This window comes from Mytilus trossulus, chromosome 1 (genome assembly GCF_036588685.1).
Source record: "Mytilus trossulus isolate FHL-02 chromosome 1, PNRI_Mtr1.1.1.hap1, whole genome shotgun sequence".
Taxonomy (NCBI): Eukaryota; Metazoa; Mollusca; class Bivalvia; order Mytilida; family Mytilidae; genus Mytilus; species Mytilus trossulus.
This window is the reverse complement of record NC_086373.1, coordinates 34,174,643-34,290,264: the sequence shown is the minus strand read 5'-3', so window position 1 is coordinate 34,290,264 and position 115,622 is coordinate 34,174,643. Positions and strand designations below refer to the sequence as shown.

At 32.1% G+C, this 115,622-nt stretch overlaps 5 protein-coding genes across 14 annotated transcripts; 1 reads left to right on the top strand and 4 right to left on the bottom strand.

Moving 5' to 3' along the window:
• Positions 1-4,874: 4,874 nt before the first annotated feature.
• On the bottom strand, positions 4,875-29,863 carry LOC134722412 (myb-like protein X). Of its 2 annotated transcripts, none has more exons than XM_063586035.1 (18): positions 29,494-29,863; positions 27,997-28,160; positions 27,352-27,456; positions 26,371-26,452; positions 25,729-25,984; positions 24,516-24,607; positions 22,044-23,235; positions 21,384-21,448; positions 20,447-20,647; positions 19,499-19,732; positions 18,934-19,094; positions 18,020-18,115; positions 16,502-16,667; positions 14,230-14,707; positions 13,308-13,537; positions 12,616-12,762; positions 6,426-6,556; positions 4,875-6,033 (listed from the first exon to the last, which is right to left on the bottom strand). In XM_063586035.1, exons 1-18 carry the CDS (start codon positions 29,750-29,752, stop codon positions 5,935-5,937), a joined length of 4,158 nt encoding a protein of 1,385 aa, XP_063442105.1. In that variant the 5' UTR covers positions 29,753-29,863; the 3' UTR covers positions 4,875-5,934. The 2 variants fall into 2 exon arrangements, with proteins under 2 accessions (XP_063442105.1, XP_063442110.1); XM_063586040.1 differs by having other exon boundaries at positions 19,559-19,732; positions 29,494-29,861.
• Positions 29,864-35,861: 5,998 nt separating this feature from the next.
• Positions 35,862-37,994, bottom strand: LOC134713784 (uncharacterized). The gene has a single exon (XM_063575097.1). It carries the CDS (start codon positions 37,992-37,994, stop codon positions 35,862-35,864), a length of 2,133 nt encoding a protein of 710 aa, XP_063431167.1.
• Positions 37,995-40,880: 2,886 nt separating this feature from the next.
• Positions 40,881-74,296, bottom strand: LOC134722389 (ferric-chelate reductase 1-like). 3 transcript variants are annotated; one of them, XM_063586011.1, is made up of 21 exons: positions 74,127-74,296; positions 71,945-72,159; positions 68,380-68,528; positions 67,750-67,853; positions 66,083-66,527; positions 62,964-63,152; positions 59,680-59,778; positions 59,070-59,223; positions 58,706-58,726; positions 56,731-57,029; positions 55,517-55,714; positions 54,975-55,073; positions 54,266-54,419; positions 53,803-53,919; positions 53,275-53,390; positions 51,866-51,952; positions 51,378-51,449; positions 47,273-47,372; positions 46,814-46,954; positions 44,359-44,450; positions 40,881-42,431 (listed from the first exon to the last, which is right to left on the bottom strand). In XM_063586011.1, exons 2-21 carry the CDS (start codon positions 72,150-72,152, stop codon positions 42,336-42,338), a joined length of 2,940 nt encoding a protein of 979 aa, XP_063442081.1. In that variant the 5' UTR covers positions 72,153-72,159; positions 74,127-74,296; the 3' UTR covers positions 40,881-42,335. The 3 variants fall into 3 exon arrangements, with proteins under 3 accessions (XP_063442081.1, XP_063442087.1, XP_063442095.1); XM_063586017.1 differs by lacking the exon at positions 58,706-58,726 and having other exon boundaries at positions 74,127-74,294; XM_063586025.1 differs by lacking the exons at positions 71,945-72,159; positions 74,127-74,296 and adding an exon at positions 70,006-70,090.
• Positions 74,297-74,922: 626 nt separating this feature from the next.
• LOC134722355 (uncharacterized) lies at positions 74,923-79,222 on the top strand. Of its 5 annotated transcripts, none has more exons than XM_063585972.1 (3): positions 74,923-75,059; positions 76,743-76,863; positions 78,241-79,222. In XM_063585972.1, the coding sequence occupies exons 2-3, from the start codon at positions 76,750-76,752 to the stop codon at positions 78,592-78,594; spliced, it is 468 nt and encodes a 155-aa protein (XP_063442042.1). In that variant the 5' UTR covers positions 74,923-75,059; positions 76,743-76,749; the 3' UTR covers positions 78,595-79,222. The 5 variants fall into 5 exon arrangements, with proteins under 5 accessions (XP_063442042.1, XP_063442057.1, XP_063442049.1 ...); XM_063585987.1 differs by having other exon boundaries at positions 74,996-75,086; XM_063585979.1 differs by having other exon boundaries at positions 75,046-75,223.
• Positions 79,223-86,392: 7,170 nt separating this feature from the next.
• Positions 86,393-111,611, bottom strand: LOC134722332 (carbohydrate sulfotransferase 15-like). Of its 3 annotated transcripts, none has more exons than XM_063585962.1 (8): positions 111,540-111,611; positions 94,999-95,322; positions 92,788-92,995; positions 91,807-91,929; positions 90,689-90,845; positions 89,134-89,296; positions 88,451-88,598; positions 86,393-87,079 (listed from the first exon to the last, which is right to left on the bottom strand). In XM_063585962.1, the coding sequence occupies exons 2-8, from the start codon at positions 95,281-95,283 to the stop codon at positions 86,895-86,897; spliced, it is 1,269 nt and encodes a 422-aa protein (XP_063442032.1). In that variant the 5' UTR covers positions 95,284-95,322; positions 111,540-111,611; the 3' UTR covers positions 86,393-86,894. The 3 variants fall into 3 exon arrangements, with proteins under 3 accessions (XP_063442032.1, XP_063442025.1, XP_063442018.1); XM_063585955.1 differs by lacking the exon at positions 111,540-111,611 and adding an exon at positions 104,249-104,376; XM_063585948.1 differs by lacking the exon at positions 111,540-111,611 and adding an exon at positions 103,461-103,534.
• Between the last annotated feature and the right edge of the window lie 4,011 nt (positions 111,612-115,622).

Here is a 115,622-nt window from a genome sequence, read left to right as displayed (position 1 = left end):
CGGGTTGTCCGATTCATCTGAAAATTTCAGGGCTAATAGATTTTGACCTGATTTACAATTTTCCTCATGTCAGATTTGCTCTTAATGCTTTGGTGTATGAGTTATAAGCCAAAAACTGCATTTTACCCCTATGTTCCATTTTTAGCTGTAGCGGCCATCTTGGTTCGTTGGCCGGGTCAGCGGACACATTTTTTAAACTAGATACCCCAAAGATGATTGTTGCCAAGTTTGGATTTATTTGGCCCTGTAGTTTCAGAGAAGAAGATTTTTGAAAAAGATAACTATAAGATTGACGAAAAATGGTTAAAAATTGACTATAAAGGGCAATAACTCCTAAAGGGGTCAACTGACCATTTCGGTCATTCTGACTTATTTGTAAATCTTACTTTGCTGAACATTATTGCTGTTTACAGTTTATTTCTATAAATAATAATATTCAAGATAATAACAAAAAAACAGCAAAATTTCCTTTAAATTACAAATTCAGGGGCAGCAACCCAACAACCGGTTGTCGGATTTGTCTGAAAATTGCAGGGCAGATAGATCTTGACCTGATAAACAATTTTCCCCACGTCAGATTAGCTCTAAATGCTTTGGTTTTTGAGTTATAAGCCAAAAACTGTATTTTACCCCTATGTTCTATTTTTAGCTGTAGCGGCCATCTTGGTTCGTTGGCCGGGTCAGTGGACACATTCTTTAAACTAGATACACCAAAGATGATTGTTGCCAAGTTTGGTTTAATTTGGCCCAGTAGTTTCAGAGGAGAAGATTTTTGTAAAAGTTAACGACGACGGACGACACCGACCGACGACGACGCCGGACGCCGAGTGATGAGAAAAGCTCACTTAATTGGCCCTTTGGGCCAGGTGAGCTAACAATAAGGATCGAGAAAGGAGGGACATCCTATTGTTTTATTTGATGCTGAAATATAAATACTTTTAGAATGCTTTTATAAGAGAATAATATACAAAATAAATAGATAATATAGCATAATGGTAAAAAAATCTGACCCTTAAATATTTGGATAGGATTTTGGAATAATGTGGCTTAATAAATGCAGAAATGTTTCTCCTGCTTTGCCAATGATTGAATTTGTCATGTCTAAATAACTGCATGTCACTTAAACGTAATTTCCATGAAAATGAGGTCAAGGTCAAAAGAACTCCGACAGATTTCTGCTTGACATGTGCAATAAATGATCATTTATACACCAAATGTAGTTTCTATTAGTATTCGAGATGGCTAAAACTTAATGTTGACTAAGGAGCAATGCAAATGAGGTCAAGGTTAGATGAACCAGACAGAAATGAAAATCTTCTATTTATTCCATCCACTGAACAGACCAATACAGAATCAATACACCATGAAAATGAGATCAAGGTCAAATGATCCTTGCCAGACTATAATCATCCATCCATATCAATAATTGAAGTTTATTTATATCATACAGAAGCAGACATAAACCGAATCACAAAAAAAAAATCAGACAAATGTGCCAATGCTATAAGGTCAAGGTCAAACATACAAAATGTGTAAGTTATCTGAAAAGACATAAACACTAAAAATTTGTGATCACTGATCTATGAAATGAGGTCAAGGTCAGATAACATGTATACTTCTCAAAGGTTTTATATATAGTTGTCCTATATAATCATAGTGGTAGCTAAACTGAAAATGAGGTCAAGCACAACAGACATATGCCAAACAGAAACTTCAGAACATAAAGCATATGTGAACAACCAGTCTACTACCTATCTGAAAAAAAAGCTTTATACAAATACATGTGCATGTAGCTATGTCTCCTATTTAGCAACAATATAACTGATACTATAGTCTGGCACTCATCACATATCTGACAAGATCTGAAGGCATACTGATATGAACTGACAGGACCAACCTAGTGATAGTGTGGTTTACTTTTTTTCAACATTATCATGGAACTACACATAAAACACACGAGGAATTAGTTCAGCAGGATTTAATTAGTGTGAAAGATATAAAATCTTTCTATTAAAAGTACCCATTGAATAACTCCAATGAGAACAATAGCTATTATATTTTAATACCCAATGAGAAAGTTCAAGTTGCAAAAAAAATATTAGCACGAAAATGACGAAATGATTCAAGGGGAAAAGTTATTTTTTTGGTAATAATCAATTTCATGTTAAACCTGGTTCCAACAAACAATGGGGTTGCAAGTAATGTTTTATTTGTCTCGCCTTCAACAGAATGCAAGTGTTAGAAGGCATGAAGTCTGTAACTGCAGGTGAGGTAATTCAAGCTGGTTTTCAATAACTAACTAGATACCATTGAGATGGGAGCCATCTCTGTGGGCCCCGCTGTCAATAACGTGGGGTAAATAAGTTGTATGGATAATCTGATATGAAGCATTATTTGAAGTTATTACATAGTCTCATGTGTGATTTTATTTTAAGATTTGACACACACTCTGGTGTCATGTACAAACCGACAGACAGACGGTCAAGTATAAAGTATGAAATATTAACGGTTCTCGAGAGGTAGAGCGGACACAATTTGTCAAGAACAACGAACGGATGAACAGACCGACAGACTGACCTTTGACCTAGGATGCATACTTTATGACACATTCTCTGGTGTTGGTTAATATATATGTTAAGTTGAAAATGTTTGTCAGGTATAAAGTATGAAACAATAACAGCTGTCCTATCAAAATATAGTGTGGATCAAATTTGTTAGCGATGGACAGACCAACAGACAGACAGACCTTTGACCTAGGAAGTTGTACATACATCATGACACACCCTCTGGTGTTGGTTAAAATGGATGTCAAGTATAATATTTGAAATCATATCGGTTCTCAAGATATAGAGCGGACAGGATCTTCACCACATGACACAGGGTTGTCAACTGAAACCAAAGTTTTTTTGACCTTGACCTTTGACCTAGGAAGTTGTACATACATCATGACAAGCCCTCTGGTGGTGGTTAAAATGGATGTCAAGTATAAACTTTGAAATCATAACGGTTATCTAGATATGGAGCGGACACGATCTTCACACCAGGACACAGGGTTGTCAACTGAAACCAAAGTTTTTGACCTTGACCTTTGACCTAGGAAGTTGTACACATCAAGACACGCCCTCTGGTGTTGGTTAATAAACATGTTAAGTATTAAGTATAAAATCATAACGGTTATCTAGATATGGAGCAGACACAATCTTCACCACAGGACACGGGGTTGTCAACTGAAACCAAAGTTTTTGACCTTGACCTTTGACCTAGGAAGTTGTACATACATCATGACACGTCCTCTGGTGGTGGTTAATAAACATGTAAAGTATAAAGTATGAAATCATAATGGTTCTCTAGATATGGAGCGGACATGACACAAAGTTAAAGTGTTACGGACGGACAGACTGATCACTATAGGGCGACCCGCCTAAAGGCGGGGCCCTAATTAATTGTTAGCCTTTTTTTTTTAGGTTTCATCTAAATCTATGGACTTTTCAAACAATGACAAGAATGTGTTTGTCTGGTTTATAACACAATGAAGGACCACTCTTTTCATTTGTGTCTTTCATCACAACATAGTTCAACAAATCTTAGTAAATTATTAGGCCATGATTTTCTTTTGTGCAATTTGTTTTTTAATATTTGTTAAATGTTCTATATTCAGCAATGGTTATCAAGCTTTTTAATAATGGCTGGGGCCAACAAACATAATTCCTCAAGTATTACATGACTTTATCATTACATCATTATGTGGTTGGAGTTTATCCTATGGAAACAATTTGTCTAATAGCTGATTTAGAAAAGACTGATTTTAAAAGAAACATTTTAAATCACCAATGAAAGATCAGACCACAAATAAAACTACAAAGTATGGAATAGTTTGTATCTCTGTGATGTTATATTCAAAATTGACCATTAAAGCATTTGTTAATCTTTGAAGTATAAATGTGATTCAGAATTGGTTTTCTTTCACTATTTTTAATCAACTGAAATACATTCAAAAGGGGACATTACCAGCTCTGGACTCCAACACCCTCATGCTTTCTGTCTTCTAGTTCAAGCTGACCATTTGAAAAAAAGTGACAAAGCTGTTCTTTCTTTGTATGGCATTTGTCAAAAACACAATAATAAGATCTTATATATTGTTTAATAGGTAATACACATACTAGATGATTAACATTTTCATATAGAATCTTATAATTCTTTCTCAAATCTCTTTCATAAACTTTCATTTATCTATAAATTTTCATGCAAAAATAGCATTCACAATTATTCTTTTGAAAATTATACATTGATATTATATTATAATTACGTTTAAATGAAATTATCTTATTTCATTGTAAAAAAAAACAATAAAAAGGAAGAATAGAAAAAGTAAGAAAATTAGCAGCTGCCTTATAGCTGAGGAAAACAATACTATTGTCTGCTTCCATGCATATCACTTCTCTTTGTACATTTGGTTGGAAGTAAAAATTAATGTATAACAACAGAATAAAAATGTCTTTTAAATGAACTATGTACAGTTGCTTAAAACAAAATATATATCATTCACTACATCACTAATTCTTTCACTATTACTTTGATAACTGCAAATCATACCATTTTAAGTCCATGTCTTTTCTCCTTTCAATTCATTCAAAACATACATTATTCATCATCTGATTAAAATACACAATGTTTAACTCGTTCACAAATATTTATAGCCATTTACCTCCATCATACACATTTCATTCTTACAAAGATAAATACCTTGAATAATATTGAATGTCATTCAAATAGTGCTTTTTTTTCTGTGATCATATCTTGGTTTGGCATCTATGTTATTGAATGATATACTTTAGGAAATTGTCAGTTGTGAACTTTACTGTTTCTATACAAAATTATTAAAGGAAATATGAATGTGCAATTTACTTTTGGCAAAACTACTTGAAAAACATTAAGCATTATATTGACCTACTCTGGTCTATAATTGTTCATAAATGCATACCAAAAACTTTATATAAAAAAAATTAAAAAAAAAGTTTCTTTGATCTTGTTATACCTCAAATTAGCATATTCAATTATAGTTCATAGAAATTTGAAAGCTGTTATACTTCTATTTGAAATCTGATAATATATTCATGTATCTTGTATACTACAATAATAACAAACATTGCAATAAGTATTAAGAATATAAAACTACCCTAAAATCATAAAGTTGATCATAAAAAGTAATAGGGTGAATAGGCATCATACTGAATTGTAATTCCTGAGAAAAATGGGATGGATGGACAAATAAAACCAGAATATCATTTCCAGAGTGAGGTATAATATTTATATTCAAGTTATTTAATCTGCTGCAAATGGAAAATATTTCCTGAGAAAAGTGCAGTGAGTTTAATGGTACATTAAAACAGAGGTAAAGCAGTATACCCTCCCTCCCTGAGTATTTAAATCTTTAGACTATAGCCAATAAAGTCCGTAATAAAGTCAGTTTTGAAGATTTTCAAATTACATTTCTAAATACAACAGATATTTTCATAAACTTATTGTTGTATAGAAGTTTGCTTGACTTCCGAGGATTTTTTCTTGGTCACTACTACTCGAATGACAATCAACATATTAACATTGTGGTCAAAAGCAACACATATAAATATTTTCTCTTTCACCTCAAACTATAGTATAAGTGCATGTATTTGAAACAGATATATTGTAGATGCAGTGTACCAATAAAATATTCCATACTCCAGCACTTTCAGATTTACACATGTATACAAGAACACCCACTGATACTTTCAACTGAGGAACCTGTGAATATATATTGACGACACCAATTCATTATTGATGAATGATGATTCCATTTAATACAAACAAATGAGAAACAGTCATTGAATGTTGAATAAATATGGTCGAGCAATATTTCAGCACTGTTATTATTTAGTTCACTATATTCACTGTTCCTCATGGGGTGAAGGATATTAACTGTCCAATAGGAACATCTGCTGTCACTGATAATGATGAATCTGCCTCTCTAGGTGGTGTGAATAACAGGCTTGGTCTCTACAAAAGAAAATAGGAAATAGATGACTGATAGTGCATTATCCTTTATTTGAAAACATTTTAGTAAATAAACCCACCTTAAATTTACCAGAATGTTTTTGATGCTTAGAAATTGCAAAAAAACTGAGAGAACTGGGAGTAAAAAGATGATTTATTTATCCAATTTTGAGGACTAATTTAATATGATTTCAAAAATCAATATCTGCCCAATTATGATAATTACAATGTCAGCGCTAATAATTAACACAAAATGAAACAAACTCATGTAAAAATGAGAACTAATAGACAGACATACATGATTCCCAAAAACTTGTACAGTGCATTAGAAGTTTTCATCTTTTATCTGCAACACATGCAAGTAGCCATTTGTGAAGCGATTAAACTATACTTACAGTACTTTTAGCTACTGGTGTGAATCCTATGTTTAAACTAGAAAACCTGTTTACTTCATTATCAGAACTATCGGGTGTTGATGTATTAGACAGAGTTGGTCTGGAGCTTGGAGGTGTTGTTAAAATATCATCTGTAAAATTATAAATAAGGCCTTTAATAAGAATAAAACAAATTATGACACATTATTTACAATGTTTTTTGACATTTGACATTATTTGACAACATATTTATACTGCATTTTTGATGAAAATCAATTAAAATCTAAGTGACAATTTAAAAAATAAACCATAAATGGACAATATCCCTTCAGTTAGGGACCGGTCAAAATTTATCGTCACATAGGACCGGTGCAAAGTGCAGTAGGACAGATACTTTTTTCAGGAATCACTTTTGTTGGGACATCACTTTTTTCACAGATAATATCCATAGGACACAAGTTTTTTTTCAAAGGATTACTTTGAAATAATTTTTATAACATTTATAACAAAACTTAAAATAACATAATATACAATATGTAAAAAAAAAAATTATTATAGAAAAATTCAGATATGCATCTTTAATTTTTTTTATAACTTTTTCAAATCAACTTGGACTTTCATCAAACTATGCATCTATCTTAGATATATATCAAGCTTACTGAATCCCATTTCATTTACTTTTTTGTTGTATTGCTGTAAAATTTAAGAATTATTTTAATCTTGGTAGAAAAAGCTAGGATTAATCAGGGTTTTCCATAAGAACCGGCCGCCGGCCAAATTGACCGGTTCAAGCAATTATTTGGCCGGTTCAATCGTCATCAGTCTAAAAAAATTGGGTGCATATTTTACTTATACGACTATTTTACATTTCGTAACTTTATTGATCTTTATTATGATCTTCATTTCTTGAAGTTTTATTTACGTTTGAGAGTTCCGGTTTGTATTTCTATCGGAACACACGGCCGTTATCCATCGAAAGAGAAACTCCCGAGAGATATCGAGTATTTATGCAAGTCATGCCATGTCAAGGTCGTTAAAAACTTTCGTTTGTTGTTGAAGATGAAACGTTCCATTACAGATTTTTTCCCCTCAAAGCGACACAAAGGTGTGGATTTTTATGATAATACAATTTATAAAGTTTGCATGCATTGTTTTTCAATTTGTTCTGTTGTGTTTATAAACGGATAGTTTAAATCGCGAATGAATCGATGACATAGCAGTGTTCCAGCTAGGTCGTTTCAGAGGGCGCGGCGCCCACCCTTTTTTCAGTTGCGCCTGTGCCCTTTTTGACGATTTCGGGGCGCCCTGTGCCTTTTTCTAGGCGTCCTGCCCTTTTAGAGATCGATGGTGTTTGATTTCATTTCTTTGTTGACCCTATAATTAATATCGATTTTCATCATTAATCAAAGTAATTAATACCTGCAAGTTAAATTGACAACCTACTGACTTCACTTGACAGCTTGTGTGTCTAACAAACTGTTAATTAATATTACCTTCAGGAGCTTTAGGTCATAAATTATCCGCGAATTTGAAGCGTTTGTAAATATATTTTCTCAGTTATTTCCCCCTTGTTTAGCTTCAATCAAATTTATTATCCTTCAAATGTTATTTACTATTAAAAATTGAAATAAACATGAATTTAATAAGAAATTGCATAATTATGCATATTTAGTGATCAGAAATTTATTTTGAACTTGCAGAGATAAATATTTTGCAAATTATTTTTTATCTTTATACTTTTTTAAACGTCTGACAGATTATGATCACTACCTTTTCTTCAACATTGATATGATAACTACATGCAATGACATCTGTAAACATGAGGAAAAGTATGATGACAAATACACTGATAATTACAGTACACTAGCATCACACTATTAACATTAACTGTTTAATGGTTGATAACTATTTTATAGTAAAAGAAATATAGTTAACTTTAACTATCAAAATAATGTTTGATTTACATCTTTAATAAAATATGCCTTTTAAAAATTATCTTTCACGCGTTAAATGTGCACAACACTTCAAACAAATACGGAAAAATTCCTACGATAAAGGAATATTTACAAATCAAATATGTGCACAATAATTTGCTTAATTTTGTCAACGTTCATGACGTTTAAATTATAGTAGTATTCAAAGTCTTAAAATTGTGCAGACAAAATTTTTTAGAAAAAAATTCTGCTAATAATATGCCCATTTAACAAGCATGAAATATTGTCTTAAAATTCGTCAGATGCCAGGATTTTGAATCTAGATTTCAAAAATTTTTCGGGGGGGCAAGCCCCCCCGTACCCCCCCTATTATCCGGTGACCGCCTACTTATTCATTTTGGCCTGTTAGGCCAAAATGAATGGAAAACCCTGCGGATTTGCAATTAGGACAAAATAGAGATAGTACACTTTAATTTTTTTTATAACTTTTTCAAATCAACTTGGATTTTCATCAAACTATGCAGCTATCATAGATATATATCAAGCTTACTGAATCCCATTTAATTTACTTTTTTGTTGTATTGCTGTAAAATTAAAGAATTATTTTAATCTTGGTAGAAAAAGCTAGGATTTGCAATTCGGACAAAATAGAGATAGTCCACTTTAATTTTTTTAATAACTTTTTCAAATCAACTTGGATTTTCATTAAACTATGCAGCTATATTAGATATATATTAAGCTTACTAAAACCCAGGTCATTTTGTTTTTTTGTTGTATTGCAGTCAATTTCAAGAATTAAATTAATCTAGGTCAAAAACGCTAGAATTTGCAGTTCAAACAAAATAGAGACAGTACACTTTAAGTTTTTAAATAACTTTTTCAAATCAACTTGGATTTTCTTCAAACTATGCAGCTATCTTAGATATATATCAAGTTTACTAAAACCCAGGTCATTTAGTTTTTTGTTGTATTGCTGTAAAATTTAAGAATTAAAGTAATGTTGGTAAAAAAAAGCTAGGATATGCAATTTTGGACAAAATAGAGATAGAACACTTCAATTTTTTTAATAACTTTTTCAAATCAACTTGGATTTTCATCAAACTATGCAGCTATCATAGATATATATCAAGCTTACTGAATCCCTTTTCATTTACTTTTTTGTTGTATTGCTGCAAAATTTAAGAATTAAAGTAATCTTGGTAAAAAAAAGCTAGGATTTGCAATACGGACAAAATAGAGATAGTCCACTTTAGTTTTTTTAATAACTTTTTCAAATCAACTTGGATTTTCATTAAACTATGCAGCTATCTTAGATATATATTAAGCTTACTAAAACCCAGGTCATTTTGTTTTTTTGTTATATTGCAGTCAATTTCAAGAATTAAATTAATCTAGGTAAAAAAAGCTAGAATTTGCAGTTCAAACAAAATAGAGATAGTACACTTTAATTTTTTTTTAAACTTTTTAAATTTAACTTCATCAAACTTTGCTGCTATCTTAGATATATATGAAGCTTACTGAACCCAATGTCATTTAGTTTTTTGTTGTTTTGCTGTAAAATTTAATTTCAATTATATGGAGAAGTGCAACAAACATACATCATGTACATCATGTACATTACATCAGCCTACAAAGTAGCAAAAATCATTCAGGGGTCACATCAGGTACATTTTCTGTAAATGGGAAAATGTTAAAGCAATTATTACCATACCTAATAAAAAACACATTCCAAGGCAACCTATGGGTCTTCAGGTTAAAATATATATAGAGAGAGTTAAACCAAATGCTATTCAGTTTCATGTTTCTCCTGGAGCTTGTTTTTATAATTAATATTTAAAGGTATTGATAAAATTCTATACAAGATACATGCAGCTTCATTAATTTTTCAGTTTAACAAACACTTATTTGCGGTTTGATTGTATTATGCAATGTCTTTGTTTTTTTTCAATGCTTTATTCATAGTATAATTTATGATAATGGCATGCCTGTAATTGTATGTGAATCAACAAAATAAAACATGAAACTGTTGCTTTTGATCATATTATAAAGACAACATATGTTAAATGTCTCTATTAAGAGTACTTTTATTTACAATACATTGGAAAAGTAGGATAGGACACCAACTTTTTTATTACTAAGTTGGCATAGGACATCATTTTTTTTTCAGTCAAAAAGCCATAGGGTTGTAACTTTTATTAAATGTTTTTATTTTTTGCACCGGTCCTATGTGACAATAAATTTTGACCGGTCCCTTATAAACATCAAGATCAATTTTATTTCTTATCTGTGCAGATAATTCCTAATGAACTACAGCATCAGATTTGAACAAAACTGGAACTAAACTACACATTTTTAATCTGTGATATTTCATGTAATTGACATTGTTTAATTATATTCAACATTAAACTTACTGAGGAAAATAAAAACAACATAAATATGCTACTTATTATCTCCCCTTAAACAGGTGGATATACCATGTAGAACTGTAGTCAGAAACAATTTCTCAATCCTTTTGTTTTCTATGGAGTTTCCAGAAAATCTATGGTCTTTAAATGGGCTTGCATATAAATTTTAATACCCTGTTTAACCTATCACAGTTTTTCGGTTAAGCGTATGGTGAGGAGATAATTTTATGTTACTTGTCTATATACTATGGCAAATGCTTGCTAAAGCTCTTATTGAGGTTAAAAGCTTTCAAAGACTATCTATTTTATCAAGAACAGTTTTTTTAATCTAAGGCCGTTTTTATTAAATAAGTTGGTTTACGGATCCGCCGACCCGAATTTTCCCTAATTCAAATAAAAATAAACGCACATTCGTATTTAAAAATTATTTCCGCCGACCTCATATTTATCGATTTACTAAGAAAATTTTAAACGGAATTTTTGTGTTTACGTTTCGTATTCAGGTTCCTATTACTGCATTAAAAAATCGTGAACCAGTGCACTGGAAACGTGACTGGTTAGCTTTCCCTGACACCCAAAAGCGAAAACAAGTCGCCCTGTTCTTGATGATACTCGCTTTCAGTCGCTTCCGTCATCGGACATTTTCAATTTTTACCAAGTTGATGAAACATCATTTTTTTATTGATAATTAAAGAAATTAAGACATTATCTTAAGAAAAGAGGCTGAAGCATTGTATTTGCAGTGTGTAGCAGTTTATTTGATAAAAAATACAACTTTTTATCACCACGAACATTTTTGCAAGTTCCCGTGCTTGTTACTCTAAAACGTATATCAACCTAAATTTGGGCGGCAAAATAAGTTTGTTACTTCATTCAAACGTGATAAAAGTTGCCTCTAGTAAATGTTTAATCCATTTATTGCATTAAAAACGTCATGTTCCTTTCCATATAACTTGTCAAACATCGTTTATTTTTGTAAATTTTCTTGCATTCGTCCGCCATTTACCGATTTCTAAACTACGGATCTGAACCAGACCAGCTAAGACCGAAATCCTTACTTTTACAATAATTTTTACGGACCCACGGATGGAACAGCTGACAGACGAATATTGACGACAAAGGGAAAAATTACGTATTTCACATGCATTAAGAGACTTTTAGTTACATCTAATTGATTGGTGTATATAATTCCCTATATTTTTTTATGGATTGAATTTGTTTCAAACTTGATTAAAGTTGCTTAACTCTGAGACTATTACACTAGCTAATATCAATATATTATGGCCCAGCTTAATAACATATATATTTTTTGATGAGAAACACTGAATTTCATACTTAAGATAGTTTTGAATTAAATTGTAATTGATATATTATAATTTCTTTACATTTTTCAAAATAAAAATAAATAAATTTTAGTGCTAGATATTAAATATTTAGTTGGAAGTTTCTCACAAGAACCTAAGTAAAACTTTTAATTTGAAATGCTACTTTATTTGTATACTCAGATATGAATTGAACAATATAAAAAGAACATTATTTACATAAGACCCTTTATACTATAGTAAAATCCAAACATTGTAGGGCACCACGCCAATGAGCACGTCTCTTTCAAATCTCACCACTTCTCCCTATCAGTTTCAAAAAGAGAAGTCACTTCTCCCTATAATTCTGAAGAAGTGTGAGCCCTGCTGATATCCGTAAACCAAGTAAAAAAAACAAACTGGAAAGATCTAATTTAAAAAAAAAAAAAATTCCCTCCTCCTACCCTAAGTTTTTTGGGCTGATGTCCGTAAACCAACTTATTAAATAAAAACGGCCTAAACAATACTGTGATATACTCCATGTGACTCTTAAATAATTTTAATGCTGTACCATTAATATTTTCACTTTCTTGTGGCTTTGGAGACATAAACTGGACACTTTTTCTTGATGACCTTCTCCTTTCTCTGGTTGGTAACTGTTTCAAACTTGAATGTCTTGTTCTGTTCTGCCCTGTACTGGAATCATTGTGACTAGAATCTGAAAGTATATGTATGACATAGTACATTCTTAATGGTAAATCATTGTTGTTATTGATCAGAATTTGTCATTGCTACACAAATATGAAGATTAATTCTGTTTGACTGATACCAGTATAAACATGATATTCTGTATGTGCCTGGCCTGTTCAAAGTCAGGAGCCTGTAATTCAGTGGTTGTTGAATGTTGCTTTATATATCATATTTGCTTTTCTTGTTTGTCTTGTTTTATTTGTCAAGTCAGGTGCTATAAAAGCTGACAATTATGCATAGGTTTGCTCATTGCTGAAATCTGTACTGATAGTTGCTAACTTCAGTCATTTGGTCTTTGGTGGAAAGTTGTTGAAACGGTAATCATACCAAATCTTCTTATTCTTATAACAAATTGCAACAAATGCAAATTCCTCAAAGATTTATAACATTTGTTCTCATCTATCATCAAACTGTTGGTTATTCCTCAACATGTCTTTGTTGCTATGGCACATCATATATTTCCCTTGTTGTGAACAGGTATGTTTATTATCCTTTAAAATGGGTGAAACTTACTTAATGCTGCTGGAGAGAAAACAGTGTCAGATCCAGCCTCAGCTTGCGCTGTAAATGAGTCATCTGGTATGGCGTCTAAGACACTGTATCCTTTAGGTGCCATGGACATCCTAGGTGTCATGGGTTGTAAATATTTAGAGAAAGGATCCTCTGTAGGCTGTACCTCCTCTTCATCGGGTACAATCACACTATCACAGAATGACACAGATTTCCTTGTACGTAGTGATCTTCTTTATAAAACATAACACATGTTCATGATTAGTGGTGAAAATACTTGAGTCAAGGTCGAGGAGCTAATCATTTTGTATTTAATTTAAACAAAGAGAGGTTCCATCTTGTTTATGTTTATTAAGAATAAAGATACTCCTAAAAGGCCTTGAGAAACAAATTTTAATGTTTTCAATAATTTCTTAAAAATTGGTGAGGCAGGGAAGGTTCAGATTTTTGTATTAATACCTATAACTGTCAGATTTTGATGAGTTGATGCAAGTTTATGAACTAATGGTTTTATCAATGAGGTGAATTCAGAGAACTTGAATAGATCCACACTACATACAATGATATGGACCTATATTTTGACAACTATAATCAGTATTGTTGTATTCAAAAATTGAGGAAAAAAATAACAAGGTGGAAAGAAAAAAATCCTGTTTAAATGTGGTACACATTTTGTATTCTCATGTAAATAACAAGGTAATGTAATTAAGTGAGGCTACTATTTGAGTTTCACCTCTTTTCTTCACCATGCACATTTATTTGAAAAGAAGACTTCATTTTCAAGTTGAGAAGGAATTTCCCTTTGAATAAATACATTTTTTCTGTAAGAGCAAAATGTCTCACTAAAAGTAGATGCTGCCAATTACCCAAAAGATATAGCTTAAAAAAAATGCAGGTTTAACCTATATTACTACCTATATATTACCTTCTTGGTTTGCTCTCTGACTGAACTCTAGTTATACGTTCAGATTTTGTTGCTGGGGAAGACTCTGGTGCATCATCTGAAAAATCTATTGTTTTCTTTTCTGATAAATCGTTTGCCAGATCTTCTGCAATAGTAGTCAATTGCTCTTCCAAAATAACATTGTCATCTACATCTGATAATAAATTTTTAGGCAAAGGTGTTTTCCTGTATGCACTGCTCCTCGTAGCTCTTGGCTGTGGGGTAATGTCTTGCAGTAAAGGACTTGGTACATTAGGTAAATAGCTCTTTCTCTTGAGTGGTGTCATTATAGGTGTAGTCAGATCGTCCATGGCAACTGTAGGGGTCAGTTTGTTGTTTGGTGTGGAATTTGCTGACAATGCAGTATTAGTTTGGTCTGATGAATCTGTTGACTCTGTATTTTCAACAGTATCAATCTTCACTTCAACCTCTGGTCTTGGCATTTGTCTTGGTGATCCAGCTAAAAAAGAACATCACACGTGTTTTATTTAATTATCATTCATGCTATTATAATTTAGCAATAGATACTCTAGCAGTCTTAAAAAATAAAGTCTGCATACTTCATTAATACCATCTCAAAAATTGATTCCTTTAATTAATTTGTCTGGGAGTCATTAAAATCTTTGATTGTGGATATAATAAACAATAGCTGCTTGTTCTTTCCATAAATAATTTGCACCCGAGGACTTGTCTGATTTTGTTCTAGTTACATTTAGCAGTGCTTTCTATAGGAACAGGTCATCTGTTACTTCAGAATGTTTTGGTATTAATTTCATAGCACTTGCATCAAATAACTTTAAACCATGAAAGGATAACTAGTAACATCCACTCCAGACATTTTCAAGGAAAGCTAAAAAAATATCTTTTATTTGACTACAAATGTTGTGAAATTGATGTTTTCTTTCAACCATTTTGATAATTGAACAGATTATCCCCCCTTTAAAAAAATTACAGATGAAAGTAAGAAAGTTACAGGCTAAAACCAAACATTTTCTTCTCAACAAAAAGTATGTTTAGTAATCAAGGTAAAACAATAACTGTTAAACTAGAACTATGACTATGAGTGAACAAAAAGAGATTAATTCCAATATTGAAGTATATAAAATTAATTATCTCCCCTTTAACCCTTTCAACGCTACACCAAAACAATAGAAAAATGGTCTGCTGCATTTTTTGTGTTCATTCATTAGAACAGTATATTCCTTTTCAGACTGTTGTATCTTTTTTATTATAATATATACAGAGAAAGTTTTTGCATTTTCAGGTAATTAACAGGTAAAAGGTGTAATTTATTACATTTGTGTTGAATTTTTAATAAAAACTATTTTAGTCTTCATCTAATTTGTTGTTTTATCTGCAATATAATAGAGAAGACACCAGTTGCTCAATTCCATAGCGTATTGCACTATACACAATGAATTATGTAATCGTGGCACAAATAAGTGGCTCCGTCCTCAAAATTGTAAGTCAATCTCTGCTTTCCCCCTTTTTTCTACATCACATACTGACCGATCTAATCATATTTCCTACACAGATTAAATGTAATAAACACATTGAGATAACAAGAAACCTTTAAACTAATCCTCATTGTCAGTTTTGTCATAGAAATGCTGAAATATTTACATATTTACAGCTTCGTGTCCGATTTCCGCCATTTGCATTTGTCAAAATATTTGTTTTTATTTTCCTTCTACTGCATGATTTTACTATAAAAATTGCCGGGATTTCAAGCGCAAATGAGACCATGTATTTCCTGGATTCATATGAGGAAAATTTAGAGAGGACCTGAACGAAAACCAAATGGTTTAAAATCCTGATGAAAAATCCATTGTAATCGCACCATAGCAGTGGCGGACAGTGTATGTCATCGCAGAATATGCTGTGTATAGCTTGGAAAGGCTTTACATTTATAAAGTTGTTTTCCTTCATGCATATCATTTTTTGCAATACAACTTTGTTTCATCGATAATGGCCTGACAGTTTTGGGAAGAATTGCACTTACAAGAACCAAAAAATGAACAGGATGATTCCTCTGTATAAAACCAACTTTTTTTTTAGAATTTTTTTTAAAGTTTTAGAATTCTCCCTTGTATCTTAAATTGACAGGTTAAATATTTATTCTACCAAACAAGTTAGCAAGTCCTGTAATACATTAAGATTTTCATTTTCTAGAATAAAGAGGCATATTTGAGTGATTTTTTTTTTAGCCCATACATTTGAAGTTTTATACGTCAGCTTACAGACATGGACTTACCTGCACAATGTGGTTTTGGACTTTTCACAGGACTCTGAACTTTGAAGAAACCAAAATCAAATGTTTTGTCTTCAGAAGCACTGTTCTTATTTTTCATCTGGGCTCTAAATGCAGAAAACTTTGACTTCACAGCTTTCTTTACAACTGCTTTTGTAGCCACTTTCTTCTGCAAGGGTAATGTAATATAAATTAATACATTGTAACATGTAAAAATATATTAAAAGATGTAATACAATAGAATAGCTTAGAGTGTAAATGTCAAATAAACACAGATAGAAATGGTATGAAAGAAACATACAATAAATGAGGGCTATTCCATTAAAATGTATGAAGGAGGGGAGGAAAGGGCTTTTAGAATAACCCTACAACCAATAACCATTTTTTTAATTATTTTTGCATAATGATAAAAGAAACTGATTTTTATAGTTCGTTCTTATGTTGTATTGTTATACCACTGTCCCAGGTTAGGGGATGGTTGGGATGCTGCTAACATGTTTAACCTCGCCACATTATTTATGTTTGTGACTGTCCCAAGTCAAGAGCCTGTAATTCAGTGGTTGTCATTTTTTTTATATAAATGAGTCCATTAGTTTTCTCGTTTGAATTGTTTTACATTGTCATATCGGGGCCTTTACAGCGGACTATAAAATATGGGCTTTGTTCATTGTTGAAGGCCGTACGGTGACCTATAGTTGTTAATGTTTGTGTTATTTTGGTCTCTTGTGGACAGTTGTCTCATTGGAAATCATACCACATCTTCTTTTTTTATACATATTGAAAAGAGACCAATGAACCACATTCAATAATTGAACTTCCCTTCCTACCCTACCACAAACATATAAATAAACAAGAATGTGTGTCCCAAGTACACAGATTCCCCACTCGCACTATCATTTTCTATGTTCAGTGGACCATGAAATTGGGGTCAAAACTTTAATTTGGAACTAAAATTAGAAAGATCATATCATAGGGAACATGTGTACTAAGTTTCAAGTTGATTAGACTTCTACTTCTTCAAAAACTACCTTGACCAAAAAACTTTAACCTGAAGCGAACAGATGCACAGACGGACGAAAGGAGGCACAGAACAGAAAAAAAAATGCCCCTCTACTATTGTAGGTGGGGCATAAAAAGCGCTGACCAACAACAATGAAATGTTTGTTGATTGATATGTACATGCTGTTAAATCAACAGATTTGTGCCTTTCATTTCAACAAAAAAAAAATCTCATACAAAAAATTGATTGTTTATTCAATTCTGTTCAAAGTATCTAGTTTTACCTCTTTCAAATGTGTCTTGTATAATTCAATCAATAAAATCATGACCTACATGTAGCTTTTTTATTATTATTTTTTCAATATAAGGGCTGTTCCCTTGGATATTGGGGAGGAAGACACTCAAATCAATTGAATATATGGGAGGTTTTTTTATTCCTTATAATTTGGTATGAATAACCAAATATTTTTTTTTTTATTGTATTCTTAATATTTTCCAGTTTTTAGCTTGTAATCTATAAACCTTTATAACTTGTTTCTTTGGTTGTATACTGGATAGATCCCAGTTGTTAGCTTTCAATTTATCCAAATCTATAAACTTCTGGTTCACATCTTCAACCTAAAATATAACAAGTGTTAAAATCTTAGCTATCAAAGGGCTGTCCTTTAATCTAAGAAATGCCATTTATATTTACATAGTTAAATTATTACAAGAAACAAAATTTGAAGTAAGAAAAGTCCTGTTTGCACAATTTTGTGCGAGACACAGGGACTCAATCATACATAGCAACTCATGCTCATAAGTAATATTCATATATTATTTATAACAAAATTTGAAGTTTTACCACAACTTTTAAATAATTTATTAAAGTAAATATTTTCAATGCATATTATACCATATATCATAATTATTCAAATCCTAACACAAAAAAAACCTTTAATTTCAGTATCTCTCCCTCACAAAAAACAAAAATTTTACTAGAAAAAAATAGGAATAGAATATTACTCCTGCATTGAATAAAAAGATGTTTTTAAAATTTGTGATTTTTTAACAGAAAAATTTGTATACCTTTATTCATGGCACCTTCAATTACCTTGAAAAAGTCTTTCAGCTCTATATCAATTTTGTTTATAAAAATACTGGCATAAAGTTAAGAAAATTGATCAGAAAATACTCAAAGTAGTGCAACCTGTTGAAAACTCCATTGAACCTGACTGACATAAATTACAAACTGGGAAAAAAATAAAAAATTTAAAGAGCTTTCAATTGTTTTATCTATTCAATACAAGTATATGATATGTTATCAAACCATTCTAAAAATGTTGTCTAATGAGTGGAGCAGGGATATAAAATAACACTACAGTATACTATAATTCATCCCATCTATGACAGATGTATAAAAACTTTTTGTTTCTGTTCTAGTATTAGGTACATACCTGAAAATATATCATTTCCCAGAAACCTTGAAGATCTGTACAAGTTGTTTCCTTCTCTCCTTGTTTAAATTCACAGTTGTCAACAAGACCATTGAACTGCTTAAACCTTTGAGCTATAAGCAACTGTGCTTGTCCTACTACTGTTCTCAGCTGTCCGTTAACTGAAAAAAAATTATCTTCAAATATAACAGATATTGAAAAACTGGACAGATATGCCAAAATACCAAAATGGATTCATACATTCCATCAGAAAGTATTAAAAAAAGTCAGCTGTCCCCATGCAAATTCAATGCATATACATGAACTGTCATTAAATGTTAGTTTTTAAAAAAAAACAAAAGCAACTACAAAATTCTACTTAATTGTGCAAATAGAAGAACTTTTTAATCTTTTCTAATCCAGCATGAATTAAACCCAAACTGTATCTTCTGTCTAATTTAAGCATTTAAATTACAATATCATGTCTTTGCAAAACCTGTACAATAATCTAATTTAAGCATTTAGATGACAATTTCATGTGTTTTCAAAACAAGACAATCATAGGAAGCGTTTAACAATATATTACCATCTTCAGACAAGTTAGATGTATCAATAATATCATAGGAAGGGTTTAACAATATATTACCATCTTCAGACAAGTTAGATGTATCAATATCGTCCCATTTCTGACAAAGCTTGTTTAGCCTGTCTGTTTGTGACTTGAGTAACTGTCTAAAGTAAGCAACATCATGTTCTTCTGTGTTTCCCTCTTCCATCTTCTCAGATTCCTGTGTTGTAGACACTTCATCAACCTGAAGCTCTACAAACATTATTTATATATTTGTTTATTTTAGTTAAAATGCAATTTCTCCCCCCTTATAATCATTTATAAAATTGACACTTATGCAGTAGATGCGACATGTTTTGTAAACTCTGTATAAAGGGTTATTGTTATCTTCAATTATTTATTTATAATTCAGATGACGACTTTAGAAATGATTACTATTTCAATATTTGAACCTGTTGTAGTAACTTATACAATATTTTAGTAACTTTTACCCTTAAAAATATCTAAATTCTAGCACTGATTTTTATCTATTCGATAAGAACACAATAGTTGCTGATCTTCATGAAAATAAAAAAAATCAACAATGCTCCTATGAATTAAATTAGATGAATCATAGTTAAAGAGTTAAGGTGGTACCTAACACTACAGGGAGATAACTCTGTAAAGTCATCTAAACGTTTTAATTACGTTGTGTTGTAAAGAGAACATGAAGCTTCTCAGTGATCAAAATTGGTGTTTGTCAAACTCTTATATAACCAGTGTAATTTTTCTGATAAAATGGTTGGTTCAAAACTTTTGAAATTTTTATATTTTTGTTTAAGGGTCAAAGAAAATACTCTGTCAAAATTTTATGAAAATTAAACGAGCCAAAGTAATTTTAGCGAAAGTGTTGGGTACCACCTTAAACTGTTAAATTCAAATAAAACAACTTCAATGTATTTATAAACTTTTCTTATTGTGCATTACCTTGTGTATCATAAGTTTGTGGACTGGTCTTCTGTTGTTCAATTTGGTCAACATCATTGGTTTCCATTTCCACAACTTGATCATCTTGAACAGTGGGTATATTTTCCTTATCCTCACAGTTTGAGAAATTTAAAATCTTGTTGGGGTTATTTTCTTCCAACTCATCTAAATCTAGATCAAAATCTAAAGCAGGAGGTGGTGCTACAAATATACACAGTAATTGTAAAACATGTAAACAACAAATGATTGAATCCCTCAGCTAGGACCCTTTCTATTTGGCATATCTAGACAACATGTTTTAAAAGACAAAGGATCATTTGTTTACAGTAACTATCATTCATTTCTCTTGGTATATTATACTTTTTTAAAAGATAATATCTATATATGTATTTCTTACCTTTAATACATGCTCAAAGTTTTAAGACAATAACACAAAGATAGTAATTTAAATAGCTATAAATGTTCACTACTGTAAATTCAGAAATTAATGCGAGGTATTTATTATTGCGAAAAATGAGACAGAGTTGTAAACAACAATTTAAACATGCTTTATGAAATATTTTATATGGATTAAACAGAATTTTTCTCAAAATGGTAAAATTTAAAATCGCATTTAGGTCTAAAATGACAGAATCGCAATAATAAATGCACGCAATAATTTATGAATTTAGTATGCAAAAAGTTTCAATTCAATAGACTGAACTGAATGAGGGCTGTTCCAGAAAATACTATGTCCCCCCCAGGGAAGGCAATTTTTTTAAATATTATGTGGGTGGTTGTATTTGAAATACCAAAATGCAAAGGGAGTGCTGTTCTAATTAAATTTTATTTCTGTGGGTGGTGGGGGTTAAAAAAAAGTGCCGTCCCTGGAGGGGACATAGTATTTTCTGGAACAGCCCTGACTAAGTCCATGGTTTTTTTTAAATTGCTGACTTACGAGTTTTAATTCTAAGTGTCCTCCTGTTCATTTCTACCATTGGACTGTCTTGAAGGAGTTTAATCCTACAAAAAAATAACAATTAAATTCTTTAGGTTGATAACAGTTTCATGGGATTATTTTTTCTCTTATGACATGCATTTCTTACATCTTAACTAAAAGAATTATCACTTGTCTTCTTGAAGTTTTTGTTTATTAGGCCAAAAAAGCATATGTCTGTTTCCTGTTCTCGACAGACCCTGATTATTTCCTTTAAATTCTGGAAAAAAAACGTTTCCAGTCCTGAAAAAGTTGTTTCTGGTCCGATTCATATTTTACTGTGCCCAAACAAATGGCTGCTCCCAGCACAAATGTGCTACAATTAAGGTTTAAATAATGTTGGTACTGGGAGGAGAAGTCAACTATAGCAACTATTTATCAGAGAAGCAAAATATGGTGGTTTCATTGGTTTAAAACCATATTAAAGACTTCAATTGTGGATTTTATTTATGTTTTAAGGTTCAACAGCGAATTTTTTTTAGTACATTGTGACATTTTCTGCAAATTCAAGTTCACATTTTTTCCATTGCAGAATTCGATAATGAAAGCACACCAAAATTACATAATTAAAAGTACTTATACAAAATAGTACAAATGTGAACATATAAACAGTGTACACACCATTCTTCAGGGCTTTTGACAACAGTGTGATCATATACAGTCTTTCTCCTCTTCTTTTTGTTAGCAGTTCTCTTGGCCGACAAGACAATTGAATCTGCACTTGGTTTAGCAAATTCGACTGAACTGAACGACCTTCTCTTTGTGCTGCGTGTTATTCTCTTTGAAGGATGTACATTTTCCTCATTAACTTCTGTATCATCAGTAAGATTTTGCTGACTTGGCTCTGAAGGTACAGCGGAACCTTTATCATCTGTTACAGTTCTTGAATGCAAAGATCTTCTTACACTTTTCCTCCTACCCAATGGTGTTTTATGTGCCACAGCTTCCACATTGTCTTTCTTTTCTTTTGATTCTTCAATATTACCAGCTTTCTCGTCATTTTCAGTTGTTTCAAAAACATCATCCAACATTTCAGTTTTTCCAGACTCTTCTTTGGTTGGTTCAGCTATAATTATACTCTGAGACAAAGATTTACGTGAGATTCTCATGGATCGTCTTTTTGGTGTAGATTTCTTCTCTTCAGTTATAGTTTCTTGTAAATTCATTACAGGTTTGTTTATTGGTTCCTCAGCTGTCTCTGTTTCCATGACTGATTCTTTAGGGCTTGTATCTTTTGTTTCTGTATTAACAGGTGATTGTGTCTTAACAGATTTACCTGGTGATTGATAATCAACAGGTTTAGCAGGTGAGTGAGTATCAACAGATTGAATTGGTGTTTCAGTTTTAACAGAATTACCAGGCGTTTTTATATGAATAGATTTAGGCGTTTCTTTTTTAACATTTTTAGGTGTTTCAACATGGACAGATTTGGATCTTTTTGTTGCTCTTTCCTCATCATTATGCTCATTATCTACTCTTGATCTTTTGACACTTGAACTCCTGGGTGTATTTGTTGCTGATGATCTTGTTCTTGGAATGCTGAGAGATCTATCTTTGTTACCATGAGACAATCTACGATTTGTAGATCTGTCTAGTGTTCTCTTCCCTTGAGACAGTGGTCTACTGGATCTATCCTGTGATCTTGCTCCACTTCTACTTGATTCATTTAATGATTCAGTGCATTCTGCAATTTTCTGTGAACGAGTTCTCCTCCTTACAGGAGTTTTTTGTCTGCCTGGTTTCAATTTATCCTTCTCCACAGAGATATCATCCTGTACAGTTACATCACTTTTTAAAGTCTCATCTGTATCACCTAGAATACAAAATATTGAAATATAAAATTCTAGAAATTCAATTGAAATTTGTGAAATGTACAAAAATAAATTTTCATTCAATAAAAATAAAAATTCTCTCTAAATAGTTTTATACTGTAGTTTCTTGACATGTCACTCTTAGGCCACGGTTTTTTAATTTGTTGGTTTACGGATTTTTCGCATAAAAAAGTTGGGTCGGTCGGTTGGAAAAAAAAAGAAAAAAAATATCTTTCAAAACAGAAAAAAATATGCAAAATAAATATTTATTTCACCTTACTAACAAAATGTTTGTCTTATCTGCTGTTTTGTCATCGTTTCTTACATCTTGAACATCGCATGACATCGTTTAATAATTTCCTGTAAAATAGGGGGGTTGCACGGACAAAAACGAAATAAAATCGTCATTTCACAAACAAGAAAAACAGATTCGCGTAGCTCTCAATCAATTACAGAAAACTTGGTGAATAATGATAAAAAACTGATTAAGAAAAAAATATATAAAAACGTCGTACAAAAATAAGTTTCAACACACGTGTCGATAAACATAATAGACTCGTCCACTGGAAAAAACGACTATATCGGGTTAATCAGTTGTCATGCAATCCGGTTTTTATCCCAATGATCGATATTTTTTGTTACCTATGAAACAAGAAAATTTCAAATGATTTGTTAATATTCAGTACTTTAATTGATGTATTCCACCTGTCCACATTTGGATAATTCTATTTCTCTGAGATGATGCATCTTACGGACTGATGACAAATAAAGGAAACGAACTTATTTTGTAATTGGTTTTAAACAAAGGTTTCGTTCGCAAAATTATTTGCGCAATAGACATTTCAAGGTCAGTTATAATTGATATGTCCATTTTTAGAAACGTAAATTGGAAGTTTTATTTTTCACAACAGAAAGTGTTATCAACTTTGTTAATGATTAATGCATTTCATTTCATAATAGAAGAAAATTTTAATTATTTTTCAGGGATAATGCATTTATAAGGGTTGGCGGGAATAAAAAACACGAAAAGTCAATTTTATTTTTATTTTGAAAATCGGCAAAATCGGGTCGGCGGATCCGTAAACCAACAAATAAAAAAACCGTGGCCTTACATAAAAAAAAAATTTTTTATCTTCTTTCTCAACTTCAGTAATAATTAATATGCTTAACTGTATTTAAAATAAAGTTAAATTAAAGGTACCATAAGTTACAAGATTGAAGATTCCTCACCCCCCCCCCCCCACCACCAAAAAAAAATTAGTATTGAATGGCAAATAAAAACCTTTAAATGTCTGTTCATTCTGAGTTGTTTCCATATTGGAATCATTTTGCATCTCCTTCTTCACATTGTCCGAACTTTTTGGCGTTGAACATCTACATAGAAAAATACATTTTTGAATTGTAATTTGGAATCATGCAAGTCACAAAAAGACATAATGCTAGACAGTTTAGTTGTCTGGTTGATTTTTATATTTTGTGTCTGAATCAAGTGTGGCAATGCCAATGTAGAGCAGGTGTTGTTTGTTGTTGAATGTCTTTGTTTACGAGTATTGTATCAGTTGACAATATTTAAACTGCTCCTCCTCAAAAGAACATCTTAAATAAACTTATTCTAAAAGGTTACCAATTCAACACTGTAATAAGATCATTGAATATATTGTTTTTGTTATCAGTTAATTAAAAGCAAACTAAATATTACTAGTATGTTATATACATACACACATCATGGATCTACAATCTTTCGATATCGTTTACTTAGCATTGCACAAGGTCATGTTTTTTCACTGACTGTTTATGACGTCTTCACACTTAATCCATTGGATGTTGGATGTGTACAGATTGATAGTTTAGTCTTAGATGCATGATTTTTTTCATTCGTTGTTAGTGGCTTTGAACTAGCTGTCAGATAACTGTGAGTACTCTCAGATCTGTTTATTGTGTCTTTTTGTTGTCGGGATGTACATGTACCCAGCCTTGTCCACTTGTATTTTTGTGCATCTGATGAGTTAAGCCTTTTTCCACTGATTTTTAGTGCGTTCTCAGGTAAGGGGAGGATTCGGATCTCGCTAACATTTTTAACCTGCCACATTATTAATGTATGTGCCTGTCCCAAGTCAGGACCCTGTAAGTCAGTGGTTGTCTTTTGTTTATGTGTTACATACTTGTTTTTCATTCATTTTTTACATAAAAAAGGTCATTAGTTTTCTCATTTGAATTGTTTTACATTGTGATATCGGGGACTTTAATAGCTGACTATGCAGTATGGGCTTTGCTCATTGTTGAAGATGGAAACCTATAGTTGTTAATGTCTGTGTCATTTTGGTCTTTTGTGGACAGTTGTCTCATTGGCAAGCATACCACATCTTCTTTTTTATATCTAACTTAAAGCTTTAAAAAACAAATGTTTTTATTCAAAAATTTACATTTGTATGCTTTGCCTATTCATCTGAAAATGATACAAGTATATACTATACCCATTTTAAAGAAAAACAAACCTTTTAGGATGTGTTCCTATAAATGATGCTCCTGCGTCTTGACAAGGATTAAGAAAATTTGCAGCTGTACTAGGACTCAAGGGCTTGAACACAAAAGAGGATAGATTAGATGGAGCTGTGAAGGTGAATTCTTCAGGCGCAAAAGATTGTCCTCTCAATGTAGATACTTTATGGAGATCAACATGAAGATTTGGTTTTTCTTTCGTGGTCTTGCTCTGGGCTGATTTATTCTGACTTCTAGTTGTTGGTTTAGTAACTGTAAAACACAAATATAATTTATGACATATACATGTATGCATTAATAAATATTAATTTAGAGTAGAAAACATAAAAATCCATGTGTTTTTATACTCTAATTAATTGCATTCTTTTAAAAGTTTTGGGAAAAACTAATTGAGAAAAAAATATCAATATAAGCAATTGCTTGTATAGCGTTTGTAAGCATTTCTGAAAGAAAGCAGTAAGTTACTGTGTAGGATGTTAAAACCCAATGGATTCATAATTTTTAACTTCTTTTTTTCCTAACATTTATTTCAAAAAGGTCAAAAGGACAATACAATGTATGTTGATTAACCTTCCAATCAAGCACAACCAAATCTTACAGATCTTTTGTCATCAATGAAAGTTTTGTATGTGTTTTACCTTTGTTTAACTGTCCTCTATTGCTAGTCTTTGTTGTCTGGACTGGCTTTGTAGGAACTGGTCTTGCGGAGGTCTTGCCAATCTGAAGTTCAATAAATATCAATGTTATATATATAATGTATTAAAACGATTATAAATCTGACAAAAACAAATTTATCACAAGTCACTTATTTGTAGCTTTATGAAATATTGGAAGGACATTGTAACACACACACATATATATATCATTTTTGTTTTTAGATTTCACTGGTTAGAGTGATTGCTAATTAAGGTACAATGTACATTGACATTCAGTGTTTACCCTTGAGGTGCTAAAAGGCATTCTGGGGAAAAAGGATTTCTTAATTTTATTTGTTTATACTCTATTAAATTATAAAACCACAATATATTGTAAAAGTTTAAATCATTTCTGATAGTAATATTTATAATTGTCTTGAAAATGTGTGTGTATTACTCTGACTTGCCAGCTTCATGTATTAAGGCGGTAGTGCTTTGACATTGTGCTACTGATTTTTTAAATAATTTTCCAGAAAAAAGTTTGACATACCAGTCTTCATGATGAACTGCAAAATCTACAGGCCCAGAGCTCAATTTTTTAAATTTTTAAGTTAGATTCTGTTGGCCTCTAGATATGATTTTTACAGGACTAAGAGCAATTTTACAAGCATGGGCTGTGGTTCAGTGTGAAGACTGGCATACATATCCAATATACTCAACAAAGTTTTCTTCACCCTTATCCAGCTGCCCTAATCTGTAAATAAGTCACATTGGAATTCCAAACTTTCAACCTTGGAGCTGAGTATGGCCTTACCAAACTGACCCCTTTATACCAATAAAATCATATGATTTGACTACTTTGATTTCTAAAGAACAGAATTCTATTTTGAACTGGAAATAACTTTTACTTCAAATTGTTTTAATCATCTCTGCTTAGGATACCTGGATAAGAGAATAAATTTCTGCTTATTTAAATAATTTTACCACTGATGGCTTTACTTGAGCTTTTGTTCTAACCACTGGCTTGACAGTATCTTTACTTTGACTTCTATTTGTTGGTGGTGGCTGGATTGATTTATCTACCTTTGCCTGAAATTTGAAATATGACCTTTAGAATCATTTCAGTAGAAGCTACATTGTATGTCATTAGACATTAATTTACAATTAATGATGTGACCAACATTTATAAAGCTTGACCTGTCCATAAAAAGGGCTGGTCTATCAAGACAAACTTGGTACCCAGGGATTGCAGATAAACTTTATGTCACTAGATATACAATACTAGAATTTCTCCAGTCTTATAGTTTATTCACTTGAATCAAACACCCCCTTATAGATGAGATTTTGAAGTGCCTTCAATGGTTCACATGCATCTTTTCTATGAAACAGTCCCAAGTGCCTTGACATGAGAGATAAAATTTCAGAAAAAATCATCTGCTTTTGATTCTGGGTCAGTACTCATCTACATCTTTATTCTCAATGGTTGAAAACAATATCTTGTTACTTATTTTTTCAATTCAAAATTTTTAGAATGCCCAATTTCCTACCCTTAATATAAAAATCTGACCAACTATGTCAATACAATCTTCCTTAACAAGTGACAAAAGTAAATCAAACATAAAGCAATACCTGTTTGCGTATCTTATTAAGTTCTTTGTAATCTACGTGTGTGACTTTAAATGGTTGATTCTTTGCCTTTTCTTGTGCAGCCAACTTCTTTTTAAGTTCTTTTTCAGCTTTCCATTTTGCAAGCTTGTCTTTAATTACTTTTTGCTGATTTTCTTTTACACTGCCTGTAAGCATATATTTATCAAAGTTTAAAGTGCTATATATTAACAGTTAAAGGAGATTTTTTACTAAGCATGCATGTAAACAAGTATACGAAGGTGGTAAGGGGTTATTTCGTGCAACGCTTTTGGCCTTTTTATTTCATGTGTTTTTGTGTTATGCTGTTATATTTCTCGTTTTCTAGTGTTTGGATTCATGTGTGTGCTTCGTGTTTCCCCTTATTTATTTTCTGTGTTTTGTGTCTGCATTTATTATTTCTCATACTTTTCTCGCATTTGATTAAAAGTAAACCTGAACTAAATTCAAGGTAGTACGGGGGTTGTTTTAAATTGTGTGTTCCAAGATTTTAAATTTAATACTATAAATATTTTTGTTCTTCAAATCATATGCAACTAGCATATGCCAAGAGTTGACCTCAAACAGGGTCTTCATGTCAATAAATAATGACTGCATGATCTCCAAAACCAGATGAGTTATAACTTCTAGTATTTTATTTCTCCTGCTTGGTTTTCACCGATTTTTATTTCATGTGTTTCCGTGTTTGTTACACCCCTTTACCACTTTCGTATATAAATACAAATTATGTATTCATAATACAGTAAAGAAATCAAAACCCTATCAACAATTCTTGTCTGACTCGGCCTGAGTGATCAAAATTATTTGCTATCTTTTATTCGAATTAACAATACACCTTCTTGCTATTTGTCCACCATCACTGACCATTTAAGATATTCAGATAACTTCAGAAGATTATTATATCTACTACATGTATTTGAATATCTATGGTCTAATATTAAATATTGAAATATTTTTATTTTTTTTTATCATAAATCAGAAAGACCTAATGAACTCAAAATCGTTAACTTTTTTTCTTCAGATCTGCTTCCTGTTCCGGTTTTCCCTGCATTTGCGCAGATATCTGTCTTGTTAGTTGTTTGCATGAGACTTTGAAAACAATTTATATTTATCAGTCTAGTAAAATATAAAATTGGATCTCAATACAAATTCAATTTTAATAATTGTTTGATATGAAAAAAACGTTACCTGATGAAAGCTTTTCTTTTGTTTACATCGAATATGACGTCATAACTTAAAGAACGTCACAGATAATTCCCTAACAACAGCACCAAAATCGGGAACATTACGGACGGTATTTCGGTTTCTTTTATCAACATGATTGAATTAAAAAAATAATACATATAGACTTCGTCCCCATTCACAGGTTATGCCTGCCTCATATTATTATATGTAGCAATAACGTGGGAGTACAAATTATTTACACCCTCCCCCCTTTTTTTTACCCAACACTCTTTGCAAAATCATAAATAGTAAACAAACCTTTTACTTGACTTTTAGTCACTTTGCAAGATTCCACATTAGTTTTTGATGGGGTTTTGCCTTCGTAATTTTGATTTACAGTTGAATTGTGACTGATTTCTTGGAGAGGGGACAGAGACTCTAAGTTTCGTGCACTGTTCAGTCTTTCATCGCGGTTACTTTTCCATTCCACTGAACGGCGATGTAATCTTAATGCTCTTTTGTCAATTGTAGATGACTTTTTCTTGTAGGCAAACTCATATGCTGAATTCTTCTCCATTTTTACTGACAGCGAACAGGCAAAACGTCCACTTCAGCAAATCGAGTTGGCGGAATATTTTGAATTTAACGCTTTTTGATTGGTCGACTATTAATGGGAGATAATCAATGCTGGGTGCTGTTAAAAGATTGATCCCATTTCCGTAGTCGACGTTTATCTAATAGGGTAAAATAGAACATACCAAATTAACAAAAAAAATACATTAAAATATGAACAACAATTATAACAACAACAAAGAATGTGCAGTGATGAAATTTATAAAGACAATAGACAATATTTAAATTAGCACAAACTTGATTTTTGGTCATTGTTGAAGGCCGTACGGTGACATATAATTGTTGATTTCTCCGAGGATTAAAAACTGACAACTTGACAGAAATAATAAAAACAAATATTGAACAATCGAAAAAAAAAGTGACAAAGGCTTTCATGTGAAAATAAAAGAAATAAAATAACAAATGACTACAATTAAGCGTAGTTTTAAAAACTCATCAATCATGATCATCTATATACAAAAACTAAATATGTGAATACTGATATTTCTAAATGTAAGCTATCTTGATAATTTATTTTAAATCATATGATCATAAGGGTGAAAGGATATAAAGAACTAAAATACGCCTTGTCCGGCTTCAAAGCTTATAATCCCTTAAAGGGGATCGGAATAAAACGTCTTAGAATTCAGATAATACTACATTATCAGTTTTATTCTAGTTAAGTTCTTCTAGGCAAATTTTCTTTTTATGTTACAATAATTAAAAAAAAATCACTATTTATAACAGTATTCTGTAAGCTGGCAGAGATGAAAAGGCTAGACTTGTTATGTGTCTGTCCTAAGTCAGAAGCCAGTAATTGAGTGAATGCAGTTTTCTTGCTGTTTCTCAAGTTCGTTTTTTGATTATTGCTAAGTATTGTTTGTTCAAAAATTGCAAAATAAAAACTACCATAGATATAAGACAAGATGCAAACTCCAAAGACATCAGAAGTAGAACACTTATAGCAGGATTTCGATTATTTTGTAGTTTGGTTTGCGAACTAGTCCAAATAATTATGACGTCTAGCAAGGCTATTTTTTTGTGTGACGCCTACTAGGAAATAAAATAGCCTTGCCAGACGCCATAATTATTTGGACTAGTTGCGAACCTACTTAGAATGTATGTCGTTAACCTACACAAAATTTATGCAAAAAAAAAATCATTGATCGACAAAACATGCAAAATTCAGGGTTTTTTTTGTATGATCGGCGTTAATTAATATGATAACGTTTGAAGATAACGCCACTCAATTAATAAATCAGGATGTAAAGCACCAGATGTGTAAATCAATTACCTATTCGAGAAAAGTGAAATACGACTGCCTCGACTGGCCTAGCTAAGACATCAGAAACACTATATATATAAGTATATTTCCCCCATGTAAGGCTTCATATACTCACTGGATGTGTCCTTTGTTTTGAGTGATACATAAAATCATTAAAGTGTGTTGCTTATATATTCATTGATTGGACCCGGATGATAAATCATCTATGTCCATCCGGTCAGATAATCTGAGGACTATTGTTCATTGTATTTCTTAAAATGCTTTTTGACTTTAGGTGTTAAATCTTTACTTCATAACTTAAAGTTTTCAAACAAGTGTCAAGTGATCCTACTGCAAGGCATTAATCTCAAGTCCATAAGTGGAACCATTCCAGCATGTGTCAAGTGACTTCACTATAAGACACGCGAAAGTGTTTATACTGTAGTTCATAAGTCAATGCCTTTTAGCAAGTGTCAAGTAGATAGATCTTTATTCTCATTAACTAAATAACATAGTTACAGAGATGATAATATATACAATACAACATATTTTGCATGTGTGAAATATACATAAATAAATGTAGTTTAACCAGGAGGACAGACTTCCACTGATATATAGTTAATAAATCTACACAATTTTTCTAGCAAGACAATATTGACTGTAGTGAATACATTTTTAAATTTAAGAATATTAACATTTGTACAACAATAGTGTGGTAAATATTTATATCGTTCTTTTTTGAAAAAAGGACAAGACATTACATAATGGAATTCATCGCCGATGTCAGCAGATTCACAAAGGTGACATAGCCTCTCTTGTCTTTGAACATTTTGCCACCTCCCCGTCTCCACTGGCAAACGGTGATTGCCACATCTAAATTTACATAGTTTCAGTGCATTTTTTAACGATAAAACTGTAATATAATTTTCAAATTTAAGTTCTGTTTTGAATAATTTATAACATAAACCTTTTGATGATTGATTTACATTTGCAAACCATTCTTGTCTAAACTGATCTTTTAACTTTTGTTCAATACTTAATACAATCCAATTTTTTGAGATACAATCTTGATTTTGCCAAATGTTTGACATACCACAATTATCAAAGATACTTTTGATAAATAACAACCATTTGTTTTCAATTCCATACTTATTATAATTAATATATATCAACTTATATAACATTGACGAAATCTTGTTATCAAGTGTGTTATTAAGAAGGTTGCACCAAAATTTTATCATCCGTAATTTAACGTATAAAATTAATATACTTTGGAAGAAGACGGTATAAGACTGAAAAGCGAGCTTAAGTAATTCGAATAATACAAAATTTTATTTACAGAACATAAAGCTCCATTTCTTGACACAATTGGACAAAAAATCGTACGTAGAATGGTGCATCTACACGGACATTTTACTCCTGATCATAACAGTTAACACAGGTATACAAATTGATATAGTAGTTCAAAGTTCTTATGTCCATCTGACAGAAGAGCCCGTTTAAAGAACATAGCTTCATGGAATGTTGTTTGAATATCGCTTTACATGTTCTTGCATTTTTCTAAAGTTCGATATGCAAATTAGAAACAATATATGCAAATCAAGGACCTTCTCAGATATATCTGCCAAGTTTGGTTGCTTTAAAAGGTTTAGATGTCCACGAGAAGAAACTCTTCATAAGTTCAGCATTCAGAAATTTGAGAAGCCAATGGGACAAAATGTTATGACTGATAAATTGAAAACACAGTTACACTTAAGAAAAAAACCTGCAAGGAACATGACTGCAAAATGTTGTTTTATTTTGGCCAGTGGTTCACATCCAAAAAAGATCAGAATTTAAAAAAAAACCTAACATATGGGTGGGATGGTGGGCAAATCGGTGGAGGGTATATCTATCGGGTAAACACAGACACGTCGTTGGACCAAATTTACTATTGTTCAAAGATGCAGATTTTTTTCTAGGCCAATACTTTTAATACTTCAGTTTAAGAAAGGTGAAACTATATATACTCAATTTATATTTCATGTTTTTTGTCAAACGTATTTCTATTTTTGTTTATTGTCTATTTAGTTGCAGTTGTGTGATAAAAAAATCAATGTACTGATTATGCCCGTAATGGGTCCACTATTGGAAAGTAAATATATCTTATCTTATCTTATACGCATACCACGGGTATTGTATCAATTTTCTTAGGTGTAACAGACCAAACTACATTACTAATATTGATACTCACCATAGTCTATGCGATGTTTGAAGTAAGAATATCTGTTATTTACTGGTTGCTGTCTCTCATATCTGTTTTTTGTTTGTTTATTATTTTTCATAACAGGATGTTGTTTTTTTGTTGTTGAATTGTTTCATATTTTTTTCATATCAGGGACATTTTAAAGCTGGATATACAGTGGAAATTCTTGCTCGTTGTTCAAGACTAAAGTGACCTGTAGTTGCTGTAAAATTAACTTTCACAGAATTAATGACATTCACATTTGAATAAACTGCTAAAGAATTTACCAAAATGATTTTTTAACAAAAACATGGGAATATCTATAACACTTATAAATAAACTCGATCCGTGTTTTGTAATAATGAGCATTGTGTATAAGTTTCATATCATTTGGTTGAGACAAACTAAAGTTAGAGAACGGACTCGAAAAATTCAGCATTTTTTTTTTTGTAAAGGGGTATAACTCTAGATTGGTAAAAGTGGTGCCACCAAAATTCAAACTTCACTAACTTGACCTGTGTTTTGTGGTAATAAACATTGTGTATTATTTTCATAACATATGATTGAGGCAAACTAAAGTTAGAGAACGGAAACCAATTTTGGGACGTACAGACAGACAAGAGTAAAACTTAATGCCCCCCTCTGCTACAACAGAGCCGTGGTGTAGTGGTTAGTGCATCGGACTACTAACACAAAGGTTCCTGGTTTGATTCCCGTTTGGGATGAAAATTTCAGGAACTCAATTTTCGGCTCTCCCTTGACACCATTTGCGAGTATGGTCTTGAGGAAACGATGATAGTCCGTCGGACGGGGACGATAAATGGCTGACCCGTGTTTAGAGAGAGCCATATCTCTTGCACGTTAAATACACCCTTGTAGATTTCGAAAAAGAGTAGGCTAATGCCGCTACAAGTCAGCACTCGCACCCGCAAAGTGGAAAGGGATTAATATAAGTTGTAAAACTTGTTTCCCAATCCACTATAAACAAATATGTTTAAACTAAACGGGGGCTTAAAAAAAGCATACCAAAGAAAGCTTGCAATTACTGAAAGAATTCTCAAGGTACTTTTTTTTATTCTAAAACATGTCATCCTACACTCTAATTCTGGTCGTTGTACCTTACAAACTCCATGCATTATGGCCATGAAGCGAACAGAAAGACACGACCCTACCCCATGCATAGAAGAAACCTGTACAGAATTTCAAACACCAATATTTTCTTAAGCCTCTTAACCATGAGTATTCTTTAATGCACTATTGTTTTGCTTGTAGTTGTTTAATTGTTATCTTTTTTATCCTTATTTTTGTATGGGTTTTTATTGTATTTTCATTTATGAATGTACTGTCATTCTAGTGATCAAGAAAAAAACGGGTAGGGTTTGAGATCAAACATAATCAATTAATCCCTGCTCCATATTCATATTGCTAGTGGTAGTCTTATTTTTTAGTCTTGGTTGAAACAGCCGAAGCCCACTCTCAGGAGCAGGATTTCTCTGTGTTGAAGATCCATTGATAGCCGTAGGCTGTTTTCTGCTCTTTGGTCGAGTTTTTGTCTCTTAGACACATTCTTTGTTCTGCATGTTTGATGTCAATTAAAGCACAGGGGCTTGTTACAATTGTCGGGTTTACTATCCATACGAACCCCTAATTCTAAAAACCCATACTGTAACGTGTAACCAGGCGTTTATATCCCAAACGTCCGTTCCAGTCAATACTTGGATCCAAGTTGTCCACAAACAGTATGGTAATACTAAAAACAACAACTATCTATATTTTGCACAATGAACTAAAATATACACACTGACTCTTTGTCGAAATAAAGTAACAACAGATAAATATATATACAAATATAATTCAATAAACCAGCCTGTCCTCAAGATGGGACGATGTGTCACTTATAGACAGTATAGCTGGTACAGCTTGTCCTCTGAATGGGACAGTCTGTCAATACAAAACACAGCGAGGTCTGATACAACTTGTCCTCCGAGTGGGACAACCTGTCACTATCAGACAGTGCGGACTGGAACAACTTGTCCTCCGAGTGGGACAACCTGTCACTACCAGACAGTACGGGCTGGTACAGCCTTTCCTCCGAGTGGGACAGTCCGCTATGCCAATCCTGTCAACATGTACGTCCACGTTGTACCCAGTACAAAGTGTCCTCTCAATATCAAGGCTCTTCTAGCACTTAATATATCCGACGTACGCTCAGTTGAAGGATGACAGCTCATCGACAGCCAACCGACAGTCTCGAGTGCCGTTTCTCACTCTCTTATATACCCGGGGTCGATACCACTATTTCCTTAATAGGGGTGTTCTCTATATGTTACTCTTACGGAGCATAGAGAGTTATTTGCGATCACCCCTATAACTTTCGACCCTGCCACTAATTTCCCCGCCAAACGTCTAAATCCACACAACGTTTCTTTCTGTATAAAATAAGCATATATAATACAAGATTCTCCAGATTTATAACCATAACGACCAATAAACATTACATAACCCACGCCTCAATCTAAATGCGTCCCGCATGATACATTCAAAATCACAAAATATAATTCAACAAATTTATACACAATAGGAATTTTACTTATTTACATAATAAGTTATACAGGCTGGTCTCTTACTCTGGTGACGACCACTGTCCTCCTCTAATCTTAATGAGACACGCTTCCTTTTCATTGGGCGTATTATCCTATAACACTTAGCACAACTAGCGACATATGTCCTAACGTCGGATTGTATACCAGGCCAATAGTAAGACTGACATATCTTCTCTCGAGTCTTATGCGTACCTAAGTGACCAGCATAGTCTGTGTCATGACAGTATTCTAATACTTGCTTGCGCTCCGACATAGGAATTACCGCTTGTAATTTCACAACGTTTAGTTCACAGTCCATGTGGCGTCTAACTACTACATCACGATGGACTTCTAAACAACCAAACTGACTCCATAATGACCTAATAGAGTATCCCTTATTTGATACTTCAGTGTACTGTGGCCTTTGACCCTCTGTCAACCACCGCTTAACAAGTTTAAGGTCCGAGTCATTTGATTGTAACTCTATTAAAGTCAAGTCTTCACTTTTGTCCGGCATCTGACTTGTAACTATGTTTACCTGACTTTGTTCTCTCCTAGAACAACAACGGTCCATTTTTGATTGTCTGTCTGGTGTTAACCGACATGGTTTTCTACGAACATCAGCATTTCTAATTTGGGTATCTTGAACACAAAGGGGGACCTTAACGTTATCGATGTGCAATACGCTAGCAGACACGTCAATCAGACACTTATTTTCCTTCATGAAGTCTAAACCTAGAATACCATCGACTTGTAGGTCAGCTACAACGGCCTCTGAAGTAAACTTCTCTTTACCAAAATCCATTTTAAAACTACCTTTACCTCGAAGGCTTAAATACTTGTCACTGACTGACTTAATCTGTGACCTAGTTTCACTTAAATGTGGCCTACACAAGTCGGGAATTGAATCATACACTTTTGAAGTGACCAAAGTACGTGTAGCTCCAGTATCAATCACAAACTTGACTGGTACATCTTGAATTTTCAACTCGACAAACATTACAGCATCCCCTGATGCTGAAACAACAACATCGCCTTTGTCATTAAACTTAACTTCAGACTTCAGTGTCTTGACTGTACCGTCCGTATATGTTCCGTTGTTATCTGTTTCCCGAGTACTTTGCTTCTGATTATTATAAGGACAATTTCTTGCAAAGTGCCCTATTTCACCACAACTAAAACAAGGGCCACCCCTTTTCCCTTTACGTTGTGTCTTATTTATCTTCCTTCTTTGTTGGAACTTTCTTTGGGACTTTAAATCTTTAATCTCTTTTGATATGGCCAGTAAATTATTCTCAATCGTCTGCATCCATGTCGTCATTTGTCCCATATATACAGCCGTAACAGAACTATTAGGTGTTTCTGCCCGTTCGTCACTAGTAGTCTGTCGTAAATGACCTATACTGTTCAGTGTTTTGCTCTCAGCCTTGTTATACGCTTCAAGCTCAACTGCCAACCGTATAGCATCGTTAAGACCTTTTGGACGGGACTGTTTAATTCTCAGTCTCATTTCGGAGTCTACTAACGCATCTATAAATTGTTCTTTGGCAAGGGTGTCCCTTAATTCTAACGGAGCAGTCGGGTAGGCCAGATTAGAAAGTCTTCGTACTGACTGACCTAACCCCGGCAAAGTCTCGCTTGCTTTTTGTCGACACTCCTTAAACTGACATCGATAGAGTTCCGTTTGACTAGATGGTGCAAAGCGTTCCTGTAGTGCGTTTACTAGGTCTGAAAATATTTGTCTCTTTTCCTTTGGTAAATCACCAAGGACTGCTTGAGCCTGTCCAACCAGTGACACGGCCAAGTACAAGCCTTTCTGGTGTTCAGACCACATATTGACTAGGGTACACATCTCAAAGTGTGCCAAGTAGTCGATCCAAGAAGTATTGCCATCATATTTTGATGGTTTGATTTTAACATCATTCGAATCAGAGCAAACAGTATGAGCAGTACTTTGATTTATTGTTAATTCCGGCTTAGGATGAAAATACCGATCTTTATTTTCAACAACCATCGCACGTACACCCTGATCTTTAGGTGTAGATGATATAAAACCTTGACCATGTTGTATAGTGCTTTCGCTAAGATACTGTATTTGTCTACTTATTTCCGCAATCTGATCGTCAATATTTGACATATTCAATGCTATGCAGTGTAATCAAAATGAGACAATTTTATTAAATAATATACTCGTGTTACAACTCAGCCGTGACTTACGACTTTACCTCACGGTTGATTCACTTTAATCTTTTAAATCAATCCTGAAAACATATTAAATGACGATCAATCAATCAAATAGTATATTTGATAGACAACTTGAATCCCACCGCTGCCACCAAATATGTAACGTGTAACCAGGCGTTTATATCCCAAACGTCCGTTCCAGTCAATACTTGGATCCAAGTTGTCCACAAACAGTATGGTAATACTAAAAACAACAACTATCTATATTTTGCACAATGAACTAAAATATACACACTGACTCTTTGTCGAAATAAAGTAACAACAGATAAATATATATACAAATATAATTCAATAAACCAGCCTGTCCTCAAGATGGGACGATGTGTCACTTATAGACAGTATAGCTGGTACAGCTTGTCCTCTGAATGGGACAGTCTGTCAATACAAAACACAGCGAGGTCTGATACAACTTGTCCTCCGAGTGGGACAACCTGTCACTATCAGACAAACGTCTAAATCCACACAACGTTTCTTTCTGTATAAAATAAGCATATATAATACAAGATTCTCCAGATTTATAACCATAACGACCAATAAACATTACAATACCATACAGCAAACTATAAATTATACAGGAATGCCAAAGTGTAAGACTTTAAGCAAACCTTTTTTTTAAGACGGTTACATCAGACAACAAACACTGGATTTCAAGATACTGTTTTAATATAGGCACATACAGAAGCGGGACGGACAGACAGACAGACAGACGAACAGCACACACCGGAAGACAGAATGGCCATGAATGGGGAGAGGCTTGAATCATCAAATTGGTATTTAGCACAAAAATCCATTACTTTGTATAAATAAAATGACAAAAAACATAAAATACTGACCCAAGTCCAAGACTCAATCGCAGTTATTGAAGGCATACTTCAAAACCAATTGCAACTACTAAAAGACCATGTTTTCCTTATTAAAATTTTGGACATGATTTAGAAGTCATAGGCAGTCTTGAAAATGCATGACCTTGTGCAATTCCAATATATAAATGCAGGAGCATCATTGTAAATAACTAGAAATTTATCTAAATTTAGTTACGAGCTATAAAAACTTTTCAAGAAAAAAATCATTGATATTACCGATAACGATAATTATCGCTATTTTGTGCATTTTTCCTTTGATCTTTTTTTATGATAATTTTCATATCATGCTTCTCACTTGAGATGGAAAAATTATCGCTAGAAACTAAGGAGGCCATGTGGTGTTGCTAACGAAATTGACATTGAAATTGACAACGTCGTCATAGGTAAAATAGCGATAAATAGATTATCATTGGTCATCTCAACTCGATTGCTTTTCTCACTTTCGCTGTACCAGCTCAAGCGAGTAATCAATCTCGTTGAGATAATCAACGATATAATTAAAGATCTTAAATCCTGTAATGAGATATTTTGCTTATAATCTAAGTCAAATTGGTGTCTTCTCATTTATCCAACTTTTTAAATTAAGGCATTCTCATTTAGCCAACTTTTTATTTTTGTTAATTATTGGATTGTTTGTTTAGTAATAATAAGGTGTCTTTCTAAAATTTGACAGTAAATTTGTTCCTGTATGTTTTTATATTATCTAAAAAACATTATATAAAAAGAGGATAGTAAACTTATTACATTTTCCCCCAAAATCTCATTTTTTCTATTAATTGCAATAATGTAAGCTTTTATCTGTATATTGTGAACATTCAATACTAGAAATAAACTTATAATTTAGAGTCTTATAACAACAACACTTTAGGTACTGCTGCAGAAATTTTATTGACCTCTGGCCAAGGGAAGCCAGCGAAATGGTACGGAACTGTTTGTAATTCATTGATAAACTTGACATTTTATATCCGGAAGCCTTTATTTTTGTTTTTCTCCCAAAATGACACAAACGGAATAATCATAAGAGAGGATGTTAATGATGCGACTATACGTGGTACCTATAGAACGTTTAATAGTATAGTTATATATATTGTTTGAATTTTGTTCTGTCCAGTCTTTGTGTAGTAAAACGTATTCAAATTATATTTTGTCCCATTTGTATTATTTGGTCAGAAGAACAGAAAAAAATGAAACGAAGGATCTATTACACAGAAAAAGCTCCATCTAATTGACAAATCTCTTCATGAATCAAAGTGCAATAACTTGATATTTTTCTATCCACTTCACATTTTAATTAATGGTTAAAAAACTTTAAAATGCTTTCAAATGATTAAAATTACATTATCTTAGTGTCAGTTGCACATTTTAATATGCTATGCTAAATAATACTACAGAAAATTTAATCCGGGTATAATTTTCAGTCTTATTTTTCACCTGTCATTCAACCCAACTCTAATTGAAAAACCCTTTGTTTTTGATTACCTTTGATCTCATCTATCCAACTTTTTTTTTACCTTTACAACCTAAAATTTTTAAAAGTTGGATAAATGAGAATGAACCGTCAAATTTGCTTCCATTTTAACACCTAATACAATGTACTATCAAAATCATAAACTCATTCTTGGTCTTGTAGTAGTGTTTTCCTATACAGCAGACTGTAATATGACTGATCGTCAGCTGGGTAAAACCAGGACTTTGAAATTGGCATTGGCTGCTTTTACACCTGGTTCACAGAAGTTAGAAGCAACACTGTTGATTTGTCATTTCCCCCTTAGAAACATTGTAAATTGAAACATGAAGGAAAATCCATGATATTTTTTTGGTTTACCCATTGGGCCACAATTTTATATTGTAATAAGTTGCAAATCTGAGTGGCACCTGGAGATTTCAAAAGACTTAAACAATAATGAAAAAAAAAATTAATGTTTTATATTTATTATGAAAATAAATATGAACACAAAATATTATAGTCATAAACATATAACAATTATAATACAGCATAAATTATTGTAAATAAATAACATTTCATAGTTACAATGAATTATAATAACACTACAATACTCCTTGAATAAGATATTATTATATATATTTTTTGCTAAAACTGATTGTCAAGATTTTCAAGTTTCAAATCCTAATGTGAACAACCTTAACTAATCATTAGCCATAAAAGACAATATCCCTCCCTAAAACACAAATCAAAGGCAAACACAGAATTTATTCATGAAAAGAATTTCATGAAGTTTTCCATGAACTAAAGACTTTTAAAATCAGTTAGCTGATGATAAGTTAAGACCAAATAATGTGACAATAAAGGTGAAATATTTTGTCATCTTTTAACAAAAAAAAATATAAAAAATTGTCTTTCTGCCACACAAAAGGTAACTGGAAATCTATCAACAGCTTAATACTGTCTTGCTGTAATCCTAGTTGAATAATTTTCATGATTGAAATAATTTATGAAAGGTTTTACAAATTAAAGTTATTACACAAACACATTATGCTCAATTGAAAGTTGAAAACTATTAAAGACTTATTTCTAAGTTGCAAAAGTTATTCCTTTATTTAAAAAAAATATTTGGCTTTCAATGTTTGGTGTGCTCGAAAGACAAAAGACCATCATTTTTATAAAAACCACTAATGGGACTCTGGTGGTCATAAAATCAAACAAAATACTAACAAAAGTACTAATCACAGAAATGAATTATTGCTTGTAATAAAATAAACCTGTCACCTGATGAAGGCACCAAAGGTTAGTAAAAAAATCAAGTATCAGAAAATTTCTGAATTATTTTTACCATCACATAGAAATCAAATTAAAAGTTCCATATTTCTAAGCTGATTTGCTTATTTCTAATAAAACTTATCAAAATACACCTCAACCCTTTAAAAGCCTAATTAACAATTGTTATGTTTGAATTTTTTTTTTTTGAAATAATAAGATTTTTTTTTAGATCTATGCAAAACTATACACAACATAGTTTTTACAAAACACAGCTTTTAATCATTACATATATAAAAATAAACATAACTAAATACATCATATTACATGTACATTTATGGATTAACTTATTCATGAGACTATAAAAATGTACAGAAAGTACAAACTTTTGGTTACTTTGATTTATTTCATAGCACATTATAAATACTCACAAAATTTAAAGGAAATATTAACATAGTCATCACAATACTTCTGCTGTGTTTAGCATACACTCAATTCAAATATTTACCAAAAATATCCACTGAACCGTGTAATCCTGCACTGAATTCACTTTTACAATATCATATCTTGATCAACGTCCAGCGTTGCAGTGTTGACTGGCGAGCATCATATGACAACACCAATATTGGGTTTACCTCTCACTGAAGTATTACTCCTATCCACCAATAATTAACATGATAATAAGAAGCAATGTTGTCACTGTTATTATAAGTACATGTGTTCCCATCACTACCTTCTTTAATCTGCTATACTGTAAAAGAGAAAATAATATATTTAAAACAAGAATATGTCTATAGTATATGGATGCCCCACTGGCACTATCATTTTCTGTGTTTAGTGGACCTTGAAATTAGGGTAAAAACTCTAATTTGGCATTAAATTAGAAAGATCATATCACAGGGAAGGTATATTAAATTTCAAGTTGATTGGACTTCAAATTCATCAAAAACTACCTTAAAATGTTTATGAAAACTATTAAAGACTTATTTCTAAGTTGCAAAAGTTATTCCTTTATTAAAAATATTTGGCTTTCAATGTTTGGTGCGCTCAAAAGACAAAAAGACTAATTTTTATACAAACCACTAATGGGACTCTGGTGGTCATGAAATCAAACAAAATAAATTAACGTGAAATTTGCACTATCATTTTCTATGTTCAGTGTGCCTTGAAATTGGGGTCAAAACACTAGTTTGGTATTAAAATTAGAAAGATCATATCATAGGGCACATGTGTACTGAGTTTCAAGTTGATTGGACTTCAAGTTCATCAAAAACTACCTTGACCAAAAAATTTAACCTGAAGCGAGACGGACAGACAGAGGGACGGAAGGACAAAGAACGGATGCACAGACCAGAAAACAAAGCACCCCACTACTATGGTAGGTGGGGCATAAAAATATATAAATAAGAGTTAATATTTCATGTTTTAATTTTTTTTAACCAGTTGTCGATAAAAATTAGCATACCCCTGTCTAAAAAGAGTTTGTCCTAAATTTGTTTCATTTCCTCTACTTAAACCCATGACTTGATTTTAAGGAATTTATCATAACATCATTATTATCATGATTACTGTGTTTTTACAAACAGCAGGGGATACTTTCCAATGTTTTACATCATAGAAAAATAGGCTAAAATAACCTCAGGGAGATAACAATACCAAATCCATTCAAAATGTACAAAACAAAACCAAAAAAATTTGACATCAATCCAAATAATACATCTATTGGTATTCACCCTCAATAGATAAAAATACCTTTTTCATATATTAAAATGACATCAGATTTTTTCAAACATTTGTAACAAAAAATATCATTTATTTACATATATATGAGCCAGTCCATGCGAAAAGGTACAAAAAGTCCTTTTGGTAAACTTTACAGGACACGTTATCAAAGTTTGTTATAGTATTTTTGAAAAACGATTTTATCCGAAAAAAGTTACATTAATGTAAACATTCATAAAATTGTCAATTCTATCCCGAATTTGTCAACTAAAACAGAAAAAGACGTAGAAATATCTGAATTTTTTGTATGTGAACAAGAGTAAAATCATTTGTTCCTCCGAATAATGCTTTACCGACCAGAAACTATAAAAAAAAAACCCCGATACTTTACAGAGACAAAAGTCAATAATTTCACTCAGTTCTACAGGTTCAAAGAAAGTAAGACAACATTAAATCATGAGGAAAAATACAAAAACTATGTCATCTTGTGTTTTAGAAATTGAAATTTAACTTAGTTAAGTTAAGTTATTTAATATTATATAAATCAACATCACTTGAACGGGATTCGAACCATTGCCCGGTTTGATTGCATTGATTTCAGCATCCTAAGCGAGAGCCTTATCCCCACTGCTACCGGGGCTAACATTATCAATTGGCAAATCAAGCCATTTAAACCTTACTTTGAAAATGATTGAAATTTATGAAATAATTCATTAAAAATCTTGATAAAACTAAGGGGGGGGGGGGGTCTCAGCACTTGCAGGTGCGTGTAGACCACAGCTTGATGATATGAGGAAAAGTAAATGTGTTTTATAAATCACAAGTCTACTACCAATAATTATGCACACTTTTTAGAATTTCGTAAAATTTTCGTTTTTGTACCTTTTCGCATGGACTGGCTCATATATAAATAAAAATACATAATTATCCAACAAACAAGAAATATAATCACTTACTGATGGTTCTAACTGTAAATGTGCATTGCTGTGTGAATAATACATTGGCTTTCTGTGCATTTCATACATATAAGTATCATCCTGTTTACGTTCTGAAATATAGGATTTTATGTTGTAACGAAGGGATTTTCATCTTAAAACACAATATTTTAATTGGTTTAGATTACACAGTATTAACCATTTAAAAGTTTAGCTCTTTAAGGTGGTACCTCACACTACAGGGAGATAACTCTGTAAAATCAGCTAAACGTTTTCATTACATTGTGTTGTTAAGGGAATATTAAGCTTCTCAATGATCAAAATTAGTGTTTGTCAAACTGGTATATAACCAGTGTAATTTTTCTGATAAAACGGTTGGTTCAAATTTTCTAAAATTTTTATATTTTTGTCAGTGGGTCAAAGTAAATACTTTGTCAATATTTTAAGAAAATTAAACAAGCCAAATTAATTTTAGTCAAAGTGTTGGGTACCACCTTAATTATTGAAATAATATTAACCTGAAGGGGAAAAGACTTTAATGTGTGACATGATGATCACATCTCATTGGACATGACAACTACATTACAATCACATTGGACATGACAACTACATTACAATCACATTGGACATGACAACTACATTACAATCACATTGGACATGGCAACTACATTACAATCACATTGGACATGACAACAACATTACAATCACATTGGACATGACAACAACATTACAATCACATTGGACATGACAACTACATTACAATCACATTGGACATGACAACAACATTACAATCACATTGGACATGACAACTACATTACAATCACATTGGACATGACAACAACATTACAATCGCATTGGACATGACAACTACATTACAATCGCATTGGACATGACAACTACATTACAATAAACAATTATGTTCACTGTGAACAAAGTGATTTTCACAAATGTAAAACTTATGAATTGTCACTTATATGTGGAACTTTTTTTATCTATTTCTATATTTTCTTAGATCAAAACACCAACAATAATAGTAAGAAAATCACAAGAATAAACCACTTTGAATTAGGCTATTGCGTTTACTTTTCTACATTGGCTAGAGGTATAGGGGGAGGGTTGAGATCTCACAAACATGTTTAACCTAGCCACATTTTTTGCGCCTGTCCCAAGTCAGGAGCCTCTGGCCTTTGTTAGTCTTGTATGATTTTAATTTCAGTTTCTTGTGTACAATTTGGAAATTTGTATGGTGTTCATTATCACTGAACTAGTATATATTTTTTAAGGGGCCAGCTGAAGGACGCCTCCTCTGGGTGCGGGAATTTCTCGCTACATTGAAGACCTGTTGGTGGCCTTCTGCTGTTGTTTTTTCTATGGTTGGGTTGTTGTCTCTTTGACACATTCCCCTTTTCCATTCTCAATTTTAGGATAGGGTAAACGCTAAATTTATTGTGTTGGTTTACAGAATATCTCAATAAAGGCTACATTTCATACGTTTCATAAGAAAGTACTACTTCATCTTGTGGGGCTAGACGACTACATCTCATGGGATATGAAGGCTTAGTCTCATGGGACATGACAACTACATCACATTTCACATGATTACCACCTGACATGGGACATGACTGCATCTCGTGGGATATGAAGGCTTAGTCTCATGGGACATGACAACTACATCACATTTCACATGATTACCACCTGACATGGGACATGACTGCATCTCGTGGGATATGAAGGCTTAGTCTCATGGGACATGACAACTACATCACATTTCACATGATTACCACCTGACATGGGACATGACTGCATCTCGTGGGATATGAAGGCTTAGTCTCATGGGACATGACAACTACATCACATTTCACATGATTACTACCTCACATGGGACAAGAGTCACATGACTGAATCTCGTGGGAAATCAGCTGCACTCAGCCCATAGATACACCTATATAGGTAACATGGAATATATCAGAGGAATGAGGTATTTGTTTGCAGGGAGGTACAAGTACTGTAAAAGTACTATAAAATCAAGTGTTTAACAAACTTAATGTTGAAATTCAGAAAAAGAAAATTATAACTTATATTGATCCCTCATAAAACATGTAAAAGGGATATTTATAACATTAAGGGGTTGCCCCCAAACTGATAATGACTTGGATGAAGAATTGTCTCATTGTCAGTCACACATACATAGACCAGATTTTTATCATTTCTTGGTGAACAGGGAAAAAATACTTCAGAAATTAAAGAAATGTCAAAGTACAAGTGATAAATCAAGTTTTAATATTGTCAAAACCTACTATTTTATGTTTACAATAAAAAAGTTATAATCGCTCGCCTTTACTTTTCAAGCTTCGCCTCAAAAATTGGCAAATTAAATATTTTTTTGTTAAAATTTTCAAATCGCTTGCTCGCCCCAAATTTTGGAGTCCAAAAATCCATAGAACAAGAAATTAAATTGGTGTGGCCTAATACTAACCTTTTCTTGTTAGAGCACAGTCACTTATTTCTAATATCATGTTGACTGTAATGTAATAACCAACATATGCTACCAGTACCCATCTTAAATATGGAGGGGCACCTGCTTTGGCAAGCTCCAAACCAGCAAATATATTTATAACTGCAAAGACAAAAAACTTGCATTATAATATTATTCTTTCTTTTAATGTGTGGTTGATGCAGTAAGCCAGCCAAGCTCACTTGATCTATGGACACTGATAAATTAAATCTTAAAATATGTTTTTTTACAAATGTTTTATTTCAAGTAATTTCTATATCTTTATTCTCAATAAACCATATACATATATATAGAGAAGACAATTATGTAACAAGACAAAACAGAAGCTCTGATTTTGAAAATTGAAAAAGCTATGCATGTGACTTAACTTTTTACTTTTGAAAAATCCATTCAAAAACTAAAACTATCAACAAATGTTACCTGCTAAAATGTGTCCTATGGTACCAAAACCCCAGTGTATCCAATTAAAACATTTTCTTTTGACTGACCCTGGTAATGGTCTGATCAATGCAACTATTGGCTGAAAAAAACATGCATACAAATATTCTAATTCATTAAAAATATCACAGTTCCATGTAAAAAAAAAAATTAAATAATTTTGAATAAACCTCTGATCTTATTATACATGTATAATTAAATCAAAATACATGTTTACACATTGTAACTTTCAATAATTTGTGCAAATTCTGGAATGTTTGTAACATGATTTCTAATGTTAAGGAGATTGTGAGTTTGAATCCTGCTCGTACTGGTGCACTTATCTCCAATCTTAATTGACTAAGATTGTCAGTTCTCCTATTGAACGTTGGTGGTTTTCTCTGGCCACTTATCTCCAATCTTAATTGACTAAGATTGTCAGTTCTCCTATTGAACGTTGGTGGTTTTCTCTGGCCACTCATCTCCAATCTTAATTGACTAAGATTGTCAGTTCTCCTATTGAACGTTGGTGGTTTTCTCTGGCCACTTATCTCCAATCTTAATTGACTAAGATTGTCAGTTCTCCTATTGAACGTTGGTGGTTTTCTCTGGCCACACATCTCCAATCTTAATTGACTAAGATTGTCAGTTCTCCTATTGAACATTGGTGGTTTTCTCTGGCCACTCATCTCCAATCTTAATTGACTAAGATTGTCAGTTCTCCTATTGAACGTTGGTGGTTTTCTCTGGCCACACATCTCCAATCTTAATTGACTAAGATTGTCAGTTCTCCTATTGAACGTTGGTGGTTTTCTCTGGCCACTCATCTCCAATCTTAATTGACTAAGACTGTCAGTTCTCCTATTGAACGTTGGTGGTTTTCTCTGGTGCACTCATCTCCAATCTTAATTGACTAAGATTGTCAGTTCTCCTATTGAACGTTGGTGGTTTTCTCTGGCCACACATCTCCAATCTTAATTGACCAAGATTGTCAGTTCTCCTATTGAACGTTGGTGGTTTTCTCTGGACACTTATCTCCAATCTTAATTGACTAAGATTGTCAGTTCTCCTATTGAACGTTGGTGGTTTTCTCTGGCCACACATCTCCAATCTTAATTGACTAAGATTGTCAGTTCTCCTATTGAACGTTGATGGTTTTCTCTGGACACTTATCTCCAATCTTAATTGACTAAGATTGTCAGTTCTCCTATTGAACGTTGGTGGTTTTCTCTGGCCACACATCTCCAATCTTAATTGACTAAGATTGTCAGTTCTCCTATTGAACGTTGGTGGTTTTCTCTGGCCACTTATCTCCAATCTTAATTGACTAAGATTGTCAGTTCTCCTATTGAACGTTGGTGGTTTTCTCTGGCCACTCATCTCCAATCTTAATTGACTAAGATTGTCAGTTCTCCTATTGAACGTTGGTGGTTTTCTCTGGCCACTTATCTCCAATCTTAATTGACTAAGATTGTCAGTTCTCCTATTGAACGTTGGTGGTTTTCTCTGGCCACACATCTCCAATCTTAATTGACTAAGATTGTCAGTTCTCCTATTGAACATTGGTGGTTTTCTCTGGCCACTCATCTCCAATCTTAATTGACTAAGATTGTCAGTTCTCCTATTGAACGTTGGTGGTTTTCTCTGGCCACACATCTCCAATCTTAATTGACTAAGATTGTCAGTTCTCCTATTGAACGTTGGTGGTTTTCTCTGGCCACTCATCTCCAATCTTAATTGACTAAGACTGTCAGTTCTCCTATTGAACGTTGGTGGTTTTCTCTGGTGCACTCATCTCCAATCTTAATTGACTAAGATTGTCAGTTCTCCTATTGAACGTTGGTGGTTTTCTCTGGCCACACATCTCCAATCTTAATTGACCAAGATTGTCAGTTCTCCTATTGAACGTTGGTGGTTTTCTCTGGACACTTATCTCCAATCTTAATTGACTAAGATTGTCAGTTCTCCTATTGAACGTTGGTGGTTTTCTCTGGCCACACATCTCCAATCTTAATTGACTAAGATTGTCAGTTCTCCTATTGAACGTTGGTGGTTTTCTCTGGCCACACATCTCCAATCTTAATTGACTAAGATTGTCAGTTCTCCTATTGAACGTTGGTGGTTTTCTCTGGCCACACATCTCCAATCTTAATTGACTAAGATTGTCAGTTCTCCTATTGAACGTTGGTGGTTTTCTCTGGCCACACATCTCCAATCTTAATTGACTAAGATTGTCAGTTCTCCTATTGAACGTTGGTGGTTTTCTCTGGACACTTATCTCCAATCTTAATTGACTAAGATTGTCAGTTCTCCTATTGAACGTTGGTGGTTTTCTCTGGCCACACATCTCCAATCTTAATTGACTAAGATTGTCAGTTCTCCTATTGAACGTTGGTGGTTTTCTCTGGCCACACATCTCCAATCTTAATTGACTAAGATTGTCAGTTCTCCTATTGAACGTTGGTGGTTTTCTCTGGACACTTATCTCCAATCTTAATTGACTAAGATTGTCAGTTCTCCTATTGAACGTTGGTGGTTTTCTCTGGCCACACATCTCCAATCTTAATTGACTAAGATTGTCAGTTCTCCTATTGAACGTTGGTGGTTTTCTCTGGTGCACTCATCTCCAATCTTAATTGACTAAGATTGTCAGTTCTCCTATTGAACGTTGGTGGTTTTCTCTGGCCACACATCTCCAATCTTAATTGACTAAGATTGTCAGTTCTCCTATTGAACGTTGGTGGTTTTCTCTGGTGCACTCATCTCCAATCTTAATTGACTAAGATTGTCAGTTCTCCTATTGAACGTTGGTGGTTTTCTCTGGCCACTCATCTCCAATCTTAATTGACTAAGATTGTCAGTTCTCCTATTGAACGTTGGTGGTTTTCTCTGGTGCACTCATCTCCAATCTTAATTGACTAAGATTGTCAGTTCTCCTATTGAACGTTGGTGGTTTTCTCTGGCCACACATCTCCAATCTTAATTGACTAAGATTGTCAGTTCTCCTATTGAACGTTGGTGGTTTTCTCTGGCCACACATCTCCAATCTTAATTGACTAAGATTGTCAGTTCTCCTATTGAACGTTGGTGGTTTTCTCTGGCCACTCATCTCCAATCTTAATTGACTAAGATTGTCAGTTCTCCTATTGAACGTTGGTGGTTTTCTCTGGCCACACATCTCCAATCTTAATTGACTAAGATTGTCAGTTCTCCTATTGAACGTTGGTGGTTTTCTCTGGACACTTATCTCCAATCTTAATTGACTAAGATTGTCAGTTCTCCTATTGAACGTTGGTGGTTTTCTCTGGCCACACATCTCCAATCTTAATTGACTAAGATTGTCAGTTCTCCTATTGAACGTTGGTGGTTTTCTCTGGCCACTTATCTCCAATCTTAATTGACTAAGATCGTCAGTTCTCCTATTGAACGTTGGTGGTTTTCTCTGGCCACTCATCTCCAATCTTAATTGACTAAGATTGTCAGTTCTCCTATTGAACGTTGGTGGTTTTCTCTGGCCACACATCTCCAATCTTAATTGACTAAGATTGTCAGTTCTCCTATTGAACATTGGTGGTTTTCTCTGGCCACTTATCTCCAATCTTAATTGACTAAGATCGTCAGTTCTCCTATTGAACGTTGGTGGTTTTCTCTGGCCACTCATCTCCAATCTTAATTGACTAAGATTGTCAGTTCTCCTATTGAACGTTGGTGGTTTTCTCTGGCCACTTATCTCCAATCTTAATTGACTAAGATCGTCAGTTCTCCTATTGAACGTTGGTGGTTTTCTCTGGCCACTCATCTCCAATCTTAATTGACTAAGATCGTCAGTTCTCCTATTGAACGTTGGTGGTTTTCTCTGGTGCACTTATCTCCAATCTTAATTGACTAAGATTGTCAGTTCTCCTATTGAATATTGGTGGTTTTCTCTGGGCACTCCTGCTTCTCTACCAGTAAAAATAGACAGCCATAAAATAGCCAAAATGTGATGAGTAAAAGTGGCATTAAAACACCAACAATCAATCTAATGTTAATAAAATGTAATTTTAGTGGTCATCAAAACAGCCATTTATTTTTAAAGAATGGTAGCTCAGGATAACAGTATACTTACATTAGCAACTGTAAAAACTAGTACAACAATTCCTATTATAGGATGGGCTTGATGAAACATCTGACCATTTATCTGTAAAAGGAAGAAAACATTCATGGTTTGGTAAAATTATTCTCAATAACACTATCATTGATAGTCTTGGATTGGAATCTAAACTTTAGTTTGAAATAGGTAGAAAAGTATGTCTTTTTTCAGCTCTAATCAATTACTAATGAAATTTATATAGGTTTATTCAAATTTCAAATTTTATTATCTGTAATGTATTCCTGAATTGCTTTCAAAATTGCATATTCAGTTCATTTATATTATAGCTACAGGTTACAAAGAACTGCTTCGAAAACAATTTTGCAAAGCATGAGCATTTTAGAAGTTAAATTTAAAAACTGATAAGAATTAGATAACAGTAATATGCTCAAAGAAAGATAGTGAGAAAAAGATTCCAAATTGTGTTGATCTTCAGATATGATAAGTTCTACCCTACATCTTACCTTACTATATCCTTCCACATCTAGAAACACTAAAATGGCACTAATGATCACACATAGAAATACAACTATCATCATCAATCTGTGTACCTGTAAAAACAATAAATAGTTTTATTTTTTCTATGCAAATCAGAAACATTTGTTTTTAGTTAAATTTCATTCATTATACACATTATTTTCTTATTTTTGAAATTAAGGATGATAAAAGTGACATGAAAAAAATAGGCTTTTCTTATATCCCCAACCCCCTTTTTTTTAATTATGTTATAATGATTATCAAAATGTTGTTTGCTGGTTGTTAGCTCTGAACTGACTGTTTTGTAATTATGAGACATAAACTGGAATCAGCTTGTATTCGCTACACTCAAACAACTGGTATGCCCCAATTTTTTGGAGCAAAATTTTGCCCTGGAGATTTGAACGATACTTTGTTACATAGCAAAGAACAATATCAGAACATGTAAACAAACAGAACAATTTGTTTTCTGATGCAAAGAAAAGCATTAATTAATGCGTAAATAAATTTATATTTTTAACTGAAATAATCTATTGTATTTATAATTACATAAAGGGGAAAACATCAAAAAAGGTATCAATTTGATGCAACATAAAAGTCCGCTAAACTTCATCAATGATTTGAGCACATCAACGTGATGTCATACAAAATGGAAATTTTTGAACTGAAGGCTATGGTTTTGACAATACATTTTAACCTGTGAAATATGTGCTCTATAAATGATGGAATGAAAAAAGACTATTCCTTCTGATTATCAATAACATTGCATGGATTGTAGTATTGTTTACAAAACAATATGAAGTGTGATATATTACATGTAATTTGATTGGACAACTAATCAGATTACACAAAAGATCGGATCTCACCCGCTGTCTATGAACAAAGTGTAGTAGTCAGCAGAGAACTAGCTTATATGAGACAATGAAAAAAGACCATCATTTATACTGACCTCTACAAACAGTAAGATTGTAATTTAGCTGAAGATAACCAGAATAAAATCTGGTTTGCTTAAAAAAACTTCTTTACATTTTTGAGCAATACAATAATTCTAAACTTTACGAACAGTAAAAATATACTTCACATTTACTTTTCATTGACCTATATTTTTTTTATTTTTTTTTAAATTGTTATTTGGATGAAGAGTTGTCTCATTGGCACTCACACCACATCTTCCTTTATCTATTCACAAGCTTTCACAATTCTTGACATTCTCTTGCAAAAGTTCTTTATATAAATAATTCCATATTAGGCCTTCGTCAAATATTTGAAAAAAGCTTGTGAATTTATAAGCTGGAGAACAACTAAAATGTTTAGAAAATGTATGCATTAATAAAGAAATTATATGCAACTGAAATATAACCTATTGTTAATGTAGTTATAAAAAAAATAATATTACCTGATACCAGATCCTTTCATCACAAATAGTACTTCCTGGCCATATCCTCTTATAGTATCTAACGATAACTATAGCTATACTGGCACAACCAATCCATGCAAATATCATCAATGCACCTGTAAATACAGTTATAATGTACAAATGAATACATGTGTCGAGAAGACCGTGGACCAGCAACATATCGGAAGTCACATTGTATCTAAGGTCGACGTCACACGGCAACATCTCCTTATCTTTGCTTAGTAACTAGTAAACGTCAAACTACAAAGCTGTTGTGTATTTTATCAGAGTTATATTATAAGATATCATCCCAACAACATGGGTTTGGAAATAAATAAGGTCATTTATAACATTAGAATAGAATAGAAATATACTGTGTTCCTATCATTTCTTTGGTACAGAAATTTCCAATTTCTATCTTTTACATATTACAAATGTACTAATTATTCAATATGAAATTTGCAGATCACAGGAAAGGTTATCAATACAAAATAAAATTTGTTAAAAAAACCACATAAACATCATTACCATGGAATTTAATGAGATAGTATATCACTCTTCCTGAGACAGATGAATTCTTCTGGAAATCCACCAATTTCAATGATACTATAGGAATTTTCTGGATGCTGTGGGGAAGCAGTTTTCCTGAAAAGGAGAAATTGTTATACTGTTAAAGTTATGTAAAATGTTAAGGGGCTTACCTATCAAACTGTTTATCAAGAAATTTTACAATCCCTATAGTTTATTCTGGAGCTAATTGATATTCAGTATATTCAAATATTTTTTATACAAATTTGCTATTACTATTAAACTGAAAGTCAATATTTAAAGTCATATAAAAAAAATTAAAAACCCATAAAATATCCCCCTTACTTTGAAAAAAATCATTAAATTTTGAATTAAAATACAACAATATTGCTACATTTCTGCATAATTATTGTTTTATCCTTGAAGGAATTCACTAATTACACATACTGATAACTTTTATTACCATTTCTAGCTGGTCCATGTGCAAACATAATGTGAAAATCTTCATCCAAATTGAGTAGTACATCTTCTCCAACAACTTGCTTTTTCCTGGTAAATTTACAATGGACTATTCCATCCTGGATTGAACCATATATTCCACTTAATCCCTTCTTTGGCTGAATGAGAAAAAAGTTCTTAAGAATGAACGAGTGTTTTTGAATTATTCTATTTCTAATGCATCATTCAGACATCCAAATTAATGTAGTAAGCTTTGTACAAGTTTCAGTGCATAAATACTATATGACATGAACTAGATAACTCCTGCTTGGCAAGAGAAACATGTTGTTCAGCATCTTAATAGGGCTCTTCACGGTTAGTTCGCCCATATTGGATAGGGAGCAGATTTTTTAGAAAGAGGTGGAAATAGTATGAAAGTATGGGAAATCCTCTGTGTGTTTCCAATTAACTGCTCTGTTTTAATGATGTTTTCTTGTATTTTTCACACTATTTTTACCTCCAATATGAAAATCTGCCCCCTATCCAATATGGCCGAACTAACCGTGAAGAGCCCTATTGAAGTGTTGTCAAATTGATACTGTATTACTCATGTCAACTGATTCATACTCTCCACATACTCTATGAGCACTAAAATTTTGCTTTACATGCTAAAAACAATATATTTATATTAGAAATTGAATATAAAAATATGTTGCTTAAATCTGCAAACATACCTCTATGAGCCTTTGGTTAGTTTTGGAATCTAAATTGACAGACTGGTAAACATCCATAAAACCATCATTTGTCACACATTCTATTACATTGTCATTTCCCTGAAAGTCAATAATATCAGATATTAGTCAGGATAAATTTAGGTTGAAAAAATATAACCAATCCGTCAAATTAAAATATATGGAGTTTTTATTTGCAATTGAAAAAAAAATTAGCATGAAATTGTAATATTTATTAATACATGTATTAAAACAAAATTTGTGTTAAAATAATTGATTATCAAATTTAAAAAAAATCTTTACCTGTTATTAATATTAAAATTTACAATATTTGGTGATTTTCCCTTTTTTGCATTGAGTATGCGTGGTATAAACGAAAATTAACACACAGACCAATCATATCCTTTCTATAGGTTATCTCTTGTTTTTTCTTGATATAAACTGTACAAACCAGCATAAAGACAGTAAAAGTAGTTATATAAATAAACATGAACTTAATGAGAAAATTCTGTGGCTGATTTTCAAATATCCATTGTTATCCTTACCATATTCTGATCATGTGAGAAGGCTATTGCGATCCACATATTATCTGGATCAGGAGAAGATGCACGACTCTTGATGTCAAACTGAATATCATCTCCTTTGTCTCTCCAAGATATTATAAATTCACATAAATCATTTTTACAATCGTAATAACATCCTTTAGTCAATCCACAGGCTAAATCTTTCTCCAGACTTAATTTCTGTACAAATAAGAAAAAACAACACTGTTATACATGTACTATCCCATGTCCATAAAGCAATCTAAAGATGTAAGTTTTTCATTCCAAATACTATGACTTTTTAAAATTCATAATTGAAATGATCTATGATTTGATAATAGTCAACTTTGCAAATTGCTATCGTTGGATATGTATTGTTGTTGGGTGGTTGTCCCATTGATGAATAATTCAAGTCCCCCTTTTATTCATGTATTTTAAAAATTAATCAGAAAGATACAATGTATTTTATATATCTATATACATTTCAGTGTTAACATTTGCATAGCAAAAGCAATAAAATTAGGATGATTATTATAATCATGTTTATGATTAGTCATGTATTGATTCATAATTCTATCTACAGGGAACATAACCAACACTTATAAATTATACATTTAAGGTGGTACCCAACACTTTCACTAAAATTAATTTGGCTCCTTTAATTTTCATAAAATTTGAACTAAGTATTTACTTTGACCCTTAAACAAAAATATAAAAATTTCAAAAATTTTAATCAACCATTTTATCAGAAAAATTACACTGGTTATACAGTATAGCAGTTTGACAAATACCAATTTTGATCACTGAGAAGCTTAATATTCCCTTTACAACACAACGTAATTAAAACGTTTAGTTGACTTTACAGAGTTATCTCCCTGTAGTGTTAGGTACCACCTTTAAGTGCTTGTATTTGAATGACTAGAGCACTTGGTTACATGAAGGGGTGGTGCTAAGTGATGCTTAAGCTGATTGAGTTTAAGAGTCAAATGAAGGCTGTTCAACTTGTTAAGGATTTGATTTAGAGACCTGTAACTGCAGATTCATTTTTTTCTCCTGGGTACCAAATTTTGTGAATTGAGATTTTTTTTTTATAAACTTTAAATTTGAATTTTGAAATTCAGATTCACCTTTACTCATTTATCTACAAAAAATGATTAAAGTATGACATGGTCAACTTTCCAGAAAAAAATGGACTCATGATTCCGGGCTCACATTACCTGAAACCTGTCAATGTTTTGTGTAGTGGTAGTCACTGTTGTAGTTGTTAATGGTGTTGTTACAACAGCTGGAGATGTTTTCTGGGTAGTAGTAGCTACAGTGGCGGTGGTTGTTGGTTTCGGTTGTGGTTTCCAAGTCCATGGTTGTTCTGTTGTAGTAGTTGTAGTTGACTGGATTGTTGTTGGTGGCAGTGTTGAGGCTGGTTGAGTGGTCGGCATGTACTGTAAATATTCCTGTAAATTGATCTTTGTTAAGGATGTAGGCGGAGCAGGGTCATACTGATGTGGAAGTTTCATCCCTACAAAACAACTTATTGGTTAAGGATTGTGGATTTATCTTTGTAAGAGATGTAGGCGGAGCAGGGTCATACTGATGTGGAAGTTTCATCCCTACAAAACAACTTGTTGGTTAAGTACTGTGGATTTATCTTTGTAAGAGATGTAGGCGGAGCAGGGTCATACTGATGTGGAAGTTTCATCCCTACAAAACAACTTGTTGGTTAAGTACTGTGGATTTATCTTTGTAAGAGATGTAGGCGGAGCAGGGTCATACTGATGAGGAAGTTTCATCCCTACAAAACAACTTATTGGTTAATTTATATAGGATGTGGTATGAGTGCCAATGAGACAACTCTCCATCCAAACAACAATTTATAAAAGTGAACCATTATAGGTCAACACAGCGCCTTGGCTCACACCGAACAACAGGCTATAAAGGGCATCAGGCTCACACCGAACAACAGGCTATAAAGGGCCCCAGGCTCACACAGAACAACAAGCTATAAAGAATCCCAAAATTACTAGTGTAACAAGCATGACATAACTACTAAGTTAAGATTTTGTGAATTTGCATTAAAATTAAGGAAAAACAGTACTGATGTTTTATACATCAACATTAAAAATGTCTAATATAATCACATGATTCCACGCTCCTAAAAACATAGGTGATAAGTACACATTAATCAATCCATCCTAAATAGTAAAAGGAGTAAAATAAAGACTGATGGTAAATTGAAGGGAATATCTAAGATACATATAGCATGCACAAACATTTAGTCAGCATGTTTTGACCATTTCATGTCTTAAAACATAAGCTGTAACTTTAAATGCAACTTAATAATGTTATTCAGACAAAAAGAGACTTCAAGCTAAAAATACACATGCATATGTAAATGTACATGTATTTTTTTAACAATGAAATAAAAGTTAAAAATTACCATAATTTTATAAAAAATGCATGCAACACACATAAATATAAAAATAAAAGGAATAAAAATTTGAAGACAACTATACTTTTAAAGAGTAATGAAAAAGAGACCTTTGACATACTAGTAATGATGAAAACAATCTTACAACTGAAACTTTAAGGGTTGTGGCTACCTCAATTTTAATGTAGTCTTGCTTTGTCCTAAGAAATACAATTTTTCAATTGATAAATCTTAAAATAATTTCTGACAATGTCTGATGAAATGTGTAGTCATGTAATTTTTTTACATTTTGACATACTTTCAAATTCTTTGAATCTTTCCTGTAGAAATATATTCCCCCCCCCCCCCCCCCCCAAAAAAAATATGGATATATATATGGAAATTGTTTGCCATTAAAAAAATTATCAACAATGAGCAAAATTCATACCTTATAGTTGGTTCTAAGATGATGACATTATTTGAAACAATGTAAAGAGAAACCCAACCACAACATTAAATAATAAATATTTAGTACAACAACCACTGAATTACAGGGTCTAGGCTCGGCACAGGCATATAAAGAATGTAGAACATTAAACATGTTTATGGGCAAAAAAATAAATAAATATATAATTCATATTAAGATGTATGAGATAATACAATCTAATTAAAAAATTTGTTGGAATTTTGCGTTTGATCAAGGAACATCTTTATAGTTGTGTACATGCACAATTCATTATAAAAAAGATAACAGAGACAAAGATAAACAATGTTTTAAAAATACATACCTGCATAATTAGTTAAAGCATCTTAAATTAGTCAAATTAGATACATTTATTATAAATGATAAGTGTAAGTATCAAACTTATAAAAGAGAACTCGAGTGTGTTAAAAAGATATAAACAACAAATAAATAAATAACTTGCTTAAGCACATGCACATACAAATCAAACATTGCTTCAGAATTAAAACTATTGCAAATACAAGTTCCAATAAACTGATTTAGTTTCATTAATAATTTAAATATGGATTGAATCAATCCGATATAAAGATACCAACCAGATATAGTGAATTGTTTATTACGTCCACTCTATGATGTTTGTAATCAGACATTTGAAAAATTGTTTTTATTTATAGAAAAGTTACCCATACCTGACATAGATGATCCAGTAGCAAACATAAGGTACCAGTCATTTCTTAAGTCAAAGATCCTACTTTCTTCTGGAACTATCTTCTGTCTGGTAAAACTACAGGAAAATGTACCATCAACGAAGGATCCTTGTTCATTAGATATTCCTAGTTTAGGCTGTTTATAGATAATAAATGATTAGAACTAAGATTAAAAATCAATAAATTTCTTCAAGCTTTCTCTCTATGATAGAAAAAATGTCATTCTGTTTACATCTTATGAAGTTATGAGAATGTAAAAACATCCAATCTTTAGCATAAATCTCCTCACAATAAAGTCAATTAGCAGTTCATTGCAAATACATGCAGTTGAAAGATGCGTGTCTATGGTCCCTTGCTGGGACTGCTTAATAAATTACAAAACAACTTAGAAATCCTAGTGGCGGATCCAGAGAGGGGGGGTTGTAACCCCCCTTTTTTTGGGATCGATCAATGCATTTGAATTTTGAATGGTTACATATGGTTGGAACACCACCCCTTTTTTTATCCTTTTTAAAATGGCTGGATTTGCCTATGAATACAGTGAGACTAAATTCTTATTTATTCGGTATCAAACTTTTGAACAGTATCTTACATTGCTCAGTCTTGTATTGGCATGTGTATCAAGGTTATAAGACTGGAACACACTAATGTTGTAGTCCATTGACATACACTCTATAACACTGTCACTGCCCTGTCAATAGAATCAAAGCATTGGTCAAATATACACACTTTACTAATAATATTCAACTTTAACATGCAATGAATTTTAATTTCTAAACCCTAAAGACAAAGTTAACAGCCAATGAATTATTTTTCCCCACACACAAGAACTGTATAACGTTTTCTAATTCAATATGTTTTTTGAAAGTATTGGATTCAAACATAAAGTATATATTTGTTAAGGAATATTAATTTTGAAAATTATTGTAAATTTGAGAAACAAGCTATATATATATATATATACAGTATCATAGATTAGGTAGCATAAATTATAAAAATCATATTTAACTAAAGAAAGCGTATATCTACTTCTAAGCTTCTAAGACATGTCAAATCAAAATTCAATACAAAAGTCATGTGAAATTGAAAAATATGATTTTTAAGATAAAACCTTGCAACTGACATTTGCATCCTTAAATAGGCCAAAAATAGTTATAAATAGACATTTTCATGTAAAAAAAGCAAAACATAAAAATCAAAGTCAGAATAATGTCTATTTTAGGCTAAATCTTACATAGCAAATCTAAAAATAGTTCCAGAGTCATTAATTTTTAAATACATACATGTACATGTAGTTCCTTAAGGCACTATGAAAACAAGGAAACCACAAATAAATTCTGTATGACAAATAGATTTGATAACAAATAAAGATGCATTATGGGAATATCTTCCATATGGGTGGAATCAGAAAAAATGAAGATTTTAACATATTGGGGCATATTGTTTGCCCCATTATATTTAGGAAAGTAAATTAAATGTCAAACCAACAAGTTCAATACCAGCTAACTTGCAGCCAAATTTCATTTAGATATCTTGTACCAGCCAAAAGTTTTATTAAAAAAACATGTCAAATTTGTCAGGAGTGTGACGCTTTTTGTGTGACAGGATTTTTTTTTAATAATTTACATGTTGAGTAAAAATTATTATGATGAATGCATGTATATGAAGATGGTTTATAATCATTCTTCAATACTAGGTTTTGTATATTATAGATTGGTGTTATCATTGCACAAATATTATGTAAATAAATATACATTATGAAAAGGTATGTACCAAAAATTAATATTGGCAAAATTTGATAATTTCTAAATTAAAGTGTTATGGTTGTATTTTAAAGGAGTATTTGTGTGTAAAACTGGTAAGTATTTATTGTATACATGTATAAGCTATCCATAAAAGGCTATACAGACATCCTGAGGTGCATAATTCACATATTGGATTAACTTCTATACAAGCACCCAAAAATGTCAGGAGTGTGACAACTGTCTTTAAACATGTACCAAATTTATATAATGCTTTTCATCTTACATTGTTATTTATTTTTCAGAAGCACCTGTTCCATAGAGAAGAAAAACATTTATTGCAGCTGTGATAATCTATATGTTGAATCTACACACTTGATTTTTAGATGTCAGGAGTGTGACACTTTTTTTATACATTCAATGACATTGTTTAAATTTTAATTACATATTAAAAAAAATGATCCATTGTTACTTGGTGTCAAAATTTTGATAGAAGAAGGTTAGTAAATACAAAATTTAAACAATATATGTCATTGAATGTATAAAAAAAGTGTCACACTCCTGACATCTAAAAATCAAGTGTGTAGATTCAACATATAGATTATCACAGCTGCACTAAATGTTTTTCTTCTCTATGGAACAGGTGCTTCTGAAAAATAAATAACAATGTAAGATGAAAAGCATTATATAAATTTGACAGTTGTCACACTCCTGACATTTTTGGGTGCTTGTATAGAAGTTAATCCAATATGTGAATTATGCACCTCAGGATGTCTGTATAGCCTTTTATGGATAGCTTATACATGTATACAATAAATACTTACCAGTTTTACACACAAATACTCCTTTAAAATACAACCATAACACTTTAATTTAGAAATTATTGAATTTTGCCAATATTAATTTTTGGTACATACCTTTTCACAATGTATATTTATTTACATAATATTTGGCCAATGATAACACCAATCTATAATATACAAAACCTAGTATTGAAGAATGATTATAAACCATCTTCATATACATGCATTCATCATAATAATTTTTACTCAACATGTAAATTATTAAAAAAAAATCCTGTCACACAAAAAGCGTCACACTCCTGACAAATTTGACATGTTTTTTTAATAAAACTTTTGGCTGGTACAAGATATCTAAATGAAATTTGGCTGCAAGTTAGCTGGTATTGAACTTGTTGGTTTGACATTTAATTTACTTTCCTAAATATAATGGGGCAAACAATATGCCCCAATATGTTAAAATCTTCATTTTTTCTGATTCCACCCTTATGTTGATTAAAAAAAAAAGAGAACATATTCTATATATTCAATAATTTCATGAAATTTCGATAGAATTGCCTTCTGGTTTTTGATACTTTTCTTCCAACATGTGATAAATGCATTCATATTATATATTTTTTGATATATATGATATGTGTCAAATATGTCAGGAGTGTGACAAAATCCCAGAAATGGATGCTTTTCTAAAAAGATGATTACTTTAAAAGTGTAGCCTATATTGGTATATTTTTTTTTGCTGATTGTTACCAAAAGTTGCGTCTTTAATGGAAAGGTGTTTTTGTTAATATTCTTAAGTAATTTTTTTCTGTATTTAAACTTTTATAACCAGGTCATTCATAATCTGCCATACATAAAGTGCTAAAACAGGATTTTTTTCAAATTGATGGCGATAATGTAAAGAGAATTTGGTATCCAAATGTTTCTTAATCAACCTGGCATTAATAGGAAATATGTTTATGCTTTTAATGTATTCTTAATTGATGTAAATCATGTGTATATGTTTAGTTGTATTTGTTCAAATTACTGATTTTGTTAGTTATTAAAAGTTAAAATTATTCTTAATGTCTTAATGCTTTGTCTGGACACTTAAGTTTCATAAAATAAATGATATGGTGAAGGTGGTGAGACAAATCCTGAACCCCAAAAAATATGTTTATTTTTGACCATGCTCGTCACACTTTTGCCTCATTTTTTCTGATTCCACCCATATGTTTCAAGGGCTATGCTTCCACCCTAACTTAGTAACTGCCTTTGAACAAAATTTGAAATAGAAATAAAGCAACAAAGCTAAGATTAAAGAAAATATTCTTAAATTTTGGAAATCATTAACAAACCATGTGCCTGTCATATGAAAATCCAACAGCAATCCATTTATTTCCAGCTGACATAAGTTTAGTTTTCAATTCCATGTCAATGAAGTTAGCACGATCTACCCAGGACACAATAAAACTGCAACTGTGTTCATCACAGTCATGGAAACAACCTTTGGTCTTGTTACAATCTTTATCAAGTGGCAATCTATCCTGTAATATTCAAGTTTTTGTATGTTACAATCTTTATCAAGTGGCAATCTATCCTGTAATATTAAAGATATTGTTACAATCTTTATCAAGTGGCAATCTATCCTGTAATATTCAAGATATTGTTACAATCTTTATCAAGTGGCAATCTATCCTGTAATATTCAAGTTATTGTTACAATCTTTATCAAGTGGCAATCTATCCTGTAATATTAAAGATATTGTTACAATCTTTATCAAGTGGCAATCTATCCTGTAATATTCAAGTTATTGTTACAATCTTTATCAAGTGGCAATCTATCCTGTAATATTAAAGTTATTGTTACAATCTTTATCAAGTGGCAATCTATCCTGTAATATAAGTTTTTGTTACAATCTTTATCAAGTGGCAATCTATCCTGTAATATAAGTTTTTGTTACAATCTTTATCAAGTGGCAATCTATCCTGTAATATAAGTTTTTGTTACAATCTTTATCAAGTGGCAATCTATCCTGTAATATAAGTTTTTGTTACAATCTTTATCAAGTGGCAATCTATCCTGTAATATAAGTTTTTGTTACAATCTTTATCAAGTGGCAATCTATCCTGTAATATTAAAGTTATTGTTTGTTACAATCTTTATCAAGTGGCAATCTATCCTGTAATATTAAAGTTATCTTGTTACAATCTTTATCAAGTGGCAATCTATCCTGTAATATTAAAGTTATTGTTACAATCTTTATCAAGTGGCAATCTATCCTGTAATATAAGTTTTTGTTACAATCTTTATCAAGTGGCAATCTATCCTGTAATATAAGTTTTTGTTACAATCTTTATCAAGTGGCAATCTATCCTGTAATATAAGTTTTTGTTACAATCTTTATCAAGTGGCAATCTATCCTGTAATATAAGTTTTTGTTACAATCTTTATCAAGTGGCAATCTATCCTGTAATATAAGTTTTTGTTACGATCTTTATCAAGTGGCAATCTATCCTGTAATATAAGTTTTTGTTACAATCTTTATCAAGTGGCAATCTATCCTGTAATATTCAAGTTATTGTTTGGTGATACAATGTATCATTCATAAATTGAAAAACAATATCATACATTGATTAGAACATTGAATCTCTTAATTTGTTTTCTATCCTAAACTGTAAACCAACTTTATTTTGCCAGCGATTTATTTTCGCGACTTTTGCCAGTATGAAAATAACGCGAAATTAAATTGTTGCGAAAATGTATAACTTAGATCTTTCCTTATCAAACTACATCAAGAAAATTAGAAATTCGTGAAATTAAATCGCCATGAAATGGACTGGTTAAGGCTAAACGCGAAATAAAGTATACGCGAAAAAAGTTAGTTTACAGTATTGGTTTTAGGTGGTTACAATGACATTTCAGTCTAAACTTTTATGAGTTAAAACAACTAAACGCAGCAAACTTTGGGCTTTAAATTCCCACATGAGAACTAAATTTTATAAGCATGACAAGGATTCAACAAAAAATGAAGACTCCAATGGCCAGAACAAATTGATGAAAGGAGATAAGACAATTTCTTAACATGGGGTATAAGGTAATCGAAATTAAAGAAGTTAAAAAATTAGTTTTGTTTAAAACTGGTATTTTCCGTTTGTTTATGAGTGAAAACTTCAGAAGTTGAACTATAAACTTCCTAAATAGTCATGATGGTAGTTAGAATCAGAACAACTTTTTAACTGAACATTGTACTCTTATTACTAATAAACATCAATTCAAAGTTTCAAACCATTTCATTTTGTTCTTGTTTTCCTTTTTTTAATAGTTATGAATTGATTTTATTGACCACTTTAAGTTTTTTTTAACATTATCAATTTAAAACAAATTATATATATATATATCAAGTTTAATTTCAGAGGGTATTATACATTGTATCTATATTTGTCATTTGATAGAGTACCCCAGAGACATCAATGCCCTAAAAGTAAAAATCATAAATTGTTTGAAATGACACACATAAGACAAACAGAATGAAAAAGTAAATCCCACAATATGTATTTCCAGTGGACTATTGTTTTTTCCCAACAAAGTAAAATATTTTACAGCTTTGTAAATAAGGAAAATAAGGATAAATGTAAAATATGCACACCCTTTCAAGAACAATATATTTATAAGGATAGTGTTCCTTATAATTACTTCTTTGTTATGTTAACCACAAAAGTGTAATAACATTAACACCTGAAGACATGAACTGACAACATATCACAAAGGAAGTTTATTAGTCATAAAACTCATTCATAAACATGTTTAATTTAAATATTTTGCAGGGAGTTCTATTTACTTCATTGGTGCCAGTTTTCATGAACCCCCCCCCCCCCCCCCCCCAAAAAAAAAATCCTATTGACTGTCGTTTCATTCTGTGATTCTGACAGTTCTTCATTTAATAACCATGTATTTTGTTCTATCACTTAACATGCATCATGATTGGCTTAGTTATATTCATCATATCTGATACAATTTTTAATTGGTTTTCAGGGTCCTGTGGATTCATTAATATTCGTTGGATACTAATTTTTGTGTGGATTTAATGGGTACTACAGGAGAACCACAAATTAAAATGTTCAACAAATAACACATTTTCTACAGCAAAAATGCAGACTTTGCCAAAAATACGAATTTATATATCTGCGAATATGCAAATATATAAGTTTTCCTTAATCAACGAAAATTGGTACCCACGAAATTAAATGAATCCATAGTATTTATCATAGAAAGATAATATGCTATAAAGGAATGTTTTTCCAACCTCACCACTCATGATTCATTTAGAAGCAGCTCCTAATATTAAAGTCAAAATTATTGTCTTTCTCTTCTTCATAAATATTCATAGAAATAGGGCAAAATTTTAAGGTAAATGACTCATTAGTAACAACTACTTAATAAGCAGTATTTAGTATGAACTATAATTGTGACTTACATCAGGCAGTACATATGCCTCTGTTGTAGTAACTATTTCCTCTGTTGTGTTGTCTGTACTATTGTTGGTGGTAATATCAGTAACATTTGTCACTGGGACTGTGGTCGGGGCAGAAGTACTTGTTGTAGTGACAGTTGTAGGTGGAGCTGTAGTGGTGGTAGTTGTAGTTGTTGTACTTTTTGATGTTGAGGTTGGGGTTGTTGTACTTGTTGTAGATGTAGTGGTTGGAGTTGTTGTGGTAGAAAAGGTCAATGGTGTGGTAGAGACAGTGGTTGATGTTGTTGTTGAAGTATTGTTGATTGGTGGACGGGTACAAGATGGATCAACAACATGGTACAAGCTGTTGAGAATTTGCTGGGATACTGGCACACTATTTTGTTGATCGTACACAATAGGAGAGGTCACACTGGTCCAATATGTATTCTTATTTTGAACAATTGTTATGCTGAAAAAGATAAATAAGTTGGAAAAGATTCAAATATATATTCAATTTCACATGGCTAAAAATATTATACTTGAAGAAAAAAATTATCAAAAGAATGTATCAATATTTAAAATATTAAAGTTGTACAATATACAATTTAATATTCAGTCCAATTTGAAGACTTTAGCAGTCAGGAAACTGGTTTTTAGTAGTTGTTGTTAGTTGGTGTGGTTCATTAGTGTTTCTTGGTTCTTAGACAGTTTGTTTTTCTGTTTGAATGGTTTAGCACTAGTGATTTTTGGGGTCCTTTATAGCTTATAGTTTGAGCCAAGACTCTTTTGAAAGTACTGTGAAAGTACTTTTATTCGTGGGGTACCAATTTTCGTGGTTTTCGTGGATGACTGAATCCACGAATTTAAGTGTCCAACGAAATAAAACAACCATTGTCCAAAGTAAGACATGAAAAGATCCCCATGAAGGTTTGACTACTGATATGATAGAGAATAGATTGAATAACCTCGAATCTAAGAATACTTTAATAGCAGTCACATCACTTCAACTGCATGCAGGAGTATACCCCTTTAATCTTTAATAACCTAAACTGTACAACTTTTGATCTTTTAATTCTCATAAAAAAAAAATTGATTAAAGTCAGATTTCCGGTATTGATATGCTAGTATGATTAAGTGTTCATTTTATATCCTCATAGTTCTCGTACATATGGGAAATAATAATGTCATGCTGGGCTTGATTTTGAGAAGAATTATTTGACAATTTAAGATACGTTTATGATACTGATTTCTTTAGGTGTCAAATTTATGGACTAATAAACACCTTTGATTGTCCTTAATCTGTTGATCACTTTATCTTGGTAGTCTCAACTTGGGATAATTAGCATGATTAGTGTTGTCACTACGATTTTCGCGGGTAAATGTTTACTTTGCAATGTCCTTCAATCCAGACTTTTTGTAACCTGCTTTTCTTAAGGCTTTAATATTTCATTTAAAAAAAAAACTAAAATCCACGAATTTAAAAACCCACGAACATGTAAATATTGCTCAAACCACGAAAATTGATACCCACGAATTAAAGTACTTTCACAGTATGCTTTGACCTATAATGGTTTAATTTTTACTCTGTTTAATTTTACCCATTGTGACTTGGATGGAGAGTTGTCACATTGGCACTCATACCACATCTTCTTAGATCTATTAAGAAACATTACTTATCAAAATGTACTTACATAAAAATAACATGACCCTGGGATACAGGAGGTGCTTGCCATACAAAACTAATTTTACTTTTATCAGAGTTTTCTCTGTGTGTTAAAGCTTGGCCCACTGTACCCTGAAAGAAACATTTTTATTAATAACATAGTTAATACATTTAGAATTCAAATCTTATAGCAGTTCAAAACACAAAGACTGAAAGATTACCTTGCATTAGTCCATAGTCAAAATGGAGATTAATTTCTCATTAAAATTTGCAGCGCTAATGAGGTTCAAAATGGGCTACCATTGATCTACATTTGTATTTTGATCTTCCAAAGTGACACATGTCTGGTAATTCAAGCCTAACTGTAGAGCAAGTGTATTTCTTTGGTCTGAGAAACATGTTCACCATGCTAATTTTCCAAAAATTTCCTTTGCATGAAGAGCAGTCTATTCCTTTGGACATTGACAGTACCTGAGTAGTTTTTATCAATAACTCTATATTTTTCCTTCTTAGTTGACATGTGTCAAAAACTAAGAACAACAGTAATTGATTTGATAATCTATCTTCCTTAACTGCAGTCTAAAAATATTTTCATTTCAAGAAGTGTCTGGTATATTATTTGTTTGTTTGGATATGATATTTGGTACAACCTACTTACAAGTCTTAAATCTGGACAAGTGTATTGATAAGGGGCATTGTTGTAGATACCAAACACCCCAATCTTCACATCTTGTTTGGCAAACATTGCCAACCTGGACTGCATCAGATAACCTTTGAACTTTGTTTCTCCACATCCTCTAACTGTAACTATAAACAAAACAAAAATGTATGCATATGATTTCATTGTTAATTTCTTTTAACAAAGTACACATTCACCATATTACACACAAATACATCATAATCTGAAAGTGACAAGTGTTGTAATGAGGGATTTCCCATTTAATATGCTCTAAATTTAAACAGCGAATGTTAGCAGTCCTCTCTTTTTGTTGCAGAGACTGTGCTAAATGCTTTAAAATACTAAGTCATGGTACAAACAAGTATTTGCACAAAAAGTGTCATAATTCATTTTCCAAAATAACACAAGCATTTTGAGAGTATTGCATTTGAAATTTGAATACATTACATACCCCTTGGATGAAAAATTTTGTCCTGCCTTTTTTTTTTAGTTGTAATCTCTGTGCTGCCTTTTTTTATTTTTCAGTCTATTCGGTCCTGCCTTTTTTTTTTCTTAGCTTATCCTGACTTTTTAAATTTTTACAACAATTGTCATCCTGCCTTTTTTTTTTACTCAAAATCCTGTCCTGCCTTTTTTTTCAGATTTCATCCTAGCCCTCCCCCATAAAAATCAAATGGTAGCTCCCTTAGTGGAAAATATGATTGTTTTCTGCAAGATGGAATTTGGTATGAGAGAGTGTGCATATTCTGTCTCAGAGCGGTTGTATCAGATATAATTATGTCTCTGGTTGAATTAGTCTGTCTGTTTTTGTGATTGCAATGAGATATAATTTTGTAAACCTTCGACTCTCTCAGCCTCAGGGGCAGGTCCATGTAAGGGTGTAATGGACGTAGCCCCCCCTCCCCTTTTGCAATTTTTTTTTTTTTTAAATATCGTCATTAGCAATGATTAGCTTATATTGTATTGAATATGGTAATTTATCATATAATTTTTCATATTCATTAATTAAACACATTCTCTGATTTCCCCCATCTGAATGTTGAGTGGGACACCTTTTTAAACAACCGAAACGGTAAGTACAATGTAAATCTATACATGAAATGGTTGTTTTGTGTGACTCTTCCCCAATGGCCATTCTACATCTACCCGGGGGATAATCACTATATACATGATACTGGGTCGGGTATGTTCCGACACACAGTGTTGCATTTTCAGCTAAATTGTTTGAAATTGGGTTGTGTTTTTTTCTCCTTGCTTTTGAAGGGGTCAGATTTGACTATCGTATTCAACAGGGTATTATAAATACAATGTTACACTATTGTTTCATAAGGCAGAATGTTTCGTACCATTAAAACGTTTAAACCAGTTGCAATTGTTTGCACCTGTCCTAATCTTCATTAGTTGTCGTTTGCAATTGACAGTAAAACCTCGTCTCAACCACTAAACAACCCCTCATACATGTATAATATTATAATAATGCCCTGTACATTTTTTTCTATGTTTTTTTTGACATATTTGACAGTATTGTTTTCAATCTTGATGTAATAACAGGCTAATCTCTGTTGCATTGTCGCTCTGAAAAAATACTCTTCGCTTGTAACTCACCAATATTATTAAGGCAATAACTGAATTAGAACTTTTTTTAACTTTTCGAAGTTGGAGCAAAGCGATATTAATTGTCAAAACAAACACGGATACGGATTTGGTAAAAAGAAGAAAGCATAAAATAAGTGTAACAACCCCGTACCAGATACATATAGAACAAAATGACTGAGTTGAAGTTCAAGTAATTATTGAATTTGTTTCACACTGAAATCTTAATAAATTTTTCATGTATTTTCAATATTAATTTACAAACATTTACACGCGTATCCAAAAGTGGCAATATAATCAGTTTATTGATGGTAGAAAAATATGGTAGTACCTTTTTTCTACATGGATTTAATCGAGACATATAATACAATTGCATTATATGTCTCTGGTATTAATTTATGTTTGAATAAATAAAAAAATAGAATCTTGTAAAGACCGATGCTTAAGTAGCACTGACTCACGGAAGTTTTTCTCAAATTCAGTATATTTTCCGAAATACATTTTAAAACTTGTGTAAATATTTCATATATTAAAAAAAATCCAGTAACCTGTCTCTTTTTCTTTTGTAAAGCACAGCGGGTATTACTGATATGATGTATAAAAACTGTTTCTTAGCTTTTTTAAAAAGAAGACTTCGCCTTTCATCCTTATTGTTTTTGTCTTTTTTTTTCGGAATGTTGAAAGGATTTCATATCCAACTATAGCAGTCATCACGTGACTTTGGTGACGTCACACATCACCCGTATCAAGCCCAAGTAAAATGTATAGAAATGCATAGGGGCTTTCTGAAATCGATGAAATACATTACTTTAATAGGCTATGGTTGTGGTTTTATGATTTCAATAAGTTTAATTAGTATTGCATAAAATAAATAATACTCCTAATGCTCAGGTTGGTTGTCATCATGCAACACTGTTAATAACACCATATAGGAAAACATAGAACTCCCTTTTGTCGTAAGACACTGTCAAACATCCAAACATACTATCCACACTCATCTGTGTCCACACTTGTAAGTATTGCATAAAATTATTTCAAGATTGGATGTATTTCTTTACCTTTATCCTCTATCTTTTTCTGTAAGTATGCATTTTTATGCATAATATTTATGATAAACGAGTTTCTATGATAATAAAAGAATATTATAAAAAGGATTTTTTTTTAAATTTCAATATACGGAAAAAAAGCTGTGACCTTGACATCTGACCACCATACCTCAAAAATCCTTAGTGGCCTTCTATACACAAGTTGGTATTACAATTTCGTTTGAAAAAATAATGAGATATGGTATAAATGCCAATGAGAAAATATATTCAATAGCCCAAATGATGTGGATGTAAGAGAGAAGCGAAAAATGCCAGTGAGACATTCAAACTCATAGTAGAAAATAAACTGACAACACCATGGCTAAAAAAAAGAAACTGACCGAAAAACAAACAATGGTACACCAAACAAAACATCGAAAAACTATAGACTGAGCAACAAAAACATATTGTTTATAACTCAACTTAATTTATCTGGAAACCGAAATGTTGAGATCCGGACAACCTCACCCCAAGATGACCTAACGACCAGCAGCTTTCATCCTTGATATCGGTTGCTTTTTGCCCTATTTATAGTCATTTTATCTTTAGCCAAAATCAAACCGTTTCTTTTTCTGTTGAATTGTTTCACGTTTTGTCTTATTTAATTTTGCTATATGATAAGGTATTTGTTCAGTGTTGAAGGCTTTTAAGAGTCCTATAGCGGTTAAAATTGTCGTCCTTTGCTGTCTGGGGGAAATTTTCTCGATGACAGTCATACCACATCTCCTTACTTTCAGCATGCAATTCTAATTATACTTTTGAAAATATCGAGCAATGGAAACATACAATACCGGTCGTTATCATGACCGGGTTGTCCGACTTGTTCAGGTTTTAAAAACAATCAAAACAAGATCTGTGATACTTACCAACAATCTGTTCCCTTGGTGTGTAAGTTGTTTTAGATACAGTTATTACATATGGTACAGGTCCTAGCTGTGGCTGAGTATTACTGTGAAACGGGACCATTGAAGAACAAGACTGAGGACCAGCCCCAGTACGGTAGCACTTTGTTACATTGATTAATAATAAAATTAGTCCACTTATGTAAACATGATGTACAAATCTGATTCTCATTTTTAATCTGAAACAAAAGGAAAAACTAAACAGGCATATGTTATCGTTTCCAAACGAAGTATGCAGTTGTGGAATGAATTAAGACCATTGAATCATAAAATATTCAAGTTTGAAAGAGTAGCGTAATGCCATAACAATTGGCCACAATTCTTTCATTAGAATTCATGATATATTTTCAAACTAAAAGCGGGGATGTATGTAGACGCCACCACCCACTTGCATTCGCCATTGGTATACTCTTAACTATGGTATGGTTAAGCCTTTTATATACGACTAAGTTGTGAAGTGGATGCATTAAATGTGTAGCTATTGTCTATTTTTGGTGAATTCTATATGCGTATGCATATTCTTTCATCAGATAATTGTACTGAAGAATATATGTTGTAAACAGTTCAAGCTTAGTGCATCTTCAATTTAGAAGTATAAATCTTTATTTCAGATGTACCCTCTAGCTGAAAATTGTCAATATCTGAAATATTGTTATCAATTTCTTTTTTGTACTACTATATAAAGTTTATGTTTTCTTGTTGCCAAAAATAAATGGATTCTTCTTTTATTGAAACTTTCGAACAAGTACTAGAAAGTTGGAGATGCATATTTTCATATAACTTATTATATAGTATTACAATTTTCCTTACAAACTAAGAATTACTGCTAAAATAATGCGGGGGATACCAAAAAATATAATAGACAGACAGTTGTCATAATGTGAGACTTTTGTTCTGGTCAGTGCTAGATGGACAATATAAATGCCAACTGCTGACAATCTTATGTATTATATGTAATATACCGGAGGCTGTAGTTGACGGCATAAGATGGATACATGTACATGGTATGGCTAATTACTTTGGTATTTGGCTAAACGTTGTAACATGTTTTGATTACAGTAGAAAGTTTAACATTTTGGACATGGTTTGAGAACACATCGATCTAAATAAGATTATTTCAAGGCTTTTTTAGAAAATTTAGATCAGTCAATTTATCAAATAAAAATTAGGTTATATTTCCTATTTGGTAGATTGATAAAAAATATTATATGTCAATACAAAAAAAGAATAACAAACATACTGAGCATTAAAGAAAATTAAAAAAAAAGGGGGGATCCATAAATCAGGCTGACATATCGAAATCTGTCAATCAAGGGAACTTGTGAAACATACATCTTCCACATTCCTGATTTGGTACATGCATTTTCCGAAGAAAATGGTGGGTAATACCTGGTTTTACAGCGGTTTATAGTTCTTATATAATATTACAATCACATCTTTGACGTTCTTGGCTTATAGCCGAACTTCGACGAGTTAGCGAGCCATGATGACATATAATCTTTAAGTTCAGTTTGAAATTAAACTTTTAAGAAGAAAAAGTACACGCAACGTTTGTACATAAAAAAAAAATCGAAATAAAAATGGGTAAATCCAGTCTCCTCTTTATTTTGATTACGGTGCAATAACCGACCCTGCAGTTTTGTTTGAACAAGATTTATTCAGATAAATCAACACATAACGATAAAACACACTTGAAATAAATATCTAGGATTCACAATCAAGCACAGTTGCTTTAAAAAATATATTACGTAATTTTATGTAACGATGTACAAACTTGCTCAATTGTACCAAGTCAGGAATTATGACAGTTGTTGTCCATTCGTTTGATGTGTTTGGACTTTTGATTTTGTCTTTTGGTTTTAGACTTTCCTTTTTGAATTTTCCTCGGAGTTCAGTATTTTTGTGTTTTTACTTTTTACCAGCCTCTTTTTAACAGCGGAATTAAGAAGGCGACACTGAGCAATGCTGCGCGTGCAGATGTTAATTTCTTTACATTTTAGATCCTTCGCCGTTTTGACGTTTTTTCTCTCATTTACTTTGGAACGCGTATTTGGTATTATGCAAAATTGTTCATGGTTATAGCTTTTAACATTAAGGTTTGTCATAAGAGTTCTGTAAACATATATATTCTGTGAAAATATCTTACCTTTAAAACTTGTGTATAATGCCAATAATTTAAAAAAAAATCACAATAAAAAAATCATCTCAAAAAGGGGAATTCCGAACTATAAACTTATTCACATACAAACGAAACAAGCTATCAATATTTAGAGGAAGATGATCACTATTTTGACGTAGACGCTTTGATGGATGTATACCTGAGGCCATTTATTGCTACCTATGATGAGCAATGATTACACCATAACCATAATATCGAATAGGATGACATATTGTAACATGTTTAGTGCGCTGCCATTTGTTTTCCCATCATTGTTCTTGATCGACCACACTATTTGAATGTGATACAGATAGTTGTATTGTTAATGTACTTTTGAGTTACTTTGTGTAACAATTAAAAACAAACGTACCAAATCTTCTTATATCTATATCAGTTTATTGTATTTAACGGTTTTGACTCTGAAAACTGGCTTATTTCCGTTGTTGCAATTCCCATGAACATTGTTTTAAAACTGCACACGTCAAAATTAGACAGAATCGGTTTCAAGAAACATTAGTGCCGCCAAGATGGACGGAATATTAAACCTTTTCGTTATTTTCCCCCAAAGTTAAAAAAGAAAACGATACTTTGTCGAATTCGATTACTCAGCATAAAACTCATGATTGAATTTGTTCATTAAAATAGCATGTATGCAACAAAATTAATATAGTAATGAAATTTAATAACGGAATAATCACAAATTATCGAAACGATTTAATATTCGATTCAAATTTACGCGGTAAAAACTTTTTACCTGTACTAAAAAATACCTTTAACTTAGTGACTGGGTGATTTTAATTGCAATTAAATCAGGGTATACAGGTATCCCAGGAGTTACCTGCCTTAGTATGATTTGTTTACAAATGGATGACTGAGAATACGACTTTAAGTGTCAACAATTACCTACTGATCATCTAAAAGGTAAGATCAAAAGAGCTGATATTACAGGTGCGAAACTATTGTTTTTTCGACATAGACACTGTGATCCCTACAGTTGATGATTGATATCAAATTATTGACATTGATATAATAGCCACGGGTATTATTTGAACATTTAAGGTGCATTTGGTGACATTTTTATCGAAGTAAGTGACAAGGTCAATCGGTTTTAGAAATGTATACAGTATGTCTTTTATCTGAATTTATCGCGATAAAAAATCATTTATATTAAAATGAGTAATTAAAGCATTGTTAAGTGATTGGTTTTGTTATATATTATATATATATTTATAGATAAATATGATTAAAAAACTTGGCAACACAATGAAAACCCGATGCAATTAACTAGCTTTATTTACAACTACGCGAAAGAGAAGATATATAATGTTTTGCAAAAGAATGCATCAGGCTAATAATAATCATAATAAGAACAGTCCCCCTTCCAAAAAATCCGGATTAATTGTTGAAAAAATTAAATCCTATGATTGTGAATATTATTTTTGTTGACTATTTCTTCGAGTACACAGACGGATCATATCATATAAAGACAACACGAGAAAAGAAAATATTTCGACGGTTCAAAGTAAAAGAGAAGCATAAACATAAAGAAATGATCATGATCGTTTGGTAAATACTTAAAAAAAAAAGCAGTTTAACTGTAGTAAATCTAAAGCATTGATCCTTTTCACTTTAACAATGCTAAATGAAGGCATGTCTTCTGTTTAATGTGGTGAAAGAATAGATATTTTTTAACATTAGAACTTTATCATGAGCGTAATCAAAGAACGAAAATGAAATTGGTGTCACGGGGTTACAATAATCAGAGTTATTCTTCAGGATGTACCACAGAAGCGAAACAAGGAGAGTAATATGAAATTAGGAAAATAATATATTTTTTGTAAGCAAGAGAACAAACAATGAGAAATGGAGAGCAAGGCAGAAACAAATATTTTTGGAGATGTACAATATTCTTTCATATTGTTGGTGATAGAAGCAACAAACTATTGACCTAAGTTATATAACACGTTAGAATATCACAATAACTCTTAATGAATCAACTGAAGGTTCTGATTACATTTGTTTGCCACGAAAAACATATCCGATTAAAGCCTTTCATTTGGAGACTTGTGTAATTATTAGAAGAATTAACCTTGTAAAACATTTAATTCATTGTTTTGATGATCATAAGTTGTATAACGATTGGCGTTTTTTATTTTAATTATAATACAATTATCATAGACTGTTAGTAGGCGTTTTGGATATGCCCCTTAAAGGCTTTTCTTTCTTGGTGTTTGGCGTTCAGTTTGATTAAAAAAAAATCTCAATATTTCAGTGCAAATTTTGCGTTTTTGTTCTTCTTCATGCAATCTTACAAAAACTTGCTTAGAAGTACTGATCCTCGTTGTAAGTGGAAGAGTTGTTGTAAGATAACATGGTTAAGTACAAGAACACATACACATCTCAAATGCAACCCCTCAAAAAAGTAGAAAATGGGGTTCCGTATTCATAAGCGTCTGTAATACGATTATTTTTCCAACTTGAAAATTTTATGCCTATTCAAGCAGAATAAGCAAAAGCAAAGTTCTTAGTTTTGTTTTGCGATAAAAAAAAATGAAGAAAAGATCTTAATGTCACAAATGCACACATCTTCATTTTATTTTGTAGATTAACAATGTCTTACAGAGTAGGATATACCCTAGCTAGCACGCCATCTACACAGACGATGAGGACTTCATTCCAGCGTGATCGAGTTGCACCAGTTATGTCAATGAATAGAATTGCACAGGTCAGAACTTGAACTTTTTTCAACAAAATATCATTTGAGCTGTAAAGCTTTCATTGCCCAGTAGGCGAAAAGGGTGTTGCATCTAGTTAACAAACCAGAATATGCCTACCCTTCCCCGGAACAGACGTAATTAAGAATATCTCTCTAGAACCCTTTCGGTTATGTACTCATAAAGATTACCACTGCAGTCCTATCCCGCGGAAAATGTATCAAGTTTTGTCACAATTATCAAAATAGTTCGACAAAATGAAAAGTTGCCCCTAAACTTACGGAATACTTTTTTTTTGTTATTAAAGCGGAATACATGTATGCTGCATATATTTCATCGTGTGACAAAGCTTGTTGTCAAAATCAACATTATTAAACAAAAAGAAAAAAGGGAGTCCACAGCTACGGCAATAAAAACTATAAATTATCTAGGCTATGCTTCGGTTCTGGTTTCTAGGTTACAGTCTCATCAAAGGGCGATAGTTAAACCAGCGTCCGGTGGAAGATACTTCATGAATATTCAGTAAATAATTATACAATAAATATACCAGATTGGTACATCACATGGGGGTTGGTCGGATTGATAGTCCAGAAATGTTGACTTTTCCTCGAAAAGGACGGAATTTTGGATAGGACAGATATTGTGCATTGCAATTTACCACCCACAGACCCATAGAAAATATTCCAATCATTAACTTGCATAGAGCTTGTTAATTTTTCTTCGAGGGCATTGGTTAATAAATTGAGAGTAGTAAGGCGGAATCCGCGTTTGACATGCCTGGATATGTTTACATCCCACACAGTTTAATTGAATGACACATATGATGCAATTATCCCAAGCACATGTCTATAAACTGCAGAACGAGAGAAGTAACGGTGACCATATTTCCATACCGTCCACTGTTGATAATTGAATTTAAGGCATTTGACAAAAATATCCGAAATGAAGTAATGCCAATGTAGTTGTCTTTATTTTTTTCAAGCTTAGTAAATATAAAACGGAGTTGCTTATTAAATCGTCTGTCAGTGTATGTTAAAACGGCACAGTTTTTAATTCTATGGGATATAATTGAGAATGAAAATGGGAAATGTGTCATAGAGACACAACAACCCGACCAAAGAGTGGAAAACAGCCGAATCATTTTTGGCAGTTTCGGTCAATTCTATACATAAAAATACCATATATTTTTTTTAAATTCAATGCTTCTGAGTTAAAAAGATTATATAACTGCACAATACTTCGTTTTAAAAAAAATTGTTTTTAAACTGCATCTTTCATATGTTTCTTAATTTCATTTATAACAGAAAACTTGACATCGATCCTTTGGGTCGGTGCCCCAAAAAGTTATATACTATGCATAATAAGTTGCATATTACTTTAATTTACAGTTAGCTTGTGAAAGATTTCTAGTGCTGATGAACGAAACACTCCTCATCAAAGAACATCGCTTGTCTAATATGAGTCAAGTCCTTAAATACCTCAACGGTATGCATGAGGATGTTGGCATGTCCGGCGACAGAGGCGACTTCTATCGGAGAAAACTTGCGGAACAAATATTTTTGAAGTTTGGAATATCCGGCGTAAATCATACAAATGTGATAGTTCTTGTTGAATCAGCAATCAGTTTGGAGAGAGCATCACGGCAGTTGATGAGTGAAGGAGGTCTGACTAGAGATGCACCACCAATAGATATTGATGAAACAGTTCTGGACATTCTCGCAAGACTTGCAGATATGTTTTAATGACGCAATAACAATCAATCCTTGCAATACGATAGCATTTATGTAATGTATCATTGATTCTAACATGTTTTGTTTTTTTGTTTATTTCATTTAATTATTTTAAACAACAAAGAAAGAAGTAGAATAAAACAAATTTGCTTTATAAATATAAAATATGATATTTTTTTAAAGTTTGCTTTGAATGTTCATTAATTGGCATCTCACAGAAAACGTACTCATGTTTTGTCCAACTCATGTTTTGTCCAAAAACATAAGTAGCAATACGTAATTTTTTTTTTTTTTTACATGGAACGGACGCAAAGTTTTGAACCCGGTCAGCTTTTCTATTTTGTAAAACCGTATTTGATTAATGAAATATTTGAATAATTATTATTATATATAAAGAAAGTCTTGTTTTAGTATCTTAATGTTTCTCGATTTTTTTAATGATTATTGAAATTAGCATTTTTATATTAAAATGATTTTTTAACATTCAAGAAACATCCAAAGATTTAATATTGTATATTTTATAGAATGTGAAGTTCAGCAAACTTGAATGGTTTTCCTGGTCACATAAATCACATTATATATTTATTTTTATGTATCATTGTTGTCATGTTTTCTTTTAATAAAACAAATTTATGATCGATTTTAAAACATGTTCAAACAACCGATAGGTCATGAATCACTGACTTCTGATGTTTATGGCTGGAATAGTTGATTTATCCTGCAAGTTTATATCATTCTTCAACATGTTAGTTTATTTAGTATCATTATTCAACCTTAAATGTTTTGTTTTGTCACTGACATAGGATTATCCATTTTTATTCTAAACAAGTATGATCATTAACTTTACTAAGATTTGACAAAGGCAAGATTATATCTGTGTCAAAGTGAATTAAAATTTATAAGCACTAGAAAATTAAAATTTTATTAAAATCAGAAACACATTGTTTCCATGGTCGTAAGTCAAAAACATTTTTTTGGATGTTAAAACATGTTTCTAACGTCATTAATGCCTTAAAAAAGGGAGAATGTTTGGTATCATTAAAATGCTTAAAATAGCTGCATTTGTTTGCTACTGTCCTAAGTCAGGAATCTGATGTTCAGTAGTTGTCGTTTGTTGATGTGGATCCTTAGTGTTCCTCGTTTTTCGTTTTTTTTATTATAGGAAAGTTTTTTCACTAGTCAATTTTGGGGCCCTTTAGGTGTAATACCACTATTGATTTTCCCCTATTAGTCTTTGTTAAATTTGCACTTTTCAAAAAATTGTGTAGAATTTATCTTTGTTTCAAATAATGAAATACTTTGCATGAGTAAAGTTTTATCCTGTCCAGTTCTATAGAAAAAGTTTCACATAACATTTCATTGCATATAAGAAAATAACCATCATTGGAAGTTAACCAATCAAATTTCTCCCCTTATTCTATCTGTGTACAAGGTTTATTCACCATGTAACCTCAAGATTACAAAATTTTCTATAGAAATCACAAATAAAAAATAATGGTGTTTTGAAATACCCAAGACATATATTTATGACACAGAAATAGTTTTACTGCAATAAAATGTAGAATTAATTACCTACAACGGTCAAATTCAAGGGAATTTTTTTTAGACCTACTTTTGTATGCAACCGGATGTGACGTACCATGATTTGGTGGTATTACACCTTTATAGCTTGCTGTTCGGTTTGAACCCAGGCTCCGTGTTGAAGACCGCACTTTGACTGGTTTACTTTCACAAATTGCGATTTGGATGGAGAGTTGTCTCATTGGCACTCATACTTCATCTTCTTATATTTACTGACAAAACAGCATTTCAACAAATGACCATTTGCCATATAAATACAACATTTAAAAAAACAACAACCACAAGACCTTTAAATATTTTTTTCCTATATTTGAAACAGAGGCATACGATATTTTGATTGGCGCATCCGTTACCTTCTGTGAACTTTCTATAAACTTGTGGATATCATCACCCCACTGATTTGAACTAAATGTATCCCTTTTCTCTTAACGACTTGTTTATTTATTTCAATCGGCTGAGTTCATATACGAGCTACTCAAGCAGAATGAAAGATGTATAACTTTTTATATCCACGTTTACGAAACACCTCAAATTGATGTGTCGACAGTGTCAGCAGTGTCGCAATTATCCATTAAACTCGAAATTATCGATACCACAAATACAGTTCGAACTATTTCACATCTCAAAACTTATTGACTGTTAAGAGTTGACACGCGGAACAGAATTTACAGAAGAGATGACTTCAATTTATCTATTGTGAACTTTTCAATTTTATGTTGATGTTGCAACTTTTCAACTGCACATGTAACATTCATTACACAATTTAGTTTTTCTATCCGCTCCTTTTTCTGTATACAATGTTATGTGCAGTATATCTCAATGAGACAGCAAGATAATTAATAGTTATCCCAGTTGTCCCGGGTTGGACAACCATTTTACATCCCAGCTGTTTTAGATTAGACGATAAACATTTACAATTTATAAAATCTAGTTCAAAACGCCACACAACCATTATAATTTACTTTATATATACATGTATATGATGTATACCCTTTATGATCCCCGAACATGATCGATGAGTAGATTTCAAACCATGTATTATAAACTCGCACTACTTGCCAATCGGCCCATACTATATCGCAACTTTATAAAAAAAATCGCTCCATTCTTGTTTACTGACTCGCCCCACTTTTGAAAAAGTGTAAAATCAAATTGAACAATCAGTCTGACAACTCACTTATTAACGAAAAAGGTTTAAACCCCACTAAATAAAGGTCTGCCAACTCGCCCCACTTATAAAAAACATCTTGCTTCCTTTAAGCATGTTAAATTACTATAAGTTCGTATCCAGTCGTCCTGGAGAAGTGGTATGTGTCGTGCCATGATATGCCAAAGGTCTTGAGTTCGAATCTCAGCACATACACTGGATTTTTTTCTACATGGATTTTGATAGATATAGTCTTTTCCGTATTATTAATTATAAGTTTTATAGTGGATTTGACATTCCCGCCAAAATGTTACTAAGATTCTTTTATTTCTTATAAAACCAAGTTAATGGTACAAAGAAAGATGTTTTTACATATTATAACATGCAGATTTTGCGCATGACAAGTTTGCACAAAACGAGCAACAAGAACGAGAGATTGGTGATCAACCTGGAGAATCTACTTTTATATTGATTATTTTTTTTTCAGGTATTTTTTTTCTTTTTTTTTCTAATTAAAGCCTCCAAAGCTATTTGTTTTCATTTTATTCGATACTTTTTGTGATGGTGTCCTATTAAGGAGATACTACATGTAACAATGCTGCAATGTTTGTTGACCATTTTTAGCCTTGAAAATTTTATTTCTCAAGATTCCATCAGAACATTAACAGTAATAATAACAACAACACACATTACAATGCATATACAAAAAAAATGAATGGAAAGACATGATTACATATACAATTATATAAAGTACATATTTTATGGAATTACAGTGTGCAAAAATCAATCGGAACAACTCGGCCTTTCTGGTTGCACGAAGAAATGTACTGCGTAGCGAGAATGGCCGAGTAGTTACGATTGTGTGCAAAAATAAGTCTGGCAAGTAAACTGTAGTTGTCGGAACTTCTTTACATTTGAGAAAAAAGTAGACAATACATGAATTGAAATTCATCACCAGTTTCACATAAATTGCATAAACTACAGATACGATTATCACGTTCGACAACCCAAAAATGAACCCTTTTTTAATAAAAAAATTATGATTCATACACAATAAATTAGTATGCCTTTCGAAGATCAGTTGTTTAAGCAACAATATAACTTTCAAAACTATGATCTGTTAAAAAAATCTATAGTGTAAAAAGACTTTAGTTGAATTATAAACAATAGTAACCAATATTTGAATAAATTGATCACAGATACACACAGTACAAAGAATCTATCTAGAATGGATATATATATCGCAATCAGCAGGGTTAAAGAACACCAGTTGTTCGACCTGTTAGTCAAATGCGTTTTGTTTAAATATACTTTTTCACGCTTTTGGTCTTTTGGAAAATGTTGTTTGTGCTGTTTTTAGACCCTTTTTTAACGAAATTTGTTTGACATGCACACGTATAAAAATTGCGGTTTTTATCCAACGCAGTCATAGGTTTGAACGTAGTTTTCAATTTAGACTCGTTTATATATATATATATGAACGTAGTTTTCAATTTAGACTCGTTTATATTTTTTGTTTGGGCTCGTATATAAATTTTTCTCGTGCTAACAACATCAGCCGAGATGAGCTTTTACAATATAAAGAAAAAAAGGTCAACAAGAGGGTGCCTTTTGTGTTGAATTACCATCCAAAATTTGACAACTTATCTCACCTAATCCGCGAAAATTGGAAAGAGATCGAAAAACATTCAAAACTATCCAAGATCTTTCCCGAGCCACCTGTACTGGCATTCCGTAGGCCCAAAAGCCTTAAAGACTTGCTGGTGAGAGCTGATTTATCCTCTCAAGCAGGCTTATCATCTATGGGATCTTGCAAGGGTTGCGGAAACAAACGATGTCTGACTTGCAAACAAATACTGGATACCCAGACTTTTAACAGTCACTCCACTGGCACAGAATACACCATATTTTGCAATGTTAATTGCAAGACTTCAAATGTTGTGTATCTCTTACAGTGTAAATGTGGTAAACAGTATGTTGGCGAGTCAGAACAGCCGTTTCACAAACGAATGAACGGCCATCGTAGCGACTACCAATGCAAGCCAGACCTCCCTCTCAGTCGACATTTGAGATCCCCTGGCCACACTAAGGCAGATCTCAATCGACTGACCATTAAAATCATTGACCACAACTCTGCTTGGTCTAAGGAGGATAGACTCGCTCGGGAAAGATTTTGGATACGAAAATTAACAACTTTGGCACCAAATGGGATAAATGAAAAGATGTAGTTCGACTCCGTGTAGTGCTTCACATTCAGGTTATATTACTTATTATTACAGTCTCTGTTTCTTTTTCCTAACCTTTTTCATTTGTTAAATACATTTGTTGAAGATACCAATTTAAATTGCTTAATTTTTTGAGGGATAAATAAGTACCTAGCCACGTTCTTCTAGTTATACTTAGTAAAAAATATTATTACATTTTTACGGCCGTTTGTTCACGATGTTTATATATTCAGACTCTGTTGTAACTACTTTACTCTCAATTTCAAATATTTAGATCGTCCAGCAGTGCTGTCTATTTGGTAATTTTACAGACGTTATCATGCGTATACATGTTATATCATCATAATTGTCGTTCCCGATACAGTTTTAGAATTGTGCTAGTTCAAATCGCACATTATTATTTGTATTTAAAGCATATATATGAGCTCTCTGTTGTAATAAACCATATAACCTATGTCATGTTAACATTTTTTTAGAATGGTGCAAGCGTCTTTACTGATGTTCGGTTTGACTTTTTTTATTGTATAAAATTCAAGATTTAGTAAAAGTTTAATCTAACGATACTCAAAGATGATTCATTTCACATCAGAATCTGACTGACGAAGGATATCTGTTATCCGAAATATTTATAAATAATTACATTTATAGTTACCTTTTTTTGTATTTGGAGTTGTTGTGTACATTTTTTTAGGCGTTTATATAATTTATTTATTGTGTACATGTATCGTTACTCGTAACGATCCAGCGCCCACGTGGGGAAAATCGTTGACTACTATGCAGACGTTTTATATATATATATATATATATATATATATCAGTCTAAAGATTTGCACAACGGTAATATATATATATATAATAAAAACTATAAAACAAATTCCCATACGTTTCGGCCATTACGGCCTTCTTCATTGGAATAAATTACAACATTGAAAATATATATATAAAACGTCTGAAAAATAGTCAACGATTTTTCCCACGAGGGCGCTGGATCGTTACAAGTAACGATACATGTACACAATAAAATAAATTATATAAACGCCTAAAAAGTGTACATAACAACACCAATAACATAAAAGGAACTATAAATGTAATTATTTATAAATATTTCGGATAACAGATATCCTTCATCAGTATATATGATTGCGATGTTGAATGAATCAATTATCAGTCTACTTAGATTAAGCTGTTACAATCTTGAAGTTTATACAATAAAAAAGGTCAAATATATATATACTGAAATAAGAAGATGTGGTATGATTGCTAATCTCTACCAGAGAGACCAAATGACATAGATGTTTACAACTATAGGTCACCTTTACTATATGCATGTTATATAATAAGGGACGACATCAAAAGATCAATGTAGGATACAAAACTTAAATCAAATAGTTTGGGGGTGTTGGTTGGGGGGGGGGGGACTGTTTTTCCAATATTAAGTTAAAGAGGGGGAGGGGGTCAGTGAAAAAATTATGTGAATTCTGTGGGTTTTTTTTATCCATTATTGAACTTTTGATGTCGTCCCTAACTCGTACAAAGTGTCAGAAATTTCATAATGAAATATTGTCCAGAAGGAGGTGACAAAATTTTATGGACAAGGACACTATTTCATTATGAAATACTGTCAGTGGACAATATTTTATATGAAATTTTGTCCGACAGACAATATTTCATGGGGGCAATATTTTATGTTACACCTGTACCAAGTCAGGAATATGACAGTTGTTTTCTATTTCTTTGATATGTTTTATCATTTGCTATTTTATTTGATTAGGGACTTTCCGCTTTGAATTTTCCTCGAAGTTCAGTATTTTGTTACCATCACAAGATGAAGTAAATGTAAGGTTATCATTCATTTTTAATGACTCTCTGTAGTCTTAGCCACATCTACTTTTAATTTTTAAATTAACAATACAAATGCATGGCATTCAAGGGAGATTGTAGTTCAAGGTCAGACTCTATTATGATAACAGTTTCTTGAGAAGAAATTAAGTCCCAATTATTTTTTTTAAATATACAGCTATTCATCATTATTAAGGAAAATATTACCAGTACTGTGAACATTTAAAAAACCACCATAAGAATGTCACAATAATTCAACTAGATCATTTAAGGAAGCTGAAGCTGGCTTGTCATGTTTTGTTTTTTTTTTGTCAGATTTTCGGAATCCTCTAGTTTAATCTAGTTGAATACCTTGAAAACATTTGTCCGGTGACCCCCATTTTTCTTTTCATAAATCTTTATCATGTATTATAATAAGTCATCTGTAAAAGTCTTATAAAATTTTAATTAATTTTTAACATTTTTTGAGAACTTCAACCTGTCCATGATAAATCTATGAAAAGTCAAGAGAGAATATTTTCCCGCCAAAATTTCAATGGCCAATATCTCAAAAACAAGCACGGTGACCCATATATGTTTTTGGCTCTTCGGATTTCTTTTTTAATCCCCTATCAGTATTGACTAGTGTTTTGAAAAGTCAATTACTTTGAAACTGCGAAGCCAACTCCAATGACAAGAGTATACAGATAAAAAGTTATCTCCTTTGCGCACACCAACATTGCTTTAAAAGAAATATAAAAGTTTTACAACCTATACGAACACAAGATTTAACAATTCTAGACACCCGTTCACGGGAAGCTTGTCACGGGTATAGCGTCGTCTGTCTGTCTGTCCGTCATACGTCGTTCAATAAGTCAAAAACGCTTTCACCAATTTTCATGACAATGTGAGGAATACAGTTTTTCAATCCCGTGGATATTATAGAAGTTTTCTTTTTTTTGAGGTTTCATTAGATCTTCTTTCCGTTTCTTGGTATCATGTTTTAATAAATACATTGAAGAAATGATAACAAAAAAACCAACAGAAATTCATTGTATTGAATTAGGATCATTGGTAGACGGAAAATGTAGACAAGTGTTTTAGTATAATTAAAACAAACAGCAAAAACACAGAAGTTATAGGCGTTCTCAGAAAAACCTTAGTGTGCGGAACAAAGATAAACATGTAATAAATTATATAACAATAAAAAACAAAATAAACAATAAAAAACGTAAAAAAAATTAAAAAAAAGTTATAAGGCTCTATAACAAGCAAATAATTCACAACTGAAATACATAATGGCATACAATAATTAGTCTTTCTACAGAAAGCGCAAAAATCGCAGTATAAATTAAATTACAATTTCCATTTTTTTCCCCTCCAACCTCAAACCCCCATAAAACAAACAATACAAAAAACAACCTTCAACGTTGTAGCATTTCCATTATCTCAGCTTGCTAATATCATAGATCATGCCTCCGCGCTATTAAATAAACGACCTCTTTGGTGACCACAATGAACCATCCTTTTCTTTAAATGTGTTACCACCGAAAACGTGAATCATTAAGCAATACTGCTAGTTCATTGTTGAATGGCGTATATAAATTCAATAATTTCTCTCTCGTAACATTTGACATTGGTGCAACTTTCTGTTTTGCTTTTGTTTCATATACGCGATCCTTTGAAAGAATTCCCAAATCGTTCATTTGCTTCATACTGAGATCACCTAAAAGATACAACTTATTAAAGACCGTCAAATCAATAGACTTAAACAACAGAGAAAAAATACTATTACGTTTTCCCAGCATAAGGTTTTCTTCTGTGTACCCAAGACGTGTGAAGGAATTCAAATTAGGAGCGATGTGATTGGATGTAAGGGTACAATATATTTTTTTGATTTATCTATAAATAGCTGCAGTGTGTATGTTTACAGTATAAAGGAGCAGGTCCAGTAAGGGCCATATTGACCTCAAATTTCGATTCAAGCTTAAATATGAAAAATATATCGAATATGCCCAATAAAGTCACTTTTCAGATGGTTTTTGTCAAAAATGAAAGTGGCCGCATCCGTGTTCATTCTCAACCTTTTATGTATATATATATATGTATTATCATAAAATACAACTTACATTTCAATATTAAGGATGAACACGAATGCGGCCACTTTCGTTTTAAACGAAAACCGTATAAAATTTAACTAAAATGCTAAAATTTTGAAGATTTCAGTAATTTAGCATGACTTTATGGTGCTAGTACCCGATATATATGGATTTTTATGTCAAAAATAGCCCACATTTATGTAGCAGAAGCACTCTACTGTCCAATAAATAACTAAAAGTTTACATTTTAACAGCTTTGTAAAACTGCTATATTTTGGGGCCAAAAAGGGGTCTTACTGGACATACTCCTTTAAAAAATATTTCGATATACTATTTAACTGAAGCATATCCGATCTAGACGGATGCAAGTTATTATGAACATTAATCATTTTGACATACGAAAGTCCGAGTACAGCAAATACTGAAATGTGTTGCAAAGAAAATACAGAATGTGGAAGTCTTCATGTGCATGTCTCAAGTAAGAAGTCTGTAATTCTATTGTTGTCGTTTAATTTGTCCCTGTATATCATATTTGTTTATAGTTTTGTACATGAAGCAGGCTTTCAGTTTTCTCGTTTAAATTGTTTTACAATTTTCATATCGGTTGTCTCATTAGCACCAATACCACATCTTCTTATTTTCACATCCAATATTAAACTGTTGTAACAAGAATAGTGTTTTAAGTATGCCCAAGGCACATATAATATAATATGAAGCATGCATGCTTGAACTTATTTTCTCAGACAACTCTTTCCAACTCTACATTGCAGATTTAAATTTAAGCTGCATACATTTATATCTTTATCTATATACATATAATTCGTCTTTAAAACATCAGACCAACAATGTTAGATCTGTATATTTGATTTTGAAATAATTTGCTGCTCTTCTCTCGCCGGGATTCGAACTCATGCTACTGAGATATCGTGGCACAACATCGCCTGCTCTGTTTATATATATATAATAAGTGAAATGTTATTCCGAAGATGTAATCTTACCTGCTCCAAGAAATTTATACACTTCCGACATATGATGGAACACATCTTTAGAATAATCTTCTGTCCTTAAAATAATGAACTGGTCTCTAGGAAAAACTTTAAACCATTCTAACAAATAAACATAATAAAATCCCAAATGTATTCGAGCCTGAAAAAAAATAAATACAATATAAAAAGAACGGTTTACTTTAAACTGGGTTTATACAATCAAACGAAGAGAATCATTTACAGCATAAAACAAATAAATGCATTGCAAAGGAAATGTTGCACGTTAAAGACACCCTTGTAGATTTCGAAAAAGAGTAAGCTAATGCCACTACAAGGCAGCACTCGCACCCGCAAAGTGGAAAGGGATTAATATAAGTTGTAAAACTTGTTTCCCAATCCACTATAAATATATATGTTTAAACTAAAAGGAAATGTTTAAATGAAGTAAAAAACACTAAATGCTTATGAGGAAGAAATCCACTTCTTTTGCAAATGATTTTAAGAATATACTGGCACCACGTTACCATGACATTGAGGATAGCTGTCACTGTGGAACAATGTGGGAAAAAAAACGTAGAAACTTTTTTGTTAGAACCACTGTCAAACATATAAACATAAAATCCACACTAATCTGTGTCCACACTTGTTCAACTAAAATACCACAATAAAAGTGTATTAAATATTCCAAGAAGTACCTTTATATCCCATTTATAATGTTGTTTCGCATCATACAAGCATTTCCGGAGACTGTTTACGCGATTGCATTCATTAAGGATCTGCAGAGAGGAATTGACAGCAACATCAAAAGCATCACTTGTTGGTCTACCAAGTTTTAGAAAAAAGTAGTCCGAATATAACCTACAATTTATTATATTTTGTTATGCATAAGAAATAAAAAGTAAACAACTTGTGTTCGCTCTTCATTTTGTTTTAGCTATGAATATATAAACCCAAATGAAATAGGCGAGATGTGGTTTGATTGACAATGAGACACAATTTCATCAGATACCAAATTCCTACGGTGATGATGTACACAACAATATCAGTTTTTCAATATTCAATTAAACCACATATTAACCGAAACAAAAGACAGTAATTGTTCTATTTCATATTCCGAGAGAAATGTATGAAATGGAAATTATATACCAAAACCAATTGCACAACAAACCCAAGATTACTGCTAAGATCTAACATTGTTGGGCTGATGTTTAGACGGAACTATATACACATAATGTATTGTCGAACTTTTATCACCATCACTGCTAGTGATCCGATGGATAAAATCTGCTACATAGAGTCGTTACTGACTGGTTCAGACGTACTTATATCGGCACGATCACTTGTGTTCTATGTTTAAAGCGTAGACCAATATTGATTGATTGATTGTTATTCTTGAGATACTTCTAGTGGAATATCTTTCATGCAGCTTTAGGACGAGTACAAATCAACATTTTATATAATAGGTAGGTTCAACAAGGTGGGAGAAGAACGGCGTGAATTGAAGAACGGGCAATTTGGACTGAAAAAATGAGGGCATGTTGGGTAATATGGATGGATTTTCCCCCCTGGTAACAGGGCACCTACGGACCTATACGAGGTTTGACAAATGTTCTTCGACGTGCAGAGGCATGATTCACTCTACATGATGGGTTGGATTTAACGTACACGTACATTATCATACGTGTGTATGTGTATTAATTCATCCGGCTCTGTAAAACGAAAAACGCGGCACTTTAGCAAGGGTTTTACTGCCGGAACGAGAGAAGTCCGAGGGGACGCCATAGTCAACCCTTCGCGTTCGAAGAACTAATTTAGTTAAACTATATTTCTAGAATTAGAAGTCTATGTTGTTTATATTTATGGTGCAAAAAACCGTTGCGTGTATAAACAATAGTGCTCAAGCTGACATTTAAAAACTGAAATTATCACAAAAACGTTAACCAATGTTAGAACTATGCGTATAAATGTCAAGGTCAGGAGAACTCAGTACATATATATCTACAAAGGCGGATTTAGGGCCCCCCCCCTTTTTGGAAAAAAATTTAGTTGCTTATATAGGGAATCACTGAAGCGTAACTGGAGCGGGCCCCCTCTTAGGTCAGTCAGTGGGCCCCCACTTAATAAAATTCCTGGATCCGCCACTGATCTATCAGAAAGAAGTGTTAGATATGCAAAATCCTCATAGTTATCTATAGATTTTATTTTTTGTTGTTAATTATCAAATGGTCCTTATTCTAAAAATTCAAGTACCTGTCTATTGGATTTCGTAAAGTAATAATAAATTTCATTTCTGGATAAAGATGTCTAATAAGATGTGGTGTAAGAATTTCAGGTTCAGATTTATTCATGTTTTGTGGTATCTGTGGCCATCCTCTAAAATCCCACATATCCATCGGAGTGCCATCACCTGAAAATAAACTCACTTTTAGCAACTTTGGCAGGGTAAATCAAATACTTTAAAATAGGATAAATATTTATATGCATTAATGTATACAAAGTATTCGCTACTCGACACAACACTTCGTTATTATGCCGATTTGTCCGATTTTTTTTCCCATTTTTACACGGCAAAATTTTTACACTCTAGTCTTTCGATTTTCTTTGCTATAGATGGCAGACATAATAACTTAAAAGGATTAATTTTTTTTTTTAAATATTTTAGATCAAAATACAACCTTTATGTTCAATGATAGATGAATCGACTTTGACATAAATACTTTCAATGTTGTCGTAAGCATTTGTCGGACGGTAGCTGATTGTCGCGTAGGGTCATCTTTCTCTCTCTCTCTTCATTTCTAGCCGAGTCTTTTCAGCAAAATAATTTAATTTTGGATGTAACGCGTCTTCTATAATTGATGAAAGTTTTTGTCTATCAGCTCATAGCCATACTTTAGTCATGTGACCGTGTTGTCATCAACGTTTTTTTCTCTCATGATTTACTCCTCAAAATGGAGTTTAGAAATAAATTATAGGGAATGATTATGATGTGTTAAAATATCTTTTCGTCATTGTATCAGGCCACTGCCTGTTATTTCCAATACACATTTATCAAAATTATGACATTAAAATATAAAAAAAGAAGATGTAGTATGATTGCCAATGAGACAACTGTCCACAATAGACCAAAATGACACAAAAATTAACAACTATAGGTCACTGTACAGCCTTCATCAATGAGCAAAGCCCATATCGCATAGTCAACTATAAAAGGACCCGAAATGATAATGTTTCAACAATTCAATCAAGAAAACTAACGGCCTTATTTCTATAAAATAAAAATTAACAAAAACGAATATGTAACACATAAACAAACGGCAACCACTGAATTAACCATACGTCAGCTTATGAATAATTGCAAGATTACTAACCTGTTATCAAGTGATGATATCCTTGTTCATTTGTAGTGTTGCTTATTTGTTCTGCTGATACGGCAAAGTAGGATGTGTAATCGTTAAAGTTTTGTCGTTTTATTGTAGTTGTCAACCATAAACCTTAAAATAAAAGGGACTAAATAATCAACTATTTTAATAAGTTAAGGTGGTACCCAACACTTACACTAAAATTAATTTGGCTCGTTCAATTTGCTTAAAATTTTGACAAAGTATTTACTTTTACCCTTTGACAAAAATATAACAATTTCAAAAAATTTGAACAAAGCATTTTATCAGAAAAATTACACTGTTTGTATAGCAGTTTGACAAAATTTTACAGAGTTATCTCCCTGTAGTGTTAGGTACCACCTTAAATATAATCAAAAACTATTATTTAGGCTGCAAATGCTTCAAACTAATTAATTTTCACTGAAGTAAATGAGCTTAAAAACATTACAGTTTGTATAGGTGAATTCAAACATTTAAGCGATTGTTAATGTAAAATAAATACATTACATGTACGTTTTATCCTGCTCCACTCGTGGCACTCGTCGTGTTACGCTTATTCAATACGTTGATTAGTTACACCCAGTGGTTAACATCACACAATAGCGGAGCGGTAATAATGAAATTAGATATATCATAACGTACATGTTGTTTTTCCTTCAAGGAATTGAAGTGAACAACTGAACAAATTTATAAATAAATATAAAAAAGAAGATATGGTATGATTGCTAATGAGACAACTATCCACAAAAGACCAAAATGACATAGACATTAACAACTAGAGGTCACCGTACGGCCTTCAACAATGAGCAAAGCCCATACCGCATAGTCATAAGATGATAATAGAATTTTATAGTCTTATCATATCTTTTCCAGCTCTACCACATTGTTTCTTTTGCACGTGACCCAATACTTATCATATCTTTTCCCGCTCCAGCACATTGTTTCTTTCCCACGTGACCCAATACTTACCATATCTTTTCCAGCTCCACCACATTGTTTCTTTCCCACGTGACCCAGTGTTCCCCTTAATTTCAGGATGTTTTATCAATCGATCGAAAAGATCTGATGATCCAGATTTGTCCATCCCAATTAACATAAAATATGGAAGACATTTAATGTCATGGTTCACATCTTTCCAGCAAGGGTTCTTAAAGTTTGGCAAATACTGAAATGGTTTCTGAAAAAAAAATATGTTTTGTTAAGAGTTCCTAAACAAATTGTTGTATTTTTCAGATTTATTAATACTTATAGAACAGAGAAATTGATAATGGGGAGGGTTGATCGTTCGCAATCATGGTTAACCCAGCCTTATTGTTTATGTGCCTGTTACAAGTTAAAAGCCTTTAACTCAGTGTATGTTGTTTTTCGCAGTTACTATTGTTTTTCGTTTATTATCCGGTATTTTGTCATAAACCAGCCCTATGCTATTTTCTATTTTGTCATATTATAAAATCAGCCGTGTGTTTTTTCGTCTGAATTGTTTAACGTTCTGTCGTGTGAGGGTTTATTATAGCGGACTATACTATAGGAATTACTATAGGCACCAACTGTATCCCTGCAATTGCATATTATTCCTGTATTGTCAATCTCAGTGTTTATGGCTAAACTCCGTTAAGATTCGTCTTAATTTCATTTCATGGAAAATTTAATAACACTTGCCGTTACCATGATAGTATTCTGCTATAATTACTTTATTCTTCTGCGGAAAATTACCAGCCGGAGCTTACTTTGAATAATTCTTATATAAACAGCAATAAACTCATTTTCTAGATTTAACTATGATTTCAATTTTACGCAAGGAACGCTTATTAGAAAATAACGAAAAAACGGCGTTGTCCAGTCCCAGATATAAATTTTTATCGATTTAAAGATCCCACCCGTTTTTTTAAATTAATTTAGTCATTTAGTTATAGATCAAATTCATTCGTTCAGTGTATGTTAAGTTGTTTCTGTTAATACGTCTTTTGATCGAGTTACGCCATTTCAATTGATATTTTATAGTGTGTCTTTCTATGTTAGATGTTATTTCAGGTAAGGGTGAAGGTTGGCGCCTGTTAAATCGTTTAAATCTGCTGCATTTGTTTGCACCTGTACTAAGTCAGGTACTTGTTGTTCAGTTGTTGTCGCTTGTCGATGTGGTTCATGAGTGTTTCTCGTTTCTCGTTTCTCGTTTTTTATATAGATAAGACCGTTGGTTTTCTTGTTTGAAGAGTTTTACACTAGTAAAGTGTGTTGCCCTATCGCTTGTTGTTCGGTGTTAGCCAAGGCTCCGTGATGACCTTTAATGTGCTACTTTTACATGTTGTGACTTGGATGGAGAGTAGTTTTATTGGCCCTCATAACACATCTTCTCATACCAAATCAATAAGTTCTATACTTATAAATGCTTAAAAATTCGAAGAAAATCCAAAATAGCGCCCAATTACGTACAATTCTCGAAAATCAAGATAATGTTTACGTATTGTCTTTAAGTCTTGTTGGGGAACAATTTTCTTTGATGCAAAATTTATCACTGAATAACATTTTGATCTGATTCATATGTAAACAAATTGGTTAAATGTTTGTTTTTTCTCAATTAAACTTTTTAAAAAGGCATAGTAATCTTACAAAGCGTATTATTATGAAGAATAAAAAGGGAGAGACGGGTAATACGTCATTTAGACAGCAAATCAACGACACAAATAATTAAAAAGCATATTATCTTCAACATATAGTTGTCTAGAAAGTATGGCAAGCGTTTATACTAAATCGCTTTAGTTTTTATTACAGTAATAAAGAGCTTCCATAAACACCCTGTATTGAAGAATGGGTTTAACACGGTTAACACGTAGGTTAAAGGGGCACTAGCTGTCAAATTCATGTTCACCGATTTGGCTCAAATTCTCATTTTTGATTTATAAGAATGTAAAACACTTATACAAATGATTAAAAGTATAAAATAAACAATTTACCGATCATGGGATCAATACTATGTAGTTTCGTTTCGTGCAGATTTTTAAGCCAAAACTCCATCTAATTAAATATCGAGTTGACCTCGTAAAACCGCCGATGCCCATATAAGGTATATAAACATAAATATAGATATAAATAGATTAAGCAAAGATTTTTTTAAATATCTCGTAGCTAGTGCCCCTTTAAAGGGTGGGACTAATATATCCAAGGTTACTATTAAATACAAACCATGCAAAGAATGTCCTCGTCCTTTGTATTATGACTTTTGTTTTGGCAGTATTTTTCCTGATGGTCTATCCATAAGTGAGATTCATTTGATATACTTGAATGCATTTTGGAAGACGTGTGGAAGTCTAAGAACATTTTTTGTCTGTTTAAGGAATCCAAAGTCAAAGTAACTAGTATACAAGCTATAAGAAATATAACTATGGTACTATACAGGTTTTTTAATGGCCTAGATAGTTTCACAGCAATTACATTCCAAAGATACTGCATTCGCATAGATAGTGTCATGTTATCGTGGAGTTGTCCTGAATGGTTTTCAAAGCATGTCTGAAAAAAAAACAACAAGGAACATTCATATAACTCTTTTTGGCAGATTGAAATAATGCATAGTTAGATTGTGAAAAGACCGTTATTTCACTGTTCAAGATAATAGATAGATTTTCAAGGAATTCAAATATATACAAAATAATAAAATAAAAAATTCAGTTGTCTTTTTATTGTGGGAGGATTTTTTAGGTACATTTGATTTTATTTCATACAGCTGTTTCGGTTCTAATACATCCTTGCTTTTCAAATATTCGGCTTTGAGCGTTTCGGATGGAGGTAAATCCAGAAAAGCGATTCAGAAGCATTAAACCGTGTTTAATTTTATCTTGGGACTCGCAAAAGGACTATCTGTCGCCTTATATGTTTTATAAAAGTCCTGCTATAAAAAAATAATATCAAAAACTTTCAATTCAAAGGCGAGCGTTACTTCCACGGCGTTGAGTTATAATCAATTGTAGCCTTAATATATATATTCGATTGATATAAAATTCCAAACACTGTAAAAACCACACAAGTGTGTGTAAAGAAATTGACAGCTTTCCATTCATCTTTGCAACCGTATAATTCCAAAAATGTAACCCATTGTAAGGTCAGATTTTGATGTCTTATTAACTTAAAAGGAGCTGTCAAACTTATGTTCGCTGATTTGGCTCAAATTCTCACAATACCAAAACGTTTATCAAAATTAAAAAAAAGTCTAAAATAACAAATTTATGATGCATGGGCTTGATAATACGTATCAGTATTTGTGTGTATTTTTAATATAGACGCCATCTAATTAACCATCGAGGTGACATCAGAAGACTGCTGATGGTGGTTTAACGATACAAACCTTAACATAGATAAACATAGATGCAAACATGTGCTATCGGATTTTTCTAGGTCTGTTTGATTTTATATCATAGGCTGACAAACTTGTTAATCGTCGTTTATACATGTATTATGTATAATAATTAGTGTGTGTGGATCGAATCAGTCAACCAAACGGTTTACCCATGTTTCAATATTGTTATCTTTCCCTTTTAATATCTGAACACGCTTAACTAATGCGTAAATCATTTCAAGCTAAGGGGTAAAATTGAAGGTCACATGTATACGAATTTTAATGAGGTCGAATTATTAACTTGCAAGTGACTTATTCATCATCGATTTTTCCTAGTTTATTTTGACAGAATTTAACCAAATTGGCTGCTAAAAGCGAATTATTAATTCACTTTTTCACTTTCAATGATTGGAACCAAAAAACCAAACACATTTGTTTTTATCAAAGTAACTCATATATAAAATTAAAAAAATTCCAGACATCTGTAGGTACACATTATAACGTGTCATTGTTGTAAAAATCACCGTTAACTATGAACGTTATGTCAAATTTTGCAAACATAGAAGTGAATTCAATCAGAATTGATGCAGATTTTAGATTTCCTCTCTTTCGATTTGAGACCCAAATAATACTATTAAAGTATAAATGGCAAAAGTCCGAGTCAGCCTTTTCCCGCCATTATTAGATGATTTTAAAAATATCTCGAAAAGCAGCTTCAAAACCTATCAACATATTTAGCTTATTTTGTTCATTAACTAATGTTCTTCCAACTTATAGTATTGGTTCTAAATTCTAGATTTTTTTTCATATCTCGAAGCTAATACCCGTAAACAAAATTCGGACCTCTTGGAGGTATAACTAGTCGTTTTGTGGAAAAAAAAACGCCTTTACTACGACTTCTTAAATCGTTGTTTAAAACATGAACATTTTTTTTTACTGGTAGATGATTCGGTCTGTACTTTCGCTCCAGTACTACGGAAAATAAATTGGTAATATCAAAAACTAAACATTATAAAAAAATGACAGCTAGGTGTCAGAAAACCTAAAAAACGGTGTCCCACGTACTCGGACATAATTTTATAAAAGGACAATTTTTCATAGTGTAGCTATTTTTGTCTGTCCCTATAGAAGAGAAATAATTTAGCAATCATTAAAATAAGTTAAATCAAAGTTGAAATTTAAATCAAGACAACACAGATGTAAACAAAAATGGAAAGTGGTGAATATAAACAGCTATATTACTTTTTGTGTTGTGGTCAATACGTTCCAGAGGTTAATAATAATGAAAGAAGATCATTTAGAAGCAAGGCCAAGCAATTTGAAATTAAAACCCATGAAATGTTGACAAAAAAACACAGGCGAACAAACTAAAACTTGTTATTTATTAGGACAAACTGAAACAGGTGTTGCACCTATAGATGCCATAACGAGAGTGGATGCCATCTTGGGGTTAATAAGACTTGTGATAAGATATTTAAAAAAATGTTACATCCCAAGAACCACAGACATTGTCAAGAAATATATATCAGTTTGTGATGAATGTAAGCATCAACATGATTCACTATGAAAAATATCCAACAAAGGTCAAACAAGAATATCTTAAATTCTTTTCAAGGGACACTTTTACACAGAAGTGGACAATATTTTATAATAAAATTCTGTCCTTGACAAAATTTCACAAGTCATACCCGTGAAATTTTGTTCATGGGACATCATGTCATGGGGACACTCTTAAATCACACATTTAAATACCCCCCTACACGGGTTTGAAGAGGAAATTAGTTTATTCTGCTTATTAAAATTCAACCAACATGTTTTCAATGTGTTTTTAATTTAAACTGTTCTACTTTATAAAGTTTAAGAATGATGACGAAAAGAATGCCTACCTTAAACATCGTAGCAAAATATTATCAACCTTCTTAATTCAGATTCAGATGATTTAGATATTTTTTTTTTACATCATATTGATAATTTTGATATTGTCTTTATATATCAAGCAGTATCATATCTAACAACAGCTTGCTTTCTTTATTTAACTAAATAAAAGAAAAGGATAAAATGTATTGTGTTTCAAGTACAGAAGAAAACGTGCCGATTTCTGTGCATCGCTACTTTCTTCTATTGGATATCAACCCTATTTGCAGGGTCACTGCATTTAAAATATATCCGTTTGTTAATAACAAAATATACCTTGTTAATATAGTTATAATTGTTAAAGTGAAATAAATTAAAATAAAGGTAAAAAGGTAAAATGTTTGCGCTGCCAAGTTGTACACTACTAATCAGTGTATATAAAGTGCGAATCCAGCTAGTTCATTTTTACTGTTATATGCGGGTATGTCAATTGTAGAATAAAGGATCATGGGAAAACTGTATTTGTTTACGTTTTGAAAATATCAAGTTAAAGGATTTTAAGTTAAGTTTTAACATAATTATTTTCATTGTGATATGTCTTTATAATATACAAACATAGCATTAAAGTTCAAATAAGTGTTATAAAAGCATCATAATATAGCATATCGATTATTGAAAGCGATCCATTTTAACTATAGATGCGATGAATTATCACTGTTAGTGCAGTCATCATTAATGTAGAATTTTCAAAGATGCGAGGAATTTTTATTGTAGAATTATGTGATAAATGCACTTGCAACAAATGAAAAAAAACTTAGTTGATGACTTTAGGATTTACGATACATGTATTTTCAAATTGAAATACAAACTCCTCATTCATTCTTCATCAAATATATAGCTTTTCAAACTTGTAGCAAAAGCGATTCTCAAAATGTCATATTGTATTCTTCAGATTACGTTTCTCCTTGAATTTAACTTATATAGGGAATCACTGGAGTGTGACAGCAGCGGGCCTTCTTAGGCAGTCAGTGGGCCCCTACTTATGAAAAATTCTAGATCCGCGAATGGATACTACCGCAGAGGTAAAACCATGCACATTTGGGTTATTGTACAAAAAATGCATGCGACAATTCATTTTTGTTGATTTTAGACCCTTTGGAACTCTATGTGGGCTATTTCAGCAACTAGGCAAAAAATCCCCAAACTAGATACAAGGTTAGATTCAGCATGTCAACGAATTCCAAATATCTATATTAAAGGACTTTTGTCTATAAATTTGGACCCCACAAAATTGAAAAAGGGACCAAAAATAAAAAAAAATATGCATGCATCGGATTCATTTGTTATTGAAGGCATGACTGTAGGATGAATATACAAAAATATCTTATTCTGGGGTCTCATTGGGGGGTTCTGATCCCGGATCCCGCTTACTGTTTTGGCAGATTCCCGTATTCCGCTTATTGTTTTGTCAGATTCCCGTATCCCGCTTATACTATGCAGTTCTAATTTTTTGTAATTATCCGTGTCCCGCTAGACTTCATTTCCCGTTTTTCACTACACAATCATTTGACTTTCACCTGTCACGCTTGCAAAAAATCGGCAATCCGGCGTGACGCTTATACCCAAATGCGACCCACTATTTTACTCTATTTTGACTCATATTAAGCCCATTATAAATATATTAAAAAAGAAGCGTGGATTTTTTTTATCCCTTTTTATCCCGTCTCGTTTCGTTTTTGAGCCATATATAGATGTCGTATGTGACAATGAGACAACTCTCCATCCGAGTCACAATTTATAAAAGTAGACCATTATACGTCAAAACACGGTCTTCAACATGGAGTCTTGTCTCACACCGAACAGCAAGTTATAAAGGGATCCAGTGTAAAACCTTTTAAACTGGAAAACAAAGGTGCAATATATATCAAGATGTACGTAATTAGTGGAGAAATGGATAAAAAAAAGGATAAAGATCCCTATACGCTTTATAAGAAACTAAATGGAATACATTTGAAATAAATGTTATTTCTATTGAATTTATTAGAGTGTTTTAAAACCAAAATTTCCTCCGTAAGTTAAATTTTATCAAATCTTTCTCTTACTTTATCTATTGTTTGAGCAAGTCGGCTAAATTAAGGCTTTACAGCTAATTTCCTAATGCATGTAAAGCAAAACTTTGGTTGGCTTGCTTGCTTTGTTTGTATAATTGTTTATACAAACTTTGTAAATAAGATTGACATTTTTAAACAATATGAATAGGCATAGTTTAACCTGTATTTTTAATATTTGAATTAAATTGGGTGTTATCATAATGATTATTCAATAAAAAAAAAAGCAAGCAAATCAACTAAAGTCTTGCTCTCCATGCTTAAAGAAATGAGCTGTAATAGATAAAAAAAAAATAATTATACAGTGAAAATGCACCGCATATACAATACTAATGATTCGCTCCACAGTAAAAATGAAAGAGTAGTATCATTATTCGACAGTAAACATGACTAGCATTACGAAATCATCATAGTGGAATTTAGTTAAATATGAAGAAACTGAATGACAAAACATATTCTACGTTACACAACTTTAATAATTGTATTAAAATGAATATTTTTTACTGCAACAACATCTTACATGATAGTTATAAAGCACCTGCACGATCTGTTCGTGAAATGTCCTAAATATTCACCTATTTTGGTATATATTTCACAGCTGGATGGCTTTAGGCGCGTTAAAACCCCGCTCGCATCTCTTACTTTTGTTTTATTAGTATTATGTATTTCTGAACATATACATTTTAACTAATTTTCTTCATTTTCTTCAAAAATTAAAAAAAATTCGTCTGTTTATTTATCATTCTACATTAGACATTTATGGCATATACAGTAAAAATGATATTTTAGGATCCGCACTTTACATACACTGCTAATGCTAGTTCTTTTATCCTGAAATCAGATCTCACTTCGATGTTGAGCAAGCGGTAATGTGGATGTTTCTTTTTCTGTACCAGTTTATTTTGGGGCCCTCTTCGCGGTCCGCGTTGCCCTTTGTCGATTTCTTTGGAAAATTAGAGAGAATGAACATAGTCGGGAAGATTTTTTTTTGCTTTTCGTCCTGTTTCTAAAGCTCATGCAAAAAACTTTTATATTTTCCGACAATGTACATGTATTGCATATTTATCACGACTGTCATTCGGACTATCGACTGCATATTGAGGAAAACGACCGAAAAAATAAATGGCGATGTTCAAGCATGGCGATCGGATCGCATGTTTGTGTCAAAATGGCTTATGATACTTTGCACTTAGGTAAAGAAAAGATGCAATATTTTGATAAAACAAAAGGCGACACACAGCCCTATACCAATCAGTAGAGAAACAAACATTTTGGATCTATAATGGTCAAATTTCAATAAATCAGCATAAATTTGAAACCAAGTTTGTTGTGTTTCAGAAAGTACAGTAAGTTTTCCTTGAAACTAGAAAAGGTTCAAATTATAAAAAAGAAAAGAAAAGGATTTTGAATAATTTTCAGAACGGCGAGAGTTTGCCGAGTAAATTTCATACAATTTAATATATATCAGAAATTGTCGAGAAAAATTAAGACACAAGTCATATTTTTGGAGAATGACGAGTAATTGTTCATGGAAATTGAGACAATTGATCTTTTTGGACTTTAGGACATTTGTAGTAACTGCACAACGCATGTTTTCTTTGGCTGTCCCTGTTGTTAAAACACTAAAACACTGGCATGTGCTTAAATTGATTTTAGTCTCTCATTAAATTGATAATAGAAATGGTAAATGTGTCAAAGAGACCACAACTTGACCAAAGAGCAGAAAACAGCCGAAGGCCACCAATGGGTCTTCAACACAGCCAGAAAATCCCACACCGGAACCGGGCGGGCTTCAGCTGACCCCTAAACAAAAATGTGTACTAGTTCAGAGAAAATGTATATCATACTTAACCTTAAACATATGAATGATATTTTTTTTCATTGTTAATTATTTTTGGCTTTTAACTTTTGTACTACCTGTGATAAATTACGAGATTTTTGAACTAATTGTCAAATTTTTAACGTTTTACATCCACATACAACGCTATCCTTTGAAAACAAATTTCCTTTGTAAGAAAGACGAAATCTTATAGTTAAGCAATACTGATGATTCATTGTAAAACAATTCAAGTTTACTGACCCCAATAAATCTACTTTGCAATGGTTTTTCTCAACATGACAACATTGCCATATATTTTGACACGATTTGACATGCTACTTCAAAGAAAATGATCATATCATTTGTATTTACTATCATTGGGTTCGTATGGCTGTTGGTGGACTATCATTTTTTTGGCAGGATCTAAATGATACGTTTTGTTAACCTCCACCGACAGTAAAACCTCTAGCAAAGTGCTGCGTCAGTTTGGGTGTGCAACATTGGCTACAAACTAAGATTTTGAAATACAAGTTTAAATAGTTATGAGTATATGAAAGATGAATAATGATTTCTGGATTTGCAGTTAATAGTAAGGACTTTTATATTAGATATTCCTAAATCTATGGTTTGGACAATTATATAAAAATCAAACATCTGAAAAATCTGTCCCAATTAACCAAAAGTTTAACCATAATAATACTGAACTCCGAGGAAAGTTCAAAAAGTGAAAGTCCTTAATCGAATGGCAAACTCAAAATCTCAAACACATAACGAATGGATAACAACTGTCATATTCCTGACTTGGAAGAGGTATTTTCTTATGTAGAAAATTGTGTTTCAACCTTGTTTTAATGTAAACTAAACGGTTTAACCTCTCACTTGTATTGCAGTCGCATCAAATTCTATTTTATCCTGCAATCAGCCTTGTATTTTACAAAAAAAAAAAAAAAAACAGGTACACACATAATTTTTGCTTTATTGTACTTGCATACAGTCGTTAGCCCACTTCCGTGTCGAGCAGTACCTGGATATTTTGTATCAGTTCATTTTGGGGCCCTCTTCGCGGTCCGGGTTTATACTATGACGATTTCTTTGAAAAAATATAGACCATCATTTTGATTTTTAAATAACTAAAGTTTCAAGTGTTGGGGGAAAATTTCAGGATAAAAACAATATATGTACATTGTTGGAAAATATAAGATGTGATTTGTACTCGCTGCGAAACAGGAGAAATGCGAGGCAAGCCTAGCTTTTCGTCCTGTTTCTAAAACTCATACAAATAAATTAGATATTTTCCGACAATGTACAACATTTGTTTATAAATTGCAATCAATGTGTGAACAAAACAAACAGACATAATAGGTAAAAATGTCAAAAATAGGGGAACAGCAGTCATTAATATGTTATAATCTTAATCACTATAAAAATATAGAAGAACAAAATGGCATATAGACCAATTAAACCATTTAAAACGATCAAATTTCTCTGAACTGTTGAATGAAAACTAAAAATTTAAGTTAAATGATCAACTGACCTCCATAAATGATATTCATATAATATATATACTTTGTGAACATACGAAATAAATGTGACAAAACAATGATCGCCTTGATTGATAAGGAACTAACTATCGCCTTTAGCTTGTGATTGTACAACCCTTGATGGACAATACACATAACATGACACTATTATCATAAATATTTACACATTATTCAATGTTTTTTTTCGCAATGCTTTTTATGTTATTCTCTATTTCCAAAAAAGTGCGAATTCATGTACTTGCATTGTATCTATTTGATTAAAAGTACCTGTACAGAATCGGGAATATGACGGCAGTTTTCCATTTGCTCAATTTGTTTTAAAATCTAACGTTTTTTTTATCATTTATGCTTTCCACTGGAAATTGGTATATTTAGTAATACTTACTATGAAGAAAGCAACATTTGGTCAGAATTTTAGTTTTCTACGATATCAATCATTTTTGTTTTAATATTTAACACTATAAGGTATGAGGAAAATCTGGATTCAAAATATCCTTTTTTTGTCATCTGCATGACCAGAATACTTTTTTTTCATCAAATTGGAGATCGAAATATGATTTTAGAAAAAAAAAGGCATATCCCCTCCCACCCAACCTCCTCAACGCTTGAAGTTAATGGTCGTTCCCTAAATATGCTTTTAAAATTAGTCTGGAGATGTTAACTGCTTAGTCAACAGGCACTCCATTCAGAAAAGTCATACAATTATTTGATCACATTTTGAATTAAAACATAAAGTGTTTAGAAAATACTTCAAATTGTCTAAACATTAAAAAAAACTTACACTTGTGTACTATTATTGGCAAAACGTGTAGTTAATATATATCCATGTGTAATTAGAAAGAAGTGACCACGATACTACACTCATTCGTATTACAAGAGAGAAGACGATGACTTTCTGTGCATGTTCGGACTACATATGTTTATTGCTGAAGGGAAATTTTCCCCGAAATTGAGGAAGTAGTTAGTCAAGACGATGACCATTTATGTCAAATGACTTGTTTTTCCTTTTTGAAAATACTTTTCTTGTTCTGTTCTCTTTCGGATTTCTTCATTTAATTTTCTTAGAAAACAGCTATGTCAATCAAATTAGAGAGAAAAAATTATGTATTATATATTTTCTTTTTTAAAACTTACTATTTTGAAAACATACATTATGTAACAAGTTCAGTATAAAATACCATAAAAAATTATATAAATACCAGTGAAATATTGTCATATTGTAATGGCAAAATTAAATTCATGATTTATGGCTGTTTGTTGTGTGTCCATGTATTTCTGACAAGTTGGGTAATACCAGGAACATAAATATATGTTTTATAGTAGTAAATACAGTAGTTTTGCATTAAAGTACAAATCACACCAAAAAATACAATAATAAACAAAATATCTTTAAAACAACAGCATGCACATTGTAAGGTAACCCAGGTGCTTCGGATAAGTAATTAAGGGGGGCTCCTGGGTATAAATCTTTTTTTTTATAACACAGGATTTCGCTATTATTTTTAACAAATAAACACTATCCTATACTTTACAGAAAAATGATATAAAAAAATTGGGTCATTGTTCAACCTGATGATAAAATGCGTTTTATTTAAATATACTTTTTCAATTTTTTGGTCATTTGGAAAATGTTGTTTGTGTTGTATTTAGACCCTCCTACAAGGAATTTTGTTTTACATACACACGTATAAAAACTGCGGTTTTTATACAACGCAATCATAGGTTTAAACGTAGTTTTCAATTTAGACTTAAAGTTTATATTTTTTCGTTTGGGCTTGTAACATATTTTCCCTCTAGTTTATATGATCTGTTCATCCTATATTGACTCTTAAAATTCAAGAGTCTATCTTAGATTGAGGGTAAATTATATGGCTTTCCAAATACCATATCGATCCCTAACAGCACTGAAGAGACATATATTGTCAAAATCTAGATCTGGTGTACAAAAAAATATGACACCTTCTGTTTGTGGCATAACATCTGGGCCACAAACTTATTGTTTTCTGTTTAGTATTAAATTTATACTAAGAGCCATTTTGTTACATCTCGTGATATTTTATTTGGAAATCGCCCATGGCAGTCAGAAGGGTTAAAGAACATCAGTTGTTCAACCTGTTAGTCAAATGCGTTTTGTTTAAATATACTTTTAGATTTTAACGAGAGAAATTTATGTATTACTGAAAAATTATTACACCAGGGTTTTCGATATCACAAACTAGTCAAAACTTTTACTAAAGTTTATCATCGGTATAAAGACATCATTCGTAAATATAGCTCAACATGCAGACTTTTTATACGTTCAGGTATTTCACATCCAATTTTTTATGGAAATATTCTTTATAAAGCACAAAGGTGTCAGTATTCACCTCAGAAACTTACAAAACCTTTAAATAGACTGATTAAGAAGGGATATAATTACGATACTGTTGTCAAGTCATTAAAGATTGCATATTTTGGCGTTAATATTGAGTCACTGATAAGGTCTTTGCGTCGGAACTAAAGACATTTATTCTATAAACAGTTGTTGGCATGACACGGGTTATGTTCCTCTCATATATGTTATGATGGTATGATACTAAACCCCTGACGGGAAGGATTGTGCCTGAGGTTCATATGATGAAATCATAATCTTTCAGTCAGTTTAATTGTAGTCTGGAGCTGGCATGTCAGTTAACTGCTAGTAGTCTGTTGTTATTTATGTATTATTGTCATTTTGTTTATTTTCTTTGGTTACATCTTCTGACATCAGACTCGGACTTCTCTTGAACTGAATTTTAATGTGCGTATTGTTATGCGTTTATTTTTCTACATTGGTTAGAGGTATAGGGGGAGGGTTGAGATCTCACAAACATGTTTAACCCCGCCGCATTTTTGCGCCTGTCCCAAGTCAGGAGCCTCTGGCCTTTGTTAGTCTTGTATTATTTTTATATTAGTTTCTTGTGTACAATTTGGAAATTAGTATGGCGTTCATTATCACTGAACTTGTATATATTTGTTTAGGGGCCAGCTGAAGGACGCCTCCGGGTGCGGGAATTTCTCGCTACATTGAAGACCTGTTGGTGACCTTCTGCTGTTGTTTTTTTTTTTATTTTGGTCGGGTTGTTGTCTCTTTGACACATTCCCCATTTCCATTCTCAATTTTATTTTCAATTTTTTGGTCTTTTGGAAAATGTTGTTTGTGCTGTATTTAGACCCTTTACACCTTTAACCCCGACCCCCCTCACATGTTTTACCATAATTATGCACTGACCATTCCTCCTTTGTGAATTGAATATTTATATAATGTTGTTTTAGGATATTACAATTTTTATTCGTACTTTTACAGAAGGTAAGTGAAAAAACAGTCTGTAACTATAGTGGGACAATCGGGAAGACACCAAATAAATCAGTGGGTGGCTCGTTTTCTAAATCGCTGTTATCAGTCTATGGAAGAAGATTATCGATAAAAACTTGTCTTATACCAATGAGCGATATTGTCTAATATCAATTGTAAATATGCAGACATTCTATGCGGAAAATGTTGTTTTCGGCAACGAAAAATTAAGAAAATACTAACTTTAAAACTTATTGTTCAAATATAAACAACAATTGAGTCTAAATATACATTCAGAAGTTAGTTAGAAGCTTAAGTTTATGTCCGTGTAAAATTTGAAATGCTGTGTTTTTCTTATATACATAAATAAACAATGCGATACTTTTAAAATATCAATGCGATACTTTTAAAATATCAATGCGATACTTTTAAAATATCATAGCGGTGTTTTTTTAATATCGATATTAGTAATTATTAGTATTAATATTTGACTGCTGTATCCATATTTTGACAATTTACCTATTATGTCTGTTTTGATCATGCATCGTTGTAAATATGACAGAATTTGATGATACTGTCATACACGTGACAGATTAAGCGCAATATAACTAGGTTCAATCCACCATTCATTACCGATGGGGTTTAATAAACAATGTCGTAATCAAATATCTAAGTATCAAAATCATTGTTCACATATATATAACATTTAGCAAATTTATAATGAACGCATCGAAATAATATATTTATCAGATATGCTCGCAACGCATGCATGGAAGACTTTCTTTATTGAAAACAATGAAACTAACTTTTGACAAAGATGAATCATACTCCCCTCGTTCAGATTGATTCGACAAAATTTGGCCTGTGAATTTATGAATCTCCTTTTTTTATATACAAATTAGATTGTTGGTTTTCCTGTTCGAGTGGTTTAACACTAGTAGTTTTTTTGGTTCCTATATAGCGTGGTGTTTGCTGAGAGTCAAGGCTCCGTGTGTAAGGCCCTACTTTGATCTATAATGGTTTACTTAAAACAAACTATTACTTTGATGGAAAGTTCTCTCATTCGAACTCACGCACCATCTTCTTAATATATCTATAAATCTTATATCAGATAAACCCCTTATAAATAACTGCTTTCCTGCCCTTCAAAACGTCATTTGGGTGCTGAATCTTTTGTTAATTGCAATATGAAAAAACACACTTCTAAAGCTTTAAAGGTGACGACAGTTATGATGGTACAAGAACGATTACGTCAATAAAAATACTTAATAAAAAGCACTGAACGATCTAAATGTATAAATATAGAAAAAATATATACACATTTCTAACGTCAACAGACATTTAAATCTTATTCATTTGTTTTCTAAACATTTTTTTTAGTATCATTGAATAAATGAATTTATAACAAGCGATACGGATTGTTATTTATACGATCGATTACTAGTCAAAAACGCAAGTCAAATCTCTGTGGTATCAAAGCAACGGAATGCCCTCACGGTCATCGCGATGTAAAAGAGCGTCCAGGCGGCGAGCTGAATATGTTCATAGTGATATCGATTTACCAACGGGGAAAGTCTTTGATATAAAAAAGAACTGTTTTCCTTCTCAATATTTTTTTCATGTTAATAATAATTACATTTTCTGTATGACAAGATTTTTGATTTTCGATGTATCTGAAGTTGTTCAACTTATAGTCTGAGGCTACTCAGTTGGTATCTTCAAAGTTCGGGACATCAGCATTTGTACATTTTAATTTGTTTGGAATATTTATTTTACCATTTGAATATATATTGTTATTTGAAGCTGTATTGGATTGGACTGTTTGAAAGATTTTTTTTTTAAAGTAATGATATGTATGGTCCGTAACGAAGTTGTCGGTGCCATATAGCTTTACCCTTGTTCGAAATTCCGTAATTCCGAAAATCCGTAATTTCAAAATTCCGTCATTTTGAAAGGTAGCACTCCACAGTTAGAAAATAAAATTAAAAATGAGCCACAAAATGTTTTATCATCTCCTATTCCTGGATTTCTAATACATTAACCTTACTGTGTTGTACATGTGCATATGTATGTAATCAGTATCTTCCATAGATTTTATTTTCCAAAGTTTAAAGGGTGAAAAATAATTCCTTTTATGTGTATCCATAGTAGCCTTCTGCATTTATTTACAATAAAATATTGCAAAAAGGGGGGTAAACATGTCACATATCCCCCCAAAATTTGGATCAAACTAGAATTTCAATGCCTTTGAGTGATACCTTTTTAGAAACTGTTTGCATAGATCTTCCTAATGATCAAATAAAAAATGGGTGTCTTTCGCCTCATTTTTTTGTAAAATCTAATCACAAAGTTCGTGCGATAAAAAATTGGAAAAAAACATTACAGTAATTGCCGGACCAATGTATGGTATGGGCATGCAAATACGGACTGTCATACAGAAAACAGCCTATATTACATGCATTACATAACCTTGATGTTCATATAAACCCAATACAAAGGCTTTTTCAGTACTCAGCTATTCAAAAATGAATTTTATTTCACACTAGCTGTCATATTTGAAATATCCACAGGGGCCAAAATGCGAAACTACACACCTAACTGTGGAGTGCTACCAAATTCCGTAATTTCAAAATTCCGTCATTCTGAAATTCCGTAATTTCGAAATTCCGTCATTCCGTAACAAACCATTATACGGAGTTGTTTTTTTAAACGCCTTCAGATATTGGGCTGATTTTTGTTATGTGAGTTAACCACGATGAGTAACAGATCAAGTTTAAGTTTTGTTCGGCTTGGCTAATTTTTGCCGAAATTACGGGCTATGGACTTTGATAAATTGTTGAAAATCTCAGTTATACAGACTTTTTTTCTAAATTCTTTCAGATATTGGACTGATTTCTTTTTGTATATGAGCTAACTATGATGATTTGCAGATGAAATTTAAAATTGTTTTGCAACGCTTATTTTGGCAAAATTAAGGGTTAACAACTTCGAAAATTGTTGAAAATCACAGTTATACTGACTCTTTTTCTATACGCCTCTAGATTTGAGCTGATTTTTGACATGTGAGACTACCATCATGTTTGTGTCCACATTTGTTATTGAAATTGCAGATTTTTCAACATTTTAAGACGGGACAATTCGTGTTGCTTTGACATATCTAGTTTTTGTCTGTTTCGATATTACCCATGTGGATAGGCTATAGCAGTGTGACCTCAAGGGCTGATCCAGCCGTTTTCAAAAGGGCGTTCCAAACCTAGGATAAGGGAGTGGGGTCCAACCATATGTCCCAATTAAAATGCATTGATCGGCCACTGGACCTATATTAGAATCTAATAGGTTGGTAGTCTATTTACAACCGCATTTAAATTCCACCATTGCATCATCACTTCAAACAGAATTATTCGGTTAAACCATGTGATTGAAAACAATAGACTGAACAGGTTGTTAACACTTTCAAATATCAATAGTGTCAAGCAACATTTTTAAAATGATAAGATCGTGTAAGAGTTAATTTTGTTACAGATACGAAATTTTAGTGATATTGAACCTCAAACATTAAGCCGGCCATGAACTAAGTTTGTGAATTATGTTTGCGGTTCTTTTGACATGAATTGTGACGTGTCATCGTATGAATTTTATGTTAGAAAACTATAGCAGTTATATAAGAAAAGTATCGCATTCATAAATTTTTGATATTAAAAAAATATCGCTATGATATAAGACAAACATCGCATTGATATTTTAAAATATAGCAGTATCTTTGACTTATAGGCGATTTTGGCTTATTCAACAATTGAGTTCATCTCAATTGCATTCCATATAATTTGCTACATGACATTAATTGAATTTGTACGTCTACAAATGATAAATCGTGCATTTATGTCTCATTTATTCAACAATTCAATTTTCTCGTTTAAATACACCTTGCTTGGTATAACTTAAAATAATTCATGGAAATTATACAGCAGACGTATGTCTTGTTAAATGTCAGCCTCTTTTAAGAAAAGAATCATTACTTTATACCAAGAAATCTTCGTTGCTTCATAAAAATGTAAACATTCGTCTGAGATTTCCCACAATGCAACTCGTTGATATAAGACAATATCGCTCATTGATATAAGAAAAGTTTTTATCGTATCGCACCTTCCATAGACTGGTTATTATGTTGAAACCCTCTCCATTTTCCCCCACATAGCAATTTAACTTCAGAAGAGCCCTCTGATATTTATTCTGTAAATATATATATAAATATTATTTATATATACTATGATAGTGACACATACCTGCGAACGGTCACTATTTGCGGGAGATTTCCCCCATGGAGGCTTCATAATTTTAAACAAAACACATAATTTTTCAATGACTTTTGGCTAATAATAGTATGGGAAGCCAAAGAAACAACATTAAATGTATTTTAAGGCCCCCTTGAACGTTTTTTAGGACTATGACAGCCACCTTGCACGCAAAACCCCATGGGCATTTTGAAAAGTTCGTAGGTATGGTAACAAATTGTATAAATATAGTATGCAATATATATTTTTTTTTTTTATTCAAAGCTTATTAGTGTCTGCATTGTTTATTTTCATTTTTTTTTATATATGTAAACTGTATATTATGTATAATGTTTTAAGCCATTGGCCCATATGGGCGTAAAGTGCTTTTCAATAAAGTATCGAAAATATTGCCAATTAAAAAACTAAGAAATAGAAAAGATAATCCTATAAATATATAGCTAATCATAATGGCGCAAACCACTCACATGTTCCAACGACTGAATACAGGAATACGGGTATGAATGGATTTATTACGGTAACTATAAAGCATGCAGGTTAGAAGGTGTGTTTGATTTGCTTGATCTCATTTTGATTTGACAGTCGCAAATTTCTGTTTTACACTCTCCCGAAAAGTAATTTGCATCGATCTTACAATTCACTACAGTCCACTCATACAGAACACATGCAAACATGCAACGTAAATGTGATTGGTTATCAATCTCTTTATTCTCATAACCATTGCAGATACATAGGTACAGAGAGGGTGCAAAATATGTACATGAATGTGCATCTATTTACAAAACATATATAAAATGCAGTGGTTTCAAAATAATATACATTTTAGCCAGGAGGACCCACATGTTCATTTATACAATTTATAAGCTAACATAATCTTTTTAACTCTGTCTTTTTGTTTAGTTTGCTCCTCAGTTTTCCAAATTTTAGTGTATTAACACGAGCCAAATAGTACTTATCAAGGTATAATTTTCTGCTGTCGTTAAAAAAAATGGACATTGTTCTAGCAGATAATGTAAATAAATTCGTTTCCAATACTACCAATATTACAAAGATGACATTTTCTATCATTTCTATTAACATTTTCCCACCTCCCTGTCTCTATTGGGAGTCTGTGGTTTGTGGTTCTATATCTACATAAAATAATACTTTCGTGCATATCCAAGATATCGAAATATTTTTCAAAATTTAATTCTAACTTAAAAATTCTATAATTTACTGCTTTTGTAGACTCTTGTAATTGTGTATTCTACAACTGTTTATAATGGTCTTGTAATCGCAACTTAAGTGCATTTTTTAACCATATATTATTACCAAAACATTGAGAAATCCAAATATTTAAAAAAGCCACATTCATCCAAAATATTTTAAACTTTACTCACTAAAAATGAACATACATTATTAACAGTAAATAGTGTTTTCAATAGTCTTTATGCGATAGAAGATAGCTTAGTCTCTTTAGCGGATAATAATTCACCAACAAGAGACTATTTTTATTTTAATATCAATGTCCAAAGGATATCTACCAAGTTCATCGTATACCATATAGTTAGAAGTAGAATTTTCCAGCTTCTAATGAAGTTTACAGAATTTCAGATGGATTCTTTCTATAATTTCAACATTACCATGCCCCCAAATTTCACATCCATACAAAAGTATGGGTTTCACAACTTTATCAAAAAGATCTAAGTGACCTAAATGGTTCGCGAAAATTAATATTTTTATATATAGTATAGTAACAACATATCATTAAATAAAATCGGATGTTGCTTCCGAATTCCTTTGAAATATTTGTTATTTCAACTCAAAATTCCCAAAAATGTACTGGAAAACAAATCGACTTGGTCACTATGGCAACCGTGACCAAATAATACTTTGGGAGACATTTTTTCTACTTTTAACCTTATGATATGGTCAGGCTAAGTGAACATCGATGGCTGATTGCCTTTTTGAAATGTTAGGTGGTTACAGATAATTGTTCTTTACTATTGCATTTGAGGAGTGTTCTATCAAATTAAAATGATTTAAAAAATAAATCTAGCTGAAACCATACTTTTTCTTGATCTTGAAACACGTTGAGAATGAAATTTTTCACTTAATCTTAAAAAAGACTAAAATAAATAATTTGTGCGTCCTATTTCATGTCAGTCAAAAAAGAAATGTTCATATGATGCCAATAAAGGCAATGACTTAACCTTTTTGGAGTCCTATGGGTTTTCTGTATACAGTTTCATTAACCGATACCTCTTTGGTGTTATGTTTAACTATTTGGAACTCAACGTGTTTTCCGTGCAAATATTTATGAACCAATACCTCTTTTGTGTTATGTTTAACCCTTTGGCATCCTATGTGTTTTCTGTACAAAGCTTTTTTTAACCAATGTCTCCTTGGTGTTATGTTTAACCATTTGGAACCTATCGTGTTTTCCGTGCAAAGTTTTCTAAACCAATACCTCCTTGGTGTTATGTTTAACCCTTTAGAACACTGTGGTTGTTTCGTACAAAGTTTTATGAACCAATACTCCTTTGGTGTTCTGTTTAACCCTTTGGCATCCTATGTGTTTTCGTACAAAGCTTTTTGAACCAACATCTCCTTGGTGTTATGTTTAACCCATTGGAACCCTATATGGGTTTTCCATACAAAGCTTAATGAACGTATGCCTCTATCGTGGGATTTTTAACCGTTTGAAACCCTATGGGTTCTCCGTACAAAGTTTTATGAACCAATACCTCTTTGGAGTTATGTTTAACCCTTTGGCATCCTATGTGTTTTCGTACAAAGCTTTTCGAACCAATATCTCCTTGGTGTTATGTTATGTTAAACCCTTTGGCACTCTATGGGTTTTTCGTTCAAAGTGTTTTGAACCAATGCCTCCTTGGTGTTATGTCTAACCCTTTGGAACACTATGAGTTTTCCGTACAAAGTTTAATGAACCAATACCTCCTTGTTGTTGTGTTTAACCCTTTAAAACACTATGGGTTTTCCGTACAAAGTTTAATGAACCAATACCTCCTAAGTGTTATGTTTAACCCTTTGGAACACTATGGGTTTTCCGTACAAAGTTTAATGAACCAATACCTCCTTGTTGTTATGTTTAACCCTTTAAAACACTATGGGTTTTTCATACAAAGTTTTATGAACCAATATCTCCTTGTTGTTATGTTTAACCCTTTAAAACACTATGGGTTTTTCATACAAAGTTTTATGAACCAATATCTCCTTGTTGTTATGTTTAACCCTTTAAAACACTATGGGTTTTTCATACAAAGTTTTATGAACCAATATCTCCTTGTTGTTATGTTTAACCCTTTAAAACACTATGGGTTTTTCATACAAAGTTTTATGAAACATCACCTTCTTGGTGTAATGTTTAACCCATTTGAACCCTATTGGTTTTCCGTATAAAGCTTTATGAACCAATACCTGCTTGGTGTTATGTATACCCCTCTGTAACCGTATGGGTTTTCCGTACAAAGTGTTATGAACCAATACCTCCTTGGTGTAATGTTTACCCCTCTGTAACCTTATGGGTTTTCCGTACATAGTGTTATGAACCAATACCTCCTTAATGTTATGTTTACCCCATATGGGTGTTCCATACACAGCTTTAGGAACCAATAATACCGTGGTGTAATGTTTTACCATTTGGAACCCTGTGGGTTTTCCATACAAAGCTTTTTGAACCCATACATTCTTGGTGTCTTGTCTAACCCTTTTGAACTCTATAGAGCTTTTGTACAAAGTTTTATGAACCAATACCTCTTTGGTGTTAAATTAAAAGTGTCCCTTGGTTATTTAGAAAAAAGTAAACAATAAGGACATTACCAAGGTTGGTCCCATTTGTAAATGTTCAGCATGCCTTTATAACTAGTCCAATACTGAGGGTACCATGCAATACGATGGTTACCACACTAAATGATCACAAACATAGGAATGCTAATCTTGAGACAAAGTTAACTATTTGTATTAAGCTTTTTATTTTAGATGGAAGAAGACCCAGATACTTCATATCTGTTGCACAGATGTCTCATATTCTGAAGTTTCATGAATATGTTTGTTGTACTTGATCTCATTTTAATGTTTCATATATTACTCAAACGTTTGTTATGTGATTTGTCTCTCTTTTTAGTAAAAGAAAGACTAAATATACAGAAGGGAAATTCAAACTCATAAGTCGAAAATAAACTGACAACCCAATGGCTAAAATCAGAACAGACAAACAGACAAACACCACTACACAAAACACAACATAGAAAACTAAATACTGAGCAGCAAGAACCCAATCAAATGTTTTGTTGTGAGAAATTTATATAACTTAGTAAAATAAACATTCAGTAATACCTGAGTGCATGGGTTATTTCTTTAAATACGTCATTCATCTGTATGATGAATTTTACGCATGTTAACCGAGGAAGGCTCTTTGCACATTGCAGTTTCATCTTGACACAGTGCAGGCTCTTAATTAAGTGCATACTTATGACATGACATAATGCAAGCTCTTAATACAGTGTAGGCTCTTATCTCAATAACTGATTCTTGACACAGTGTAGGCT

What these genes read in the sequence shown, in the direction of transcription:
- LOC134713784 (XM_063575097.1), bottom strand. Translation starts at nt 37,994, where the DNA reads ATGTCAAATATTGACGATCAGATTGCGGAAATAAGTAGACAAATACAG.
- LOC134722389 (XM_063586011.1), bottom strand. Translation starts at nt 72,152, where the DNA reads ATGAGAATCAGATTTGTACATCATGTTTACATAAGTGGACTAATTTTA. An exon ending in TGCTTTAACTAATTATGCAG is followed by an intron (nt 57,030 to 58,705) that starts GTATGTATTTTT and finishes GTTGTTTTGTAG; the next exon opens with GGATGAAACTTCCACATCAG. An exon ending in CTGTGCTCTAACAAGAAAAG is followed by an intron (nt 44,451 to 46,813) that starts GTTAGTATTAGG and finishes CCTATATTTCAG; the next exon opens with AACGTAAACAGGATGATACT.
- LOC134722332 (XM_063585948.1), bottom strand. An exon ending in TTACGAAATCCAATAGACAG is followed by an intron (nt 89,297 to 90,688) that starts GTACTTGAATTT and finishes AATAAATTGTAG; the next exon opens with GTTATATTCGGACTACTTTT. An exon ending in GTATAAATTTCTTGGAGCAG is followed by an intron (nt 87,080 to 88,450) that starts GTAAGATTACAT and finishes TGTATCTTTTAG; the next exon opens with GTGATCTCAGTATGAAGCAA.
- LOC134722355 (XM_063585972.1), top strand. Translation starts at nt 76,750, where the DNA reads ATGTCTTACAGAGTAGGATATACCCTAGCTAGCACGCCATCTACACAG. An exon ending in CAATGAATAGAATTGCACAG is followed by an intron (nt 76,864 to 78,240) that starts GTCAGAACTTGA and finishes TTTAATTTACAG; the next exon opens with TTAGCTTGTGAAAGATTTCT.
- LOC134722412 (XM_063586035.1), bottom strand. Translation starts at nt 29,752, where the DNA reads ATGGAGAAGAATTCAGCATATGAGTTTGCCTACAAGAAAAAGTCATCT. An exon ending in CTCAAGTAAAGCCATCAGTG is followed by an intron (nt 26,453 to 27,351) that starts GTAAAATTATTT and finishes ATTGAACTTCAG; the next exon opens with ATTGGCAAGACCTCCGCAAG. An exon ending in ATCTAACTTGTCTGAAGATG is followed by an intron (nt 19,095 to 19,498) that starts GTAATATATTGT and finishes ATTTTTTTTCAG; the next exon opens with TTAACGGACAGCTGAGAACA.